This window comes from Artibeus jamaicensis, unplaced genomic scaffold (assembly GCF_021234435.1).
Source record: "Artibeus jamaicensis isolate MK-2021 breed Jamaican fruit bat unplaced genomic scaffold, CSHL_Jam_final contig_497, whole genome shotgun sequence".
Taxonomy (NCBI): Eukaryota; Metazoa; Chordata; class Mammalia; order Chiroptera; family Phyllostomidae; genus Artibeus; species Artibeus jamaicensis.
In genome coordinates, this window is record NW_026521863.1 from 1,148,485 (window position 1) to 1,283,816 (window position 135,332).

The following is a 135,332-nucleotide window of genomic DNA, read 5'->3' on the forward strand; positions in this document are numbered from 1 at the left end:
TGTGGTCTGAACCAGAGGCTGTGGTACGGTCACTTTTCTGGGGGCTGCTCCTGTTCCTACCCACGGGCAGAGCGCAGGAAACAGAGAAACGGAGCCAGAGATGAGACGAATGGTACCCCCATACCTCCCTGGCTCAGGACCCCAAGACGGTCCCAGAGCGCGAGCTCCTTCAAGAAACTGGCTCTTAAGACAAACACAGACACGAACAAAATCAGCTTTTCTCCCTTCCAGATCGGGATTGGAAACACAGAAACCTTAGTCTTTAAACTGAGTCGGTGTGTGTTCTCAACAGAGAATGTGTCACTCGCTGTCCCAGCCCAGGGGCAGAAGACAGGATCCCAGTCACCGCCGACCGCGAACAGTGTTCAATCTACAACAGCCTTTAAAACCGTCTCATTCAAAAGCCAGTCTCAAACCTTCTCCAACTCCAAACACTCACACTTTATCTAAAGATAATCTCACAAAGGTTTGTTTTTTAAGTCTGTTCCTGCACAATGACACCTGCTTCTCAGGTCCCAGCTGGGCTCTCCCGTCCTGCCGATGACGTCAATGCTGCCATTTAGCTGCTCTCCGCAGAGGCCCCGTGTCCTCGGGTTTGGGTCTGTGATGACCTCTCCTCCACCTTCCCCTCGCCCCTGTATCCCACCAAGTTCCCATCTTCTGGGGACTGTCCAGACTTCCACCCCATCAACAGAAACCTTTGAGCCAGCTGCTCCCATTGTCTGCGGACTGTGGAGAGGCGCTACAGCTCTCACACACGTGTGCATTGGAGACCGCACCCCGCGATCAGTCCCAAAGTGGGGCTGGACTGCAAACACACCTTCTCTTTGCCTCCAAGCGAGCCTGCTCACATGCCTTTGGGGTGGGCCCCCTGGGAGCTGGCCCGTGTCTCCCAGCCCCTGGTGGCCCCCTGGGAGCCACATATTTGCAGAGAAGAGTCTGCTAGGAGGGTCAGCTGGGCAAGTGCTGCCCCCAAAATATGTCCATTTCAGAAAAATGGGTGTTCTCTCAGCTCTCTTGTTCACTTACTTGAGTCTTTCTCTTTATCGCTATTTGGAACAGAATGTATCCCATTCTCCCGATTCTCCCGTGGGGGGCATGTAATTATCCCCCCACGTTACTTCCTCTGCTGCAGGAGGCTTCTTCACTGCCACACTTCACTTCTGCACCGGCAGGACTGGGCCCCCCAGGGCGCCTGCGCGTGAAGGCCCCTTGCCTGCATCAGCACCAGCCTGGGGACTGTGCCTGAGTCTCCAACCTGCCTTTATCGCCAGCTTGCGTTTTTTAAGCTTCCGACGTCCGTGTGAGTTAACTTCTCCCATGTCTCTCACTCTCGAGGACGAAGCTCCGGCGTGTCGTCAGCAGTGACTCTGACGGAGCACACGTGTTCTGGAGGGGGCTCAGACCGTGACACGGACCCAGCAAAATCTTTGAAATAACTGAATATTTCACCTCCCATGGAGAGACAGAGCCTTACTTTCAACTAAAGAGATCTTTTTTCTTTTTGCACTGTCAGCATTTTCACAAGCAACTCTGAAGAGTAGTGTGCAAATGAGGATTGTGTCAACAAGAGGACTTGTGAACATTTACCAGCACAGCGGCCAGCAGTCACTGCGCCTGTCCTTTCATTCTTCCGGCCTGTGCAGTGGCTGATGTGGTCATCTGCAAATGGGGATCTGAAACACAACCGGTGACCAGTGACGAGGGTCTTCCTGCAGCCACTAGGCAAACCTGTAATCCTCCTCTTCCTCTTTTCCTCCAGATCACAGCTGGTCCCCATTCTGGCCTCTGTGCCCAGGCAGCGCCGTGGCCCGACACCTGGACTCTGCCCTGGGAACTCCCCTCGTTTCCCTCCATCGTCCCCAGGGCAGCAGGACGGCAGTCACGTGTGCGCACACTGACGGCACTGAGAGCTTTGCACAGCTGTCCTCTGGAGAACAAGAGGACACCAAACGTGCACCCTGGGCACCCAGCGGTTCTGATAACAACTAACGAACTTCACAGCAGACTTCTGTGGAAGGGCCGCGAGCTCAGGGTGGGGGCGCCTTTGGTGGGGGAAGAGGTCACCAGCATTAGCGGGCACCATGTGGGCGGAAGTCTGCACCCTCCAGGAAAGTGGATTGACAGGGTGTGAGGTAGTAAACAGACAACGGCTCCTGCAGACTCCAGGCTGGGAAGGGAATACACAGGAGGGCGGTGGGGCTCCAGGCCGTCACAAAACTACCAAGTCTGTTAATTTTTAAAAATACCTTGAACTTCAAGCTCCTGACTGCTACCCGTGGGATGGCGCCCCCCAAAGATCAGGTTGGTGTTCCGAGCCCTGCTCCTGGGCAGGGGCTGTGTGGGAACACGGCCTCTGCAGGCCTCTGCAGGCCCCATCGAGCTACAACAAGGCACTCGTGGGCCCTAACGCAGTGTAACAAGTGTCCCTAAGAGGTGCCACGAGAAGACAGGGACCTGGGGGGTGCCACGGGGGGACAGTACAGACCTGGAGTGCTGCAGCCCTTGACAAGAAGTGCTGAGGAATGCTACGGATTGCGGTGTCAACTCACGGTCCTTGGGGCCAATTCTCTGCCAGGAGGTAGCCCTCATAGGGTGCGTGGTGGGGAAGGAAACTATTCAACTCCGACACCTCAGGCCTGTGAGCACAACGCGATTGTAGGGCCCCTCCAGGCCCGTCTTTCAGTTCAGTCAAGGAAACTCAACCCAGTGGGCCTGATGCAGACAGGAAGGAGCTCCTGGAGCTGGGGAGGAGCAGGCTTATGTAGACAGAAATCCCCGCCCCTGTTCCCTGATTGGTCCACTCCCATTCCGATTGTTCCAAAAGACACTGTCCCGATTGGTCAGAATGCAGCTATTCTGATTGGTCAGTGATGATGCTCTCCGTGATAAAGCTGGTCAGCTCCGATTGGATGGCGGAAGCCCCAGTCCTACTGGCTGACACAGCATCCCAGGGGCTGCTCTCTAAGGGCTCCGCTGGCAGGAACAGTGCAGGCGGGTGGCTCAGTGCTGGCTGCTCAGCCAGTGTGGGTTGTGTGAGGGACCCTGCGCAGAAATGGCCGCGAAGCTCTACTTTTTCAGATTGGAGCCCCGTGGGCCACCAAGGTCCTTTTTTAGCCTGGTCTTCTTTCTCCGCGTGCACAGCGGCAGCTTCGGGAGGTAAGAGAAAGACTTGACGCAGGTCCTCCCGAGGCGCCTGGGCAGAGGGCGCCCGCCCGACACGGACCTCGGACCTCGGCCTCCAGGACCGTGAGGATTCCGCTGCTGTGAGTGTAAGCCTCCCGGTTTGCGGTGCTACGTTCGGGTCGCACGGACACCGTCAGGACCCCAACGGCAGGTTAAATCCTGTGCTGGAGTGAATCTCGTCGTGAGACCGTGCCTCTTCTTCGGCTTCAAAAATAGTTCAGGAGGACAAAAACGATTGTCACGCGGCCCCCGCGTTTCACGTCAAGGAGAAAGCAAGCCCGTTGCCGATGCCGGCGTTTGAACTCCCAGGTCCACAGACCTGAAGCGTCTGTTCCCGGTGGCCCGTCGTTAGTTGACGACACTCAGCCACATGCTCACTGGTTCGGGCCATCGGAACAGTTGGAGGGGTTTTTGTGCCCCTGGCTCCCCCGCCCCCATGCCACTGGCCCTTCCCGCGCCCGAGGCCCCAGGGTTCCGCCTACCGCAGGACCACTTCTGGGGCTGAGTGCACGCCCCTGAATTTCCGGCAGAGCCACGTGCAGCTGCTTCACTCCTACCCGCTCTGCCACCTTCCCCAGTCAGAATCCGGTCCCCCTCCCACAGCTGACAATCCCGGCTCTGAGTGAAAAAGCGCTGGCCCGTCCCTCCATCAGCGTGGTCAGCAGCCTTTCAAGCCTGCTGACCCTACTGACCCTTCCGGGTGCGCTCAGCCCCCCGCCCTCCTGGAGCCACACCTCTGGCAGGTCCAACCCGTTAACGCAGACTCGCAGGTCTCGGTGCCAATCCTCTTGTTTCCGACCCTGCGGGGCCGGGTGTCGGATAATAGGCCTACGCACACGGTGTCAGGGGCTGGTGCGTCCTCCCCGGTCTCCGGGGGACGCTGATGTCAGCCCAGCTCAGGCCCCAGGACCAGCGACGAAGGCGCCCCTGTGCGCCCGCCCTCGTGCTCGGGGAGCGGAACCCGATCCCTTTGTCAGAGGGCCAGGGACTGTCCGAGCTGGCGGCCGGTGTGCGGGTCCCCTTCACTCCCTCTTCTATGGCTGAGTTTCTCTTGGCCTTTCCCCACCCCTGTTCTGTAACCCAATACCAGCAACACAGAAAGTTAGCCTTTCTGCTTGTTTTTCACCTAAAATGCTCTGGAAGCTCTCTAAACATTGGGATTTGAAAAGGGGGGAAAAAAAAACCCTGTTTTTTTGCAGTGCCCCACTGCCCCACCCGGAGGAGCTGCCTCCAGACCTGACAGCGTTAACCCACTCCCTGCTGGGGCTGTGTGCGCACTGACCGCAGGCGGGCATCGGGCGGGCCCTTTGCCAGCACTGTTCCTGCGTGTTCTCGGAAGGTTTTACTGCCGTCGTCAAGAGACAGAAAGACGGGCCAGAGAAGTGACACGGAAGACAGGGGCTGTGAGGCTGGCCTCTTGCAGGAGGAGGGCCCAACCTGGGGGAGGGGACACACACACACACACAGTCCTGCCCACCGGACGCCACCCCACGGGCAGGACAATGCCGAGTGAAAGAAGACCTAACAGGTGGAGAGATGGACACAGCACTGACCAGCACGGAGGAGGGGGTGCCGGCCCCCTCCCCGCTGTCTGCAGGGAACTCTACAGGGTGCTCCTCGCCAGTCCACAGCTAGTGAGCAGGAGGGTTTTCTCTCTTCGTGCATGTTACATTTGTCAGCTTGGAATGGTTGTAATTTGTGATTTTCTTTTCTAGACTAAATTTTTCTCATTTGTACTTCATGGGGTCGAGTGGTGGCCACGACCGACCCCTTCCCTCCGCCTATTTCCTATTCTTTTTGTTAAAGAGCACCTCCCCACAAATCGCCTCAGTTTTCAGGCCCTCAGATCCTGGACCGGCTGGTGGGGGCAGGTGGGATGCAGTGGAGGGCCCCAGGCCTCAGCAGCCACTGGGGACAAATAAAATGGGCGGAGGGAAGGGGTCGTGGCCACCACTCGACCCCATGGAAAGTTTTAAGATGAGAAAAAAAATCTTGAGCAGCTGCTCAGAGTCTGGAATTTTGGGGAGTGGCAGAGATGTCAAAGAGGAATTTCAGGGAGCGCTGCTTGCGTTTCCGCCTGGAGTGTGTGTGTTGGCAGCAGGAGGAGGGGTGGGGGTAGAAAAAGACAGACACCCAGAATGCGAGTAGTTTTCAAACTGTTTTCCCAGCAGCTGGAGTTTGTTACTTGAATGCCACTTCAAACCACGACTGAGCTGCGTAGGGGTCTGCGTGGTTTTTCAGGTCTCTCTGTTCTTTCCTTTGCTGGACTCCCTCAAACTGTTAGCTGCCTGTCTTTGCCACTGGGCTGTCCCCAAGGAGTAGCATTGTCTGGTTCCTCTCTCACAAGGGCCACTCAGGGCACCCCCATCATGTCCTGAGATGAGATCTGTAAGCTGCCTGCCACCCTCCAGCCTTTTGAAGGGGGGGAGGGCGGTAAGTGGGGAAGGAAGGAGGGAGGGGGGAGGAAGTCAGTCTGGAGTGCAGGGCTACCTGGGCAGAGGCAGGGTGGTGTTGAAGAGGAACGAGCCAAGTGCCCAGCCCCAGCAACCTGGCATCACGCCCACGGACATGATCTGTGGGCCCCCACGCTGCCGGTGCTCAGAAAACCCTCAAGATGGATCACCTCCTTCCCGTCCACTGAGGACGCTGCGGTTCCCTGTGCCTGCCCCCTGCTCACTGTCCCCCGTGCATCTTCTACCCGCCATTAGCAGGTGGTTTTCTAGGTCGAACTGCATTTTTGCTCTTACTCTGTTCTCTGTTCAACTTGTCTAGAACCCGAACTCATTACCCATGGTGCAAGTGGGTGGCCTTCGATGTCAGCGGACTGACTTCACCCTTCCCCTCGGTCAGAGACCCTGCTGAGACATGGGCACAAGCCAGTGGGTGGCTCCAGTGGTCCCGGTGTCTGGGGCTTCGGAGTCCAGAGACTGTTGGCCGGCCAGCTGACGCTCTGCGCCTGGTCCCTGGTACTCATCCCGCTCAGGCTGCCTGGCCTCCTGCCTCGAGGGGGTGCAGCCCAGTAACTCCAGCTCATCGCTTGCAGACAGAGGTTTTGACGACCACAGTAAATTCTATATTGTGATCTTATATTCAGGCCAAGGCAGTGTCACGCCAGTGAACTCAATGACCTCCAGAAAGACGGTACCGTACCGCAGTTTCACTTTGTGTGGTTTTAGTCACCCACGGTCACCCGTGGCCTGAGAATATTACAGGGGAAATTCTGGAAGGAAACAGTTCATAAGTGTGAAGCCGCACACTGTTCGCGCGCTGTGCTAAAGCTCTGGAAGTGCCTCTGTGTCCCGCCCAGGACATGCACTGCCACTTCCTCCAGGGTGCTCACGCCGTAGATGTGCCTGTCACTCAGCAGCCAACTCGGCGATCACATCCACGGTCAAGGTGTCGCGGTGCTTGGGTTCAAGTCACCTTGACCTTACTTAGTAATGGTCCCCAAGCCGCTCACATACCGTTTTCACAGTGTATTGTTATAACTGCTCTATTTTATTATTAGTTCCTTTTGTTCGTCTTTCACTGGGCCTAACACGTGGCTTCAACTTTGTCGTGGCTGTGTGTGTGTAAGAAGAACCGTGCATGTAATATATGTGCATGGTTCAGTGCTACCTGCAGTCTCAGGTGCCCATGGGGGGTACTGGGACGTGCCCCCGGGGACAAGGGGCAACGACTGCCCTCACAGCTCACATGCCATGGAACGCCAGCCTCGGGCCAGGCCCTGCGGGAAGAAGGCCACGGTGCACGTCCCTGCGGCAACTCACAGCCCTCTGAGGACAGGCGCTGGCCCACCTGGTGGGTGAGTGTCCTCGGGGCGGTTTGCACCCCTGGGATGCGGCGGAGCTGGGACCTAGATGGCGTCAGAACCCTCACTCTCCCAGGGCCCTGATCTTGCCGACACGGTGAGTTACTCACTTGTCCCAGTGCGTGAACTCTGTGGCGCGCTCCCCATCAGAATGGGGGGCATGCGGCCACCACAGCAGCGGGTCCGCTTGTCCCCGCAGCCAAGGGGAGTGCAGCTGGACAGTGGGTGTGTGGCTGTACAGCTCAGTGACCAAACCACCAGTGGGATGCCAGTTCTGCAGGCTCATTGAACTATGGGGGGACATCATCGGTAACACACGGCTCTGGAGCTCTGGGGGACAGTGTTGCGTGGAAATCTGATGTTTTCATTTCAGTTCAGGTTCTGGGCTTTGGGCCTGCCCGGCAGTTCCACTGCACAGCACGGCCAGTCCTCCCCAACACCCCCTCCTCGGGTGCAGCCCCCCCACCCCTGGGTCCCGCAACACTGCCTCATAAAACATGGTCTCCAGTCCCTCCAGTCCCGCTTCCACCCCTCGGGTAAGGTTACTACTCACAGTGGGTCACACCGGGCTCCAGAGTGAAGAGCAGGATGCTCCAGGCCGCGTGACCAGTAGGCAGGTGGCTCCAGCATCCCTGGCTCTGGCCCTGATTTCGGGCCAACCGAGAAGCGGCCTTTCCTTGCTGTGGAGCCACGGGCTCCGGGGGTGCGGGACCTTGCACCCCATTGGCTTTTGGGGTCTTTCACACTCGTCGCTGTTAACTTATCTTCCCCGTCCTGCTATTATTACCCACAGGCACTTGGAACAAACTTCACATGCTCACATGTTCCTCTTAAAATGTGTCCTAACCTACGGCCAGCAGTTCCTTAGGAGGTGGATTCTCCCTAATTCATCTTTGCTTTCCTGGGGGATGCCTTGCAAATGTTTAACATTAGTCGTGGGATGTACTAGAAACACAGTATCAGATAACCACCCCTGAGTCTTCTCTGGCTTTCACTGACTTAGCTAAGATTTTGAAGGACACTTGGAACTTGGCGTGACTTGCTTTGCGTGTAACCTAAGACAGACCCCCCCTTCCTGCCCCTGGCCCATGAGTGACCCCAGTTGTCTTGTCTGTGAAATGGAAGGGTTGTTTCAGTGGCTGCCAAGGCCCCTGCCTCTTCTGCGCCTCAGGGTCACTGTTTTCCTTCTCAGGGATGAGGTCGTGGAGAGAGCCTGGGGGCCGGGTGACCAGCATGCCTGCTGTGTGGGGAGCCTGCCGGGGGCCCCAGTCCCGCTGCTTCTGGATGAAGCCGCATCTGTGCGTTTCTCTAGTGGCCACAAAGCCACGCCTCCCTTACCAAAGTTTCTGTGGGAACTTCAGGCCCAGGCATACGTGTTAAAATCCACGCAAAAGCTGGGAAAACAGGCAGGGGTGTAGTTGACCATTTAAATATTTGGAATTGCTATGTTAAATTTTCAGCAAAGTGGTGTTTGGGTGATTTTGTTTTTAAAAGAAACAATGCACACAGTCCTGTGCCTGGGAGCTGAGCCTCGGAGCGCGGCTGGGCCCGGAGCGCGGCTTTCTGGGCCCAGGCGGGGTTGGGTCCAAAGCACCGTAGGCTCTCTGTCCCCTCCGGGTGAACCTGAGTTTTTGTCAGGAGCAGGGGACAAAAGCCCCTGCTGAGAGCGGTCTGAAAGGACAGTAGGAGACTGAGGCTTTGTCCGGTCGTCGCAGAAACGGCTCGTTGAATGTACTGTTTACATGTGTCCCCTCCCTGCAGAGAAACACCCTGACCTCCGACCCGCCTGCAGAGAACTTAGGGCCATCTTCACATGACAGATAGGGAAGCCGGGGCCCCACAGGGTTGTTGCCCCAAAAGGAAGTCGGCCTGCTGTTTGCGAGGGTCTGTACTCGACCTCAGTGGGCGTGGGAAACCCCCTGAGAACCTGGACCAGGTACGTGAATGGGCAGCGGGCTCCGCTCTGCCGGGGGCTCGGGCCCATGGGCCTCCTCCAGTCATCACTTGAGGCCTTGCCCACTGGAGGGCAAGGCGACCTGAGGAATCTGTTAGCGGCTTGCTTCCGCACCCATTAAAGCAACAGAGAAAGAAAAAGTAGGCCTTTTACCCTTTCCCGTCTCCACCAGGGGGCCCTCCCTGGGAGCTGGGCCCCTCGGTGACCCTCCCAGCCCCAGCCAGGGGTCAGGGGCTTCTGCTCCCAGCACGGGGTCCGCTTAGCCCCCACCCTGCTGCTTAGCAAGGGTAACAATGACCAGGAGTCAAGGGCAGGAAAGACGGGGGCACTGTGCCCTGAGTGGGGAGCCCAGGCCCATCCGGAACCTACATTTTCTGCCAGGCAAAGGGAAGAGTGTGAATTTAGTCATTTTTGATGTTGGGAACTGAGGACACCACGCCACGTCCTGGTTTTCCCGGAGACTTATTTAGGTCCCCGCTTGCCCCGAGGTGGCAGTCATTCACATGCGCTGCAGACATGCTGAGTGGTGAGACCTATTAACAGAGTGTTTCGCTTGTATTTCAGTGCAGCTTTGCCATGAAGAGTGATGAAGAAAAACAGCTTTCACTGGAGGAAGAGGAGTGTTAGGTAAGATGGGGGCTGCTGAGCACGTCAAGGGCGGCCTCTGTCCCCCAGGGCACGCCCCCATTCCTGCCCCCCCTCACGGAGGGACTCTGTCTACACGTCCACGAGGTGAGTTTAGTATGTGAGCCTACGGCTTCAGCAGAGACTTTCGAGTGCTGAGTTTGGCTGAGTTGCTCCCCGATTCCTTCTCTTTTCTGAGGGTCCCAGCCCATGGGCGTGACCTGAGAAGTAGGCTCAGAGCCCGCCCCCGCACGGAGGCCGCGAGGGCAGGGTTTTGTGGTTCTCTTCACGTCGGTCTTGTTCCTATGTTGTTAGATGTCTGCCTCAGCATTTCATTTGTGGGGAGCCGATGGATGGTACTGCTTTTTAAATGTCAAATTCCAAAAACTGAAACTTGTGTTTCAAATGTTTATTGTTGTGTGTAGGAAAGTGGTTGACTTTTTGTGTATCAACCTTAATCCTGCAACCTTGCTATAATTACTTGTTAGTTCCAGGAGTTTGCTGGTTATTTTGGATTTTCTGCATAGATGATCACGTCATCTGCAAACAAAGACCGTTCTGCCTCACCCTTCCCAGCCAGCGCACCTCGGGTCCCGCTGACTTGCCGAGTCACATTAGCGCAGACCCCGGTACAGCGATGAAGAGGGTGCTACCGTTTGTTTCTCTGCTCAGCCGCTGAGATGGGCATGTCGGCTGCTTCCCATTTTTCTGTGTTATGAATAAAGCTGCTTTTGACGTCCACATGCAGAACCCATGTGGACACGTGCCCTCGTTTCCCACAGGGGAACGGTGAGGCTCGGGGACCCGTGTTGTCCGAGGGGGAGCCCCACTCCCTGCGACACGGCCAGGCACCGTCCCCGTCAGGGTTCCGACCAGCGGCCTGTCGCCGGCGTCACCCTCTTGAATCTGGTCCGGCATCCCTGCTGTTGGACTGGAGCGGCGGGCGGGCCTTTACATTTTGCAGGATCGTGGATGAGACCGCCCTCCGCCTGGTCCACCTACTTGTCCTGTTGGTCCTTTGTCCCTTTTTCTTCTTGTTCTGCCTTCTTAGGATTGAGGAGGTGTTCGTGTTTCCCTTTCATGTGACCTGGCAGCCGACCTGTCACCCATTTGGAACAGCTTCCTTCGGGCCCAGGAGCGGTCACTCTCGCTGTCCCGCCCCCCCCAGACCCCTTTCTGATGTAAGAGATCTTTGCTGGGACCTGGGGTCCCAAGGGACTTCCACCCCACGTGGCAGCTTATGGTTTCTGCTTCACACTGGAGAAGGGCGTGGGGGCTGGATGGGGTTGCCTGCCTGGGGACCCCAGGGGTACAGCTGGCCCCCCGCGCCCATGCCAGCACCCCGGCCTCCCCTGCCGTTCGGAACCCGCGAAACAGCAGCATTCCTTTATCTGATTCGAGGGCCGGATGCCTTCATCCAGAATCTTCTGAGACTTTCCGTTTTGCCTGGTTTTGCTCAGTGCAAGGGGCAGATGGTATGACGTTAGTTACCAGATGGAGAAGAAACCAGAATGAGTCAGTTTACACTTTGTTTTTCAACTTCTTATGTAAAAACGGGGCTCAAGCAGAGAGGACAGACTAAACTCGTGGGAATCGAAATGCTCACGTGGTCAGCAGACAGTGTGTGAACACCGGCTTTTTGTAACACGGCCGTCCAGCTCCGAGCTGGCCGGCGCCCTCGGTTGGAGAGGCCTCGGAAACGAGATGGTGAAGCACTTGGGGGCCGTCCTTGCGGAATCATGAAGAATGAGGGGGGGTGGACCGAGGTCCTCGCCTTAGCGACAGGCGTGGGGTCATTCAGAAGACTGGCGGGGTGAATGTTTTACTCCGGATAATTAAAGACGGTCCAGGATGCCTGGGGAAGGAAAAGTCCAGCCCCAGTCGCCTTGTTTCTCCTCAGTGATGTCTCCCGAGGTGGGGAAGCTGCCAGTGTCTTGTCTTGGGTCACCCGCTGACCTCCCCTAAGGGCGAGGGGCAGAAAAGCGGATCAGAAATGATACACTCCGGCGACTGCACAGCGGGCCGAAGAATCGCACCCAGTGGCATTAGAAGGCTGGTGGAGAGGAAGTGTGGTTGGTTTTGCTCAAAATCGCGACGAGTGCGAAGAGTCGTGGGTCTAAAGCAACAAAAAAGCCCATGAAGGCGCCCGGGGAAGTCGGGGCAGCGTGGTGGGGACACAGCGTGTTCTCTCTGTCCCCATGTGCTCCGGACGGGCTCGTGGCGGGAGCAGCCTGGCAGAGGTCTGCTGGTCCCTGTTGGCCCGCAGACCGTCACTGGGTCCCCAAATCCCGCTGCATCCAGGAAGGTGTCACAGCCGTGGGGTGAGCATGGTGCCGATGCAGAGAGAGAAATGGAAACTAAAGCTGACTGTGACCTCAATGAACTACTTGGGAGGCCAAGACTAGGGGCACACAGCATCCCCCCTGCACGGAGTCTCTGATCCGACTCTGCCAAGGGCCAACAAGCTCCCCAGAGCCTGGAATCCCCTGTGGGCGACTCGCCTCCACCCGGACTCCCTCTGAGGAGACCCATGACCTCTCCGGAGAGCCCATGAACGCCAGAGGAGGGTGCCGACCCACGTGGGCCGCAGCGAGGGCTCCTTTGGCTCACGTCGCCACGCAGTGGGGTGTGGCAGAGCCCCCGAGAGCCTGGGAAGCGGGGTGGACCTCCCCCTCTGCCCCTGAGACCTGTGGTTAGAGCTTTCAGCAGACACACAGAAAAGGTAGGCAGGAAGTTAAAAACAGGTCTCTGTACCGCAGTTCTGTCAAGCCGCCAGCCATGTGTGCGGTGAACTTTTTCATTTTTTAAGGTTTTCTGAAATGTTGTCCAAATCTTTGCTGAAAATGCTCGCCCAAGTCTTGTTTAAGCCCTTGTTGCTTACATAAAACCTACATAACTAAGCGGAAGCCTTATTTCACATCTCGAACAACATGTTTTGATGGGGCGTCCTGGGGACCGGTCTGACCTGTCTGTAGCCAGCAGGTAAACAGCCCTCGGGAGAAACCGGCGGGGCTTTCGGCCCGCAGCCAGGCTTCTGGATGGGTTTCACGCCGGCCCGCGGTGGAGTCGGGGTGGCCACGCCACTCACTCAGAAAACCAGGGGGCAGGGGGGACCCTGCTCTTGGGAAGAGTGCGGGGGTCTGAACTCTAGGCTGTGTTGAAACGGCTGGGAAGTGCTCCGCAGCCTTGGAAACGGGGCCAGCAGAGGCGGCGGGGGAGGGTTGGTGCAGATGCACAGATCTGTTATCAGAGCCCAAAGCAGCCGCTCCAGTCCATTCCCATTCCCTGCCCCCATCGACCCTCTTGGCAACCGCGCCTCCCAGCTGTGCGAGACCCGACTCAGAGGCAAAAGCCTGTTCTCGGGACCCCCCACACTCCCTTAGTCATCTCTCCCCCCTCACTCCAACAGCCAGCCAGCGCCAGCCCACGAATGGGGCCAGCGTTCCTGGGGGCTCCTGCGTGGGCTTCAGCTGCCTCCAGGGCAGGTTCCTTCCCCGTGGACCGTTCTGACCGCCACGGTTTGGCCCGTGGAAGCTCCAAGCCGAGTGTGTGGCCGGGGCTCCGGGGCAGAGCGAGGTGTCAGAGGCTCCCACACGGAGTGTCTCCCTCCAGAGCCCGGAGCCGGCTTTCCCGGGACACGGCAGCATCACGATGCCCGGTGGGTTCCTTGCCCAGTGTAGGCTCCCTTCAAGGAGCGTTGAAAAGATTACATTTTAAGATAACCAGCATGGGAAAAAGACCGATTTGGGGACGTTGCATGGCTTTAAATATTTCTGCAACGTAAATCAGTCAGTGAGCATTTGCCAAGTGCCTGCGATGGAACACAATGGGAATCTGGAAAGAAGTCCAAGTTACCGCGCCCCCTCTCGACCGGCTCCAGTCTGAAACCTCCTCCTCCGGGGAGAAGCCCTGCGCTGGCGCCACAGGTGCCCCAGGCCGCAGGGAGGGCGGGGCTGTGGGCCCCCCCACAACAGCTCTCCTGTGTGGCCCGCGCCCTGGTGAGTCTTGGTGGACGTCTGGGTCTGCAGGGAGGGCACTGTTCGTGTTTAACGACGGCCTGAAAATCCCATGGCGAGCGGAGCCACAGCACGTACTCTGGCCCCGTCACATGGGGCCGGCACACCACAGGGGTCTGGAGCGCATTCGTGCTTTGCAGAGACGTGCTTGACCACAAGCCCCGGCGAAGTACGGGGATGGGGGAGCAGGGGGGATGGGGGAGCAGAGCACTGGTGTCTCTGGGTTGAATGCAGGTTCCAGCCAATGACGATCTGTGGGTCCCCGTGACATGCTGGGTGAAGCCGGAAGGGATGTCCTGAGAACAAGACTGCCCCCCCCATTTTGGGGTCTGGGGGAGGTAAGACCCAAGAAGAATGTTTCATGGCCTTCAGACAGTGTGGCACCCACGGTCAAAGGGAATGTTACCGACCATGAGGTCATAACGAGGCGGGGGTTTTATTTACCAGAAACCACGTGTGAGGAGATGCCCCTCAGTCATAAGAGCACCATTTCCACAGACACCCAGCACAGACAGCGGGCCCAGAACCCTCCTGGGGCCCCTGCAGGACCAGCCATCTTGGGAACCCGGAATGAGCGATAGGTCACCCTGACCTCCCTCACAGCCACTTTCCACCAGGGATCCGGGACAGAGTCAGGATGGCAAGGCTGCCGCGCCCCTCCCAGCCATGTGGCCCCGTGCCCAGGTGGGCCATGCTGTGGACACCAGATGCTCATGAACCTGACCGAGGCCATCACAGCCCTGTCCGGGCTGGGGGCGCACTTGGCTGTTTGCCTTTTCCTCCTGGCTCTTCCAATATACCCCCAGCCTAGACGCGATTGTTCTTGACCTGAAAGATGATTCCACAGCTGGTCAGAGGCCTGTGTTCAACCCTGGTTCACACTCAGCTTTTGCGATGAGCTGTGGCCGGGCACCAGAGCTGGTCTTTTCAGAAACGACAGGCCTGACCTTGTGTTCCCCTCTGGTTATTACAACCGATCACGTGACCTGGATTCTGTCACATGCTGGACTGGGTCAGTAGGGAACCGGTGATGGGTTTTCCTTGGAGCTTGGAGACTCTCCTCCTGACCTGCAGATTAGAGGGTTAATGGAGATTCTGCGTTTCCGGTCTAACCCTCGAGGAGAAGGTGTTCCAAGTCTTCATCCCTCTGAACTGGGCGGTGCTTGGTTGCATTTCCAGAGGTAGATCCCAATGCGTTCAGGATGAATCACAGACCGAGAACCCCTCTGATAAGCCCCTGGTGGCAGAAGCCAAGGCTGATTCACGTGATGTGGGACTACGGAGGCGATGACGAGGCTCATGCGGCCGGAGTTCCGCCGGTCACAGTCGACCGCCTTCGGGTGCGGTGCCTCATCAGTAATCATGCCACGGTGACACCAGTGTCGACTGTGTGCATGCCACTCACGAAATCAGGAGGGTGGCTTTCTAGAAATACATTGTTTAGATGCAAATTGCTTTTTCAAAAGTGAAACGACTGGCAGAATAAAAAGCAGGCGGATGTGCAGGTTTGCAGACAGGCGCCGTCTCGGTGCCCGCAGCGAGCCTTCCTGCCGCCCTGTCTCCTTCCCGCCGGCGCGGCACGGAGCCCCCGGAGGAGCGGCTGCTGCACTCAGGGGAGCAGAGGGTTAGGGACGCCCCGGCTCGTCCCACAGCCAGCGCCCGAGTCTCCATCACCTTGTCGGTAAAGGCAGAGCCGTGGGGTCTTCGTGCAGCTCGGGTGACACAGTGCGTGTGATCAGTCACCTCTGATGAGAGTCGTTTCGTGCTCCCTGCTGTGTACCGCACGTGAGTCGTGGTCACCACCGGAGACCCCGGCACTTGAACATCACCCTGCTGTCCTTAGGCCTCTCGTTTCTTTCTCATTTTCTCTCTTGTTCTCTCGGGGAATCTCTAAAGACAACCCCGAGTTTGGATCACTTTGGGGTACTCGTGTGTATTGGGAGACCCCGAAAGGGGAGGAAAGGGTCAGTCCTTGTGGACGGGGTCTGCACGGCCCGAGCCGGAGCCTCCACTCCCTGAAGCCGACCCTGCCCTGCACACACTGCCCGTCACCTGCTTGGGGAGTGTCCAGCCCTTCAGTCTGTGAGTCCCTGTTCGGTCGTGTCTGCCTCGCTGCCAGCTGGTCACTCTGTAAAAGTGACCTGAGTCCATGCAGCCCCTCCCCTGCTCCCGTCTGCCCCCAGCTGTCCTCAGCCAGAAGCCTGGGCGAGGCTCTGCGTGGCCAGCTGCCGGGACTCAGAGCTTCGATTTAGTACGTCTCGGGGGGAACACTTTTCTGTGGAAAAGGATTTATCGGTAACATTGAACGTATGTGAAGAGGAGAGGGTCCCTATTAAATCTCCTACGTTCCTTCTCTGTTTCCACCTGGTTCTAGCTCGTAGGCCCTCTGCTGTCCCCATGGCAGATGAGAAGCCTGACCATGGTCCCCCACCCGGAGGCCTCTCCGAGTGGCCTGCAGTGGGAGGAGCTGCCTTGTCACATGTCTGCCTGACAGCAGAACGTGGAGCTGAGGCCGCTGTGTTGTGAGAAGCCTGCGAGGAGGGTGGAGGAAGGGACAGGCCCAAGTGGGACGCAGCGGGGACACCTGGAGACTCCTAGTGGGACAGAGCCAGAGGGTCACAGGTTCGGGGGAAGCAGCTGCCAGGCATGGGGACTCTCCCTTGGGCTGGGGACTGTCCCTGTGGAGACCAGCAGGGGCCTCCTGCCCATGACCACGCGGCTGGACCACTGCCACGGCGAGCCGCTTCCCACCCCCGTCCCAGTCGGCCAGTCGGTGACCCCAGGCCAGGGCCACCACGATCGGAGCTGCTCCTGAATTCCTGACCCCAGAAACTGGGAGAACAAATACGTCCTTGTTGTTGTTTTAAGCAGTTCAGTTTTGGGGCAGTTTGTTAAACAAAAACAGGCAGCAATGCAGCCGAGACTCCACTGTCCTCAGTCTTTGCTTCTGGAGAACCGATCAAGGAGCCGGGGGTCATCGGAGTCACCGAGCGGCCGGCCGGCCTGTGGCACCGTCGCCCTGGAAGAGCGAGGGGCTGAGGCAGATCCGCTCTGCCCCGCACACATCCCTGTGTTTTCCTTTGCACACGCACGTGAGAGGGAAAAGCGCTTCTCTGTAAGGCCCGGGGGGGGGGGGGCGGGGAGAGCCGGGCAGCGAGGGCCTGGGGAGCAGGAGCACACACGGGTCCGTGCTCAGGACAATTAAGGAGAGATGCAGCGATTTTCAAAGATGGCAACTTGTTAGATGGTGTATTTGTCGTCATCTGTCTTCACCAAAATGTGGCTGCAGCGACTAAAGCAACATCTGAAAGAAAACTAAGCAGAGGATGTGGGGTCCCCGGCTCGGGACGGGAGAGCCCAGTCTTGTGGGAGCGACCGCGGCTTTGTTATTGCCGAACACGGGTGCTCGCAGCAGCGGGGAAGGAGGGCCTCTGCCTGCCGCAGGGCGCAGGAGGCCTGGGGGTCCTGGGGGTCCTGGGAGGGCCGTCGGGCCGGTGTCTGCCGTGCGCCCTCCTCCCTTCGCTGTGTGGCGGGGGCTCGCCCCAGCTCTGGGGGCGCTAGGAGGACCAAGGGGACACCGTTGAAGGAACGCAAAGGTCACCAGTTCACAGGCCCGAGTTTGTGTTCCCGACTCGCCACAGCTGACCCTGCATCCCAGGCCCCACCAGGGAGGCTCCTGCCGTCCCCGCCCTCGGTCACACCATCGCGTCCCAGCTCCTGCCACAGGCCGCTCCCCGGCTGCCTGTGGAACCAGGGTCAGCGCCCGCCCCTCAGCGTGGACCCTGGGGGTGAGAAGGTCCGCTCCTCCCTCCACACGCCGTGCCCTGGGGTGCTCACCGGCCCCCGCCCGTCCCTCTCTCACCCAGGGGCCATGCTGGACACGTCCATCTCTGGGTGACTCACAGTCTCTGGGACCCCACACCCTCCTTGGGAAGCCAGCCCAGGGTCCTGCCCCAGGCTTCAGCCCTGAGGGGGTGGGCAGCACGTGGCCCCCCCCGCCTTGTTCCCCATCTCTCCTGAGGAAGGACCACCAGTCCTGCTGTCTCCCAAGGCCGTGGGTGGGGTCACGACCTCCCTGCTCCAACTTTGCTGTTTATATTCACAGCACAGTCCTCAGGGTGCCAGGAAAAACCTTCGTTCTCAACAGAGCGGGCGGGATCTTGTAAATCAAAGCTCTTTAGCTCTGAGTCTTGCCTCCGCCACACAGGAACAAATGTCTCCCCGTCTGCGGAAGACCTCAGAAGTCAACAGAATGACTTTTCTTCCGAGGCAGACCTCAGACTCACAAGCGGTGACGCAAGGCAATCACTGAAAAGAAGGAGGACCCTAAGCTCTGAACGCTCTGCCCTGGGGACGGTGCAGCCAGCCGCCCCCTGGCTGAGTGACTGGAGCAGCGGTCCCCAGCTGGCGGCCCGAGGACCTGGTGGGTGGACCGTGGAAGGTCATGGGTATGGGGGGGGCAGGCAGTGGGTGTGGGGCAGTCTCCCCCTGAAGGCTCAGGGGTCCTTTGCTAGCTGAGTGCTTCTTCAGTGCTGGGCCTGTCTGCCAACTGCAGTCCCCTGGGTCCCCGGGCGGCCAGGGCAGGGGCTCCTCGGCCACGGCCATGGCCAAGGCCAAGGATGCGGCACAGGAATGCGTGTTGGTGCCAAGTGGTCGAGCTGGAGAGGTTGTGTAAACAGAGCCGAGACCCAAGGAGCAGAGGGAGCCGGGGCAAGAGCGGGCTCGGCGGGGGTGGGGAGGCCGCAGCCAAGGCGGGACGGAGCCCTTCTGACCAGGTCCCCTCCAGCAGCGGTGTCACCGTGCGAGCCAGTGGGGGTGGGGGGCACCCAGGCCTCGGGCTTCAGTCTCTGCCCCGGTCTGTCCTCTGTGCTGAGTGGCCGTTCCTGTGGGGGCTGACCAGCTGACCAGGGGGGCACAGGCTGGGCCATGACTGGAGGCGCATCTGTTGGGGGTCCCGGCCTGGACCGCGTGCATCCCCAGGTGTCGGGGTTCAGCCCCCGCACACTCCGTCCAGCTCCCTTCCTCCCACGGGGCGGGGCCCTGCGGGCAGAGCTCTCCTCGCTTCTGCCCCTTCCCTGCAGACCCCGGGCCTCAGGCGACCCCCTCCCCATAGCCTAGCTTCGCCCCTTACTCCCGCTGGGACCCCCGAGGCAGGACGCCGTCCAGAGGAGGCGGGAGGGGCACCCACACGCCGACCCCGGATCCATTTGTGCCGCCGACCGGAGCTGACAGGTGGTGCCTATCTGGTGATTTGACTCAGAAGACGGGTCCTTACGTTCACACAGCACACGTGCCCTTGAGGCGTCTTTCTGTCCTCTGGGACCGAACCTGACTCACTGGTCCACTCGGACCAGACAGTGCACACCCTCAGGAGACCTGACACCAGCGGGGACTCTGCCCACAGCCAGCAGGGGGCGCCCCGGCCGGCACCCCTGGCTCCCGAAGGGGAGCGGGAATCGTCAGCCACCCTCCCCGGGGCCACTCCCCCAGCGAGCCCGCCCATCCTCCCCCCCAGGCCCGGGCTGCACGGCTCCAAGGAAAGGGGCGGTTCTCCTCCGCAAGGGCGGTTCTCCTCCGCACGCCGCAGACTAGACGCTCACCCAGAGCAGACGCTCCTTCGTCAAACACCGATCAACAGACACAGGGCGATCGCCATGAAAATTCCAGCAGGAGTTTTTCTTCATGGAAATTTATAACATGATCCCAAAGTTGATATGAGATTGCAAAAGACCTAGAAAAACCAAAACGACTTTGAAAACACGAGGAATAAAGCGGAAGGACCCTCACTTCCGGAGCCCAAGCTGACCCCGAAGCTGTGCTTGGCGGCGCAGCGAGGCCCTGCCCAGAGGGTAGCGGTGGTGACAGTCACCGTAACCGAGAACGGAGAGGTCGGTAAATCCGTACATCCACGGTTACCTTTAACGGGTGTGCCAAGCAATTCAATAAGGACAAGAGAGCACTTTTTAAACAAGAGCTGCTGGCAGCTGGACATACCTGTGGAAAAAGATGGATGGAGACCCCACACCTCACACCGAAGTTAACTCACGCAGCGTCGTAAGTGCGAGAGCTGAAACAAAGAAGGTTCTGGAAGATGACCTGGGAGAAAGCCTTCAGGCGGCAAGGAGTGCCACTCTGCAGAGGATGCAAAGGCTCCGAGGCGGCGGACGGGAAAGACCACCGCCTCAGCCCCCCTCACCCCCAGCTCCCCCCTGCATCCAGCCGGGGCCTCGGCTGCCTTGTCAGTGAGCCCTGCCAGGACGCCCGGCCGCCCGGCCCAGGGCCGCCTCAGAGACCTGTCCAAATCTGTCAGGCGGAGCAGAGCCTGGTGACAGGACACTCTCAGGGGATTTTCTACGATTATTGTTGTCTCAGGGGTGATGTGACGTGATGGACCCTTGGACGGGAGATGTGCCCCTGAGCATCCCTGCAGGCTGGGAACCGGAGGCACAGCGCACCCCAGAGCAGAGCTGTGCCGATGCTGCGCTCACTGGATGCCGGGGTGGAAACCCCTTCCTCTGGCCACAGGCTCCGGGCCAGGCTCACGTTCCACCAGCAGGTGCAGCCCCTGGTTAGCTGTGGTGCCATCTGATGTCACCGTTGAGTTTACGAAGCTCGGAGGGAGAAGCCATGAAGATATAGGCCTGGAGAATGGCGGCAAGTCCAGTCATGGCCAGTGGCCTGGCTCTGAACGGTCAGCGCCACAGTGCGGGTCGCAGTGAACCAGTGAGGTCAAGCGTCGGTCCTCACGGCAGGGGGTTCTGGGAAGCCGCTGGACCTCACCTCCTGCCCCTCGCCGCGCCCCCGATGCAGCCTCCGTCCCAGCGGCTCGTGTGCTCGGTCCCACCAGCTGCTGGGACTTTGGGCCCACGGGACAAGTGGTCCAAGGCACCCCCACCGGCCAGGCAGTGTCCTGCCCTGGGAGAATCTCCGCCTCTTTCTGGCCATTCGGCTGGGGTCACATCTACGCCCCAGGAGCCTGGCTGCTGCTTTGGGGGAGCCCCTCCCAGAGGAGCCGTGTTAGAGCCAATGGGGCCACTTCTGGTTTCCCCGCCGCCCCTGACCAGAGCCAGCGGGACAGAGCAGTGGCCTTCTGGCCCATTCGAGCCCCACAGATCCTGAAGCAGCTGGCAGGTCCCAGCGAGCTGCTCCGTCCACACCTGGCCAGTGCGCACTGCCTACGGGGTCAGACCCAGGCCTGGAAGCTGCCGGGAGGAGACACCACGTGACCCGCTCGCCCTCCCCAGCTCTCCAAGCAGGTTCCATCCGCCCTAGGAACCTGGACAGGTCAGGGTGGGCAGGTGACACCCATGATGACACTCCATGGTGGGGCTGCGCAGGGTCAGTCCATGGTCAGCCTGTGCCTCTACACTGATGGGCAGAGTCGGGGTTCGAGGGCACTTGCATGGACGGTCTGTCCTCCTGCCTGAAGGCAGAGTGTGTGGCAGAAGGCACCATCTGGGGACAGGCGAGTGTGTGAGGGTCACTGCTGGGCTGTGGCTCCTGGGACGGTGCCCCCAGGGGTCACTGTCATCACAGCTGCCCCACTGCCCCTGCGAAGGGAAAGGACCCAAGGATCTGGGTGCGCTGTGAAAGGTGTGTGCATGTGTATATGTGTACGTGCATGCACACACGTGCTGTGTGGGGTGCATGTATCGTGTGCATATGTGTGTGCATGCATGTGTGTACTGTTGTGTATGAAGAACACATGAAATGAGTCTTTTTTTTTCCAGAAAAGTACACGCTGGTGTCTTTGGAGCAGCTTGCAGTCACCTGCGGCTACTCACTGCCGACCGGAGGGTCCCAGCCCTGAGCTGAGCCCCTGTCACCTCAGCCTCAAAGGCGCCCACGCTGGGACTACCCAGAGCTGTGTGACACGGCTGCCCCTGCAGAGGGGGACAGAAGGACCACAGTAACCAGCCTCCCCATCGGTGGCCGCCCTCCCTGGCCCTCGCTGGAGGAAGCGATTCCACAGGGCGGCCCACTCACTGACGATGGGGCGAGGCCTCGCCAGCGCTCCCTGGTGGGGCTGCGAGTGCGGGCTGCCGCTCCCTCTGGGGGCTGGTTTGTACAGACACTCGAGGCGAGGCCCCGGGCCTCGGGCCACCCACCACGCAGGACGTTCCACAGCAGAAAGGGTGCCTGCCCTGAGCCGCCCACAGAGCCCTCGGGGAACACGGGTTTCCACTCAGACGGGGGCGAGACACAACAAACAGAAACACGGCTGTGTCTTCCTCGCTCCAGGCGGTTCTCGCACTGGGTGAGGCCGCCCCACCCCCACCCAGGTGGGCCAGTCTCCTTTCCCTGCTCTCCACCGAGGGTTGGCTCCGCCTTCTCTTTGACAGCTGAGGGTGGCGGCTGCTCAGGTCACTGCCCAGGGAGGTCCCCCTGTGACGCAAAGCCTCAGCTTGTCCTCACCCAGGCCCACCCAGGATGGCCTCAGTCAGTCACTGTGAGGTCAACTAACCCTAGAAAAGCCAGCAAAACCCCATCTCTCCCAGGACAGGGTGGGGCGGCCTCGCTGCCGTTGTGCTCGGAGGGCGGGGGAAGGGAGGCCAGTGACAGACAGGAGCACCTGCCCAGCAGGTGCTCAGAGCGGCAGAGGCGGCAGGAGCAGAAGCAGGCAGAAGCAACCCTCGCTGGGGAAGAAGAGGAATTGCTGACTTTGGACAACAGGGGACCTAGATTTACAAATGCAGGGACACCTGGCGTCTCCAAGGAGAGGGTCCTCGGTCCTCCTCCGTGCCCTCCCGTCTGCTGGGCTGAGCGTCAGGGGGTGTCCTGGAGAGCAGCAAGCGTGCGTTCAGCAGGAGCACTGGTGGGAAGCCTGCAGTTTGGATGTTTCTCGGCCTCGTTCCGTGCGTTCTGGGCTAGGAGCCCCGCAAGCCTACTGGCGTACCGCAGAGCAGACACCGTGATTTTATTTGTTCAGAAAAGCTGGCTGCTGTCCCCGAGCTGAAGGGGGTGCATTTCTGTGCTTTTCCGAGGGCCCCGAAGGAGCCCTGGTCGCTCAGCCATCCATCCGGTGGGCCAGCAGTGACTCCCTGAGCTGGTGCCGTGTGCCGGGCTCTCTGTCAGACGCAGGGGACGCAGCCAGACGACCCAGGCTCCGGGCCGCGCAGTACCCGCCCTGCCCCGCCATGCCTGACTCGGAGGATGGGACAGGCGGCCACAGGACAGAGTGTGACCCTCAGCAGCCCCGCGGTCCCAACAGCGGGACCAGACTCTGAACAGACATGGCTGGGCTCGAGGCCGGCTCGGCAGAAAAGGGCAGAAATGCCATCTCTATAAACTCTGAGACCGGGGTGGAGACCCGGAGCTCCTAAAAGGCTGTTCGACTTCAGTGTCCAAGTTGGACGGGTCGGCAGCAGACGTGTGGCCCAGCTGCAGACGGGGGTCGGCCCCGCTCACCTCGGGTGCTCCAGTGCTGTCCGCCGCCTCTCGGAGTCCACCCCCAGGTCTGCCACGGGGTGACCCACGGCCCCCGCTTCTGGCCAGGCCCTGGGACGGTCCCTCCCATGTTGCCTCACGTAACCCTGAAAAGAACCGGTGCGGCTGTCAACCGGTGTGGGCGTCCTGGAAACAAGGCCTGTTGTGCAAGTCCCACACGCAGGGAGCCCTCTGCGTCTGAAGTCTGTACAAGGGGCACCCGGAGCCCGGGGAGGAAGAGCAAACTCTGGGCTGCTGCTCTCGCTTCTGCGGACACTCTCGGTCTACGGACGCCAGAGACCGCCTGGGGGTCTGGGAGGGCACTCTTCAGACACCGTGATTGCCTGGAGCTCTCGTGGGGACGTGACTGGACTGCACGGGTCTCGAGTGGCAGTGCTGCGGGGGCTGCTGCCTGACTCTGCAGAGCAGGGACAGCTGGACGCAGCCGGCCACCTACCTCGGGGCCTGCTCTGGTGACGGGAAGCTTCAGCAGGAGCAGGTGGGCAGCGAGCCGGTCCCTCGGACCGAGTGCAGGGCTGGGTGGGAGCTGGGCTCTGACGCCCAGCTAGAAGTCACAGAGCGGGGCGGGGGGTCCTTCTCAGGGCAGGCCCTGGGCCTCGAGTGGGCTGGGCTATAAGAGCCATCAGCCACGCGCCCTCTGCCCGTTGGCCGCAGTCCAGTGAAGCTCACGTACACTTCCTTTTTCTGATTACAAAACTTCCTAGAACTCACAGGCAAGGCTCCTGAAGGCACCCTCTGAGGGTGAATACCTCCTCACAGCAGTCACAGGGCCAGGAGACCCCAGAAAAACAGGGGTGCCAGCTCTCCCTCCTCGCCCCGCCCGGCTCTGACACCTCTCCTCCGTCCTGGTGGGTGGGCGGTGGCCCTGGGTGGCCAGCCCCCTCCCCTGTGCCCGGAGCGCTAGCTGGGGTGCTGAGCTGAGGCCAGCCCGAGGGGCCTCAGCTGGTGACGTCTTGCTCGGAGCCAGGTGACCACGAGCACAGCGCTGAGCGTGTCCGAGCCTCAGTGTCCCCGAAAGGGAAAGAACAGTGTTTCACGCCTCATGGGGCCCCCGAGTCTGAACCCCTGGAACTGGGAGGAAGTCATGTCCTCGATGTGAGAGGCAGTTTTAGGGCCTCGAGGACGCTGGGGATGACAAGGACAGCCCGGCTGTGCTCCGGGCACGCACAGAGGGGGTCGCGAAGTGCCACGTGGAGTCCTCGTGTTTTCAGGGCGTCCTCAGTGGAACCAGATCAGGGGAACCGGCCCGGCCTCACTGGAGGGCTCCACACGCCACGCTGCCGGGGGTGTCTCAGAAGGCTCCTCTCACTTGGGAAAGAGAAGAAACTTAGAGGATTTCACGTGCGTCTGCCCCGTAAGAGAACTTAGTTGGAGAAAAAGTCAGGTTTAACATCCTGGGCCCGCAGGGGACTGGGCTGCACTTTCGACATCGTCCACCCCACAGTGACTGACGAGGAACAAAAAGCGGTGTTGACTCAGACACACAACTGAAGTGTTGCCGTAGTTCCCTGCTTTAGGCTGAACGTCTGGCCAGTGCGGCAGATTTACCCCTGGGGCGCCTGACTTGTGCAGGGCACGCGCGTGCCCGCCCGGTTTGTGCAGGACTTGGAGGCTGCCTTGCCGTCTCAAAGGGCTGCACGATGGCAGCATTTGTGTCTTTGTCTGGGGGACCCAGCGTCAACGGTGCTTTCGGGTGGTAAAAGCAGAGACAGGCGAGCCAAGCCCGTTCCCATCCGATTCATCTGGGAAACCCTGCCGCTCCCTCTGTGGGGTTGGCTTTACAAGGAGGATTTCATTAACACGCTGGGGAAGGCGCAGCTGCCAGCTGGAAATGGGGCCAGGGGGCCCCGCCCTTCCCAGCACGGGGGGCGGGGGACAGGCAGTAAAATATGCAGGAAATACTCTGAGAGCCTCGCCCCATCCTCTCCCTTGAGGCCAGGCCCCGAGCGCTAGGAAGCAAGAAGGAATCTGAGGCCCAGAGCAGTGCCTCCGGGACCGAGCAGCCTCTGTGGGTAATTGGTCCCACAGCCGGGGGTCGTGGGTGCAGGTTTTCCAGGCCTGGCCCTCTGCTGCCCACCCAGGGCCTCCTCCTCACACCCACGGACCAGAACCAGGTGGGATTACCCAGTTGATGGAGCTGGGGGAGCAGCCCCTCCAGCCTCCCACTGGGTGGGACGCATCTGGCAGAAACAGGCTTTGTTCTATTTACAAAAAGCATCAGAAAAAAATCAGCCTCTGAGACTGAAACGCAGCCTTCCCCAGAGCCACCCCCTCCTGGGACGTGCTCAAACCCAACAGGCTCCCCGCAGCAGAGAGGGGACGGCGTCTTGGGTGGCCTGTGGGCCCTGTGCCCGTGGGGTAAGGCTCAGGAGGGTGTCCTGAGCCCTCGGAACAGGAGGAAAGTGGAACACGCCAAACGCTGGGTCTCGCTGACCGGCAGGACGACGTCTGAGACCCCTCAAGCAGACCACGCCCATGAGGAGGCCCAATGGGTCGCAGCACCTGGGTTTCCAAATCCTACTTCTACGTTCAGCTGCCTCCTTTCCGGGGTTAAGCCTTCCACAGTCCAGTGGGCAAAGGGGTCGGAGCTACTAGTTGTATTTCCATTTACCGTGCGGCCTATGTTCCTCCATTAAAAAGAAATCGTGGAATGTTCTTTGCCCTGCAGAGGCCTCGGCCCACGGCGATCACACAGTGACACACAGGGACTTACAAAGTCGGGCTTTGCTCTCAACAGAAAGTCTCTCTTGCCAAAGTGCACAGAGGATTCCAGAAAACAAGCTTCTGGAGCTTCATTTGGGCCTTGGAGGGGAACCTTCCTTGTCTAGGACCCTCACACACTGAGCCACACTCCGCTGTGACTCTCCCACGCGGCAGTGACAAGCCAGGCCTTTCGTCCAGACTCGTTAGGCATGTTCGCTCACTCACCAAGCACTGCACCACTCACTGGAATGTTAGACAATGCGCTTATTGCAGGGGCTAACCACACATCCTCGGTCCATCCACCCATCCATCCATCTATCCATCCATCTGTCCATCCATCTGTCCACCCACCCACCATCCATCCTTCATCCACCTATCCTTCCATTCATACACCTACCAATCCTTTCCCTTGTTCCAATAAAATAAACTTAAAGCAGCCTGCTATATTGCTAAAATTATTTAGACACTTGGAAGCAGAGAAAGGGAATAGAATAGGAAATGAAATGGGCAAGGAAAAAGAAAATGGAGGAAGGAATAGGGAGAAGCAGAGAGAACATGAAAGACGAACGAAGTCACCGGTTGGTTTTATTGAAACTGTTCCACGCTGTTGCAGTGAAAACAACGAGGAAAGGTCAGATTGTCCGAAAGACAACTCCTCGTAGTGGGAGAGGAAACCTTGGCTAATGCTTCCCTCAAGTAGCCCAGCAGGTAACCAGCCCGAGTCAGGAAGGGTGAGCACGGACACGGGTCTCGGGAAACGGCCGGCGCACCAGGGGCCCCTGACATCACCCACCAGGCCCCCACCCGCGTGCGGGGGTGCCGTGCGCCTACCTGGGAGGGACGCCCCTCACCCCTGTGCTGTTATGGCACCCCAAGTTCCTCAGGGGACTCCCCCCATCCATGTGGTTTACGAGGGTCCAGCAGAGTCCTCCCAGATGTGGGCGTGGGCACGGAGCCCGGCCTGTGCCCGACAGACACACCGTGCCCCTGGGCACAGCCTGCGCTGGGAAACGGCCATGGGGCCCAACCAGATCCCACACATTTAGTAAACCCAAGGTGACATTAAAGGAAGTTTGTGATTTGTGGGATGACCTCAAGAGAGGCATAAGAAAAGGGCTATAGCACCACCTCTTTCCTTCCTTCCTTCCCTCCCTCCCTTCCTGTCTTTCTACCTTTCTCCAGCCAGGAGAGGGACCGGCTAAGGCAAGTGGGAATTGACATGGCTTCTGAGTCTGCCTTTGGGTCACGTCTGGGTCATTGTCACTCTACCCTCTAGTACCTACGTAGTCGCCTTTCCACAGACTCAGGAATACATGAATAAATGAACGAATGCCCCTGGAGAGGAACAGACCAGAAACCTCAGCAAAGGTCACGCAGGGCCCTGGGCATGACGGTGTGGTTTCAACAAGCCCACGGTCACCTGGCTTCAGACCCCGAGACCAAGGGCACAGGCTCTACCCCAGAAGGCCGGGCCGTGCCCACCACGGGGGGGTGACAGCCAGGTGGAGGGACAAGGTCACAGTGAACGGTGGCTGGTGTCAAACGCTTGTTTCCACCTCAGCTGTGTGAACCGCGGAACAAAGCAGTGTTAAAATTTTGGTGGGTACAGCATTTTCCCCAAGTAAATTGAATCTTTAATTCAGATTGTGACTGTTGAGTAACACTGAGGAAGAAATTCTGGAGTCGCCTAAAATCTCGGGAACCTGAGGCCAGGTGCGCCGGGGCGATGACTGTGCATCGAGAGAGCAGCAGTCACCCGTGGGCTGGCCGCGAAGGGCCCGGCTGGCGGAGCTTGTGTGGAGGCGCTGGGGGCAAAACAAGGATGGGAATAAACCCGAGGGGAAGAAGGATCTCGCCCCAACTCCAGGGCGAGTTCAGCGGCGCTGACTCCTGCCCTCTCCTGGTACCAGCCCCGAGCAGGGGCACCTCCCGGTCCTTGGAAGGGTCTCTGCAGTGGGGATTAATCCAACCGACGAGGAAAAGAAGAGGTGCCCATTCACCGTGATTTAATTACCAAACATCATCTGCAAGAAATGTTGAACTCCTGAAAACAGACGCTTAAGAAGTTTCGGAGGCTGTGTATTGCTTTGTGCTGCCCCGCCTGGCCTGGGACTGTGTCTGCTCAGGACAGGCGGCTGTGAGCGGCAGGGTTACACAGGGGGACCCCGAGGGGGACAGCCCGGAGACCAAGCATGACGAAACCTGGGTCACTGCACACAGAGTGCTGTCTTTAACAGCGATTTCTTCATTCACTTTTCAGTGAAAGTTGACATCCAATGCTGCTCTGTGTCAGTTTTCAGGGTGCAGCGTAGAGGTTGGACCATCACGCACTTCACAAAGTATCCCCGATGACGCCAGGGCCACCTTGCTCCGCACACTGTCACTGCAGTGCCACCGCCTCTGTCCCCTGTGCTGCTTTTACGTCCCCAGGACTGTTCTGTGACCGCCGACCTCGTACCTCCCAGTCCCCTCACCTTTTCCACTCGATCCCCCTACCCCCTCTCTGCCGGTGACCATCAGTCTGTCCTCTGTGTCTGCGAGACTGGTTTTGTTTCTGTTTGGTGTGTTTGTTTTGCTATTTACTTTCCACACATGAGTGAAATCGTAGGGTGTTTGTCTTCCTCTGTCTGGCTTATTCCACTGGGCACAACACCCTCTAGGTCCGTCCCTATTGTCACAAATGTAGGTTTCACTGCTTTGCACAACAGAGGGACAGCCCCTCGGGCCACCTCCACGCCTCTGCCACGGTAAACGCCACTGCGGGGAACGTGGGGGTGCCGACCTTCAGATCAGTGTCTTGGGTTTCTGTGAATGAACACCCAGCAGTGGAATCGAAAACTGCAGCCTGTTTTCCAGGGTGGCCACCTGCACTGAGCAGCTACAACCTGCCAGGCATTTTCCCAGACATTGATTCTCTGCATCCTCAGAACAACCTGCCAAAGCGGGCTGTGCGTCTGTGCTTCCATCAGTTAGTCATTCGCCAGACGATGCGATTAGAAGGGAGCCTGCCGAAGCCCCTAAGTCCCGGACCCCAGTTCCCAGTCCTCCCGGGAAGGCAGCCGTGGGCAGAAAACACTGGATCGCCTTTCCTTCCAGACCCAGTTTACGTACAAGCACGTCAGTGACAGAAGAAGACTGCAGATTCCCCCGCTGTGTTGTTTATTGTTCACTTTGCTCTTAACAACATACCCTCCGCTCGCACATCACCGCCCCAGGGGACTTCGGCATTAGCCCGTACCAGGTGGCTGCCCAGAGTTCCACTGCCACCTCCTTAACCAGCCCTCCTCGGGAGACTGGATCGCCGCCCCCTTTGCTGGTCCCAGCTGCACTCAGTGGATCAGGCCCTTCCGGGGCCATCAAGGGGCTCCGCCCCACACGGACGGAGCCCGGTCCCTGTACTGAGTCCTCCGCTGCAGCGCCGCTGGGCTGGACGTGGACACCGGCGTGGGGCCAGAGGGTTCTTCTCGGGCCAGACATTAGAGGGGTTCCCCAAAATGTAAAAGCTGCCCTTTGTTTTGTTTTGCTTCTAACAAGTTTTGAAACAAGAATACGTTATTTATATTATCAATACACTTATTATGTTATAGTAGATACCTTTAAATTTCTCACTTTAATTTTAAATATGGTAAATACCAGTAGCTTTTGGGATCTTTGGGAACTTTTAATAAGTCAGGTGGCCCTAAAACCAGAACGTTTAAGAACTGCTGTCCTCGCTGGTGTAGCTCAGTGACTGAGCGCAGGCCTGCAAACTAAGGGATCAAGGTTCAATTCCCAGTCAGGGCACATGCCTGGGTTGCAGGCCAGGTCCCAGTGGGGGGCGCAAGGGAGGCAACCACACATTGATGTTTCCCTGTCTCCTTCCTTCCCCTCTAAAGGTAAACTGCTGCCATGGGTAAAGACCTGAGTTCTCAGATTCCATCGATGCTGCTGACTTCCCTCCATGTCAGCCGCACCCTGTCCGTCCCTGCTGGCCAAGGTCAGGCAGCCTGCGAGCCCCCAGCCAGCGGCTGGGACAGAGATTTTTGTCTTTGCAGACAGTGGGAAATACCACCTCACTGTAGTTCGATTTCACATCCACTTTGTGGAGTTGAGAACCCAAGATACATACACTCTTTTCGATGGACTCTCTGTTCCTCGCCCTTTATCAGGGGATTGCCTGCTGTTTGCTGAGTTTTAAGAGCTCTTCGTCTGCGGAGGCCTCAGTCGCATGTCTGCGTACCGGGCGCTGCCCCTCCCTGCTGCTCCAGGACACGGGGTGCTGTCCCTGCCTGTGCCACAGCGGGACAGGGAGGAGCCCCGCCCCCTGACTTACGGGTGGGACTGACCACCTTGCTCAGGCCTGGGCGAGTCCCCACAGAAGGGGGATGTGAAGGCTGAGATACGAGCAAAACGCTCTCATTTCAGAAGGGAGATGGAGCTAGAGCAACTGTGAGGCTCTCCGGGGTGCACCTGAGAACCCCCAGAGGTCACCGCAGCGCAGGCAGAGGGGGCTGGGGTGGCACTGTTGGTTCATCAGCAACCGTCCCGCCACAAAGGTGAGGCGCACACCATTCTCAAAGCATCCAGGGGCAGCCTGAGAGCCCGGAGTGACACAGGCACAAGCCGGAGCCAAAAGGTGACACACCGCCAAGGCCACTGTGGAAACCCAGGCTCGGTCTAGCCTTCCCACCGCTCTGCGCCCAGAAGAGATGGATCCGCGGAGTGGAAGGTGCTGCTAAATGCCCGCGCGGCCCGATGTGTGTGCACCTCCATCCTGTCTCATTTCACTCACGGGCCGCGTGGGCACTGCTGACCGACAGCAAAGGGACAAGCGGCTGCCTGGGAGAGGGCTGGATGACGCGGGCGTCCCCTAACAGGGCCTGGGCCCCTGCTGGTGGGTGTCCCCCGGAACGTCCTGCACTTGCCTTCTTCACATCTAACGTCCCACGGTTCCAGCTGCAGCTGGCCTGACGTGGGGACGCGGCTCTGCTGCGCTGTGAAGCTCGCGTGACCAGCACTCAGCTCCATGAGTGTGCCCAGTCCCTGCACCTTCCGCCCCCGACACCCTGGGTCCCCTGAGGGCTGGAAGGAGTGCAGTTGTCCCCCGGGAGCTTTTCTTGCTCCTCTGAAGGTCCTGCAGGAGGAGCATCACGCAGCACACGGGGCCATCAGCAGCCCGAGAACCCCCAGGACCCTCCCGCAGGAGCCCACGCAGGAGGCCCACTGCCCGCCTGGCCCCGCCCCAGCCGGCGTGCGGCTCCCGAAACCCAGACGCTGCCTGGGAGACTCCTGAAAAGAGCCGACCATTCAGAGCTCTTATGTGCTCCTCCCGGTTTCCACACATAGAGAAATCGGGGACACGTGTGTCCGACTGGGAGGGACTTGCGGTGCGTGCACAACCCTGGGTGGAGAGGACTCGTCCTGTGGCTGTGCCGTTGCCCGCATTTCATCCTTCTCTGTGGCTCAGAGTTGCAGTGACTGATGTCACCGATCTCGTCCCGGCTCCAGTGGGAGACGGCCCCCGGTGTGGGAACCCGTGCTGACCAATAATTACTCAGTGTTTGCGGGCTCCTGACTGGTTCTCTTGGTCGTTCATCTAGTCACACACTTTTATTCCAGACGCGTTTCGTGAGCACCCATGTCCACCTTGCAGACGGCCCGGGACAATGAGTGGGGGGCCCTGGACTCTGCGTGTTTTCTGATGGGAAACCAGTTTCTCACCTACTGGACCCTCCGGTGACTGGCTTGGATGACGGTAGGCAGCTGTCCATCATCTGGTTTCATAGGGTGACTGGTGTGTGACGGGTCATATTTAATATTACGGGCTGAACTGTGTCCCCGGAAAAGACACGTTGAAGCCCTGACCCTGGTGCCTGTAACAAGGTGCCGGGAAATGAGGTCTCGGCCGATGTCACGGAGCTACAACGAGGTCATTAGAGGGAGCCCTAGTCCACACGACTCGCGTCCTTGTACGAAAAGGACACCGGGGACCGACTGCAGGAAGACGGCCGTGTGACAACAGGAAGAGATGGAGTGGCACAGCTGGGAGCTGGGGGACAGGCGCGCGAAGGACGGTGGCCACCACTATGAGCTGGGAGAAGCCGGCGCCCTGGCCTCCAAGGAACGTGGACCCGCCCACACCTGCTCCTGACACCCAGTCTCCAGGGGCCGAGCTCAAGTCTCCGGTTTGAACCTGGTTGTGTTAGTTCATCTCTTGGATGATTTTCACATTTTTGGAGGATTCTGCCCCCTTGCCGGCTTTGATGATTTCACTGGGCTTCACGATGGAGCCCATCGGCCTGGAGCATTCGGCACAGGAAGGGAGGCCCGGTGGCTCTGGAAGGACCCATGGGGCGGCCACCGCCTTCCTGGGCTTGGCGGGCCGCGGCCCCTTCTCCATCTTCTGCGGACAACCGTCAGCCACGACGCCTTGTCCAGCAGCCTCCCTACTCAGCATTTCCAACCCCTCTGTCTTCTGCCAAATCCCCCGCAGGACCTTGTTCTCCTCCAATGTCCCGTTGCCTAGGAGATGAAGCCCTGATGTAGGCTGTGTCCTTCCCGCCAGGTGGAGGGCGGGGCGGCTCTCCAGGATGAGGATTTCTAGGGAGCGAGCGAGCGAGCAGGCAGCTCACTGGGATTTTTCCCATGCCACATCACAAAGGATGGCCGGCAGGGACAAAAGTGCGCTGCGCGAGCGAGTCACGGGGCTTTGTCCTGGAGGCCCGCCACACGGAGGCCCAGGCGGGAGCGTCATTTCGGCCGGTTGAGCCCATTGTGCTTCCACACGCAGAGGGCGGCAGCCCTGGAGGGACTCGGGCCCTCAGCAGTGCCCAGTCGTGCCCTGTGTTTACACACTGCAGGCTGCCGCTTCTCAGCTGGCCAAGAAGGGCGGGTGGGATTTCCTCCCTGAGAACAGCACTGTCAACGCAAGGGGACAGCTTTCAATTCAAGGACATCCGCCTCCTGAAGCGGTCCTGAGTGAGCATATCAGAAAGCAGCCAGAATGCCTGGCACCCCGGGGGTCCCTTGTGCAGCTCACATCACGTCCCCTCAGTGGGTCCTTACTGAGCTTTGTCCCCTTTCTTTGGCCACCCAGAAGTTTTTGCCCTGGTCCACTCTCTACCCTGGCTCCCTTCCCCCAGCCAGTCTCTGCACGCGGTCCTGTGTGGCGGGTGCTCATCCAGCTGCCAGCAGGGGACCCTCAGCACTCGGGGGGCCTCCCCGCCTGAGGGCGGTGCTCGAGTTCACTGCTTTACATCTCAAAGTCCTTGGCTTCACAATTTTATAAGGTCCAGATTTCTAGGAGTCCAGGCGTGAAGCCGCTCCGTGGTCAGTCCTGACCTTGGATCAGCAAAGTGAGACCACAGGGAAGATTGCTCCCAGCGTCTCTGAGCCCCTGGGGTCCCAGGAAGTGAAAAGCCAAGGGAATGCTGGGCCTCCCTGGGGCCGGGGCCGTGTGAGCAGCATGGCTGCCGGTCGTCCCTCCTGCCTCAGCGCGTCCTGAGCTTCACGCAGCCTCCCAGCGACAGAGAGGCTGGAGCATGTGCCTGCGGGACCGAGCACATGGGAAAGTGAGCGGGGGATTCGCAAACTTCCCGCTCCTGCACGAAGAACCAGATGCTGGTCCTGGACGGAACTCCACACGCTGCGGTGTCCCCGTGGCCTGGCCCTGCCATCGGTGGGGGGGGGCGTCTGAAGGAGGAGAGAGGGCAGTTGGGCCAAGGCCGGCCACCGCTCCCGGCGCCCAGCTCACTCCCTGGACGCTGCCTTGTTCGTTCACCGGGCACCTGCCCCTCCCCCTCCCCGGGGAGCCGTTCGAGCTTGGGGGTGGGGGGGCAGGCCCTTGGGCCCAGGGCCTCGGGAGGAGGAGGAGGGCAGACCCTGATGGCGGGGGGGGGGGGGGCAGTTTAGCTTTTGTTGCATTTAACTTCTACTCATGCATACACTGCTTCTCTCTCAGGCCATTTTTAAATATTTTAATTAATTTTTGGTTTTTAGTTTGACGTTCTCTAGAGAGAACGTGAACATAGAAATACGATTCTATCAAAGAGCCTTTGGCTGGGGAAGCCCAGGGTCTCGGGCCCTAACACTGTGATGTGGGCATGTGCTGAGCGGGAGGTCCGTTTGGGAACCTGCCGAGGGTGCAGACGCGGACTCTGGGTGGGGACGGGCGGCCTGGACTCACTGCTCTCAGACGTCCCTGGCTCTTCGCTTGGGGCCTGGGGTGGGAAGCTGACCAGTGACGAGGAAAACATCGATTGCTGAGATGGGAAGGCTGGCCACATGTGAGGTCAGTCACGTTCTCCACATAATCCGAATGGCAACAGGCCACGCACAGAGACTCGGTTTCTACGAGTCCTAAACACTCTTTTCCCGTCTGGAACACCTCAACGCTTTTGTACGCCGCAGTGACGTTTGCTGATTCACCGCGAGGCCAACTATGGTGGCCATGGGACCGGTGACGGGTGCCCAGGCCCTACAGTGTCCAGGCGAGGCGGGCATCTGGGCCTGTGGGCACAGGAAGGCAGACCACCGTCCAGGCCTGGTGGGGGGCGGGCCTCACTGCTTGAGCCGAGGAGAGGACATCTCACCTCTCCTCCTGCCACTGGGCTGGGCTCACACTGTCGGCCCCCCAGGCCTCAGGCCCGGGCTCCTGGGCTGAACCTTGCTGGTCGTCCTGGTCTCCAGCCTGTGGTCAGCAGCCAGTGCGACTTCGAGGCCCCCCGGGGTCACCATGTACATGATGCCCTGATGGGAGCTTCTCCAGAGACCCTGACGTCACCCTCGCCCCGGGGACCAGCTCACCCTGCAGGGCCTGTGTGGGGCCAGCACCCTTCTGCGAAGACACCCCGAGGGCACGTGGGCCGCTGCTGCTCCGAGGAAAACGGATGGTGATGGGGGTCGTCACCAATGGGTCCCTCGTGTGAGGGGAGGGGAAGCACTTGGTAAAGTACCTGGTGCAACTGTGCTTCCCAAACACAACTTGACCCAAAGCTCCTGAGGAGCCAGGCCCGCAGAGCCCCAAGGCCCCAGGTCAGCCGACTCGGGGTGCTGGGCCGGGCCAGAGACCCGGGGGGCGGGGGAAGCTCAGCAGCCCAGCCTCTGTCTGCTTCGAGGCCCTTCCTGCGTGCCAGTGTGGGGGTGGAGGCCTTGGGATCACACCTGCGCTTCCAGGCTCCGCGCGCGCGTGTGTGTGTGTGTGTGTGCACGGTGGTGTGTGTGCACGTGACGTATAGAAGTTTATGTAAGTCTTTAAAGGGTTTCATTCGTTCTTAGAGAGAGGGGAGGGGAGGGGGAAAGACAAGGAGAGCAATATGGACGTGAGAGAGAATCACGATCGGTTGCCCCATCTTACACACCCCGGCCGAGGGCCTGACCCTCACCAACCCAGGCACGTGCCTGACCGGGAATTGAACCGGCGACTCTTTGCCTCGCAGGATGGTGCCCGGCCCACTGCGCCACAGCAGCAGGGGCAGTGTATGTAAGTCTCTCAGACACAGAGGGGACGAGGCACACAACGTACAGTAACAGTAAAGGACTCGGCACTCTCTGTCCTAACTTCCTCCCAGCGTCGACGCTCCCAGGGTGTGCTCACCGACTCCGTGGCATCGGGAGCCGCCAGGCCAGGCGCAGGCTGCCCCTCCCCACTGTGGACGTGCAGTCGCTGACCCGGTTCACGATCCCCTCACGCACCTCCCGTCTACCACACACGGTGGCCCGCAGCCGTGTCCACCTCTAGGTGCAACACCAGGCGCCGGCACCACACACCTTTCTCCACTGCTCTCCGGCCGAGGGCGTCTGCAGAGTCGCAAACCCAGCCTGGCCTGCAGCGTCCACCTGTGCCTGTAAATGCTGCCGCCGTGGCCAGGCCAGGCCAGCTGCCCATGGCAGAGCCGGTGTCAGCGACTTCAGAAGCAGGGGAAGCATCAAGCGTGGTGACTTTGTCAGGGGGTGGGGTGTCCTGAGTGCTTCTTACGTTTTAGAATAGAATGTGTTTAATTGGGTGTTTACGTAATTTAAATTTAACAATGGTTATGTTGAGCGATGGGCTTGTGGAAAATCCTGAAACTTTAACGAATCACCGCTTTCGTTGCTGGTTCTGAGATGACGTGGGGTGGACAGACGGAGGGACGAAGGCCCAGGGGTGCAGCAAAACGGGAGACGTCACACCGAGTCCCTTGCCACACCTTTGAGAGAAAAGATCCTGGCAAGTCAAAAGGGGGACGGTTCTGCATTTTTCCCATAACAAGTGCCTCTGCCTCTGCTGAGAGGAGCCCGCAGCTGCCACCGGTGCCCAGAGGTGCGTGCCCACCTGCGACGGACTTGCCGGGCACCTGTACAGCTGCCAGGAGCCGGACCACGAGCCACTCTGGGCTGCGATGGTCGTCTTTGCCACCAGAGCACCCTGACGCCACACATGATGGAAAACGCGCTCTGAGCCTCATCTTCCTGGTCATTCCAGTCCCCGGCAGAGGGTAGTCACAGCCTGCCGAGTGAATTTGGCTGCCGATGGGGCTGGTGGGACAGGAGCAGAGACAGGGACACACTGTGTCCTCTGCCCACCGCTGTCCTCTGCTCTGACATGAGCAACCGGTGCCAGCACCCCCGCAGGACTGAGACCCCTGTGCAGCTCGAGGTCAGGGGTGTCTCCCCACTGCCCGATGTGCAGCATGTGGTGGCCCTCGGGAGGGGTGGGCGCACGATGACGCTGCCCGCCTCCCATCCTGGCCCTGCGTGTGCCCTCCACCTGCGTCCCCAAGACCCTGCACCCTACATATCTAGACTTCTTACCTCGGCTGAGGAGGAGGATTTAAAGGAGTTCCAGTGCCCCTGAGGTCCCTGGGGAAGGGAGGCAGCACCGGGCACCAGCAGCGGGCCCAAGGGAGACCGAATTCTCCGTTCGGGTGCTGGGAGTCCGACCCCAGCCCTTCAGCCAGCACAGGCCTCTAGGGGCCGGGGCTCCGGGGACCCCGGGCCATCCCCACTGTTTCACCTGCCGCCGGTCACATCCCTTCCTCACACGGTCGGCTAATCAACACCCCCACGGACTGCGTCCTTCCTTCTTCCCCCCCTCACGCCGGGGAGTGTTCATGCGCCCGTGTGCGCGGGATCTCCTGTGAACTGTCTCTTTCAGTCCTACCGCACAGGGACACAGGGCTGGTGTCCTATGTGGGGCGGCGCTAGGGTCAGGGTGTGAGTGACCAGCCCGAGGCCCCTCCCTGTGTGGGGGGAGACAGAGCCAAACGGGGCCCCGAGCCCTGCCACACCCCTGGGGTCCCGAGCGGTTCCTCCCATTTCCTGCGTGTTCCGGCGTGTAACCTACGCTCAGGTCTCCGCTTTCTCCCGCTTAGACCCCGCGGTGCATGCTGTTTAGGGCTTCCCAAGCCCCGAGTCAGCCATCAGGACGACTGGGCAGCATCACAGGGACCGGGGAGCTGCCTCTCATCCCAAGTCCCCTCCTCGCCCTGCGTGTGACCCACGTGGCTTTGGCAATGGGGCCACACAGGGCAGGTTTCCCTCCCTGGCCCCGGGCGCCGGCAGGTGGGCACCGGGAGGGGGGCCGGGCCCCCACAGCGGCTCTGGCTCACGCCGCCGGTGTCACATCAAGGAGGGTCGTGTCCAGGGGCTGTGTCGCATACTGGTGGCAGGAGAGCCCCTGGGGGGGAGCAGGGGGTGCACAGGCAGAGGGAAGACTGTTTAGTTGACAGAGAGAACAGGGCAGAGTGCAGGGCTCGCTGTCTGTGGGAAGGGCGTGGGGGCGGATGTCGCCAGCTTCCCTCTGGGTCCGGAACGGCCTCCTCTGACTGCTTCTGGGCCCGGTGAGGCTGCGTCCTCGTTAGTTCTGCCTGTGGGTCGGACCACGGAGGAGAGCAACTCTGGCCCCAGATTTACCCCACCGGGAGAGGACAAGGATGGCAATGAGCGCAGCGGGGCGCAGGGTGGCGCCTGCCTGCCGCCCCATCAGAGTGGAGGGGTCCGCGCCCGTGCCCCTCCCCCACCACTGCAGCCTCCCCAGGTCCTGAGCCGGGGCCATAAGGTCCCCGACCGCACCCGCCTCCCCTTTGCAGTCCATGTGGTGAACACTCGTCAAGGGCTAGCTGGTGCAGAGCCCTGGGCAGGCACCTCATCACTTTACTGCAGCTTCCCCGGGGGCCGTGCACACAGATGTCCCCGGGAGGCCACCCGGTGGCCTGTTCCTTCTAACTGTCACACAGGCACAGATCCAAGTGCCCCATGCTCCACAGCACGCTGCCAGGAAGGGGGCCCCGGCTGGGTAGTGACTGGCTTGACATTTTACACGAGAAAAACGAGACAGGAGAAGGCTCCCGTTTGTCTGCGTGTGGACGCTTGGCTCTGTCCCTGTTCCCCGGACACCCGGTCCTCCCCTGCGGCCCCACCTCCCACAGTGGAGGAGGCTGGAGGGGCCCCGGCGCCCCAGGCACAGGAGGACTCGGGAGTCACAACCCACCACCGGCCGCCCCAGCCCGACGCCCAGGAACGTGGGTTTACCCAGCTGCTCCCACACGTCTAAAGTAGGAGGGGAAGCCACTCCCGTCCTGAGGGCCTTGTCCTGTCCCGGGCCACGTGTCCTTGCCCGCTGTGACGGTCTTCTCACAGCTCACCCCTGTGCCTCTGGGCCTGGCCTCCCGCCCGGCGTGGCTGCAGGGGGCTGAGCACATGGGCACCGAGTGGCCCCGGGACACTGGGCGTGGGGGCGGGGCCACAGCTCACACTCACCAGGCCGAATGACAGCAGCCAGGGACATCCCAGGGCCACAGCCACTGCCACCGCCACCACGAGACAGCATCAGGTGGGAGAGACGGGGGACCAGCCTGGGTGCGCCGCTTCCTGGCGACGTGCAGAGCAACGGAAGTTCATTCATCTCCCCCCAGAGCCCGTCGCCCCCACCCCCAGGACACCTGGGCTATTAGGGGCCGAGGGAGCACTGGGCAGGGTCTTCCGAGCGGTGCTCTGAGAGGGGGACGTTGACAGAGGAGCGAGGAGGTGACGAGGTGCCGCCAGAGTGGCCGCTCTGTGGTCGGGCTTCGCCCACCTCAGCCCAGCCACGCGCTCCCCACGGTCACCTCCCTCGGCCCCCGCTTCCCGTCTGCAGAGAGGCAATTCGGTGTGTGAACGCCACCGAGCGGAGAGCCCGTCCCGACAGCCACTGTCTGTCCTGGCCACACAACCCTGCCTGGAGGCTTGGAACCTCGTTCCCGACCAGTCACTTGGACCTCAGAGTCTCCCAGGGTCCCGACATGCGGAGGGGAGGCAGCAGCCCACCCCGGGCGCGGTTCAGGGTCGACTGCCGAGGGTGCTTCCCAGGTCCATGCCGTGGGGGACAGTGATGACAACCTGTAGCCCAGTGAGGGCCTGGGCTGGATCATACTGTCCTGTCCGCCACCAGCTGTGACCCAGGGAAATGGCAGGTGAGAGGAGTCACACAAATAGCCTGGTCTCCACGCTAACATCGCAGACAAACCTCGCTGGCACGGTGGGGTGAGACGCAGGGTGGGGCCTCCCCCGCCACCATGGGGGGCTCCCCCTGCTGCCTGAGCTCGGGAACAAACCCGCCGAGCCTGAGGCGGTCGGGGAGCCCCCGCCACCCGTCCGCCTCTGAGGTGCGGAGGCAGCCAGGGGGTCCCGTCTGGCCAGTACGGAATGTTAACCAGGGGTTATAAAAGCATCCGGGTGGCTGCGTTTGGCCCAAGTTAGAGGAACTTTTGAGCACAACCAGCAGGAAAACAGAAGAATCACCAGCAGCAGCTTCCTGTGGCCGTGGGGCCCGGCCCTCTGAGAGTGACGGCTCTCGGCAGCACGCGGCGTGAGCCGGTCTGACCCCTCTCCTGGGCGGGGGCACGGTCTGGGAATGCATGGGCATGACAGCTGTCACCACGCAGAGGTGTCTCTGAAGGGGCCGTGCAGCCCAGCGCGGCCACCAAGGGCCCAGCTGAACACTTTCTGCCCTCTTTCTTTCTTCTTGCCTTTTGTTTGTTTGCCTTCATAAGATACAGGAAATAGTTAAATTTCAGAGAACTGAGAGTTTGCTCGACCAGGTCCCCTTGCTTTAGGTTCTGCCCGAGGGCCCACCACCAACGTTACAAGTGCAGGCCCAGCCCACGTCACTGAGCTCTGCCTCACCAAGGCACACACGTGTGGGACCCTGAATTCAGAACCCAAGTGACTCCCTCACGGCTCCCTGTCTGACGCCTGGAGCAGAGCACACCAGGTCTCTCTGTGCAGAGACAGGAGAGGAGAGGTGGGTGGATGGGGAGACAGCAGGTGACGGATACACGATGGATGCATAGGTGATGCAGAGACAGATGGCAGATGACAGAGGGAGATAGATGGTAGATTGGTGAGAGCACCAGTCCCCTGGTCATTCCGCTAAATCTCTCCGCACAGCCATAGCAAGCAGGCAGGCAGGCAGACAGACAGGTGCGAATACAGCCCACGCAGCTGTGCACGGGACCAGACAGCGCTCACGGCAGAGTGTTTATCTCTGCACACGCACTTCGTGAAGGAACGTGTTTGGGGCTGGATGCCGGTTTTAGGAAAACTCCCAAAGCCTCTGCCAAAGGTCCTGTACAGACGAGCCACGGGCCAAAGCGGGAAACCTGTGCTCAGATCTCCTTCCCTCTGATTGTCTGCAAGTTCTATGACCACACCGAGTATCGGGCATTGACCATCTTCAAAATAAAGTGTGACGACAAAAACATGTCATTCTCCGGGGCACTTAACAGAAACCAATGCCTTCGAGCCGAGAAAGTTTTCCTGCCGTGGAAGTTGTTCCCGGCTCGTTACACACATATTCTATTCCATCCGTCCGTCCATCCCTCACTTAATCAGCATCGAACTCAGTGAGCCACTATTTCGTGCCAGGAACTCTTTCAGGGACAGTAACGAAAGCTTCTGCCTTTACCGAGGGGTCATGTTGGATAAGTGTTTGTTTTTTAAAAAGCAATTTGCAAAGCATTTTTACAGTCACTGTTTTAAAAGAACCTCGGCACCAAGCTGGGAGGGGCCTGGTTCATCGGTCAGCACTGGTCACCATAATGCTAGGAGACAAGCCAGCCCTAACCTGGGGGGTTACCTGGGTTTCACTCTGTGGGTCTCGGGGTCGACCGTGGCTCAGCGGACCTGCCCCAGCCGGCTGGTCTGGCTCGGCGCCTCAGCTCCCGGCTGAATTCCGATTCACCCCCCAGTCTCCTGGGAGCCTCTGATGGTCAGGGGCTGATGGCACGGTCCTCCCACGGTGGAGCATCACGTCGGCCAAGAAGGTCCGAGGAACACACAGGGGCCACCACAGCCTCCTCCCAGAGCTTCCCATGGGCACTGCCACGCCATGAGGCAGAGGCAGGGACACGGTCCTGTCACAGGCAACAAAAGGACGGGATTAACCACCCAGCGACCTTGTCTGGACACCTAGTGACACCCCGGGGTCACGGAGGGGAGACCGAGTCTCCGAGAGCTGATTGGTTTGTTTGAGGTCCTGTGCCCCCCATGTTGGCACCAGGCCCGAGGCCTCCGTGCGTCAGTGACCACACTGCCCCACTGTGTCCCCTCGGTGCCTGCCATCCACAACTAACAGGTCACCTAAACCACAGAGTTGCCCCGGCCACGCTTTGGTTCTGGAAGGACTATCCCGGGCTTTGGCCGACAGGGCTAGTCTCCTCTGTTCTGTGGGCACTTGGGACTCTGCGGACTCAGGTAATTGCAGGAGGTGACTGAGACACAGGCTAAGGGTAGACGTATGGATCTGTGGTAAACCACAGCCCTAGCGTCCCCGGGGGCACGGGGCAATGGAAATGAGAGCCCAGACGGTTCGATACCCTCCTTGTTCAAGGGCCCTCAGGGCCGAGAGGCTGACTTCAAGGCCAGCTGTGCAGGCAAACCTCTGCCTGCGGGGGTCCTTCCGCGGAGGACCAGGGTGGAGGTCAGGAGGGGTGAACTTGGAGACACAGCGGCCTCCAGGGAGTTACAGGTGTGTACCTCCCACGGGCACTTGGCCAGGCTGGGCGGCCAGGCCCACGGGGAGAGGGTGTTTCCACGGAGCAGGGTCCTACCTCCACCCACAGAGCCTGCACCGGCCTCTCCCGGCTCTGGGTTCACCAAGCGCAGGGACCAGCGGTCCAGCCAGCTCCCCGCAGTCTCTCTCACAGGTAGCTGGGCTTCCCCTCCCCCCATGTCCCCCGCCCAGCCCCGTGCCTCTGGGCTGGAGGGTTCACACCGGTCCAGGCCATTGTCTGTTATCCTCCTAAGGAGCAGACTTCGCAAACGCGTCCAGTGGAAATGCGTTCGGCTGATGAGTAAGATCCGACCCATTCGTGCTCCGGGCAAATTCTCATCCTCAGACTGGAAGCCAAACTTTGGGCTTTAAAAACTGAAACCAGCCCCCAAAGCCACTCTCAGGATCAGATTCCTGGGAGGCGGCGAGTGGGGCACCGGCAGCGCGCGGCGGAGGCGTGGCTTCCTGGGGCCGCGCCCCCACGCACAGCGGACTGTTTTCTGAGCTCCAGTTTCTGCTCTTTTCCTGAACTGCCTCCACCTGATTTCAGAAGACACGCTGATTGCTTGCAATAATTAGCATCTTATGCTTTTAAGTTGTTTTTTTAAAACTAGAAAAGCTTTACTTATTCACATTTCAACTCACTCAGCTCTCTCACGTGTGCATTTCGCCTGCGGCCCAGCACTGGCCTGCTGAAGGGGTCGCGTTGCAGGCTCCCCTGTTGTCCTGGGGCTCAGCCAACGCACCGGGCTACGACTCTGCTCGGTGCTGGGAGACTGGCAGTGGTCTGCGTGGACAGGGTTACGGGGCGTAGGTGGAGTGGAGAAGGTACTTCATGAGCACCCCTTTTTTGGCCGAAGCCACTCTGCCCTCTGTGAGGATCACAGACGTTACCGAGGCTCAGGCTACTGGATGGGTGGGACGGTAGTCAGAGCTACTCGGTCTCCTGGAACCCGCCCTCGCGTGCTGAGGATGGGGGGCGGGGCTGGAGACTTACCCGTGGTTTCTCTAACCAATCACTTCATTCTGACGGTTGTGGCAGGTGTTTCAAGACTGGAGTCGGGATGAAAGCAGTAGGATGGCTCGGGCCCATTTCCTACAGTAAAGTACAGGTGTGGGCTGGGTTAGCTTGGATGTTGAAACTCAGTTAGGAAGTGTAAACACTTAGAAAATGACTTGGCCTCCACTCCCAAGAATCCAAACGAATTCTTCCCTAAGAACTGAGAGTCCTACACAGCCCCACCCAGGCGCTCTCCTGCTGCTTCCTCTATCCTAAGCCCTTCCTTGTTTCACCGAAACCAGCTTTAATAAATGTACTTTCAAAAATAAAAAAATAAAATAGAAAGTCCCGGCTGGTGTGGCTTAGTGGATTGAGTGCTGGCCTACAAACTGAAAGGTCCCTAGTTCGATTCCCAGTCAGGGCACAAGAGTCAACCACACACTGACGTTTCTCTCCCTCTCTTTCTCTCTCCCTCCCCCTTTCTCCAAAAATAAATAAATGAAATCTTTTTTTAAAAAATTGAGTCCTGTGAAACAAAGCTCTCCAAATACCTAAAACTTACCAATTACTTGAAGATTTGCCACAATATAAGATGCTCCTTTTCCTTGGGTATGCATATATGACTTACACGTCCATAAGTCTCAACTTTGCATTGAAGTCAGCAACTGCAGGATGGACAGTGAAGACCAGATCTGAAAGGTGCGGGCGGAGCAGGCAGGTCCCGGTGTTTTCCTTCAGTCCTGTCCGAGATTTCAGGGGTAGACCCTTTAACTAGAAGAAGATGAAACTCATTAAGTTAAGATATTTTTGCTGTGAATAATTCCCTTAGTATTGCTCAAAATTAAGGTTGGGATTCACCTCAAATAACCCATGCAAAGGGGACACAATGATTGACAAGTTTGAAGTGACTATTGAATACTTACGTTTATCCTAAAAACCTTTCCCAAGACGGTGGCTGAACGGGCCTTTTCTTTTACAGTCTGGTTTTGATATTCCCGTCTGGCATTAAAGGGCTGAAACATCAGCACTTTCCGTGGTATGCTCCAATTACACCACCGTTTAAAATATTAAAATCTGAATTACTTACATGTCAGAGTGAAGATCACTGACTCAGTTCTGCACGTTTATGGAAAAACGAGGGACCGATACGCAGCCTGGCTGGTTTACGCGGGACAGTTTTACACACACACACAAATTCTCCTCTCACTGTAAGAGAGCTGCTGATAACTTTTGCTACAAATGCCAAATAATGTACCATTTACATTTTTATAGATGATCAATTTTCTTGATTTCCTTATTATGTTTAGTTGTATATTTTCAATATAACTATTTTTGTTTATTTGCCAATAGTATTAGAGTGAGAATATGTTAAATGTTTAAAAATAGTAGAATGATAATATGTAAGATGTCTATCATTTGTATCTTGCTCAGCATTTTTAATAACTTAAGGAAGCAAGTCCGGCCCTCAGGGGCAATTTATGATCAGGCCACTTTGCCTGCAACTGAGGGGCGCCCTCGCTAGGGGCGCTGTGGTGCAAGCAGCCCCTTCCCCAGAGGAGTCAGATGTTCCCATCCAGCTTTGCGGTTTCAGTAAGAATGTATCTTCAGGATCTGAACTCAGTTCTTCCGACGCTGCCAAATTTAAAACAATGACAGCATTTATCATGAAAACTCTTTTCTGCTTGTTCTTTGAGCAGTGGCCCCAATAGACTCCCAACTTAGCCATGAGATTGCTTCTGAATGGCTTATTTTGGGGCCTGGTCTGGCTTTCCAGAACACAGCTGAAACATCCCTTGAAAAGATTGGTGCACTTTTTTGTGGCGATACAAGGGGTTTCTGCACAGGCAGCTGGCACGTGGAGGGCGGACTGCCCACTGACCTCTTTGAGCGAGCAGCTCCGGGGGTGGGCAGAGGCTCGGGGACTGAGGACACTGCCCGGTGTCCCTACCAGGTGGGAGGAACCTTCAGCCAAACCCCACTTCCAGTGAGGTCGCCCTACACTTGTTGCAAATGGAAGGATGGGACCCAGACAGCTCACTCATTTGGTGACCGAAGGGGCACACCTGTCACCGCAAACCATCAACAGCTGACGTGGAGGGGACCCGCTGCCTGGAAACGCTCTGTCCTTCCTGTGAGCCTCTCCTTCAGCCCCAGAAGTAGGAGGCACGTGAACGGCTCTGAGAGGCCACGGTGCCAGGTGATCTTTTCTACCAGGGGGCGGTGGCCCCGTGTGCCCTGCAGGGCAGTTCCCTGGCTGCGCCCCTCGGGTGGGGTCACTTCGCTCCCAGTCCTACAGCAGGGACGTTCTGCGGACAACAAGGGGCAGAGCACAGAAGAAGGCACCTGGCACTTAGTAGATTTGTATTAAAACTGCTGGTTTTCTACATTTGTTTTTTACAGCCTCGGCTTTCTTTTCTCTACCTAAGAATCTGCCAGCCGATGTTTTCTGAAGCCTGCAGGACAGTTCTGTTCAGGCCTTTAAGGGGACGAAGCTGCGGATACTTTTGCCGTTGCTGGTGTTTCAGGGAGACCCTCAGCCTGAGGCTGAAGGAAAGGCGCGGGCTCCCCAGTCGCACAAAGCCAGCGGCCCGCGCGTCACCCCAGCCCCACGGCACCCCAGCCCCACGGCACCCCAGCCCCACGGCACCTACCGGGAAGGGCCTGACAGCCTCCACCTGCCGTGTCTCCTACCCCCACACAGACGCTCTACTGAAACACAGACTCACCCCTTCACTCCTCGTCTGGCATTTTCCAGGTGACACATGCCCACAGAGCTCCGCCACGCCTGCAGTGTGACGCAGGTGACAGCAAGCAAGAAGTCCTTCCTAATGTCTGAGCTTAAACGTGGCCTCGCTGCACTCTGGGCCTCAGGGGACCCCTAGGCCCACATCCTCCCCTCCTGCCTCCGCAGCATCTTCATCCCTCCCGGCTGTCCGCCACCCCCCCCTTTCCTTCTCCCCACATGATGCGAATCACAGCGCCTGTTAGCCGGTGTGACATCGCCCCCTAGGGGACTGTCTTCTCTTTGTCACAATGACAGCCAGGAGCAGGCTGCTGACCTCCCGGAAACCGAGGGGACGCTGCTGCAGGTGCCGAGCAGAGGCTGACCCTGGTCACCGTGAGCGCTGGCCCCACGGCACCCTCAGCGCGCACTGAGTTTACTGGGGAGGCAGGACCCCCTGCCTGGAAGGCCGAGTGCACTTGGCTTTGAAATTTGTACTAATTTGCATCACTGAAAACTAATACTGAAAAACTGAAAAGCAGAAGATGAAACACCTGACTCACAATCGAAAGCGATGTGGCGTTAAAATAGCGTAAACGGAGCCGCTTTAACGGGGAGCCGGAGCTGCCACAGAGACACCCCTGCCCGTCCGGTCCCCGAAACTCTGGAAGTTAAAGCAGCAAAATAGTCTCTGTGCGGAGCTGAGGAACCTGGTGTCCCAAACGGCTGTCTGCAAAGATGACGCGAGCAGAGGCAATGGCCAGCGGACACACGACTGCTGCCCTGAAAACTGAAGACACTGTTCGGAGTCGGCGTCGCTGTGTCCTGGCATCCACACCAGTAGAAACGTCTTCCTGCTGCAGACAGAACTGCCCCCCCACCTCATAAACGCCCTGTCTCCCCACCGGAACCCTGTTCGGGCTTCCTCACAAGCTGGGGTGCGGCCTGGGTTTGCTCAGGTATTTGGGGAGCTGCACTTGGGGACACTGGGCACGTCTCCCCTCGCCTCATGTCCTGTGAAGACCCTGGAGACCTGTGGAAGCCGGTTCCTGGGGCCTCCTGTTGGGCCCGCCAGCCTGTCACCTGCCACCTCCTCCCCGTGCCTGGCTGGGGGGGAAGGCCAGGACCGCCAGGGGGAGGGTCCGTTGCTGCGGAGGCAGCTGGTGCCTTCAGGGGCTCTGAGGGGCCCCTGTCAGTCTGTCCACTTGATTAACAAAGTTTGGTTCTCTTCCCATCCCTTCACCTTCCAGAGGATTCTCAAGGTCATCCTAAGAATGCAGACCAGTCTCCAGAGCTAGCACCCCAGAGGAGGGCTTTCCCGAGAGCTGGGGCCGCTGGCCCACCCCCAGGGCACCTGAGCTGCTCTGCCCACCGTCAGCCCCCGCTGGGCTCTGCAGACCGGCGGGCTCCAGGCAGACACACGGGAGGGAGGCGGACAGGCCACTGTCATGAGCGCCGCAGGTGGGCATAGCTCAGCGAGTGGTCAGAGCAGCACAGCCGAGGAACGGGGGTGGCCGGAGAGAGGGGACGTCGTGTGGCCGGGGAGGGGGGCAGCACAGACGGGAAGGTGAGTCCACAGGAAGGTGCTGGGAGACGAGGCTGCTTCGGCAAGGTCAGGGTCGCCGTCCCCGGGCCCAGGGGAGTCTGGACTGCCCCGTGGGTGGGAGCCACCCGGCGCCTCCTGGTGCGGAGAAGAGGCCCAGCGCTGTCCTGCACCCGCTTGTCACCGCTCCAGCTCAAAGCCCTCCGTGCCCCCCAGATGCACGGGGTTGGCGCCCGGGCCCCTCCAGCGGGCAGCGGGCTACGGGGGCTGAGGAGCCGGGGGGCCGGAGCGCCAGGCCGCTGGGAGGCGGGGGTTTCTGGACACATGTGCCCAGGCTGTGCCCCTTCGGCCCTCGTGCCCCAAACCCCGGAGTCAGCAGGGCCGGCTCCAGAGAGTCACGTGAGCGCGAACCGGCTGGACCAGCTGGTCTCCCTCCTCGACGCCTCCTCCCAGAGGGCCAGACACTCTGCTCTCCCCACTGTGCACCCCGCCCTCGTCCGCCCCAGCTGAGCAAACACAGCGCTGGCTCCTCCGGACCCTGGGCTCTGGCTGAGACAGGCGTCAGCCGGGACAAATGCAACCGGGAAATGGGATAGTTCAACGGCCACGCAGTTTACGGCCACCTGGTAAATCAAAATCCTGTGTCCCCTAACCAAGGACGCTTCAGGGCAAATAAACGGTTCACGTTCTCCTCTCCAACCAGCAGGTACGTCGTTTAAAATTACCCTGCTCCAAGAGAGAGATAGCAAAATCACCGCCCCTCTGTGCCAGCCACACCCAAGGGCGGAGGAAGTCAGGGGAAGATAAAGCAGATGACTGTTCCATGGAGACCCTCCCTGAGACGCCCCCTCTCTGGAGCCTGCTAGGCCTCTCTCGGCCCCCCTGCGCCCCCCAGGCACGGTCCTCTGCCTTGCCCTCTCCTCACCTCCAAGGACGCTTCTTCCGCCCCCACAGCCCCGCTGGCTCACGCCCACTACCTCCGGGACTTCCTGAATAAACTTGCTTATCGTCTGAACACCTGGCTCTGAGTTCTTTCTCCGCCGAACTCAAGGTCCGGGGTCCGCCCTCTCCAGTGACGACGGGGGCTGTTTCATGGCCAGGACGGCCCAGAACCCAGATCCGAGCTAGACCCTCGGGCGCGGGGGAGCGAGCCACGCACCTGGGCTCCAGGCACACAGAGAGTGGGAGTGTTTAAGAATGGGGACCTCACAGGCGTGCAGACCTGGAGAGATTTTTTATGAGCTTATTTGTATCACAAGATCTCCAAATGCTCTCCAGAGAAACAGTTTTGCCTTTGAAATTAAGGAGGGAAGTATGGGAGTTGGGAGAAGGCAGGGCGGGGGTGGGACAGCCACAGGGTTGACCCGGGCGCTGCTCTTGGAGGACGCACAGAATCAGTGGCCGGGGTGGCCTCCAGCCCACAGAGACCTTCGTTGAAGGAGTCACGGGCCCCAGGGCAAGGCTGCCCTCATAACCTCCCCCGTAAAAATTTACAATTCATTACAACACCCCTGTCCGTCCACACCTCTGACTTGCCCCGATTATGGGCGTGGAAGGGAGGAAAGAATTCTTTCCCTTCTACCACTCCCACGCCCAGGAACACCCTGTGGGTGCGCCCTTGTGTCTGTGTGTGTATGTACCACACTGATCGTGCGATCCACGGCCGTGACACATTTGGAGGTGTGTCAGAGTCATGCCCCGTGGTGCTAATGACACAGCAGACAGATCTCTGGAGCGACGGGCCCTGGAGGAGGGCGTGAAGGAGGCGTCTCGTGAGTGTGCTCACCTGTGGAAACGACAGGCAGGACTCGCTCGAGGGGAAGCTCCGCCTTCACTAAAGCAGCTCCATGCCTGGGGCGTGGCCACGCACCGCGACCTGCCTGGGTGGAAACCGTGCTGGGATCGCCCTGTGGGGTGACTCCCACAGAAGCACTTTCCCGTCCACGAGCTTCCCAACAGGAAGGTGCTTGGTCGCGAGTCACGCCGACCCCAACACAGGCTGCCTGCCTCACCAAGAGGTGGCTGTCCCCTGTGTGATAAGAAACCTGCAGGCAGGTGGAAACCTGAACTGGTGCAGGGCTCCCACGTGTCACCAGGGACCTGGCTCCTTCCCCTACCTGCCTGTGTCTGAGCAGCATCACCTCTGAGTCCCCAGGAGAGGAAGGGGCAGGAGTGCCAAGCCACGGAAGCCAGTGGGACGTGCCAACGTCACAGGGGCCCTCGGACCGACTGTGACCGAGAGGGAGCTGGCAAGCAGCTCGTGCATCCCTGGCTCGTGTGGGCACACTGCCACCCAGACCCAGGTAGTGGACTCAGGCGGCGGCGAGCGCAAAGACAGGAAGCCAGCCTCCGCCGGGTCCACGGGCGCCCTGCATTCGCAGGAACGTGGCTCTGCCGGCAGCCAGGCAGAGTCCCCAGCCCTCGCCCCTCCCAGGAGACCGGGCTCGTCTGGAGGCAGGCTCCTGGGAGGCTGTGCCGTTCGAACACTCCCCTGTCCCTCCGGACCCCGTCTCAGCTGCAAACAGCACGCTCTGGATGAAGGTTACCTCCGTTCCTGGGGGCTGCCCGGTGTGAGGCCCTTTCTCTCCTACTCTGCCCCCGCCCCACCCTGCACCGGTGGTATCATCCCTGTTTTCTGGGTCAGAGAACTGGGCCCAGACAGCTTCGACCTCTTACCACCAGCCCTGCAGTTGGGGAGACTAAAGCCGCCACCGCATCCCAGAGACCTGGCAGTGCCTGCCCCTCGTCTCTGGCGTGGGTCCTGGGTCTGGTTTGCTCCGTCTGCCCGAGCAGGGGCGGCTTTGCCAGGGCGCTGCTCCGCCCTTTCGTGAGGTGAAGCCCAGCTCTGCCAGCAGCGTTCTCTGGAATTTATATTTGTCAACAATCTGGGAAAATGTCAAAGCAGAAAAGAGGACAGAACCCACATGAATCCTCCCTGGCGCTGCTCCACAAGTGCAGCAGACTCAGTCCGAGGACCGGGTCCCAGGAAGGTGCCCCTGTCACGGGTCCCTCGGGAGCGGCTCGGAGAGCCTCGGCTTGTGGGTCCGAAGGGCGCGGCGGTGGAGACAGATTCCTGCTGGACTGTCCGTGGGCAGCCAGGCCCAGGCCTAGGCTGACCGGGGCCCGAGGCCTCGCTGGCCACTCTTTCTGCGCATCCAGGTTCCCACGCCTCTGAGACGCCCGCAGCAGCAACCCAGGGAGGCATGGCCGCCTCCGAGAGCAGTGACCTGGTCACCCCTCCGGCCAGCCCACCACTGCCCTCTCTCTCCCACTTCCCTGTTCCCTCCTGACAGCCAAGTGCGTCAGGGAGACTGCAGAGCCCTCGCTCCCGGCACCTGCAGGTTCCAGAAGGAGGAGAGGATGCAGGTGCTCCGAGGAGCAGGGGGCGTCTGTACGAGGGGGGTGGGGATGTGGGTACTCGGAGGCTTTCACTGCGGCTGGCAGAACACGTCGCCCCAAACACGCCCCTTCGGCACAAGAGCTCCTGAGCTGACGACTTTGAGACGCACGGGGATGTTCTGTAGGGAAATCTGCATCCGAGAGTGGAAGGGGCCCGGCCCACCCCAGGGGAGCGCTGCCGTGGTGGAGAGGGTGGGGCAGCCCACCGACTGGCCGTGGGGGGTGGCCGGGCTCCCCGGACCCTCTCCCTATGGTCCCCACCAGCGCCCACACTGCAGGCTGTGTGCTGAGCCGTTCGGAGGAATCGCTCCTTCCCAAGTGTCTCCTTTGTACACATGTCGACAAATGTCCTTTTGTTTTTCTCTTGTAAATTCATTCCTGTTCCGGTTTCCAGCCGAGCGCTGGGCAGGAGACAGGAGAGCAGTACCTAGAGCGCCGAGCTCCCACTGGCCAGGCCAAGTGTCCTGCTCTGGGAGAGACGGAGATTTGGGACTTCCCTCCTTCCCCGGGGGTGATGGATAAAGGACCAGGATCAACTTCGCTGAACCCGGGAAGCGTGTGAGGTCGGCCCGTGCACTCCCTCCTTCCCCAGCCGGGTCAGTGGGACAAACTGACAGTGGTCAGCAGCCGTGTGGGTCGGAGCCCCGTCGTGGGTGTCTTGCAGATGGACACCAGGTGACAGAGGAGAGCAATGGTGGCCCGCCGAGGACAGGGGTGGGTGGAGAGGGGCTCTCGTGGTCTGGAAACGTCGGTTCAACCACCCAAAAGCCACCTCGCTAGCTTCCATTTTCTTCCTTTACAATTTGTTTAATTCGTACTGTTATTCAGTGTCAGAGGGACCGTTCCTGCTGGCCTTGCACAGAGAGAACGGCTGTGGGGGCCGAGGTCCACCTGCCGGGAAGCCCCCGGGGTGTCCGAGCACCCCAGCCTGCCCCAGGGGAACGGGACGCCCGGGGGTGCCCGACTCGGCCCTCCTGCTCCTCCCTCTCCTGGGAACTCTGCTCTGGGACAGCCCGTGCCGAGGCGCCCTGGGCTCAGGGCTGGAACAAAAGGAGAACCCAACATGCAAGTTTTCTCACTCGCCCTCGCCTGGAGCCCAGGGGACAGCAACAGGGCACACGACTCATCTCGTTTCGCCACACGGGAAAGCTCCTCCACCTCCAACGCCAGCCCTGGGTGTCCTCAGAAGGACTCACCAGCCAGCAGACCTGTTCTGAGCAGGCCGGGGCGGACGCGGGAGTCACACGGCTGCTCAGGACGTCACCTGCAAAGGAGCCCAGAGGTCACACTAGCAACCCCTCCCCTCCCCCGGAGACTGGGACATCTTGGAGGTCCTGCCCACCCGGACAGGTGGTGTGGCGTGCAGGAGAGGGAGGTGGCTGACAGACCAGCAGCAATCGGCAGCAGATCAGCAGCAGTCCGATTCCAGAGCAGGGCTCCGCCCCTGGCTCCCTGGCCTGGCCCAGACCCCTCAGGAAGGTGATGGAGAGACGGGTGTGGGGGAGGCAGGCACGTCTGCAGGGGACAGCCCAGGGACGAGGCCAGGCCTGGTGGCCACTCCCGGGAGTGGGAAACGGGACTCAGAGGGCGGGGAGTGTCTCTGACTGGACGGGACGAGCAGGGGGCGCTGCCCGGGGGAGGAGGCAGTGGAGACTGGGACGCTCCTCCGGCCGCTCGTTCTCTGCGTGTTGGGTACAGCGGAGCCCACCAGGCCTGTCCAGCTCGTCACAGACAGACAGCACCGTGGGGGGATCCGCTCTGGGAAGGGACAGCGTGGGTGTGCGGGTGTGTGAGGTGGGGGGACAGTGGAGGCCAGGTCCCACGCCCGAGGCCCCGCACTGGTCCGAGCTCTTCCTGTGAACCACGGGCGTGGGCGGGGCCCCAGGGAAGCTAAGGGGGAGCCAGTTACGGAAATCAGATGCCTAGAAATAGGGGGCAGTTTTACTGCCGTCTGAGAATTCTCTACAGTGAGAGTTTTTGTAAAGCGTATTTCCTGTAAAATCTATGTTCTCTTTAAAATCTACACACTGGCCAAAAATGTGGAAGCAGGCCACAGGCGTCTGAGGGCAAGGGGACATGGGTCCCTCCTGTGCCCGCCTCCCTCCCGGAGGCCGGGGCGCTGTGAGTCTCCCAGCAGGCACCGCCTGCGCCAGTGTGCACACACATGTGCGTGCGCACACACGTGTATGCGTTCTCAGTAAAGCGAGCTGGTGCTCTCCGTGTTCAGGAGCGGCCCCACGTTCTCCCTCCAGCCCCTTTTCCGTCTGGCTTCCTACGGCTTCCTGCAAGTCTTGCCCAGAGTTAGGTGGGGCCAGAAGAGCTGCTGCTGAGGACAGTAAGTGACAAGCAGGACAGGCCACCGGTGCCAGCGGCTGGCTGTTTCGCAATGATTCCCCAGGCTCCTACTGCCTTGCAGAGGCAGCAGGCGGGGACGGGGCCCCACGGTCCAACGGCTCCGGAGCTAAGAAGCCGAAGGGCACAGCAGCGGCGGGAGTGGAGCGGCCACGGCTCTAGGTAACAGTGACGGGGGTGGGCCGGGGCGGGGGCGAGTGTTTGCGCGTCGTGGCCCCAGAGGCGCAGAATTATCTTTGGAGTTTGACCAACGTCATTTCACATCCCGGTGGCCTTCCTAGGCACAAAACAATAGGTCGGAACTGCCTAGAAAGTTCTGGCACAAGCGCCACTTCTGCCCCTTGTCCGGGTGGCGTGGAGTGGCTGCCCTGGGCTGATCTCCACCTTCCTCAGCTGCCAGTGCCCCCACTGCGGGCCCCCCTCAAGCCCCACTGCCAATCTCTGCTGAGAGAGCCCGCCAGGCCGGTGCCCCTGCAGCGGGGCGGCCGCTGGACTGGCCAGGTGCTCCTCCCGCCCCCTGCGGAGATTCGAGGCTGTGACCCGCAGGGAACCGCCCTCCCCGCGCTTTCCACCGAGCACCTGCTTTACTGCGGGGACAGCGGGCCTCCCACCCTTTGATCACTGCTGACTCTGCATCTCCTCCACCGGAACCAGCGTCCACAAGGACGGGCCCCGCCCGGACTGACTCCCAGGGCAGGCGGCCCCTGCCTGCAGCTGTGGGCGACTGTGGGAATCGGTTCCACACGGGAGCCGGCAGAAGGCTCACAGGAAAGGGAGAAGGGACGGCGTTTGGAGGACGAAGTCCAGGGCGCGTGTGCACCTGTGTGTGCATGTTTTACACACGCATGCGCAAGTGTGCCCTAAACCGGGGCCTGCGCCATCCCTCTGAGAGCAGTGGTGAGGGAAGGTTTCCCTGCTCCGTCTCACTCCACGCTGCAGGTGAGGGGCACGTGGGCGACGGCAGCTGCCGTGGGTCAGGGTCCCGAGGATGCCACGGGTGATGGGGCCGCAGGGTCAGGCGGCTCCGATGCCCCACAGAGAGAGGGGCACGGCGGGCGGGAGGGCAGGGAAGGCCCTGGCTCGCCGAGGCTCGGGGGCTGCAGGATGTGCGAGGGAGCAGGGCAAGAGCTGGGCCCTGCTGAGGGGAGTGTGGTCCTGGGGAGGGTCTCCGTCCACCAGGCCCTCGGAGCCCCCTTCGTCCCGCCGGCTGCGGTGCAGCGGAGAGAGGACTGGGTGGGCCCCGAGGAAATGCCCCTGGACTCCGAGGGCCTGCTCACAGTCACAGCCTCCGGCTCAGCAAGGGGCCAGTGGACTTGCTGGCCACCCCTTGGCAGCACCCGCTTGGGGGCCTTGCCGAGAGCAAACGCCGTCTCCGGCCAGCGCTGTGCCGAGGCGCGAGCACACTTCCTCCCACAGCCAGGGACGCCTGCCTCGGGCAGGATTCGCTCCGTCCCCTTCCTATACGGTTTCATCCTGGCGAGCCTGGAAGTGTATGCTTTCCTTTAAAAGAGAAAACCATCGATTGCCCTTCCCTTATATTAGAGCAGTTTTTCTCTTCTCACCGAAGAGCTGACGGATTTAAAATGTGATCCTGCATCACTCAAGTCCCCAGGCTTTGGTGACCAATGTGGTAAGAGGACTGTGACAAGACAGTGACACCTAGTGGCCGGGAACGTGCCCGCTTGGTCATGTCTGGGGTCCCCTCAGCAGGGTCCTCCCTGCTACGGGCCACCATGTCTTTCTCTTGAACATCAACGGGTGATCCGGAGAATTCAGGCAGTTCTGCGAAGTCATCTGTCTTCCTCAGAGTGACACAGGACCAATGTCAACTTTAAGGCATGAAAGGACGTCAGTATCTTCTGAGTCCTTTTTACCTTCGTCTGTTCGGCCATTTGAGGTGTGCCCTTGCTGATGAGGCTGAAACAGTAGAAAGGTCATACATGTAACAGGAGGCCTGTCCGGAGAAAGTCCAGCCAGTGTTATACAATGAGAACAGTTTGAGTGACATCGATGTAACCTGGCAGCGGAGGAGCGTGGACTGGAAGGCACATGTGTGAACACTGACGACTTCACTGCGCTAGGCAGTGGGGGCGGTAGATGCTGCTGAGTGAGCGTGTGTGCTGTGTGGCCGTCACATTCAAAATGACTGAGCGAGTGGGGCAGTGAATCTGCGTTCAGTTTTGTGTTCAGCTTGAACGTTCCTCTGTGGGAAATGTTCGGTGATTCAGAAGGCTTTCGGGGATGATACAATGAGTGCATCACAAATACAAGTGTGGCACAAACACTGCAAAGACGGTCGAGAACCTGTTGGCAGTGATCCCCGTTCTGGAAGGCCTGCAGCAAGCAGAACCCTTGGGACTGTGGACCGTGTGCGGGCTGCAGCCAGCAGAGGAGGGTGACTGGCAGTGTGAGGACTGCAGGCTGAGCTGGGATTCCAAATACTACTGGCTTTTCCCAGAACTAACATCACCTCTGAAAGGGAAGAGATTTCAGACCACCGATGAGACTCAGGACAATATAACGGGGCAGGTGATGGTGACTGGGAGAACTGTGTGAGGTCCCAAGGTGCCTACTTTGAAGGGGACTGAGGGGTCATTGTCCTGTGCACAGTGTTTCTGGTATCTTGTATCTTCCTCAGTGAATGGCTCTATTTTTCATAGCCTGTGGCTGGATACGTTCTGGACAGGCGTGTGCGCGCATGTGTGTGTGTGTGTGTGTGTGTGTGTGTGTGTGGCCACACCTCGGTGCTCCTCAGTTTCAGAACTTGTCACGAGTTCCAGAACAAATTCAGGATGAGAACCGAGGTACCGCTCCGTATACATGTATAAAAGAATTCCACTCAGCCGTGAAAAACAGCAAAACCTTGCCATCTGCGAGAGAAAGACAAATGCCGTGGGCCCGCATTTGTATGTGGGACCTAACGAGAGACATAAACGAACACACAAAATCGAACAGACTCTAGAGACTGGGAACGCAGTGACGTTTGCCAACGGGGCGGGGGCAGGGGACAGGAGAGGGAAACTTAAAAAAAACACTTTCGAACAAATGGAACAGAAAACCCTGCTAAGCTGGGGGAAGCAGGAGAGTGAAAGAGCCACGAAGACCCATCCTCACTGGAAGGACAGGGAGGGCGGGGACGGAGGGGACCCCTCGCACAGCATGGGGCCCCGCAGGAGACGCCGGCAGACTGTGGACGGGGGCACCCGGGGCGGTGCGGCTCCTCGGGGCACAGCCCGGCTTGCTGGTCCCAACCAGAGAGAGAGACCTGGCTTCACGGAACTTCAGCGACGATCTGCCACCAAGTTTTCCAACAGTTGGATGGAACAGATCACTTCGCTCATTAGCTGTGAGATATGGATTAGGTTTCTGAAACTCTGGGTTGGGGTCTACCAATGTGGCAGCCACCAGGCACGTGCAGGTACTCAGACTGGAACAGTAATGGATGACAATTGAATGCAATTATGAATTCAGGTCCGCAGTGGCCCTAGCCTCGTTTCAAGGGCTGCTCACCTCCTTGGGCTCAAGGCCGCCCACGGGCAGTGCCCGGCCTGGCCTGCAGCGTCTCCAAGCCCCTCCACGGTCGGTGCCCCGTCTGGGAGTGCGGCTCAGTGTCCTGCTGCGGGACAACAGCGGGCAGCGCGTGTGAGGAGCGTGTCCAGTTGCAGAGCCTGCGGACCTGCGTGGGTGTCCAGTAATCGCAGGGGTGCAGCCATGCTGCCTCTGAGCTCTGACAGTCGGGACGATGCTTTCAGGGGACCTGTACGTCCTCGGGCCATGTGTGCGCTGCACTGTCCAGGGCCGAGGTTTGCTTCCCCTCTGCACCGTCGATGACCTCTCTTGCGGTGGCAGGCACCGTGACATGTGTGCAATGGTGCGTGTGGGTGACATCATGTGATGTGTGACTAACTTCGTTCTGGGGCACGAAGTCGTCGCTGCAGTGGAGGGACCGTATCCGGCAGAAGTTAGCGGGGAGAGTGTGAGGACACGCAGGCTGAGAGGCCCCGGCTCTGGCTCTGCTGGAAGGCAGTGGCCGGGGACCGCAGCGGGGGCAGACAGGTGACCCTGGTGCTCCGCGGTGCCTGTCATTACCGAGTCCTTAACTCCCGAAACCTCGTGACTGACCCTCTGCCCCACGTGCAGAGTGCGGCTGCGGCGGCGGGGTGCAGACCGATTCCCGTGCCCGCCGCGCCTGTTCGGGTCCGCGGAGGGCCGGCGCCAGCGGCCGGCAGGATGGACCGCAGCCTGAGGAATGTGCTCCTGGTCTCCCTGGGGTTCCTGCTCCTCTTCACGGCCTACGGGGGGCTGCAGAGCCTGCAGGTATGTACCTGGTCCGCACCCCGTCTCGGCCTCCAGGGGTCCCGCGGCCACGAGCCCGGGGCAGGTGGGTTTTCGAACTGGGCAACTCAGCCGGAACCTGGCAGAGCGGCGGCGGTATGGACATATGGTCCCCTGGGCAGGCATCTGGCCCAGCCCGGCGTGTTTGCGCAACGAGGGCGTGTGTCTGACCCTTGGACTGGGAGGTTGGGGCTGGTTGGGAGGCCCCCTGCCTCCAGTCGGGTTAAAGGAGACTGGAGCAGAATCGCCGGGTGTCCTGTGGCTTTGCGGTTGGGGGAGGAGTGGGGAGGGCTCAGACGCACCCGACGGTGCAGATTCTGGGGCTGCCTTGCGCAAAGCTGTAAATGCGGGCACACCCATGTCCGCCTGCCCCTTGCGGCTTCGCCCTGCTCAGGCCTCCCTAAGGGCTGGGGGCCTGTGTGCCTGGGGTGACTGCGCTGTCCCCGCCCCAGGCAGCCATGTCTTAGGCTCGTCTTTGAGACCCGGAAGTGCAGGAACCCCAGGAGAGGCCCCTGGGGACATTCACTCCCCCACAGTTGTGCCCTGTGGCCTCAGGGCCCCCTTGTAAGGGAGCGTTTTCAGAGTTTCTGCTTGACACACTCATGGGATCTCGTGTGGCTGTCAGTGGGGGTCACAGAGCAGCCCCCTCATCCACTGCCAGGTGCAAGAAGTGAGCCAGAGAAGCCCCTCGGGCCGGGACCAGCGGTGCAGGGCCGGGAAGGCTCGGGTTGTCTGTCCTCACCGCTGGCAGCAAACCCTCTGGACTTGGGGGCTCAGCCTCGAACCCCCAGGGGCGCGTTTCCCCTGGGAACCCCTGGCTGGTCTTCTTTCTAATATGGCTCAGAGAAGACGGAATTGCAGCCGACAGCGAGGCTGGACACTGGCCCACAGGGCGGCAGCTGCGTTCCTGCCCGGCCGGTTCACGGCTTTTGTAGACACGGCCCCCAGGATCCTGGGCCCTGTTGTGAAACGTTAGGGCGCTCGGCACACCCTCCTGTTGTGTGAAGGGGCCACGCTGAGAGGAGTGGGCATTTTCTGACGGACTCGGCGAGGCTGGGCAGCCCCACGAGAGCCCCCCACTAGGGAAACCCTGGGGGTCAGCTGCCCTGGGTGCAGGCCTTCCCTACAGGGTCGGAGCCCTCAGCCGCTCAGCAGCACGATGCCAAGTGACCCCCACACGCGGACGCCGGAGGAGGGAGGGACAAGTGCGGAGAGCCGTGCAGGCTCGGGTGCGGGGCTCTCAGGCTGTGACTACGGCCCAGCTCAGGGGGCGGCTCCCTCGGGTCAGGGTGACAGTGGCTGGAGGACAGCAGTGCAGCCCGGAGGCAGCAACACGCCAGCACCGAGTCCCGCAGCCGGCCGGACTCCAGGGGCGAGAAGCGCCCGTCTTGGGCCTGGTCCCCTCCGCCTTGGGCGACAGGAGGTGTTAGAGGACTTCTGACTCGGCTTGGAGCCGCCTGCCAACCCACTCGCCCCTCCGCCTGTGCCGGGACCTGTGTCCCCCCCGACCCGGACTGCAGAGGCGCGACCGACCCGGGCGACCTTCTCCGTCCACCAGGACCGGCTTAAGCAAAATAACCTGGTTGACATGGACAGAAGTGGCTGCACCTGCCACCGAGAACACTCCCGTCTGTCACTCCCTCTGTCTGGCTTTATCCTCGGGCCCCAAAGTGGAGGCCAAGACGGCCGTGAGCCTCGCAGGGTCCCAGACCTGGCCATGAGCCCGTCCGCGACCCGTGCGCCTCTCCACACCTTCCTGCCGTGGCGGCCACTGCTACTGACTCCCATCCGTCACTGGGACCCCCATGGGGACACCGCTTCCTTCTCCCCTTCCCTGTGCCCTGGGTGCCAGTCCCGCCGAGGGGTGCCACCTCCTGCTCCGCGCTCTCTCCACGCTCCCCTTGAGCAGAACAGTCGGGTCCATTTCCCCAGGGTCCGGTTGGGCAGCTCGCCGGCCTCACCTGCCCGCGGTCCAGTGTCCTGTGCTCTGTCGCCTCACGTCGGGGCCTGGGCACACACATCCGTGCAGGTCCCCTGGTCGGCACCTCCCCCACTTCCCCAGAGAAGGTGAGCCTGGTCACACAGCGTGACACGGAGCTTCACGTGTGTCCCTCACACAGGGGGCCTGAACACGCTGTCCGCCCCGGCAGCCTCCACTGCCCTGGCATGACGGCAGGGGGCTCGGAGAGCCAGGCCCGCCTGCCTTCCCTCCCGGTCCCGGCCGGCCGCAGCTGGGGGCCCAGGGCTGCGGGCGGGCCACTGAGCGGGCCCTCCCCCCGCAGAGCAGCCTGTACGGCGAGCAGGGCCTGGGCGTGGCGGTGCTCAGCACCCTCTACGGCGCCATGCTGCTGTCCTCCATGTTCCTGCCGCCTCTGCTCATCCGGATGCTGGGCTGCAAGTGGACCATCGTCTCCGCCATGAGCTGCTATGTGACCTTCTCCCTGGGCAACTTCTACGCCAGCTGGTACGCCCCCCGCGGTGCCCCGCGCCAGGCTCCTCCTCGGTGGTGGCACATGCTCAGCCCTCGCCCAGCACTGCCCGCTGCTCGGCCACCCAAAACCCCTGGGCTCCACACGGGACCGCGGTGTGGCTCTGTGCCCTCTGCTGTCCCCTCTCCTCCCGCTGACGCCCGGGCCAACCTCTCCTCAAGACTGGGTGGCCTCCCTCTTGGTGACCAGGGGCATTTATGGCCCCAGGGACAACGGCCCCAGGGTGGGTTCAGGGAGACTTAGCCGAGGACCCTACCTGCCCCCTTAGTGCAGACGGTGGGCGTGCCCGACCTGAGCTTCCCCTGCGCCCTGGAGGAGGAGGACCTCGGGGACCAAGCTCTAAGCCCACGGGCCACTGGCCCTGTGCCCAGGCCCTCCTTTGAGGGACACCACTCGTCATCAGGATGCAGGGTTGTGACGGCCCCCAGTCCCCTTTCCTGGTTGCCATGGGGTTGTCGCGCAGAAGCCTCCCTGAGGAGGTGACACAGACCGGCCCCCCCACCGCCGTTACCAGCAAAGCTGAGACACATACCCAGGTCCACCCCCCTGGCCTGTGACCCCCCACATGGCCTTTGCCTTCAGACGGAGGCTGCCACCAGCTCTGCCTTTCACTCTTGGCAGTGACCCTGAACCAGACGCGGCCCGAGACTGGGCTCATCTTCCCGAGTCTAATGGTGGTCGGGGGAGATGCGCCCCTCCCTCTAACCCGTCCGTGAACGTAACGAGGCTTCCAGCAGGCCCGGCTCCAGGTTTCCTCCTCCCCCAGGAGAGGGCAGAGTGGAGGGGTCAGCGGCCCCTTCCATTTCCCCCCTGCCCGGCAGGTACACCTTGGTGCCCACCTCCATCCTGCTGGGCCTCGGGGCAGCGCCGCTGTGGTCCGCGCAGGGCACCTACCTCACGACCGTGGGGAACGCCTACGCGGAGAAGGCGGGACAAATGGGCAAAGACGTGGTGAACCGGTATTTCGGCATCTTCTTCCTCGTGTTCCAGTCGTCCGGCGTGTGGGGCAACCTCATCTCCTCGCTGGTGTTCAGCCAGACACCCACGCAAGGTAGAAGGAGAAGGTGCGGGGAGGACCCCCACGTCGGTCCCGCGGGGCCCTGAGGACCTGGTGCTCGGTCTGCCTGAGCCTCCGCGTCACCTGGCTCCTGGCTGTCCCCCCGGACGGGGGTGGTGTGGGTGGGCCAGAGGGTCCCCTCCTGGGGGAACTGACTCCGTGGGGTCAGCACCGTCCTCTCGGATTGTGTGAGCACAGCTTCGACCGGCTCACTTTCCCACTGAATTGACCTGCTGACCAGTGTTTTTGTTTTGTTCGCGTTTTCTTTTTTTAATGGGGTCTTAATGTTGTATGTACAGGAGCCGTTGTCAAAGGGAATGTGGACACAGTGCAGACTTTTTTATCCTCACCCAAGAACATGCTTACTGATTTTAGGGAGAGGAGAAGGGGGAGAGAGGAGGGAACATCCATGTGAGAGAGAAACATTGACCCGCTGTCTCTTGTACATGCCCCGACTGGGGACCAAACTCACAACCCAGACATGTGACTTGACTGGGAATTGAACCTGCAACCTTTTGGTTTACTGGACAATGTCCAACCCACTGAGCCACACCGGCCAGAGCCACTGACCAGTGTTTTGAAGGTCACACCCAAGACCATTCATTCCTTGACTGATCTGAGCATTTGACGACAGATATTCAAAGGCACCTGGCCCAGACCTGGCTGCAAAGCGTGTGCCCTTTGGTGTCTGAGAGTGTCAACCAGGGCCGAGGACGTGAGTCTCCTCAATTCTTGCAGGAAACCTTTGGCAGAGAGGGGAGTCCTAACCCCCCGACTGTCCCAGGACAATCTCTAGCTCCTACTCTTGGTCCTCCCGTCCCCCCGTCTCCCGTAGAAAGCCCCACCTTTGGGAAACTCTGCAATCAAGACCCCTCTTCCCTGTCTTCTCCTGCAGTGTGAGAGTGTGAATCCTATTCTTTTCTTGGATAAGGAGGCCAACGCTCGGAAAAGCCGAGTGTGGAGATGAGGGAGAAGCGCCCTGCCCACGGCCCACGGTCCTGGGGCTTCGAGTCCGAGCGGGAACCAAGGCACGCCCACATGGATTCTCACAGGCATTCTTTCTTCCTGATTAATTTAAAGAGTTTAATTTTTTATGTCAGGAAAGCGATTTAACGGGTAACAAACATGTGACGCCTGTGTCTGGACTGTTTTGAAACGGAGTGTCTGGGCCTGTGCCCCAGGGGACGCGTTCTGAGACCCTTGGTCAAACAAGCCGCGTCCCGTGACCTTGGACCACCTGACGCCGGGCTTGGGGGTTCTGCACACTCCTCTTCCCTGGGCCCTTCTGTTCCCCATGTCCGCAGGCCCATCAAGTCACCCGTGTCCTCACACCGCCTGTTCCCCACCCCCGACAGGCCCGGTCTCTGAGGAGCAGCTCGCGTCCTGCGGGGCCCGGGACTGCCTGATGGCCACGGCACCCGGCAACAGCACCCAGCGCCCCTCCCAGTCGCTCATCTACACCCTGCTGGGCATCTACACAGGTGCGTGCTCCGCGGCGCCGGCCAAGTGCTGCGGTGGGCAGGGCCTCGCTGTGTCCCGTGCTGGAGGCGCCCTGTGTGTCCTGCTGGACCAGGGAATTGGGCACCACTGACCCACGGCCACAGCCTCCCAGGAGGATGGAAGCCTCGGTGCGGGCCAACCCCGTAGCCGTTCACCGATGTGTCCGTGTGAGTGTTAGTTAAGTTACAAAGACTGTCTCTAAGTCACATCAGCCACCTCCTAGTGCTCGGTAGCCTCTCCGGGCTACAGCGCCCCGAGTGAACAGTTCATGGTGGACCAGGCGTTGGAGGAGGGGCTGCTTGCGTTTCAGCCACATCCAACGACCTAGAAACGCAAAGTCCCTGTGCAGGGTCACCTTTTTCTGTGGCTGTCCTTGAGGGGCCGGAGTGGGGCACCCTCTCTCCTGCACCCTCACCCTTACCAGTGCGGGCTCAGGGCTGCCCACGGGGCCGCCGAGGGCACAGACACTGACCCCACGGAAAAGATGGGGCCCCAAGGGGGGTTGTCAGAACAAGCCTTGTCCTCGGGGGCTCTCTCAGTGGAACACATCTGTGCTGATGGTTTTCTAAGTGACTTCGCTCCTGCGAGGGGGCACCTTGCAAGTTTTGTTTGTTTCTGGTTAGCATCTTGGAGGCATTTAATCTATTGTTGGGTCATTCTCAAATTTGAAATTCATAAAGGTCGTGGAAGGCTCTTAACGAGCAAGGAACTGGTGTGTGTGGATTGGTGGGACGGGCCCAGGCTTCCCCTGATGGGGGTGGGGTCACAGGGTCTCCACGGAGCCATGGTCGGCAGCCACCACTACAAAGCTCTCTTTCAAAGGTCACTTCTGCACCACAGTCCTCAGCCACTTTACGGGAATGAAGCGGAGTGAGCCCTGGTGGATGCTCTCTCTGCTCCGGAACCCAGGGAGTTGGGGCTCACCCGCTGTCAGCTCCGAGCCCGGCAGTGAGGCAGATACGTGGCCACCCAGCCGGACTTTGATGGAAGTGTTTTGCACGGAGTTCCCCACTGATGTGTAGCTGCGGTTCTGTGTGCGGTTGGGCTCTGGGGCTGCGTTGGCTGGGCGGCCGTCCCCCCTCGCTGGGTAGGAGGGGAGGAGGGGAGCCAGGAGGGCACTGGAGGCAGAGGCTGAACCAGGGGCCTGTGGCAGGAGGACACGTGTCTCGGAGATGAGCCGGGGGCCCTCGGGATGGCCTCAGGTCCCCGCTGCACCGCGGCTGGGCTGTCTTCCCCGCAGCAGGTGCCAGACAAGGTGGACACGGACCACCACGCCGTGTTCCAGTGAGGGTTTGTGTGCAGAAGCAGCGCGGGGCAGGACCCGGTCCCCAGACTGCAGTTTGCTGGCCATGTGTGACCCCGAGGAGCAGCTCAGGCCACGGACACAGGCATAGTCTGCGTCTCCAGTCCCCTTTGCACCCCCTGGCAGCAGCCAGGCCTATCCCTGGTTCCGAGAAGCTGGCACCCAGGGGAGTCAAAGTCCAAAGGTCACGTGAAAGGGAGACGTGTCTCCTGTGCCCGGGCTCCTGGCTTCCCTGCAGGAAGAGCCTCGTCAGTCCCCTGAAGCAAAGCTGCACTGCCATAAAGACAGAAAAAGGAGAAAAGCGGACGAAAGGCAGAGACCACCGTCCCCCTGGAGCGATTTCCAGGGCTGCGAGCTCTGTCCCTCCCCAAGTCCCTTCAGAACGCAGGGCGCTACTTGGGCAACACCAGCAATTTCTCAACCCTGCACATCGAGACGGTTCCGGGTCCAGGGCAGCCTGGATGCGCCCTCCCTAGTGAGCTGGGGCTCCGTGACCTGCCTCTTATGGGCCCTGCATGGCGCTGGCCAGTGCAGGGGTCAGCCTCCCGCTGAACGCTCAGGCCCCACAGGGAGATGGCGGGGAAGGACCGTGGACACACCTTTCCCACACGACCGAGCATCGAGGCTGGTCTGGGAGTGTGCTTCACAGGTGACAGGCCCGGGGTGCCCGGGCCCGGACCGGGGGACCCGCTGCCTGGTGGTTTAAGGGCACCGGCTCTGCGGGCTGCCGCACAGTGTTCCGTGCGCCGTGTTACATGGTGGAGTCTCACCATGAACAGGGGCAAAGGAGCTATGTTTCCAGAAAGGGAGCTTCGAAGTAGGTTAATGCTCCTCCGGGTGGGGCTGTGCTGGCAGCAGTGTGGGGGGGGGGGTGAGAGGGGGTGAGGGCTGGCGCCCCGTTCCTGCAAACAGCTCGGACTGGGCTGCCTGCCGGCCTCGGGTGGTCTCGGTGAGGCCCAGCGGCTCGCTGGCGCGGGCTGACGGAAGCTCCCAGCGGCTCTCAGAGACGGGAGAGATGGATGGAGTTGGCGAGGCAAAGTAGAGAGAGGAAGTGGCCCAGGTCACCTTTAAAGAGGACAGAGGTCCACTGTGTTTGAGGTGGGAGGGAGCCGGGATGAGAATCAGGAGGAGGGACGACTGTCACTGCACTCGAGTTCGCCCGCGGTCCCCAGGCACTCACTGCCAGGCAGAGACACGGAGCCACCGTCCCCTTGGGCTGGGGATGAGAGGTGTGCATGCGGAGAACCAGTCAGACTGAAGGAACCGAGTCCTGAGTCCAAAGAGGGGGCAGCATCTGTGACAGTGACGGCCCCCGCAGGACAGAGAGACTCTGCTGTCACTCTGTGATTATTTATGACCTTCAGGGGACACTTATGTGTCCCCTGACGGAGGACATAAGTGACTGTCTTTACCTCTCTTTCCGTGGAAAGCCAATTCATACGGTTCAACGTACAAATATTGAGAAAGGGACAAGTACCCCCTCGCCACCAGGTGCCAGGGCCCACGGGCAGCCACGCTGTCCTCCGTTCTCGGGCGGTGCATGGGGCAGCCAGCCAGTGCGCCTCAGGCCCCCCCTCGCCACCGCAAGCGAACGCAGCCTGGAGACCAGCCCTGAGCCTGGCCTCTGCTCTTGGCCCTTCCTCCTGGGAACGCTCCCATCGTCGCTCCCACGGAGCTTCCTGTCTGTCCCCAGATGCCTGCCGCCCCGGGGCAGGGGAAGCAGCACGGCGGGCGTGCACGGACCTCCAAATCGGGGTGGAAGGAGCAGGAAGCAGAGGGTGGCTGCAGACAGATGGATGGACGACCCCGAGGGGGAGACTGGTTATTGGTCTGGGACCAGGACGGGACTGGGGGCGGGGGGGGGGTCTCCCCCAGGCTTCTTGCTTCCTGCCACCGGGGACCATGCTGCCTACAGTGGTGGGGGCGTAGTGAGAGCCGAGGGTCACGGGTCAGTCACAGAACTGACGCGTGGACGACCACCGTGTGCAGGCTGAGTCTCGGCCCGGCCGGCCCGTGGGCTCGCCAGCAGCCAGAGTCTGAGGTTGGCCGTTGCCCCTGGAGGAGGAGAAGGGGACAGTGGAGCCTGTGTCTGGTGGCTCCTGTCCCCAGACAGCAGCCGCCCCCCCATGCTGTACTTCCAGGGAGCGGGGTCCTGGCGGTGCTGCTGGTGGCACTCCTCCTGGACCCCCTGAGAGACCCTCCACAGAGGACCGAAGGTGGGACACCCTCCATCTGGTCCACCTTGATGTCGACCTTCAGGCTCCTAAGAGACAGGCGCCTGCGCCTGCTGGTCCTGCTGCCGATGTACAGCGGGTTCGAGCAGGCCTTCCTGGCCGGGGACTACACGCGGGTAGGGCGTGCGGGCGACCCCAGGGGGTGGGGGAGGGGTGGGACCCGGGGGGCGGCTGCACAAGGGAGGACGATTAGATGCTGATTTAACTTACAGAGTGACACCCACCCCCACGAAGGGCACTTCCTTTTTTAGAGCACCTGTGGGTGGACGCACAGTCCGGCCCCCCCTCCTCAGCCCCCACCAGCTCGCCCCTCGCCCGCCCTCGCTCGAGTGGCTGGCCGAGCGGGAGCAGCCGCCCCGAGTCAGTGCAGACGCCTGTGCGCTGGCCCTCGGCTCTCACACACCCAGGTCTCCTTACCCGCATCCGTGCTGCTCCCTGCACGGGAGCTGGGCTAACAGAGGGTCCCGGCCGGTTCGGCAGGCCCGTGCGAGCGTGACCGGGTCCCTGCACACTCACCCACCCAGCTGCGCCCGTGCCCTTCCCTGGCACTCGGCCTCCAGGAGGCTCTGACTTGGCTCTGTGCCCGTCCTCAGTCCTACGCCACCTGCGCCCTGGGCATCCACTTTGTGGGCTACGTGATGATCTGCTTCTCGGCCACCAACTCGCTGTGCTCCGAGCTGTACGGGAAGGTGTCCCAGTACACGGGCAGGATCCCCCTCTACGTGTTCGGTAGGTGGGCACGTGGCCGGCTTCCAGCAGGAACCAGCCCTCGTGCACCTGGTGCTGCCAGGCTGGCCCCGTGGGTGGGCAGGGGAGGGGGCCCCTGGGCAGGGCTGCCCCTCTGTGGCCGGCCTGTAGGGGCGGGGGCTGCAGTGAGCCCGGGGGTTTGTGGGGCACAGAAAGACAGGCCCTGACCCGTCCTCTGGCTGTGGGTAAGGTGGGGAGCTGGGGACAGTTCCTGAGGGACGTGGCCTGCACTCACCTGGTGCAGAAAGGTGGATCTTTCAAAGCTGACTGACTCCACGCCAAGCACACGTCACCTTCTCTCTCTCTTGGGAAGGGAAGGAAGGACCAGAGACGCTGTGAGTAAAGAGAAACTGGGGTGTTAACAGACTGTTCCCCGGCCTCCCTCTCGGCCAAGGTGGGAAGGGTCTCGGACAACAGAGCTGACCAGGGCCAAGTGCTTTGCATATTTTTGTTGTGCCCTCACCTTCCCACTGTGGCACAGGCACTGCCCACCTGGCTGATGGGGAAATTGAGGAGGAGAAGTGAGGCGTCTGTCTCAAGGCCACAGGGCCTCAGGGGACCCAGTGTGCCCCTGCACCTCCCCAGTGGCCATCAGTTCCCAGAGTGGCCAGAGCCGTTGTGTGACTACATTCTGGCCACGGTGTCCACAGAAACCAGACCTGTCAGGACAAAGTCAGGAGCAGGGGGCCTGGGCAGTCCAGCCCACTGCCCCACCCACCCAGCTTCCACGGGGTGGGGGGACACTGCCCCCATCAGCCTGAGGAAGAAGCCCTCCTCCCCCAGCAGGCCTGAACCCTCATAATTTGGGGGCTCCTCCACCCAGGCAAGACGACGTTCTCCTCTGTAGCTCATGGCCCCCACTGTCCCCGCCTTGATGGTGGTCTGCGAGGCTGCAGGTGAGCCGAGTCGAGGTCAAACTCCGTGAAGGGCACATGCACCAGCCAGCACACAGGTGCTCCCGCGGAGCCCGGGCTGGAGTGTGTCAGGGAGACCCTGCTCACACCACGAAGCGGCGACAAGCCGCCTTCAGCACGCACAGCCAAGCCCCACCGGCTGCAGGCGCGGTCCTCACCCCGTGGTTCTCTCTCCCCGGACCACGCAGGCGCGGTCACCCAGCTGTCGTGCATCATCGCCCTGCTGCTGTGGAGACCGAGCCCCGACCAGCTGGCCGTGTTCTTCGTGTTTTCTGGCCTGTGGGGCGTGGCCGATGCCGTGTGGCAGACACAGAATAATGGTGAGTGACCTGCAGAGACAGCCGCTGCCCAGGCCCCCTCCCTTCCTTGGGGAACAGAGGGGGTGTCGGAGGGGACCAGGGGGGGTGAGGACCCAGGTGAAGCTGTGGTGAGGAGGCAGCTGGATTTGGGAAGCTCTGACCATCTGTTTGGGGCACCACACACACTGGAGGTCAACAGACACTTGTCACAGTTCTGGGTCGTCAAGGCTCTGGTAGGTTCCCTGTCTGGTGAGAGCTTGCCTCCCTGTTCACAGGCAGCCGGCCTCTCGCCAAGGCTGGTCAGTGAGGGCACGGGCTCGGCAGTCCTCTCCAGCAGGTACTGCCCTCTCCGCACACCCCGGAGCGCGGAGAAGCCATGTGCGGCCAGCGGTCGTGAGTGAGGAGCTGGAATCTGGCCCTGAGGTCCAGCTCCAGGCACGGCCTCAGCTGGCAGATTGTCTCTGACGTCCACCCGAGTGGACATCCACCCGAGTGTCGGGACTGGAGAGAGGCAGGCAGCTGTGGAGGGCTGGTGGGCCATCCTGGGATATCGGGGCTGCTGGCTGTGGTCAGGATGGTGGCTGGGAGCCTCGACCCTCGGCAGCCCCAGGAGCGGAGGGCTGTGAGACAGCAGGCTCGTTGTGGGCGAGCTCGTGGGACACGAGGCCACGTGGGATGGGCATCAGAGGGCCTGGCCCTGGGAGTCAGCAATGCCAGGTCCATGAGGAGTGTAGGAGGAAGTGGCCCCGGGGACTCAGCCCTTCAGCAAAGTTGGGGGGACAGGACAGAGGTCACTGTCACCCACGCTGGGCAGAGCATCAGGGACAGGTTGTGGGGGGAGCATGAGTGGCCAGAGCCCAGCGGGTCCTGTGCACCTTGAAACCGGGAGGTTCAGGCAGCCCCTGTGGGGGCTGGTTGTGGGGTCAGCACTACCCATGTGACTGGAGGGTCAGGAAGGCCTGCAGATGGCTGGCCAGTCCTATTCCCCATGAGATGGATGGGCTGCAGCTGAGAGGGCCTGGGACGGGGTGTGGGGGACACACATGAAAGACAGTGATTGAGGGGCTAGATTCGGGTGGCAGCTGAACACAAGGGGGATGAAGGTGACACTTTAGCCCAGAGTTCCCACCTCTGGCCCCAACACAGAGCTTGGTGAGGTGCCCCAGGGCTGCCTGCCAGGAGCTGGTCTTGGCCCGGGAGGGAGCCCCCTCCCCGCAGATGTCGTGTGTGGCCCTCAGCGTCTCACAAGCCACGTGTCCGGGGAGGGGGCCTGGCTGCTGCCTCTTGGTGAGAAGAGCTGGTGCACGTGACCCCCCAGGCCAGGGGGCATGGGTCTGCAGGGCGGCTCCTTCCACAGCACCTGGTCCTGCCAGCTCACACCAGCTGCACTCGGCCCCCTGAGCATCCCCGGCCTGCATCATGGGCTTCCAGGGTCTGGTTTCACCCGTGCTTCTGCAGACTCAGGGCCACAGGGGGCTTGCGTGAGGTTCTGAACCAGGGGACGCACGTGCTCAGCTTGGCACCCTCACCTGGTGTGTCTGGGTCAAGGTCAGTGCCTGGGAGGAAGGACAGGAACGCCTCACGGGGCCAGGCCCGCGATGTTGCCCTACAGCAGCAATGCGGCGCAGCGGAAAGAGAGACAGAAACTTGCTGCGGCTTCCACTGGCACCCGGTTGGTGGCCCTGGGGTGGCCGCTCCCCGTGGCAGCCTCCGCACCTTCCCTGACAGCTTCAGGAGAGAGTGGGCCGGCATCCTCCCAGGGGCCTGAGGACACCCGGTGTCTGAAGGAAGGCTGCACGTGCAGACTCACTCTCGCGTCCTTAAATGTCAGGTATCGCGTCTGCATGGAGGACACGGGCGTGGTGTTTCACCTGCTGGCGCCCTCCTCACTTCATGAAGTGACCATCCATCTAGTCGTCCACTTAGCCATTCAAGAATCCTCGCTTAGCCTCACACAGGACGGAGGTGGCCCAGGACTTGGGGAGTGCCCGGGCCACGGGGGGGGGGGGACAGGCGGGGCAGCTCCGCGCGTGGTATGGGAGGTGTTGGGGGGCCCTGCAGCCGCTGATGGGGGGTGTCGGGGAGAACAGAGAAGTCACCCGCGGGCGGTCAGTGCGGAGGCCTAGCTTGGCCTGGCCGGGACGCTGCGCACGGAGTCGCCAGTGCGGACACGTCACGAGCCCCACGTTCCTTGTGCATGGGGCGTCTCACTGCTGGGAAGTGTTGCCATTCTCCGCCCTAGAATCCACTGCATAAAATTCTGTTTTTTGAAGAGAAAGGTCCTGATCCTGCAGGGGAGGCCGGGCGGGGCGCCGGGGGAGCAGCCCCTCCGCCAGCAGCAGGTGGGAGACGCGGGGCCACCCTGCATTCACCGTCTCTCCCTTGCAGCCCTGTATGGAGTCCTCTTCGACAAGAACAAGGAGGCCGCCTTCGCCAACTACCGCCTCTGGGAGGCGCTGGGCTTCGTCGTGGCCTTCGGGTACAGCACCTTCCTGTGCGTCAGCGTCAAGCTCTACATCCTCCTGGGCGTCCTGTGCGCGAGCATGCTGGCCTACGGGGCCGTGGAGGTCCAGGAGGCCCGGAGCCGGGCCCCGCCCCTCGCGGCCGAAGCCCCGCCCGCGGAAGGCGGGGAGACGCAGACGAAGATGTGACGGCCGCCACTCCCTGCAGGGGGCGGGGCGCCGGCGGGGGCGGGGCGCCTCCGAGGCGGTGGCTGATTCTTCACCACCTTCTAAGCGAGAGGAGTCCATTGGAAAGGCATGATGTAGTTTTTTTTAATGTCGTTTTTTCCGATTCTCTCAAATGTGCAGCCCCCTCCTCATTTGCAGAGGTGAAGAATATACATGAAAAAAATCCGTTAATTTCAGGTGCAGAAGAAGAAAGTGTAGGGTTTGCTCAGCCCAGCGGAACTTGCTTGGGGGCACAGCACCAGCGGCCCAGACTCAGTTTTGTGGTCGCTGTTGTCCCCAGCCCGGAGCCTAGGTGAAGTGGCGCAGCCCAACTGCACGGTCCCACCAACCGACGTCCGCTCGTCGGCTGGCCAGCTGCCTCCGGGGCCGAGGGCACTGCAGCCAGGCTCGAGTGTGCGGGTTTGAACTTGCAGAGAGAGTGAGGGCCTCTAAATAAACGCAGTGCTGCCGCGAACCTGCCGCCTGGCCCTGAGCGTTGATTCTGAACACTCACCTGGGTGAAACAGCAAAGGTCTTCATCCCACAGGCGACTTTGGCACGTTGTAGGTCAAGGAGCGTCTTCCAAGCGGCCCCGCACACGGGACTGCAGGTGGACCGCGTGGGCTGGGCGGGGCTGTCCGTGAGTCCCGCCCACCTCGCAGCCACACGTGTGTTCACCCCAGTCTCGCACCTTCCTGCTGTCGAGAGGCTCGGAGAAGCCGGTCACGCCGCTGGCCGCTGGCCGTCTCCTTTCTGAGCACTTCTTCCTCTCCGCGTCGCTCTGCGCCCACACCCCCCAACCCCTACATGTACCCTCCAACCGACTGGTGCTCCCTGTGGGTTTCTCCCTCCCACTCTCAGCCCGTGAGGCCGCCTCCTCCCACTCCCCTTCACCTGCGCCCTCCTCCGCACTGCCCCTCCCTTGTCCGTGGTGTAGCCCAGCCTCCCCCTAGATTTCCACCTCCCTCCTCTGGGCCCCAGGCAAGGCCCACTCCCGTCCACACCCCTCAGTGTCTCCCATTTGCACGAGTCCAGCGCAGAGCACCTCCCGAGGGCCCCCTGTCCTCCAGACCTTCGCTCCCCTTTCCTCCGCCGTAAACGGCGCTGCCTGTGGACACCAGGACCTCAGGCTTCGGGGGTCACAGCAAGTGCTCCGTGATGCTGATTTCTGCACAAATGTCTCCCCCTAGCGGACCTGAAGCTCTCAGCAGCCTGGCATGTAATGCCAGTAGGCGCTTAGGGGATGTTTGTTGAGTAAAGAAAATGCACCAACGATGTACAGAATCGTTAACCCTCAAGTTCATTGGCATCTGTGAACGTCCAGCCACACTCCAGACCCTCCCTGCACTCGCCCCTCAGCCGTGGCTGTGCCCCGCTCTCTGAGGACACTGTGCTGAGCAAACGCAGACAGTTCTTCCGTCCTGCGGCCAGTTCCCGGGCGAGTGAGGGGACAGGTGTAGACCAAACACACGTGAAGTTGCTCCTGCTGCAAGGTGACGTGTCCACGGCCCCTTGGGGGTGTCACTTTCCCTCCCGCCAGGATTTGCCCACAGCCCCCACTGCTGCGGCTCGCAGCCCACTGCTCCTTCTCTCTCCCCTGCCCACTGGGAGCCTGCCCCGCTCTGTGCATGGAGCCGCATCCCCACCTGCCTCTCACCTGACCCCTGACTCCCTGTCCTCCCCCAGGGCACTGTCTTCCCCTCCGCACAGGGCTGACCACACCAACACGGTCCTGCAGCTCACACCCCTCCCAGGGTCCCCTCCAGTCTAAAGACCACAGTCTGAACTCTTGGCCATGACCTTCCAGGCTCCGCAGGGCTCGGTTCCCGCTGCCTCTTGGCCAGGCTTCCCTGCTCACGGTTTCTCTCAAACGCCAGGCGCTCTCCCTGGGGGGGGGGTCCTCCGCGGCTGCCGAAGACCCAGGCGGCCTCGAGGAGGGTGCTGTGCGCCAAAGACCCAGCAGGAAGAGCCCCGCAAGTGACGAGGAGCGAGGAAGTGTGTGCACAGCCTTGCACAGGCCTCCAGAGGGACGTGTCTGAGTCAGAGTGTCCCCGCCTCAGAGCCCAGGGACAGGGCAGCCAAGCAGTCCTGGGATGGCTTCATTTTATCTACCATTCCGGAAGCCTGGCAGTGCCCTCGGTGGCCGTGGACCTCGGGGGTGGCAGCTGGGTGGGGCGGCTGGGTGGGCGGCTGGCCCCGCGCTGCCACCAGGAACACTCAGGAGCCCCGAAGCCGGGTGCTGGTGCTAAGTGCTCTACCGCAGGGCTCTCTCTGGTGACCCACGGGGAACGGGGAAGCCGGGGGAGCGTGGGCACAGGGGCCTGGCTTGGACTCCAGGCCCAGTGAGCAGTCTTCTCCCCACGACGAGGGGCGGAGCCCACTTCGGTGGGGGAGGGGACGTGCACCCAGCTGCTCCTCCCAGTGTCCACGACGCAGAGCCTTCTCCCCCGGAGGCCGTGTGTGAGCAGCATCCCGAGCAGATGGTGGAGCCCGTCCTCTCGCTCTGCTGCGGGCGGCGGGCACGGGAAAATGTGCCAGACGCCGCCACACTTGGGCCTGCCCGAGGGACCGGCGGGGCGAGCCAAGCACAGCACACACAGGCGTGGGCCGTCGGGCTGTCTGGACGGCAGGTGGCCGGAGCCGGGACGCTCCTGGCTGCACAGTGTCGTCCCATCTGCTGGAGGACGGCCTGCGTCATTGGGACCTTTTCCTCCCTCTTGGTCCTTTAAACTTTCGGATGAGAGGAACCTGTGGACGTGGCCAAGGGCCCGGCATGAGGCCAGAGTCAGGCCCCATGTGGGCTCCTCTGTGCCTGGTTGGTGGGTGACAGACGAGTGCCCCGTGTCCTCGGTCAGGCTGCACGCCAGCCTCACGCAGCTTACCCGAAGGGCCATTGTTTATCTGGTTCTCATTATCCCATTTGTGAAACGGGACTGCCCCTGGTTCCCAAGGAATTATTAGACAGTGGGTCATTGCCGATGCTGTCCAAGCGATTCAGTGGAAGCAAGGGGACCGTCCCCACAGGCTGAGGCTGGTCTGCACCGATCTGGGAATTTCTGAACTCCACTGCGGTGCTGCAGACCTGGCCGGACTTGACTCAGGACCGGGAGTCTGGCGGCCCCAGTCCAGGGCTCCGCAGCAAATGACGCCCCGCTGTGACTTGATCAGAGTGTGTAAGGAGGGCGAGACTGAAAAGTGCACAATGTATGAGCGTGTGCCACGCCGTGTCGGGAAACTTCCTGAAGTTAAAGGGTTATCTGAAGGAAATCTGTTAAAGAAAGAAATACAGGGAAAAGCATAAAGAAAAACTAAATGTGCCAATAATCTAGGCCTGTGGCTGGCACACACTGACTATAATTGGCTAAAGTAAGTAAAATGAGCAATGAAAAAGCCCACAGATTCCATAACATTTGGTAAGAAGAGGTTTACTAGGGTTTTAAAAGAGGTGAATCTTCTCAGCACTAAAATGTAAAGGAATTTTCATGGGAATTCCAGTTGCTTCCCGCGTCTTCATTAAATCACTCCCCTGGCTCGCCGGGCCCGAGCTCCCTGGGTTCCTCCTCCACGTTTCCGTGTGAAGTTTATGGAACACTGGCTGAGTTACAAGGCATGCGTGCTCCGCTTCCTCTCAGCCACACTGGGAATCTGCCCGCGTGGGCCCCAGCGGTATGAGCTTCTGCATGTGGACCAGACCGGACACATTCACTGCTCTGGGTCACTCATGTTCATTTTCACGTCCACTGGCCTCCAGACACTGGCCGAGTGTCCTGGGCAGCGTGCCCGGTGGGGAGGAGCGTCGTTCGACTCAGTGCTCGCACACACGGGCTGTGGACAGCCCGCACCTGGCTGCTGCCGGCCCCCCACCGAGGTCATCTCCACTGTGCTCTGCACCCCCGACTGCCTACCAGTGTCGCCTCATTTCGAACCCGTGACTCTGATGCTGTCATTCCTGACCTCTGATGGGGGGCCCCCACTCGGCAGACACCCAGGCCAAGCCTGAGGGTCCCGCTACGACCAGTCTGGGGTGCAGCCCCCACACCGGTATTTTAAAAGCTCCTCAGTGTGAGTGCCTGTGTCAGAATAAGCAGCACCATTTTAAGTCATGTGACCGCTCTGCTCTTGGGGCCGTGGGTTCACTGACTTGGCTTGTGGTCTATAAGGTTTAAGATAAAAGGCTGGAAACTTTAAAAGGGTTTCTGGGGTTAAATATTACTCCTTACTATTTATTGTTCTCGCTGCACTTCAGGACACGTGACATGCAGGGTTCCTTTGCCCCTGAGACAGCATGAAGCAACGTAAAAATAATGTCGGTCCCACTGGCATTCAGAGACCACCCAGCGACCCACCTGCTGAGGCGAGGCCCCGAACCCTGCTCTGCCTACAGCTCAGGGCCACGGCCAAGACCGTGGCGGCAGCAGTGGGCACTTGGGTCCCGCACCCTGGCCTCAGCCGCTCCCACCAATGGAACAGGGAGCCTTCCCGCCACCCCAGACCCCTACCCTCTCCCCCTGCCGACCTCCCTCCTCAGACACGTGCAGACACGCAGTCATCCCAACGTCACCCAATGACGGTGATGTCCCTCGAGCCCTGGGACCCATTTCTCACCCATCCACCCGTTGGCCACACCTTTTCCCCTTCAATGTCACCCTCCATAGAGACCCACCACAAACATCGCACCCGCTGCCTTGGTTGTGGTTAGTTGGTAGGTTGGTTATTGGTTGGTTGGTTGGTTTTTTGGTGGTTAGTTGGTGGTTTGCCGATTGCATGGTGGTTGGTTGGTTGGTGGGTTGGTGGTTGCCGGGCTGGCTGGCTGGCTGGACTTGCCTCTTGTAGCCCAAACTGGGCACTGAAGCAGTCGACAGCCCAGAAAGAAGGGGGCAAAGCTGAAGAGGCCCAGCCTGCTCTCCACCCTGTGAATCAAAATGATATTCGATAAGAAGCTAATGTAAAATACATAAAATAGCTATAACACAAAAGAATATGGTGGGACATATTTTATTGTATTCCTGTTAAAAATAGAAGATGTGGTTTCCTTCCTTCTATGGAGGAGACATCGGTTTGTAAAGCACAGACACGTGTGCATCCATCGTAGAAGCAGGTAAGAAACCCAGAGGCCAGGAGAAGGCCGAGTGGACTGGGACCCACTGAGTACCGACCGCAGGACGGGTGGCCGCCGAGTGTGACAGGAGGACAGCGCTGCACGTGCGAGAAACCCCCGTCGTCCCCGGTGCTGAGCCCGCAGCCTCGCTGGGTGTTCCGGGGCCATTCTTTCGTCCCCTCTGTTCCCCGACTGGTGTCGGCCTCACCCCTCTCCGCACCAGGAGACCCAGAGGGCAGGTCTCTCTTCCTTCACAACCCCCAGCCGAGTGGAGCGGTCCAAAAATCACGTGGGTCTCCGTCATTCGGGGCAGTGGGTATATTACTCATTGTTTGTTTTGACAAAACCGTAACTGGACAGCCCCATGGGCCCCGGTGGGGGTCCTACTGTGAGTGACAGACAGCCTGCTTCTGGTCCAGGACGATGCTGCTGGCCTCCTGTCTGACCCTCACCCTCCCGGAGGTGAACTTGGTTTCCTGGAGGCCGCTGCTGTACACGGTCTTGACGGTGCCGTCGGGGTACTCCCGCCGCTTGAACTGCGCCGTGTGAATGTCCCTCTGCCCGTTGCTGAACACGATGGTCCTGCTGCCATTCCTGGGGGAGGAGAAGGTCATGTGAGTTGGCCACGTGGGAGCCGGGGCTGCGTGTGTGGGTGACGTGACCCGGGGCTGGGTCCCTCATCCAGGTCTCGGTGGATGAGGGGCGGTGCCAGCCCACAGGGGACCCAGGAGATGGAAAGGCAGAGCTCGGCCGGGTGGAGGTAAGGCCTGGGGACGATGTCAGGGGGTGGCCGGGGAGGCCAGGCAGGCTGGCCACATGGAGCCTTGTGCCCTGCGCTGCGGGTGGGCAGCGACGTGGACACAAGCTACAGTCGCCCGAGAGGAGTGACCCCGGAGGTCAGGAGACAAACCTGACTGTCGGGTGGGGAACGGTGGGGCCACTGCCGTCACCCAGGGGCAGCAAGGGGGGCTCGCGGCAGAACTGAGGGGGACGGGGTGCCCCACACACTCGGGCGCAAAGGGGCTGTGAGAGCCTAAACTTCCCGACTTCTCGGCGTCTGCGCTGGGGTCCCATCTCTGTGCACCCGTGAGCACCGTCCTGGGGTATCGGACGTGCTTCACGCCTGTTCTGCTCTAGACTCAGCTTCTAGAGGACTCAGTCTGAGGTGGGCGCAGGTGGGCGCATGCTCAGGGCCGCGACCAGTGTCGCTGAGGAAGATGCTTAAAATCGGCGTTTCCGTCCACACACAGCAGCTCAGATAGGGCCCCAACACACAGCTTCAGGGTCAAGGGCATGGTTCTCTGTTCTCACACTTAGACAAATCTTTAAGCCTTTACAAAAATTAATTTGAAGAAATCCTTGACTGCACAAACCGAAACTTCAGGCACGTCAGAGGGCCGCCGGCCCTCACACTGACCTCTCCACACTCACGGATGTCCCGTCGGGAAACACAGTCTCCTCCCGCCCGTCACGCAGACGCTTCACCGTCCCGTCCGGAAACAAGGTTTCTTTTGAGCCATCAGGGTAGAATTTTTCTGCAAAACACACGTTTTTATTGAGGTGTCATCGACGCAGAACATCTAAGCCAGGTTCCCATCCACACCACACAGTCACAAACATTGTGTCCTCGTGACGAGAATTTATAAAGATCTTAGCAACTTTCAAATATGCAGTAGACATACGAACTCCAGTCGACATACTGCGCATCACATTCCCCAGGACTGACCTGTTTTTAACTGGGAGTGTTTACCGCGGGCCTCCTCTGCCTGTAACAACTCTGTGTTACAGCAGCCCCCCCACGTACTCGGGCTGCGCTCCAGGGCGCAGGCAGGCAGGCAGGTGACCGCAGGTCCGCGCGCTGCCACTGACCTGTGCGCTTGTCGGGGAACCGCAGGACTTCCAGCCCGCTGGGGTGGGTGGTGCGCGTCGTCCGGGCGCCTGCGCAGTAGTAGACCTGGGAGCACAGAGACGCGGGTGTTGGGGTGCAGTCTGTACCATCGCCCCGAACTTGGTTCCCCCCTGGCATGGAGAACTTCCCACAGGTGGGAGGGGCCTGATCTGCCCGCGGGCAGGGGCGGGGCTCCACAGCGGGGCTCACCCTCAAAGCCACAGAAACCCCAACAGTCAGAGGTCATGGGCTGCCGGACCCTGAGGCCCGCCCAGGACAAGGTCCAGAACCCTCCTGTGTCACCGTCACACAAGCCTCGGGCGGGCCCTGCGACCGTGAACCCCGCCGCTCCACCCCAAGGACGGGCCGCACTGCCCACACCCCACAGGCGTGCGTCCTGCAGGGGTAGCTGCCCGTGAGTGGGCGGGGAGCAGACAGCGCTCATCTTTGTCACCACGGGAACCACGCGGGGCAGCCTGTCCCCAGGGTTTGGGTTCCGGGAGACTGGAGACGCGACAGAGAAGGCCAGGAGCCACTCAGAAGGTGCCTGGTCCAGTGCGTTCCACCCCGACCACGAGGCCGGGGTGGACCTGCCACTGCGCCCCGGCACCCATCTTCCTCACCATCCTCCTCCCCTCTCAGGTCAGCCTTGGCCTCTGCACCTGCACACCCTCCTGAGTCGGCTAAAAACCACGGACTCCGGGTGGGGCAGCCCTGGGGTTCGAATCTGAGGGGCCGAGGGGCTCACAGAGCCACCTGTTGCTCAGCTGGGTCGTGATGTACCTCCACCTGCGGGAAGGCCTGGGGCGTGGGCAGGCGGAAAGCACAGAGCCACCTGGGGCCTCTGCTGGAAACCAGAGAGACCGACCCGGACACGGAGGTGCGCTCCGCCGCAGGGCTCCGTAAAAGACAATGAGCCGATTATTCCAATGAAGACATTTTAAAAGAAATGTATGGAGCATGAGCTGGTGACGTCTCAGCACTGAAAGGCGGCAACCCATCTGCCACACACCAGCCCGGATCTCCAGGCCACACTTACAGTGACCAATGGTGAATTACCATGTCCTAAGTTAGAATCGCGGTGAAGCCCGCACCATCAGAAGGATACTTGCTTCTCTGCAGGTCTGCCCGGGAGACCCTCGGCTCTGCCGACTCTTTCCCAGACACGTGTAACCACCTCTGCGTATGTGTCTAATGCCCACCCCCACCACACACACGTCAGGGCGCCCCACACCAGTGACAGCCCCAAACAGCCAGCTGTGCTGCTGACCTCCACGGGAAGCGCCCCCCCTGTGCTAATGACGACCACGGCCATGCTCGTGAGCCCAGAGTGAGTGGTTCCTGAGCACCTACTCTGCGCCGAGCCACACTGGGGTGGAGGGCGTTCGGTTATAATAATCTATCTCGGGTCCCCAACCTCAGCCCCAGTGACGGTGTGGGCCAGGCAGCTCTTCGCTGTGGGGGGGCCACACCATGCACCCGTGGCCTCCACCCACCACAGGCCTCTGCCAGCTCCCCCCACCCCTGGTCTCTACAACCAGACGTGCCTGCTGATGTCACAGATGTTCCCAGGGGGCCACCCCCCGCCTCGAGAGCCACTGACCTGTGAACCAGGTATTTCCCAATTTTTCAGGCACAGAAACCGAGGCTGAGGAGGCCAACTTGCTCACACCCGCACGCGAGGTCACGGGCAGCGATTCAGCCCCAGGCCCTGTGGCCCCCAGGCCCACGCTCCCTGCTTCCCCAGCACCCAGCACGCAGCACCCCGTGGGCAGCGGCAGGGACAGTGCACGGTGGGGAAGCCCCTCCTGTGCAGACAGGAAGAGCCACCTGCCGTGTGTGATCTGCCCTCCAGCTTGTACCTGGAAGGGTCCCGACTCCACCTGCCCCTGTCGCCACCTGAAAGTTGATGCCGTGACTTAGGTGCTTTTTCCCAGCGTCTCCTGTTGTGTTTCTGGAGAGCACTGAGGTGGGGCGCGAGGGGGCCTTGTCCCAGTGCTCCGTGACCCTCCGCTGAGGGGGGTCCTTGTCGTCACCTCCTTGTAGGAGGCTTAGGGAGGCTTGCTGGCCACTAACGGGCTGGGCGAGAATTCACGACCAAGGGGGTGGGGCGGGGCGCAGGTTACTCCCACCTCCACGTGCAAACCTGAGCCCACGTGTGTGCAGTGGCTGGAGGGCTTAGTGCACAAACGGCCTGGATTCTGCCCCGTCACCCGCCCCTTGTCCCTGAGCCCCAGGGGAGATGTCTACCAACTGGGCGGCTGTGGTCGCCGTTTGAGGCACAGAGGTGCGGGTTGCACGCACCACTCTCTGGTCTGGCAGGATCCTCTGCGTGTCCCCGTTGAGGAAATGCAGGACGGTGGTCTTGGCCCCTGCGTCCTTCTTGGGGTCTTTGGGGGTGGTGATGACCTCGTGGCCTGCACTGGAGGCCTCGCCCACCTGTGCAGAGACACAGACACCTGGACTGACAAGGAGACACCAGCCTGGTGCCTACGTGTGCTCTTCCGTTCACAACCAGCCCTGCACACCCTTCCCCTGCACAGTCTCGTGGGCCCAACCACTGTGTGCCCGTGAACAAACAGTCACCAAACGCAGCAGCCCCATGGTGCACCCCTGAGCTCGGGCATGAGTCCTGACCGGGTGCCCCGGCCAGACCTTCCCGACAGACCTCTCACAGGACCTGCACACGGGCCAGGCAGCAGCCACGGTTCTAGGCGGCGCGTGGCCGCTGCAGGTGGTGGATTTGGGATCCCTGGGCCACAGCAGGATGGTCACTACATGGGAGTTATCGTTTGTGTACTTTTCTCTCCTTCTCATCCCAGGCCTTGGATTCACACTCCACCTGGTCCCGAAGGTCATCGACTTCAAACACGAGTGGGCAGGTAGTAAGTAACTTCACAGGAATTGAGGGGGAAATCTTTGTCTTCAAATTGAAAATACTAGTGACATAAAGATGAACACAAGGGAAAAACGGAGAGAAATCATCTCAACCTTTCTAGAGTTCACGTCTGCACGTGTGAAAATCATGAAGAGTCCATGTGCTGTATCTCGTGGCCTGAACTGGGGTCAGAGTCCACCCGGGGCGTGGTCACCCTCCACCGTGACTCAGGAGTCCAGGACGAGATTCCCCGGGGAGACGGTCAGGGGGCTGAACACCAGTGCCGGGCCTCTGAGAGCACCCTCGGCCCTGCGCGCAGTGGGCTCCGCCTACCACCTGCAGACCCTGCGGAGCCGCTGATGGGCTTGAGGTTTGAACCAGAACCGCAAGTGCACCCTCGCCCCAAACCAGCAAGTCAAAGCGAAGTGTGTTCTGTTCAGCTGTAGAAGATTAACTGCTTAACCAATAAAAAAAGTTTCCAGTGAGGCTTACAGAACCAATTACTTCTCAGGAACGAAAAAGCACAATGTTTTAAATGTTCCCTATAAGAAAATCATAAAATTAGTTATTATCCTCAGGGTTTACATCATAAGAAGAAAAAACAAGCAAATGAGTGAACAGAGGGTTTCAGCCCATCCAGGGAAGGGGGGCAGTGACGGGGGCCACGAGGAGAGCGGAGCGGGGGCGAGGTGGGGGTGGGAGCAGGGTACTTCGTTGTTCCCACAGCCTTGGGGGCTTCGAGTTGAGTGATGGACTCGTCCACTTGTCCACGTAACAAATCCTTAGGGAATATCACTTGTTTCCTATATCTTGTTGAGATGGTAAGACAAAGTACTTAAGTTTCATGGCCCTTCCCTGAAAAACCTGTACAACGAGGCCACTGAAGAAAAAAAGAAACAATATTCAACTAATTCAGTGCCACTGTGAGCTGCTATTCAGAGCTGTTGTTGCTCATTTTCTCAGACGTTTCATCTGCCGAGAGCCACGGTCGGCTCGAGAAAGCAGGGACAAAGGACAGCCCCTACGGGCCAGCGAACGGGCTCCCAGGGAACGGGCCGCGTGGCTGACCGGGTCCCGGGTCCGAGTGTCGGTGGCTTCTCCCCAGAGCTTACAAAACACTGCTGTCTGCTGCGTGTCCCTGCTCCACTCCCGCCACCCCCCCCCACCCCCAGGGGGAGACCACCGAGGACTGTCCTGTTTGGAGCGGAGGCTGAGCGAGACTCGGAAGGGATGCTGCTTCCCCAACAGGAGACCTGCTGTCGGCCTGCTCACCAGTGCCGCTGGCACAGACCGGCCACCTGTGGCCGAGGTCACAGGTGACGGGAACTCTGCTCAGGAAGGCGGGTCTGGGGCAGCCTACCCTGCTGTCTGGGCTCCGAATTTCTTCTTTGCCCTCCTTTCCCACTGGCCCGGTGCCCACGGGCTGTGAAGACTCCAGTTCCACAGGAAGATTCTGCAAGAAAGTGCGGCCGCAGCCTCAGGAGGTCGCTGTGAAAACCGAGGTCACGAGGCGGGAGAAGCGGGTCACCCAGCGTCCTGCGTGAGTGTCTCCACGGGCAGGGAGATTTCGCCAGCGCACAGAAGGAAACGCCGTGCCCAGGGAGAAGGCAGCCGGAGGGCTGCCCCGCCGGCCGGAGCCCGCTGCAGAGTAAACCCAGAGGACAGCGGTGCTTTGATCCCGCGTTCAGACGTCAGAAGGGGCAGTGCACTTCCCCGGAGAACGGAGGGCACGTGGGAGCCACGTTTTTACACTTCCTCCCGGTGGCCTCCTTTACATCGTGACTAAGCTCACAGCCCAGATGTCCGCCCACAGAGGGCGCTGTTTCGTCTCACTGACATTGTGGTTAAAAACAGCATGTAATAGCCCCAGCGGGCGTGGCTCAGTGCATTGAGCATGGGCTGTGAACCAAAGGTCGCTGGTTCAATTCCCAGTCAGGGCACATGCCTGGGTTTCAGGCCGGGTTCCCCAGTGGGAGCGTGTGAGAGGCAACCACACATTGATGCTAAAAGAACAAAACAAAAAATAGCATGTAATAAGTGGGCTGCTAGCTAGCTAGGGCTTAGAATTGTTACTTGCTAAATTCATACTAATCTCCCTTTAAAATTATAAGTAAAAATAATGTAAAAATTTGATTTGGGAGAAACATCACATCAATCTTGTTTTGACTGGGTGCTTCATGCAACCAACTTCAAACTAGAACAAAAAGTCTCTGTGTGTTTGAGAGACCGAGCTGCCCAGGAAGTCACCCGGAGCCACCCCCCGCACGCACCTGCGGTTCGGTGTCCGCGGAGGGGCCGGCGGGCCCACCTGTCCCAGCCCGGGGTTGGGGCTTGCCTTCCGGCCCCTCGGAGGACGGTGGGCGTGCGGCTATGGAGACAAGCAGGGCGGTGTGAGGGTCGCTTGCCCCCTGACCGCGCCATTAAGCCAACTGGGCTGCATTCTCTTTTTTGTGAGACGCACGAACCATTTGAGGAGAATCTTCAGTGAGTGGCGACTGAATCAGAGATGGACCCGGGAGAGAGACAGGGCCCACGTGACCAGAGAGAGGCAGGTGAAGCACAAAGCCCCGACTGGTAGACTGAGGCAGCTTGGAGGCCAGTGAGGACTGTGCCCACCCTGCAGAGGAACGAGGTGGTCTCGGGTGGGGGGTGAGGAGGCTCACGCGTGTGAAGGCCCCCCCGGGGGAGGGCGAGAGGCAGTCGGGGCGGGAAGCAGCAGTGGGGGGCTTGGCAGGCCCCAGGGTGAGGAGGGGAGGAGCGGAAACTGAACGGGTGGAGCCGACCTGGCCGGGGAGAGGGGACGGGGGGGTTGAAAGTGTCCTCGGGCCTCTGCCCGGGGTCTGGCGGACCCTGGACGGCGCCCACCGAGAGGACTGGGGTTGGGGACGGAGGGTGTGCGGGAGACACTGTCTGTGTCCTGGCCGTCCGGTTTGCCGTGCCCGTGGGCCTGGTGGGCCCACACCTGCGGGACACCTGGGCCCTGGCGAGTACGAGGACAGGGTCCTGCAGCGCCCCACAGGGGGCCGTGAAAATTTTCGGACGGGGACTTGAAGGAGGCACTTCTTCCTCAACTTGCCCAACAAGGTGCCTCTCGGTTTTCCTGGGGGGACCCCAGGTGCCGGGGGGACCCCAGGTGCCGGGGGGACCCCAGGTACCGGTGGGACCCCAGGTGCGGAAGGCTCAGCACAGCTGTGTGGACAGCCCCACCCAGAGCTCAGAAGGGAAAGGGAAGGACACTGGGGAGTGTTCCTTCGAGGTGACAGGGACAGCAGCCAGTGGCCATCCCCGAGCTCTGGGTGCATGTCGGGCGGGGGAGGGGGAGGTGGCAGGACAGACAGACCCCCGACGAGGGGTCAGAGAGGACGGCCGGCAGTGAGGGTGTCCCGTGGACCCCACGCATGGACCACAGTGAGGGCAGGGGGACGCAGCCAGGGGACTGAGCACGACAGCGACAGGAAGGGGCCAGCCGGGCGGCCTCACCGGTGTCCTGGGCTGCGGGGCGGTCCTCCGTCAGCGGAGAACTGCAGGCGGCCGACCCTGGGGGTGTCCTGCCGCTCAGCGTTGGCGAACTCCGGCCCGGTGGGGTGGCAGCCTAGGAGCAAGGACAGTCACAAAGCCTGCACTGTCACTTCAGTGGCAGTGACTCAGGCCAGAAACTGGGTGCCACCGAAGGCCGTTTCAGCCGTAAGTGTGTTTCAGTGACGCCAGGTTGACCCGAAGGCACCGCACCCGGCACGACGAGAAAGGTCGCCGTCTAAACGCAGACGTGGGGGGCAGGCAGGCAGACGGCCACCGGCTCAGGCGGCTCAGTGTTTCTGCTCTAACGATGACCAGGGGAGTTCCACAGAACTCCCGGGAAACAGGGTTATTCTCAGCAGTTACTCCAAACTGTCTTGAATAGTAAATCAGGGGTGTGCATTAGCCCTGAGTGGAAGGCCACCTCGCCTCATTTTCAGTATGACCCGTGTGCTCCAGTACAATTTCCCAGCCTCACCTTGTCACCACCCAGCGGGGCGGGCTTTCCTTCAGCAGGGGGCCCTCTGCGGGCGGACGCAGCCCCTCGGACTCGGAGACTTATGGACACAGTTTTGTCTCCATCCTCACGTGTCACTATCTCCCCTGAGTGGATTCTTTCTATCTTTATACTTGCTGGCTGAAAACAAATGAGGCATGCATTAAGAATAGTCCGGTCGTCCAAAACTATCAGCCGACACGTCCCACCAGTCATCTCAGGGGCCAGGCCAATGTGATGCTGAGTCTACACCCCAAAACGCAGAGCCCTGGGCTCCCCGCTTCCCATCTGACAGCCGAGATCTGGTGGGACTCAGCGAGCTCGTGGCTGGACGTAGAGAAAAGGTCTGTGATCACAGCACATAAACCTCATTGAAGACTTCTGGCCAAGATGGAGGCGGAGGTAGGAACCCCTTGTTTCCTCACACAACCAGAAGGAGGGTAACAACCAATCCAGACCACATGGGTGGGGCTGGCTGAAGGAGAAACTGAGACTCGGCGCTATCTGTGGACTACAGCAGTTGCCACGATGGTAGAAACTCCCAGTCTCACATGAGAGAGTTCCTCCTAAAGTGGTCTAGCAAGCGAGCTGCAAGGCTCCCTCTCCCGCCCCTCCCCCACAGCGCAGCAAGGTGGGCTGCCCCGCCCTCGTGAATCCCTAAGGCCCCGCCCCCCTTACAACTTAACAGCCCACCTAGACAAGGAAATATGGCCCAAATGAAAGAACAGAGCAAACTTCAAGAAGAGAACTAAGCGAGGAGACAGCCAACCTATCTGATGGGGAATTTCAAGCTCTGGTAATCAAAATGCTCACAGGACTGATGGAGCTTGGTGGAAAAATGAAAAAAACAAATGAAAGATGCCCAAAATGAAGTAAAGCAAAATATTCAGGGAACCAACAGTGACAGGAAGGAAACCAGGACTCGAAGCAACAATTTAGAACAAAAGGGGAAAATAAACATCCAACTGGAACAGAATGAAGAAATATGCATTCAAAAAAATGGAGACTTAGGGACCTCTGGGACAACCTGAAACATTCCAAAATCCGAATTATAGGGGTGCCAGAAGGAGAACAGCAGCAGCAAGAAAACTGATTTGAACAATAATGAAGGAAAATCTTCCCAATATGGCAAAGGAAACAAGACTTCAGGAAGTCCGGGGAGCCCAGAGAGTCCCAAAGAAGCTGGACCCAAGGAGGAACACACCAAGGCATGTCAATTACATTAGCCAAGACTAAAGATAAGGTGAGAATCTTAAAAACAGCAAGGGAAAAGAAGACAGTTACCCACAAAGGAATTTCCACAAGACTATCAGCTGATTTCTCAAAAGAAAACTTGTAGGCAAAAAGGGGCTGGAAAGAAGTATTTGAAGTTATGAGTGGTAAGTACCTCCATCCAAGATGACTCTATCCAGCAAAGCCACCATTTAGAATGGAAGGGCAGATAAAGTGCTTCCTACATAAGATCAAGTTAAAGGAGTTTGTCATCACCAAGCCCTTATTATATGAAATGTTAAAGGGACTTATCAAAGAAAAAGAAGATCAAAACTATGAACAGTAAAATGACAACAAACTCACAACTACTAACGATTGAACCTAAAAAAAGACAAACAACAAAAACAGAAACTCAACAAACAACTAGAACAGGAACTGAATCAGAGAAATGGAGATCACGTGGAGGGTTATCAGTGGGGAGGGGGAAGGGAAGAATGGGGGGGAATGTACAGGGAAGAAGCATAATCGGTAGGCATAAATTAGACGGAGAGAGGTCAAAAATGGTCTAGGAGACAGAGAATCCAAAGAACTTACAAGTACAACCCATGGACATGAACTAAGGCGGGGGGGATGCTGGAGGGTGGGGGGTGAGGGGCAGAGGGGGGATAAAGGGAGAGAAATTGGGGAAACTGTAATAGCATAATCGATAAAATGCGCTTTTTAAAAAAGAACAAAAAATAGAATCAGAAATACCAAAAACCCTAACTAAAAAGTTGTGCAAGGAGTGTTTTCACCCGTTGTGTGACTTTAAAGAACGCTGTTTCGAAGCACGGAAGGGCTGGTCAGTCATCCGCTCAGACAAGCATCTGTGAGCCATTTCTCTGCACGAGTCCAATCAACTCCGTCTGCTGCGGGGACAGAGGAGGGGCCGCTTCCCCGACGGCCGGAGCTCAGTCAGGCCCCGCCCTTAGCCCCAGCCACTCGGAGGGCCCAGAAGACACCTTTGCTTATTCAGTGGTGCTCGGAGTGGGGGCCGTGCCCCACCCTCAAGGTGTAAAACATTCTCTGCTCAGCGGTGGCACTGGGAGAGGATGGTGGGACACCTAGTCATCTTCAGTAGTTCAGGGTCTTCTCAGACCGGTGACCCTTCCCCCAGCCGCATGGGGACACCTATAGCTCCCAGGCACAAGGATGGCCAGAAGTCAGGTCACAGCAGCTGTGCTGGCCGGCAAGACACGTTCAGAAGGAAAAGAGAGAGGAAAAAGCGACGTCCAGTCCAGTGGAGCAGCAAGACGCTGCCTGGAGCAGCCTGTGCTGAACGCAGCAGGCACCCCCGGGAGACACCCAGCCTTAACGCCACAGGACACACGAGCCAAACGCCGTGAGGAGATGTGGCTACTTGAAAAGCACGTGACCCTGATGGCACCCCCAGAGGAGACCGCAGGGGGACCACGGTCCCCAAGGCAGGCGTTGGAGCCGAGATGGGGTTGGGGGTACGAGAGTTCGGGCCCTGGGCCTCTGCTTCCTTCCACAGACGCCAACACAGAGGGTCACCTGGGAAGAAGGCGCACTTTCAGGGCACAGTCCCTGTCCCCTGAGGGGTGCTCTATGACTTTTCCAGCCAGTGCGTTTTGGCGTCATGTCTTCGTCAGCTGACAGAGGTGAGAGGGGTCCAAGAGTCGATTTCAACACCTACAAGGCAATTCACCACAAACAAAATTCAGGGAGGCTGTTCGCATCTTCTGGGTACAGCGGCTGGGAGAGAAACTCAATGTTTCACCCACTGGGCAACGATGGCCACATCCAAGGTAAAAATAAAGGGGCCAGGTGGGGCCCCTGGCCTGGGGAAGCTCCTCTGGCAGCCGCCGAGTCATAAGCACGGCCACCGTGGGCGTCGTTTCCCACTGCTGTTCACTATCTCAAAGTCTCCCAGGTTCCCAGAGGGCCAACGACGCCCACACTTGCGCCCTGGGGCTCCGCCCGAGCTGGGACTGTGCTGAAGGAGGAAGGAAATGCGCCCTGTGTCGGGGGCACCCCCTCGCTCATCAAGGGGCCCAGCTGTCTGGCCTCTGGCTTCCTGCAGCAAGGCCAGCTCTGCAGATGGCAGGGTCCAGGAGGGCCGGGCCGGTTATGTACACCCGGCCCTGTGGCTCCCCAGCCACGTGACCCAGCGCGGCCTCGGTCGGAGGACTGTGTCCTGGGGTCACCTCGTGGGCGAGGAGGAGGGCCGGTGGGTGCCGGCCAGGGAGACCGGTGTCGGCTGCTGCTGGCAGGCCCTTGGGTGCCTTTGGGAGCAGACATGGTGGCTCTCCAGGAGCCCCCATCGGGCCCGTGCTCATTATCGATTATTTATGGGAAGTGGGGTTGACTCAGAGGTCACAGCCCTCCCCCGCCCGCAGTGCCCCGGTGAGGACACACACCCCGTGGTGGCAACGCTTCTTTAAGTCGAACAGAAGAGCCCTTCCGTACCTGAGTGTCCGATCTGGTCCTCAACCGAAGGGAGGCTGCGGGCGTCCGGCCGGCGCCCGGTCCCTGCAGTGCTGCGTCTCGCCGCCCGCCCCGCGGCCCCCGGTCCTGCCTCTTCAGGGCGTCAATCTGCGTCTGCAGGTGGCGGAGGGCAGCAGACCAGCCGGCCTCCTGTCTCCGGAGCTGCCAGCAAAGCCCGGCGACCTGCCGCTGTAACCGCTGTCACACGCAAAAGAAAGCCCTAGCTGGTGACCCTGGCATCTGAAGAGCGTGCAGAACCACAATGCCCGCGTCCACTGTGCCACTCAGTGGAGTCACCGTGCATGACCCCACACAGCACCGCCAGGTGAGGACGGCCTGGCCCACAGCGACGCGGGCTCCGCTACCTGTCGTTTCGCTCAAGGCTGAAGGTCACAGCGAGGGCGTTAAGGGAGGGCTTACTGTGCAGCTGTGACCAGCGGCCTGTGGCAGACACTTCTGAATTCCCAAAAAATGAGCGGAAACCAGAGTTTTACCAAAATGGATAAGTAACCAGCTGTTTAGAAATCAGAAGCCCCAGCCTTTAACCTGACACACTCACTTTTCCACGAGACCCTTCTCGGACCCTGTGCTTCCAGGGCCAACGGCACTGCGGGAGGTGCCCCTGGACAGAGGACAGCTGGGCGGGGGGACATGCGGGGATGTGCGGGGACTTCTATGCTCCAGAAACAACTGAGACACTCGTCAGGCAGGAAGCAGCCGAGTCTGGGGGGTCTGGTGGGACAGCTGAGTCAGGGGAAGGTTCCCGATGGCGTGGGCCCGGCCGTCCAGCCTGTGCCTCTCTCAGGTCAGAAGCACTGAGCTGCCACACCCGAGGGGGCTCCCCCCACGCCCCCAGAACACAGGGCTGCAGGGCAGACAGCTCTGCCTGCCCCCCTGGAAAGACGGGGGTCCATGTCTGTGCTAGTGCGTCACCACCCAGCTCTGCAGGACCAGAAACCGGGGAGACCCGATGCTGGGACAAGTGCTCCTGGCTGGTGTCACGAAGGCCCCGCCCACCCCGAGTGACCCCGTGGCACCTGGCTCACCAGCAACTCCTCGGCCCTGCCACCTTCCTGGGGGTGTTGGGCTGTCTTCCCGGGGTCGGTCCCCGCCTGTGCGTCCCCAGGGCAGCTGGTGTCTGCTGGCCGCTCGGCCTCCGGGTGGGCCCCCAGCATTCTGGAGGGAAGGGGGGCCGTCAGGAGGCAGGAGGCAGGGTGTCAGCCCCGCACCATCTGAGGAACGAGTGTAAAGGACACCACTTGTCACAGCCTGTCTGTGCCACTCAGTGTCACACACCGACCCAGCAGAACGCCGTGTGGTGTGGGGGCCACTATGGAGCGGAGGTGGGGGGCCTGGGTGGGCCACCTGGGGCCTCTCCTTGGCAGTGGCTGTCAGCGCTCTCTCAGACGGGCTCGGGACTGTCTCCGTGGGAAACTTGGGGACCACTCAGCACCTCAGCCACACGGGCTGAGTAGGCACTCATCCAAAAATATCGAATCAGACCCGGCCACTGGGGTGACGGATGGACTGTCCGACGCCTCCCGCAGAGAAGGTGGGTGACTGGGGCGGCCGCCCGCAGGCCCGGTCCTAGAGCGGCAGGGGCAGGCTGCCACCGGCTCGGCCGTGTCCCCAAACAGCGCTGAGGAAGGCGGGCTCCTGCTGGCGGACCAGGGTCTTAGAACGAAAGGGCCCCTGGTGGGCGCAGCCGCCCTGCCTGATTTCTCGGTGGCCATGGAGCCGTCCCGGGAAGCTCACGGCCACCGAGAAATCAGAACAACGAACGCTGCCAGAAAGGCACGCACCTCGGACTGCCCTTGAGTGTGGGAACCCACCGTCCCACACGAACGGTCACAGCGTGTGTCTCCCCAGGGGACCCAAGTCTTCCAACAACACCTAACTTCCCGCCAACCTGGTCGCCCCTCCCTCGCAGGTTTTAGGGAAGCCACACCCAGAAGGCCCTGCGGGTCCATCCTCCGTGTTACCCCATGAAGGCCTCTCTCCCTGGCCACCCCCCGGCCAGACTCTGTCACCTCACGCGTCCCTGTAGGCCACCGGGGCCAGGCACTGGTCCTTCTGGGCCATGGCCCCGCACGGCTGCCCCTGTTGGAGCAAACCAGAAGACAGCGGCCTGATTCTAAACCGACGCCCCGCCTTAAAGGGCCACGCCTCCCCAGTCCACGCCCCAGCTGGGTGGCGTCCACGCCCGTGTGCCCCCCCCTGCTCACAGGGGTCGGGCGCAGCCAGCCCCCCAGCCAGCCAGAGAAAGCGCTTAGGATCCGTTTCCAATACTCGATAAATAGTAAGAGCTCACCCTCTGATCACTTATTCTTTTTTAAATTTTATGTAATTAATTAATTAATTTTTAATTGAATTCATTGGGGTGACATTGCCAACGAAACTAGCTGGGATTCGGCTGCACAAACTCTACAACACATCACCTACTCACTGAATCACGTGTTCGCCTCCCCATCACCGTTCATCCCCCCTCCCCCCTCCCCTGTCCCCTCTCCTTTGTAATCGCCAGACTGTCATCTGTGTCTGTGAGTTTTTTCTCTGCTCAGTCCCTTCACCTTTTTCATCCAGCCCCCAGCACAGCCCGAGCGTGGCGGGCCTATTCTCCGCATCCGTGAGTCTGTTTCTGTTTTGCTCACCAGACTGCACACGTGACCGAGAGCCCGCGGTGGTTGTCTTCCTCTGACTGGCTTGCTGCACGTGGCGTAATGCTCTCCAGGCGCATCCACGCTGTCGCAAAGGGCAAGGTTTCCTCCTTTTTACGGCTGCGTAGTATTCCACTGTGTAAACGTCCCACGCTTGTTGTTGAAGAAAGACGAGCTGTCTTTGGAGGTCACAACAAACCTCGCGCTAGAAGAGGAGAAAGCGAGATGCGCAGCTTTGAACAGCAGAAGTGATTCGGGGTCTCATCGTTTCCCGGGGCCTCGCCATCCGCGTGGCCCCGAGACTCCCGTGACGATGGGGAACACAGGGGTGAGTGGGAGACGCTGTGTCGGGCGCTGCCTCCCATCCAGAGCCCTCCCAGCGATCAGGGGTGCGGGGGCGAGCACACGTGTACCCCTGCAGGGTAAGACCTCACCCCGCGCCCCGGGCCCCGGCGCATCAGGCCCTGTGGCGCAGCGCCTCACGGCCACCCCTGGCCGTGGCGGCGAGGTCAGCCCAGCACCTCGGAGACACAAGCCTTTGGGCCAGGGTGTGCCGAGACCTGGGCCAGGAGACCGTGGCCCTGTCGGCGCTGTGAAACCTGACTCCTCTCAGTGTATGTGTCTGGGTCGGGCACAGGGCGGTTCCCGCTTTCTGGCTGTCGACTGTCCTGCCCGGGAACCGTTCCTCGTGACATGTGGGGAGGGGACCTCACTTCTACGGACGGAACAGCGTGCAGTTCCTCAGAACATTAAGAATATAGCTACCCCCTGACCCAGCAACCCTCCTTTGGATGTCCCCCGGATAAACTCAAAAACATTTACATGTAGAAGCATCGTTCACGGGGGTCGAGACGCGGAGACCACCAAGTGCCCTTCGACACGGGACTCGGTGAAGAAGACACTGCGCGTATACGATGGACGCTCCTCGGCCACAAGGAAGGATGGGAGACGGCCCCCGCGACAACAGGGACGGACTCGAGACTCACGCTGAGCGACACCGGGCCGACAGAGGAAGCTGCGAACTGTGAGCTCACTGCTATGTGGGGTGCAAGACTGGAAGTAAAAGACAAACAAACAAGATGAACAAATACACAGGCAAAGGCTCATCAACACAGAATCGTGTGGGTGTCGCCGGGCGGAGGGGGTGGGGGGAAGGGGGCCAGATACTTGGGGACAGAAGGAGACTGGCTCTGGGTGGGGGCGCACGGTGCAGGGTCTGACTGAGTATCACAGAACTGCGCACTTGACCTTGCTGAACAGTGTCACCCTCGCCCCTTTAATTGTTTAAAAGAATAGTTCAATAAAACAGACAACTGGGAAAATAAAGCAATACTGCTGACTAAGGAAACTACCGGTTTCACACAAAAAGCGGCAGGAACGCCGGGGCCATCTCACGTCTCGGCACAGCTCCCGGTGTGCGCTGGCTCTGGGGGTCTGCTCGGGGGGCTTCCATCATTCTCAGCCTGAGACTGTTGGACTTGAACCTGCTCTGACAAAATTAAGGAGGGAGGGGAAGGGGGAAACCAGCTCTCTGACCAGGGGCACGACCGCGCACAGGTCAGCTCTGACCCGGGCCTGGAGGCCGAGTGAGGGGCACCTCTGCACGGGAGAAGCTTGCTGTCATAGCGCTGAATTTCTTCTCTGACACTGGTGACATTCTGAGGCCTGAAACACAGGGACGTCGGTCGCCCGCTCCCCTGAGGACACGCGCACACAGGGTGCCCTGAGGTCGCTGAGACCCTCTGGCACCCACCGCACACGCAGACCAGCGCCCGGGACCCCCGCCGGCTGCGCCGCACCCCGTGAGCGCCGGGCCCTGCGCTGGGTCTTCCTCTTCCCTTCACTGAAACGAGTCCTCTTCCGGTAAGTGCAGTCCCTTTCCCCGCAGGCCGAGGGGGGCCAGGCCACACTCAGGTGTCCCTGCTGGGAGGGAAGCAGGGTCCCCGGGTGGGCGGTGGCTCGGAAATGGGACCCAGGAAGGAAACCGAAACATGAGGAACTTCTGAGAGGTTACAAGACACCGAGGCCGAGAAGAGTCAGCGGCCCTCCCAGCAGGCCGCAGTCGCTCACGGGGGCTCGGGGTCCCCCCTGCCAGGCGCCCTCCCCAGCTGGGGTCCCGCCCGGGCTCGCTGGCCTGGGATCCCCTCCTTCCTGCCTCCACTGCGCGTTTAGTGGGTCCTGTGGTTTGTTTATACATCTGCTTCCTCACTGGTCTCCCCGAACTGGAGCACGTCTCTCGAAATTAGGAAGTATTATTATAAGAATTGTAAGTACGTGTATTCCCAGCACAAAATGAGTCACACTGTGCTCTAATATTGCTTGAATAAATGAGTGCGCAGGAAAGAATTTAAGTGCCCAAAAAGAGGTCTGACCTTCGTCCTCAGCTGCAGGGAGGTCACCTCCCAGCCCTCCAAATGTCAAGCCTGGTCAGGGCGTCTCTGTTGGCCGGGGACGTGGGCCAGCCAGCAGAAGTTGCAGGGTGTGGCAGGGATGCTGGGTCACACGGTACCCGCCTGACCTGCCCGGGGTCAGAGGCTGGGCCCACACCAACAGAGTGTCTGCCCATGAGAGCTCGGGGGTCTCAGTGGGCTGCGGGCGTCACCACGCATCTGTGCAGAGAAGGCAGCCCTGTCCTGACCCCCCGGGGAGAGGGCCCGGAGGCCCCACCAGTCACTCTCCCGCCCTCTGTCCCACGGGCCTCCTCCCCTGGGTGACCCTGACCTGCATCCTTTCTCTGTGACAGAAAACAGCTTTGAACAGAGCTGGGTGCGGGGAGGTCCTTCTAAGACGCCCAGACTCCCCACTGGTGTCAGACACGAGGTGAATGAGAGCAGGGGGGTCTGCCCCCCAAACTCGCAGGTGGCCAACCTCACAGCCGGTCACGGGAAAGCCGAAGTCAGAGCGACGGCTCGGTTGGCACAGAGTCTCCCCTGGTGACCTTTAGACATGAAAGAAAAACTGGAAAGGAAACATCGATAGCATTGAATTTGTGGTCAAAGCGATGGTTCCATTGCCATTTAAATTTCAGGACAAGTACAGAGATAAAACGTGCGCCTCAGAAATTGAAAGGAGAGCAGAGAAGTTTCCTGCGCAGGGAGAACGCTGAAGGAACAGTGTCGGTGACTGAAAACAGCGTTTCTGGGTTGTTCGGTTTAATTCGGCAGGACCCCGGGGGGAGAGGCTCAAACGTTCTGACTTTAAGAGAGGGGAAGGTGAGGACGGTTCAGTGTTTCAGAGGAAGGGAAGATAAACCGTGTGCTGAGAAAAGGCAGACTTCAAATAAAATGTCTCACTTTGATTTCCCCGTGTACGAAAGGAAAATGTGTAATTCCTGACGTTTGTGTTTGGCCCAATGAGGTAGAGTATCTATCATTTGGAAAGTTTCGGCATGAACTGAAACCCGTCTCTAAGGGGCAGCTTTTAAGTCTGACAAAGGCTTCAGTGTGTTCAGAGATTCGACTCGTGTCTCTCCCGGGTTTAGTGCCTTCCACCCCGAGGGCCGGCCCGGCCACCGGCGGCTCAGGGTGTGGGCTGTCCAACGGGCAGGGGCCCGCGGGGTCCCCCCAGCCCTCCCCCAAACGCTCTCCCGGGTTTCCTGGGAATTGTTCACTCGAAGCTGGCGAGTCCCTGTTCATAGGCGTCACTGCGGGAGGCCCCTGAGACAGGTCTGCCATTCTGGATGCTCGTGGGTCTTCCTCAGAACACAGAGAAGTGGGTTTTAACCTGGGTGAGGCCGAGCGAGGCAACAGGTGGGCAGGCGGTCTGGCTGGAGAGGAGCCCTGATTGGACCAAACTCGGAGACGCACAAGCTACACCCCCTGAAAGGGCGCAGGGCCAAAGCTCGGGTGGACTCCAGGGACCGGACTCCAGGGACCGGACTCCAGGGACCGGACATGTCACGGCTGCTGCAGTGAGGCTCCCGCCCACTGGCAGGCAGCTGGGCATCCTGGTCCTGACCCCCGGCTCTGGCCGGAACCCGGGCTGGGAGCACCCCGCCCCCCGTGCTCACTGGCCTGTCGCCTTGAGCAGACGACGTCCCCTCCCTGAACTCCACTTCTTCATCCATAAAACAGAGCTGACCTTTGCACTCACATCACCCCGCTGCGGCGCAGTCCATGCAGCGACCCAGGGGAACTCGCGCCGCTGGGAACAAGCACAGCACCACGTTGTCCCGGCCGCGGGGCATCGCTCTTCACCTGCATCGAGAACGTGCATCAGCCCGTGCACCGCTCAGGCGAGGGGCCGGGGCCGCACGCAGGTGTATCCGCTTCCCCAGCCACAGTGCTGCTACGTGGGAGAACCAGAATTAGAATGAAAGCCCACTGGACGCCAAAGCCCACATCGGGCTGAACGGAACCAGGGTGAACCGGGGCCAGCGGTGGGGCGGGACGTCAGGACTCACTGCGCATTCATTCGCTGGTTCCGTTACGTGCTGGCGTCGTCCTGTCACTGGACACAGAGCACAGGGCTGGGCTCAGGGAGCTGCTGCTTGGTGGGCCCACCACGGGTTTCACGGCACTCTCGGGCCTTAGCCCCGCGGGGTGGACCCTGGTCTGGGGGGTGCAGGAGGGGAGGGGAGTCTCCTCAGCAGGAGAGAAAACTTGGCAAAAGCGCAAGTACAAACGGTCCCCTGTGAAGTGACCTGGCCACCCGACCCACCTCTGGGGGAGGGCAGGACAAGGTCTGACCGCCAGCGAGTGAAAGCGAGCCGCGCAGGCAGGTCCCAGCTCCCGCGAGACGCGGTCAGCCCCAGGCCTTCGCTCTGTCTCAGTCACTTTAGGAAGACAGGCGGGGGTCCACGCAGCCCCCGGTTCAGGGTCCTGCCCCGCAGCCTCGGGCCCGGCCCACTCCCTCTGGTGCTCTCAGGCCACAGGCGATCGGCTTAACACCAGCTGGTGGGAAGGGAACCACAGTTTCCTCTTTTTAAGGCAAAACAGAACTGGGGGGCAGGGGCTTTTGCCTCCCCCACGGGTCCTCTTCCCAGAGAGACTTCAGTTTGCTTTTGACTCCAGCCGGCGCTGCGTCCGCGCTCTCGTGTGCCAGGAACAGGCAGAGTGGGCTCGGGCCGGAAGAGCCTTGCCATTTCCCTCGGGCGGACGAGCGGCGCCCGGGCTCCGTCCCCTTGCACGTGGCCACTCGGGAGCCGCCTCACAGCGGCGGGCAGAGCCATGCCGCCCCCGAACTGCTCTGAGCACAGCGTGGCGGTGGAGGTGGCCGTGGCCACGCTGCTGGCGCTGGAGTGCGGGCTGGGCCTGCTGGGCAACGCGGTGGCCCTGTGGACCTTCTTCTCCCGTCTGAAAGTGTGGAAGCCCTACGCCGTCTACCTGTTCAACCTGGTCGTCGCGGACCTCCTGCTGACCGTCTGCCTGCCCTTCCTCGCCGCCTTCTTCCTGCAGCACAGGACCTGCAGCTTCCGACGCGTGCCCGGCAGGGTCCTGTTCTTCCTGTGGACTCTCGGCCGCAGCGTGGGCGTCGCCTTCCTCACGGCGGTGGCTCTAGACCGTTACTTCCGCGTGGTCCACCCCCGGCTCAGGGTCAACCTGCTGTCCCTTCGGGCAGCCGGGGGCATCTCGGTCCTCGTCTGGCTCCTGATGGCTGTCCTCAGCCACCAGAACTTGCTGGTGCCGGCCGCTGAGTGCACAGAGCCAGAGCCCAGTGGGGGCGGCCCCTTCAGCCTCACCTGGCAGGAAGTGCTGTCCTTCGTCCAGTTCCTTCTGCCCTTCAGCCTCATCCTGTTCTGCAACGCGGGCGTCATGCGGGCCCTCCGGAGGCGGCTGCGAGACTCGGACAAGCAGCCCAAGCTGCAGCGGGCCCGGGCACTGCTGGCCACGGTGGTGGTGCTGTTCGCACTCTGCTTCCTGCCCAGCTTCCTGGCCCAGGTCCTGCTGGCCGCCTTCCGAGGGACGGACAGCTGCGGGGTCTGGACGGCGCTGGTGCACACGTCCCGCACCGCCAGCAGCCTCACCGGCTTGCAGAGCGTGCTGAACCCCGTGGTGTACTGCTTCTCCAGCCCCGCGTTCAGGCACTCCTACCGCAAGGTCTTCCTCACCCTGCGAGGCCGTGGGCAAGCGGCCCCCGAACCGGGCTGCGGACACAGAGACTCCGACTCCTGAGGACAGCCAGGTCCCGAGCCTCAGTTCTGCTGGGTCCTCCGGGACAGTGACCATGAGTTAGGACACAGTGGGCATCTTGGGACAGTGCTGAAAATATCAAGCCACGGACTTCGGCAAAACCGTGGCAAGTGTTGTCATGGACTCTGTTCGCCAGGACGTGTCGTTCCCGGGCTGCTGCGCAGAATAGAGCAGCAGACGAACACTAGGAAGCCGGCGCCTGCTCGGCGCCCAGTGCAGCTGCGGGCTGACCGGCTGGGGTGACTGCACCCCCACCCACGGGAAGGACGGTACTCCGAGGGCTCAGCGGGGAGGGGCGGTGGCTGGAGGCGGCTCTAGCCTCACTCCATTTGGGATGTGCCAGTGGCATCTGGTTTCTTGGCTCTGATTCATAAATGCAAAGCGCCTGTGTCCCCCACCTGGTGTGCACCGGCCGCACGAACCTGGGAAAGTGGGGCTCTGGGGCTGAGAGCTGCAAGCGTGTTCCCACGCTTGTCTCCTCTGTCCGTCTGTGGCTGCCTAACCGCGTTCGGGGCCCCGGGGGTGGGGGGAGGATTCTGGCGGCAATGCTGCGCCACCTCCCCAGGTTTTAGTTCCTCCCACGTCCACAGAATTTCAAAGGCTCAGAAGGATGGGTGAGCAGGTGAGGCCGGGAAGGGTCTGAATAAAGCCCTCGGCGGGACACCTTCCCCACTGGCCCGCTCACTCCCTTTTCCACTGAAAGGGAACCGTCTGCTCTCCGTCCCCGGACTTACTGCACCCGTGACTCTAAAAGCTGCTTTACAAAAAGCTGAGCCTTCGCAGGAGCCTTTTGCACACTGTGGCGACCACCCACGGGCCCTCTTCCCTGGGTTACCCTGTAACCTCCGGGAGGCACTGCCGGGGGCCAGCGAGGGCGCTGCCCTGTGCACAGGCAGATCCACACCGAAGTCACACGGTCCTCTGACCTGTCCCCGCAGGGAGCCCGCCCTCAGGTGGGACACAGCAGCCCACACGACTCCGGCAGGCCCTCGGGGGCCCCAAACACACGCCCTGCCCTGCAGCTGGCCGCCCTCTGGGCGCGCCCACCCCGGCTCACACGTCAGCCTGGCAAAATGGGGAAGTCACCCACCATGTGCCTGCCTCTCGGGCTCTTGCTGCCAGATTCCTGGGCAGAGCGGGGGCCTCCTTCCTGTTCGCCCCGGGTCCTGCCTCCGTAGGTCTGGGAGGGGCCTGGGCACTGGTATTTTTGAAGTCATCACAGCCACAGCTGAGAGTCACCAGGTTAGCGGCTCAGGTCAGGGCCTTTGGGTCAGCACCCTGCGCTGTCACTTCCTGGCTTTGTGACCTGGGACCGGTCACCGCCCCACCGTTCTCTGCTGCAATATGGCGATGGTACAAACCAACCCGTGGGAGTCTCGTGGGGTCGAGTGCAATGCTGAACCATACGGAGAGCACAGTGCCCGGCCCCCATACACGTCCAGCAGCGGGGACTCTGCTGGTTTAAGTGACAGTTTCTTGGCGGAACTCCCTGGCCAGTCTGTGTGCCCTTCGGGGACAGACTTTCCGCCCGCACACCCTCCACTCGGAGCCTGGGCAGGGCAGGTGCTCGGGGAGCTGGATGTGGGAAGATTCCGCTAAACTGAATGTCTCTCACTGTTCTTGCTTTCTGGACCTTTCACAGAGACTCTGACTCAAGTTCTATTCCGCACGTCGCGAGGGGACAGCGTTTCATAACGGAAGTCCAGGGTCCGTGGACCACCCTGTCCGAGGGCCTGTCCCCCACCCTGTGCTCCCCCCTGGGTGCCCTGCAGCTCTGCATCCCGAAGTTTCCCTGCTTCAAAGAGGCAGAGGAATGAGGGGCTTGCTCTCCCCACATGATTTTTGCTGAGCAAGGAAATGACTCAGAGGGAAGAAAGTGAAGGCAGACAGCAGCTGGCAGAGCTCCGAGCCAGGGCTCCGCTGTCACCGGCCGGTTTCGGTGTCTGTCCTCCTGTGACTCACTTCTGGCAGCGCAGCAGGTGCAGGGCCGTGCCCTCCGATCTCAGCGGTGCCTGCGCCCCGGCACCTCTGCCAAGGCCCGGCCGGCCGCCCAGTCCCCCCCCCGAGCCACGCAGCTCCCTCCCTCTCCAGGCCAGGCTGCCGATTTTAAGCTGTGAATCTCCTCATTTCTCTTCCCAAAGCCTAGTCAGCCACCGGCTCCTCCTAGGCCATATACACACCTGCTGGAAGGTTCCAGGCTCCGTCTGTCTGGAGGTTAACCCTACATGTCCAGGGGGAAGGGTTGGGGGCTCCGGGCCCCGAGTTCCCCAGATGGCCCAGGCCGGGAGGACCAGCCCGGCCCAGCCCAAGAGTACATTCCGGCCCCTGCTCAGCCCTCAGCCACTGGGCAACTCACAGGGCAGGGTCCCAAATCAGGAATCGGAGGTGCAGGGTGCGGGGGTGGCTGTGTAATACGGGCAGCGAGAACGTAAGCCAGTAATCCCCCCTTCCCCCGTGGCCTGTGCTGGGAGGGGCCGCTCCACCTGCAGAACAGGCCAGAGGGTCTGACTGCAGCTGTGGAGGCTTCTAGAGTCACCTGCAGGGCTCCCATACAGCGGCGCTGCCCTGGGTCACCCGTGGGGCAATTGGCAGCAGAGGGGCAGGGGGGGCCCTGCAGAGACAGAGGGCGTCTCTTGTCAGGGAGGACCACCGGGCCCAGAGGGACCCCCGCACCCTGCACCTCCCCTTGGACGACTGCAGGTCAGACGTAACAAAAGTCATGTCCGGGACACATAGGAGTGGCTGGTGCGTGGGAATTCAGACCGAGGAGGGTTCCACTCCCCAAGACACCCAACTCCTGAGGTTTCTAGGGGTCAGCCCGGCACGGCCCGCAGGAGAGCGTGAGCAAGCAAGCACACAGGCCGGGCCAGCCCCACGAGCTGCCCTCGAACTCGGCCTCTGGCTGGAACCCAGTGTCGCCCAGGGGCGGCCAGTCCGTTGTCCATGTGCCAGGCAGAGGGAGAGCGTGGCTGGTTGAACATAAGAGAGGAGAAGGGTCAGGACTGCCGAGGACAGTGTACATGGTAGCGTGCGTGTCCGTGGTTGTGCCCCCACGGCTCTGCTCCCCAGGCTCCTGAGTGAGGCCAGAGCGAGAGGCTGGACCGTGGGGGCCACTGCTGGTGGCTCTCCAGCCGTGCCTCTGGCTGTGGCCACTCGCTGAGGGACAGGAGTCATTCAAACTGAGGCTGACAGAGAGGAAGCCCATCGAGGTTTTTCTCAAAGGCGAGGTCTGGCTTCCGAATCTCAGCACCAAACACCACTGTCCACCCTGGCAGGCAGCCCTGGGACGGCCACCTCCCCTCCCCCAGCCGGCAGGCCACGGAGACAGGGCAGTGACAGTTCTCAGTGGGGCTGACACCCCAGTGCCATACTGTTCCCCATTACTGGGAACACAGGCTCGGCTCTGCGCAGAATTTAGAGAAGCGAAGCTGCTTAGCTTCACGATTTCAGAATTAATTTCTGGTGTGTAAATCGTATCTCATCTTTTAAAGTAAAATCTCCATCAGTTATCACGCCCTTAAAATTGTCCTAAAATGGATACCCTAAAATATATATAAATCTTACTTCCTAAATCACATATATACATATACACTCAAACACATGTTACAACCAAAACAAATACACAAACACATACACAAAAATGTAAGTAGTTACAAAGAAAAAAGAAATAAGAAAGATGAGCCAAACTACTGAGTATTTAAGGCAGTGAAAAAAAGGGTGAATTGCAGCAATATTGCAGGGACTTTATGCCTTAGGGAATTTTTAGAGAACATGGCATGACCTCTTATTAAAGTTTTCACCCTAGGACACACGCAGACTTATCCTGTGGAATTCGGGAGCGTTTCTGCGGGTGCAGCCTGCGTCCAGCAGGGGGCAGCAGCATCCCATCACGAAGGCCCGTGGGCCTGTCTTGGGGCCATTGAGGACTTGCCATCTCCCAAGTGGCACTCTTAGCGCGATGATTTGCTATCTCATCTACTTATATAATCGATTCAGAAAAAGGGCCCCCAAACATCGCCTTCAATTCCAGAATCCAGGTAGTTCTTCCAAAACGAGGCAGAAGATGAAATTCTTAGAAAATCCTGACGGTGATCCCAGATATAGTGCCCTGCAGATGCAGGCTGACGGATTCTGGGCTGCCCAGCAGATGTTTCTCAGACTTTCTTCCACCTGGTTCAGCCTCTTGACTGACTTCAGGCCAGGGGGTGGGGGAGGGGGCAATGATTTCAACGACTTTCAAGTTGTGCCCTTGCAGAAAAGACCACCACTTCCCCTTTTCCTCTGCCTGTTGGCTGGAATGAAAGTGTGAGGGCAGGAGCCACAGCAGCCCACCTGGACCACGAGGACAGCCTGGACTGTGGCACCCTGCTGACCATCTGGCTTGCCTACCAGGACTCAGATGCAACAGAGAAACAGACCAAGGGAGTGGGAGAGACACGGCTCCTGCTTTTAGCTCTCACGCGATCCGCTGGAGTAAAACATCAGGTGCATGATTATACTAGCAAATGCCTCTCAGGGCACCCACACAGAACGCACTGGCGGTTTGCAGTGCGCTGGGCATGCTGCAGCCTCCCCGCGATGTCACACACATCCCTGGGCACCCGACCGTGTCAGCCAGGTCCCCGGGGGGCGAAGAGCAGCGTGCAGACGGCATCAGAGGGCCTGCACGTGCGGGGGTGGGGGTGGCGAGTGACTCGTCTGAGAGTAAACGTGCCTCTCCACTGTCTCCCAAAGATGGGGGGGGCTTGCCTGGAATTAGCTGCTCCAGGAGCCAGGTCACGGCGAGAGGCCACCCTGAGTCACAGGCTGTGAAGACACATGGGCAGGCGGACAGGGGTCCGGCCTCCACGGGCCCGTCACAGCCACCGTCCACTGCCTGCTAAGCAGAGGTCCCCAAGAAGAGAGGGAGGTCTCTGCAGGGAGCACAGCAGCCACCAGGGTTGGGGACCTGCCCTCTGTACTGCCTCAGATGAGCTCCCCAGAGGTGGGGGGCAGCAGACAGGTCACTGGAACCCTGACGTGGAAGGCTTTCTCAGAGGAGGAGTGAGTCGCGGGAGGTGTTGGGGCTCTGACTCGGGGCAGGTTAAACAGGTGGGCGTGGCCCGACCCTAGGTCACGTGGGTCCTTTGTCCTTCGCGCTGTGGGGACAGGCACCTGAAAACCTGAGGTGGGCACGAACACCTGAACACAGCCTGCTAGAAAGAAGGGCACAGCCCAGGAATGGGGCTCACCGTCTGACGTGGACGGGAGAGGTCGGGCGCCCACCGGGTTGTGCGAGCCGCGCCGGGTCTCCCGAGTCCCAGCGCTGCAGTCCCAGGTCCCGGTTCCTCTGTGACGCACTTGGACATGGGCCTTCAAAGGGTCACCGAGGTAAAAAGAGGCAACTAGGGGGCCCACCCAGGCTGACTGGGGCCCTTATAAGAAGAGGGCATCAGGGCACAGAGGGGACACCAGGGATTTGGGGGCACAGAGAGATAAGCAAGTGAGGAGACAGGAGAGGGGCCGTCGGCACGCCCAGGGCAGAGACCTCGGAGAAACCACCTGCTCACGCCTGCATCTCAGACTCCGTCTGTGCAATGGCAGCCCCAACGGTGCACCTGCTGTGGGCACACACACCTGTGCACCGCAAGCAAGTACATGTGTTCAGTGAGGCCAGACGCTCTGTCTGATATCCAAAGAATGCCTGGATTTCTTACACATCTTCAGAATTTTTAAAGAGTTGGAAACATTGTACTTTTCTGGTGTCATTTCAACACTAGCCTGTACGTCCTCAGAAGCAAATCAGCACACAAACTGCAAGACGACACCTGTGTGCCTCTTACCAACGTGCGGGGTTTGCACGGTCATACTTCCTGCCTAAACATCCACCTCAGTCTAGATTTATATATGGTAACACTTCAGTTATGCAAAAGTCATCACTGACCGCATGTCGGCTACTTTGTAGCAGGAACCAAGGAAAACCGCCTCTGGTCAGCAGCGACAGATATGGCCATACATCAACACACACATGTGTCACGACTGTGTGCACACGTGTACAGTCGCAGCATTAACAGCAGACTGCCAGGCGTGACACGTGGCCCGAGGAGCACAGTTCTGACGGGAGCAGGGGCCCTGCCCCCAGACATGGCCCAACAGCACAGGGGTCAGAGTGGGCGCTGGAGGCAGAAACACGGCGGTCCCGCCGGAGCTGGACAGGGGAGAAGGCACGGATGCCGACACGCAGGGGACGATCATGGAAAGGGGACATGAGAACTGTGGAAGGACGATCCCCAGACACCGGCGCGGGAGCCCACCCACCGTGGCTCCGCGCCCGTGTGGGCTGCGGCACCGCCGCATCGCTGTCGACGTGCAGACCTACCTGACAGCGTGGCAGCCAGAGAAGAGAGGCTACCTAACGAAGCAGAGCGTTCAGTGCAAACACCTTTATTCATTGTGGCTGGAATTCTGCAGGGCTGCTGCTTACAGAGGGAAGCATCTGTCATCGGAGACTGAAGTCGCACGGACGCCCGCGTTTCCCGGCCGTGCCAAACACCCCCGTGTCCGCGAGCCGGTTGGGAGCATCGGCTCCCCTTCGAAGGCCACACCTGCGCCACCGTCACACTGAGAGCAGCGTTGGGAACGGTCCCCTTCGCTTTGGTTTCAGAGTCAGCTGCTCACAGGCTCAAAGGATTTGAGGTCCCCGCGCATCGTGGTCCCCCAGACAGACACCAAAGCCGGAAGGCGGTCTCTGCTTCACACTCAAATCCGTGTGACCTGGCGGAGCCACGTTTGGAAATACGGACTTGGAACCCTCAGATACCGCTTTGAATTTCATACAGCGACAAAAGCTCACAGGACAAGAGAGTTTCCGAGGACACGTCCATCAGCACTAAACATGCCGCCATTCACCTCAGCACTTTCCACGGGTTTGTCCCTTCGTAGCACATTTGTTTTCCCTCTCGTGTCCCATTATTTATACGAGACGCGGCCAAACACAGGTTCCGTGAACTTCTGGAGGTGGAGGAGAGCAGCTGAGGTCTGAGTCCTCAGTGACCCCAGGTCCCAGGCTGAACGGCTTCAGTGACAGCCAGCAGACGCCGACCTGCCTCTGGGCCCCGAGAGCGAACAGGGGCTCTTCACAGCCCTCCCACCTGCCCTCCCAGCCCACGCAGAAGGGGATGGAAGTTCCGCTGTCTGTTCTCAGCCAAGTCTCCTTGTCCCCTTTTCTAAGGCATCCCATGGATGAACGGTTTTCCACACCTAACGCTTTCAGTGGCACTACAGGCTCCGGTTTCGTTATGACTCGCTAAGCAAATATCTCATAAGGCCTCCAGGTGCTGGCTGGTTGCTGCGGGCAACCATCTGCCCAGAGCTCTTGGTCTGATGGCCTCCGACGGGACCGCCAGCTACAGGGACACACAGCCAGCTTCTGCTTTCCCACGGGCCTGAGCCACGGGGACAGCTCCCACTCACGCCCATGCACCGCCCTGACCGTGTTCCAACCGCGCCTCTGCTCGCACTCCTGAGCCCGTCCTCCTGCAGCCCGCCCGCCACCGCCGGTCCCCCCACCAAGGGCCTTGCAGGGCACGGGCCGCAGACGGGCTGGCCGGGGGACTCTGTGACCTCTCGCCTAGAATGAGCTGCATGTGGGCTTTCATTTGTTTCGTTTTTTTTGGTTTTCTGTTTTGTTTTTTTCAAGCTACTTGGGTTGGTTTTTTTTTGCTGACCGGAAGAAGCTGTGGTCTATGATGGCTTCATAAATGTTTCTGAAAATCTTCATGTTTGTAAACGAGTCCCTCCAACTCCACGGTTCCCAGGCCCATTTGGAGGGATGCTGGCTGTGGAACACGCCCGAGTCACGGCGTTTCCGGTGGAGAAAATCTGGGAAATGTGGCCGCCAAAGCCCACCCCCACCCCGCCTCACCCCACCCCACCCCCACCCCGTGGAGAGGTGCCCCGCCCTCGGCCCTCTGCAGTCCAGGGCCCGCGGGGAAGACTCTGCTCGCCTTTGCTCCCAGCCCACGTTCCTGTGCGTCTGAGCACCACACGTACACGAGAACGTGCCCACACGGCGCCCGAGCGCGTCACATGGTGAAGGAGGAGGCGTTGTCGTTGTCCGGGGTCTCGCTGTTCTGCCTGGAGGCGAAGGCTTCCGAGGGCAGCCTGGAGCAGGAGAAGCCCGCGGGCTTCTGGCCGCGCCGCACACACAGCAGGCCCTTCATGATCTTCAGGAAGTAGCCCCTGAACTTCTGGCCGATGAAGGCGTACAGCACGGGGTTCAGGCAGCAGCGCAGGAAAGCCAGGGCCTCCGTGCACTGCCGGGCGTAGCCCAGCAGCTTCTCCCCGTAGCAGGAGCGGTTCAGCCTGCCCAGCTTGGCCGCCGTCACCAGCAGCACCAGGTTGTGGGGCACCTGGCAGACCAGGAAGACCAGCACGACCGCGAGCACCACACGGATGGCCCGGTGCCGCTTGGAGTTCTGGGCGCGCAGCAGGGCTCTGACGATGAACAGGTAGCAGAACATCATGAACAGCAGCGGGACGAAGAAGCCGAAGAACAGCTGCAGCCCCAGCATCAGCAGCTTCCAGTGCAGGGGCTCGGAGAGGCCGGCGAACCGGGGCTCACAGACGTGGCTCTCCTGCACGGGGCCGCCCGGCACGTGGTTCTGCACGCGGTACTTCTGGTAGAAGATGAAGGTCGAGACGGAGATGAGGACCGACACGGCCCACACGGTCAGGCAGATCCCACGGTGGTGCGCCAGCGTCCGGGACCGCAGGCGGAAGGACTTGGTGGCCTGGACGATGGCGATGTAGCGGTCCAGGCTGATGCAGGCCAGCAGCAGCATCCCGCAGTAGAAGTTGATGGTGTGGATGCCTCTCACCAGCTTGCACATGGCGTTGCTGAACAGCCACTGTTCGGCGGCCTGAGTGGCTGCCAAGAACGGCAGAGTGAGGACAGAGAGGATGTCTGCGACGGCCATGTTCAAGAGGTACACGTCGGTCATGGACTTGGCCTTCTTGTAGAACGCAAAGGTGACCACCACCAGGACGTTGCCCAGGAGGCCGAACACACAGATCAAGGAGTAAGCGACAGGCACGAACAGCCTGGAGAACTGCCTGACCTCCTCCAGGGAGCAGAGCAGGTTGTCACTCTGACTCGGAGACAGGTAGTCGGAGCTGTTGCCCTCGTCCCCATACTGGTAGTAGTACGGCCCCGGTTCCTGAGGAACGAGCAAAGGCAGAGTGAGCTGTGCCAGGAGTTTCAAGCAGCCACAACCTGCGGAACTCGCCCGCCCCACCCAAACCAGGCGGAGACTCACTGTGGTCATTGTGCTGCTGGGCGGTGATCCAGGCAGGGCTGGGCCTGACAAGAAGGGCAAGGACTTCGACCCGCGGCCCGTCGGCGGAGCTAGCAGGAGGCAGGTGAGCCTGAGCAGGAAAGGAAGCCAGGTATGCTGTGGTTAACCCTGCGTCGCGTTCCGGGAGAGCCAGAGACTCGGGGTGCTGGCAGGGGAGGACACCCACTCACAGCAGGGGCGGCACCCCCGTGGGCAGGGCCCGCCGTCCCAGCCCCGACAGTGACGGGAAAGCTTGTGTCCCGACTGGACACAAGCGGACAGGCTGGTCCAGGGGCGGTGGCCAAGTGCCGAGACGTGCCGACGCCTCAGCTGTGGCGTGAGCAGGGCGACGTCGGCCCAGCTGCAGACTCGGATCTGCCCAGAAATCTCCGTGCTGAGTTCGGCGGAAGCGCGCTCTACAGGACTCCCCTGAATGGGGTGGGGGGGCAGGCCCAAACGTCTGTCACTCACAGACCGCTCGCAGTGCAGGTCCGGGCCTCACCCGGGGGGCCTGCGAGAACGCTGCCAGGGCTTTTATAAAGTTTGTGCATGCGGTTGCTCTCAAGGTAAACTACAGCAGACGCTCTGGTAGGAGCGGTAGGAACGCACGTGTTCTTAAAAGCTACAGACACGTCCCATGTACACTGTTTACAGCCACTCGTCTGCCAGGCAGACGCAGCAAGACCCTCAAAAGCCAGAGTGCGGGGAGGTCGAGGCCGGCACGATCAGGAGAGGCTGTGCAGACAGACCCGCTCAGGGTCCTCGGAGACAGCGCGGGGGTGGGTGGGGACCCTCTAGCGTTCCTTAGCAAGGTGGGCAGTGGGTGGCACAGGTGACAGTCAGTCACACAGCCACTGATGGGCGTGGGGTGGCCGTCGGAGGCGGAGCGGATGGCCATGTGGCGCCCAGCTGACACCCCTCTGAAGGGAACCCCCTTCGGCCCCACTGCATACGATGGGTCGTGTGTTCTGACCTCAGACTTAACCCTGTTCCACACCCACTGGGGAGATGCCCCCTGAGCGCGGCCCCACGGGTGCCAAGAGCAACCCACCGCCAGCTCCGACAGCAGGACGCTATCGGGGACCCATCATGCACCTGCGTGCTGCCATGGTGGCCATGGGGCGCGCAGAAAAACAAGGGCCTGGCCCCTGGGGAAGAGAACCTGTGTCGGGAAGGGCTTTGTCCTGGTCAGCAGGCGGAGCTGGCGGGGGCTCAGGGACGCTGCGCCTTTGCTGAACGGTGTCCACCTGGGAGGCACTGTTTAATTTCCTCTCGTTTATGCTGTTTTGATCAGGATGGCCGAATGATCGTGAGAGACCCGCACCACCCCCCCAGGGTGTCAGTTCCCCATTGCTTAGGGGGATGGTGGGGCCCGTGGGGCGCAAACAACACACAAACAGGAACAATGACGGAGTCAGGAGGCTGCAGCTCAGGGCCGGCACTCCCAGCAGCAGGCCACGGTCACGTTACGTGGCTGCCAGTCACTTGGTGTTCCTGGAAGTGATTCAGCCGCCAAGACCACCGCTTCACCACAAAGCTCATGTGAGCTGTTTCGGGGAAATCGGGCCGGCGCCGCGGTGCCACCGCGAGGCGAGAGGAAGCCCGTGCACCTGCTGCTCGCCCACATGGCCTCGGACCCGGGGCAGCGGCTGCCAGCTCTTGGGGAGACAGGCTGCTTCTGCCAAGAGAGCTGTGCAGTGAAGACATGGGGACGTTCCAACGTCAAGGGTTCTGGGCCCGGCCGGGTGGTTCAGAGGGTTGGAGCATCATCTCTGTGCACCAGAAGGTTTTGGTTCCATCCCGGGCAGGGCACCTGCCTCAGGTGCAGTTCAGTCTCCGATTGGCCGTGTGCAGGAGGCACATGGTCGATGTTTGTCTCTCCCTGTCTCTCTCCTTTCCTCTTGCTCTAAAATCCATAAACGTATCCTCAGGTGAGGATCACAAACATAGATATTTCTGTGCCTTCTCTGATGAACTGAGAGTAAGAGGCACGTTATCTTCCGGGGCTGATGAAAGGCAGGTGAAGCATCCCGTCATCTGTCCGCATCCAGTGGCTGATGAGTCGCTGGCTGTGAAGTCCTTTGAACCGCGTCTGGCCCCTCTTGCTTTCAGGGCCCTCCTGGCCCTCCCCGCATGCGCCCCGTTCTCGCCGGGCCCTCTCTGTAGCCACTGCCGCACAGACGGCACGGCCAGCTCAGCTGGTCCCGAACGGGCGCGGCTCTCCCGAGTCCCATTTCTCCAGCAGAGGAGGGAGCGCGAGGGACCGACCCTTCCTGCTGCGATGGGGAAACGAGGCTGGGTTCGGGCTGCTCTGTCCACCTGGCTTTTCCCAGCGTCTCCCCTGGTGCTCCACCGCTTGAGTCGGGTGTCGGGTGCTGCTGTACCAACGACTCACTGTCCCCAGCTGCCTGAGCGCTGGTCCCTCGCAGGACTCCTTACCCCTCTGCCCCTGGGGCGTCCCCCACGCGGTACCAGAGCAGACCTTGGAACTCTGGTGCCCACAGAGTCCCGGAGGATGGACCTGCACAAGAACCTACAAAACCACCGGCAGAGAGTCATTTGGGATCCTTGTGCCGGAGCGGCCACCTGGGGTCGATTCGAGGCCGGAATGACAGGAGAGCGGGGTGGGCGGGGCACTCTCAGCTGGCCAGCGTTTCCTGACTGTCTCTCTCGTCAGTTCCTAGCTGTGGTTGTCATGGTGACATTGACATGTGACCATGTGCCCCTGCAGACTGCAGATGGGGGGCGTGCAGTGCAGACATTGCAAGTCCGTGATCCACCTGAAATGCAGATGGGGCCGCACGGACCAGGTAAAAGCACAGATGGGTGTTTGCTTGTCGGCCCCCACATGGTACCACCCCTCATGGCCGCCCAGTGCGAGACCCTAACTGGGGTCTCTTCTGCCCTGTGCTGCCATTAGTTCCACCGACGTCAGAGACAAAAATAGAGGAGGCAGGCTCACCGGGTCTGAGCGCGACGGGCAGCCTGAAAGTATCATCCTGAGGCCGATGAGAGGACCAGACGGTGGTAGGTCCAGCCGGTGAGATTCGGCCGGCCAACAGAAGGGCCTGCCCTCGGACTGGGAGGGCCCACTTCCAGACGGAAACGAGGCAGCGGAAATTAGAAGAGCTCATTGGCACTCAGTGAGGACAGGAGACTTTGCTAGGGGACAGCGGACACCGTGCCCTGCGGCGCTGGGGGCGGGCAAGCCCTGGCTGACTGCTGGGATCTGTAACAGGAGCCTCTATGGGGCAGCAGGAGCTCTGCCCGGGGGACCGAGGGGACCCGCCCCCAGAAGGGGGTGAGCTCTCGAAATGGAGACCCCTTCCCGGCTGAGCCGGGGCCAGAGCTGCGGGGGAAGCCGGGGAGACAGAAGATCTGAAGCGAGAGAGGGCATCTGTCCGCTGCCACCGCTGCTTCTCACTGCAGGTCACACAATGACACGGAGGCTCCAGGAGCTGGGACGGGCCCTCTGCCGACAGCCTGCGCGCAGGTGGGAGTCGCGGTCCTCCGACCACGGAAAGCTGCACTGTGGCCACGGCGGCCCGAGCGGACGCGCAGCCTCCGTCAGAAGCTCCAGGAGGAGCCCAGCCCCGCTGCTCCTGGGTGTCAGGCTGCGGCGAGACCGCGGCCAAGCTTCTGACCCCCAGAGCCACCGGGCGCAGAGTTTGGGTGGTTTCAGCTGCTAAATCTGCGGCGGTTTCTCGTGGCCTCGTTCGGGAGAAAACAGAACGAACCGCAGCAACTCGTGGGCATGGACAACAGTGGGGGGCTGCTGGGGGGGTGCAAGGCAACTAAATGGCAATGGAAAAAAATACAGTAAAAATTAAATAAAAAATAAAATAAGAGACTACAAAAAAAAAACCCTTAGCGTTTAGAATGAGGCAAGAGACAGCACCGTCCACCCCGCACGGGTCAGATGGCACAGTGACTCCCAGTGACCGAGGTGGCGGCAGCTGGAACTGGGTGAAGCGAAGGGACTGATAGGAACTGTGTCTCGAACCGGGGGTGTTCGGTCTTAGAAACTGACGGGCCGGTGACGAATGAGGTTGTCAACCACTCGCTGTCATTTGAAAGAGGGTCTGGGCTCCCACCCCCACCCCCCGAGGGTAACACGACGCCGGCACAGAGACTGGGGGGGGCAGAATCGTCCTCGCGGGGGCAGCCCATCTGGACGCCTCGCAACTGTGAAGGTGCCGGCTGCCCTGCGGGACGGCCCGCTCCCGGCCAAGCCTGGGGGCCGAGTCCCAGGGGACGGGTGGTGGAAACGGGGCGGCCCCCCCCCGGCTGAATCCGGCTCTGTGGGCACTGCTGTGCATGGAGAGGAGGGTGAGCGGCAGGCTGGGGCCCCTGGGAAACTCTAACTGCATTTATGGGCGGCAGGGGGCAGACCTGGCTGTGCCCCCGGGAAGCGCCTTGAGCCCCCTGCACTGGGGCATCTGGGTTTCTCACTGCCCAGAAGCCTAGACATGGTGGGCTGCTGGCCGCGGTCCATGGAGGCTGCCGGAGCCAAGCTCCCGGGCCCCGGTCAGCTGCCTCACCAGGTGACAGAAGCAGCGAGCCGCAGAGAATATTTTTGCAGGACGGCCGCGGCGCCCGGTGCCCCTCTGCAGCCTGGAACCGCTGTCGGTGAGTGAGCTGGTCAGACAGCTCAGGGCTCCTCCGGCCAAGGGAGTTTCTGTGTGTGCACCCAGGGCTGGCCTGTGTCGGCACGGCCTGAGGGCCGGCAAGAGGGGTGGTCCTGCAGGTGTCCCTGTGGCCAGGACACGCGTCCCTCTGCAGGACTGTGCATCACAGGGGACCTGGCTCCAAATGACAAGTCAGGGGGACAGCCCAGCAATCACACGTGAGTCCTCGAGGAGGCCCGGGTGGGAGCGAGGGCGGGAGAGGGTGCTCTGGGTAAGGAAGGCTGGGAACCGCTGCCCACACCCTCCTCTAGGGTGCTCACATCACAGCAGAGTCAACGGCCCCTAGAACTCGGCTCCAGGAGCGCCCCAAACCTCCTCACCCAGGGTGTCTCCTGGGACACTGGGGACAAAGCCCCTGGAGGGGGTGCTCATCAACCCGCCCGTGAAGGGCAGGCACGGGCTCCAGGCGCACACACCGCTCACCCACCAACTCCGCCTCCGCAGTGCTGACCCTGCCAACGTGGCTGGGTGCGCCCGGGGCGCAGGGGTCACAGGCCCTCAGGTGGCACGCAGGCCCCCAGGCCAGTGTCTCTCGGGACCAGAGGCAGTCACTCAGAAACACAGGAAACAGAGTCCGTGGGCCCCCAGCTGCCTCCTGGCCGACCACCTTCTCATCTCAGACACACCTAGAAGCCAACTTTTACGGAGAGATACGTCTCGAAGCGGCTTTGCTTCCATCTCAGAGGCACAGAATGCAAAGCTGACCCTTCGCTTTGCTGTCGAATTTAAGGTGTAAACACATCGCCTTCTAGGTGACAAGCACAGGTCCGGAGCCCTGAGAACCAGGCGTGTGCAGATGAGAGATGGACACAGCTTCCGCCCGTCAGTGGCGACATGTCAAAGATTTCGGTGCCACGCCTGAGAAGGATGCTGCTTTGAGGAAAACTCAGCAGTGACTTTAGTAGACCACCATTTTGAACGTAGTATTTTAAGTGAAATACTGTGGGTTTCTAGCATCGTTTTTGTTAGTCAGGCAGACAATGTCTCCGAAACAGCAAACTGATGAATTCAATCTAAGGCAAGCACAGTGAGACCTAAAGTCAGAAGGGAGACAGCCCACCCTGCGCAGCTGAGGACCAGCCGGCGTCCCGCCCTCCCAGCTCCGTCCCACCGGCCCCGCCCCAGGCCTCTCGGCCTTCGCTTCGGCGAAACCCTTTGGACTTTTAGGCCCTGGGGGTCCCTGGTCACATGCAGGGACAGGAGGGAGACACTCTAAGTCTGTAGCAGCAAGCACCTTAGCTGGTGTCTGTTAATGGACAACAGGCCGTTGGGGCGGGGGGGGCGGGGCGGGGAGCTGGTGGTCAGCGCCCTGGTGGGGCCAGGTGAAAGGGGACAGATGCCAAGAGCAGAGGAGGTAGCCATAAAGGCAGAGCTGCGGCTGACAGGCCAACCCCAGCTCTTGGTCCGTGTGGCTGAGGGCAGCCTTACCCAAGAAAATTAAATATAGGAAAGACATCTTTAATAACATCAGTGAAATACCATCAGCAAAGAAAAATGTGTTAAATTTTTAATTTAAGCAGATGCAATCACAAGTGTGTTTGTTAAAAGTAAATCAAATCGGAAGACTTAAAACCTGTGCTTTCTCTCTGAACAGAGATACTGCAAGGAAAGAGAGAAGAACAACACAGCATGTGTGTCACGTGCACCAGCACACCTCTGCGTGCATGCGAACACACATGAGTCGTGTGTGGGTGCATGCACGTGTCAGCGTGCGTGGGTGCGAATGTGTGTCCTGGGTGTTCGTGCACCTGTGCATGCGTACACACACGAGTTGTGTGAGGCACACATGTGTCAGCATGCATGGGGGCACACGTGTGTGCTGGGCGGTGACTGCCAGGTACTTTCTGGGCACTGGGACCACTGATTTTTATCTCCCGAACCTCACGAAGCCTCCCCGGCCGGCGGCACGCCCACTTCACAGAGGGAAAGGCTGCGGCCCACGCAGGCGGCCCCACTGCCCCCCATCATCTCCAGGGGCCTTCCTGAGGGACCGCAAAACTGCCGCAGGGCCTTAAGTAGTGTTCTTCTGAACCCCCTTGCGGAGCCCAGAACCGCACACCCCGCGCCCGTCTGCGTTCCGCGAGCACACACTCGCTCCCTTCTGCACCGCCCGGCGCCGCGTCCCAGTGCCGTCAGAGGAGCGCCGGTGTGGCTGAAACTCCAGGCCGGCTTCCTTCTGCTTTTGAGCAAGAGCGGTTAACACAGAAGTCAGAAGGTTTTTTCCAGTGATTTGTATATAGGTTGGTGGTTTCTTTTCTCTTATTTTTGGTTCCGTTTGCTTCTTGGGAAGCCAGCTCTTACATTTTCTTTTTTATTTACAGAAAACATCTCTTGAGCCTTTTTCAGAATTACTTTAATTCAGACTTTGCATCTATCTCTTTGCAGTGCCGATGTCTAGGATACCTGATTTCTGCTCCCCTGCTGGCTCTGTGGGGTGTATGGCGGACCCTTCTACAATCATTATGAATGTTTTATGGCCGCAAGAGCCTGACTTCATCGTCATTATGCATTTGCACCTGCGATCAGAGTTTTTCCAGTACTTCCCTGAGTTTCACAAAAACGTGCACCTGATCGATTCCTCTCGGTTTTCCTCACCAACTCCTTCCCACGGACGACCCCCACCCGCCATTCCATACCTCGGCTCCTAGCCTTGCTTTGCATAAGTCACTTTCTGCATTGCCTCCAAAACATTCTCAGCTCAGCTCTCGGATTCTCAAAATCTTCTTGAGTCCTCAGTTAAACAAAAAATCACCTCTCTCTCTCGAGGCGATGCCCGAACCTCCCCCAGGCTCTAGGGAGAGGCGGTTAGAATGAACGCTCTCCCTGTCCGGGGCCATTTCGGGGTCAGCGGACTCCTCGGCAGCACAGCCCTGTTACCAAAACGAGCAGCACCATGTCGGAGGGTGCGTGCGTCTCAGCGCAGGCCCGGTCTGCCCCCGCCCCCCACCCCGCACTCTGGAATCTCTGCATGAAGCAGTTCTATGTCTAAAGGTCCTCAGGTGAGAGGACCAAAGATGCCTCGACGGTTTGGAAGGAGGGAAGGCGGTGAGCTGTGCTTACCTGAGGCCATGCCGGGACCCACTGAGGACGGTTCAGTCACACCCCCCGGTGATGCTCCACGCTCCCAGGCCACCGGCGAGACTCTGAGGACAGGAGTTCCAGAGGTCATTAAGAAAAGTCAGTGAGAGACTAGAATGGGACAAAGGCAAATTGCTGAATTACCACTTCCTACTTAAAAGTAACGCCTTTCTGCCCAAATGCAGATGGTTAACCATCTATATCCTGTAGGTTATAAAACAACCATGTGACCCTCTGGAGCACCAGTGGGGCCAGCCGCGTGGTTGAGCCCCGCCAGGCCCTCCGGACAGATGGCCCACGCAGGCCCCGCCCTGCGCCTGGCCGACCCTGACCGGCTGGCCGGGGAGCCGTGGAGGTGCTGAGAGACGCCCCCGAGGCCTGTGGTTAGGCTGTGCACAGCTGGTCCCGGGGGTGGGGGACGGCGCTGCTCCAGCCTCCGAGCGTCGAGGGGTAACCGGGCTGGGCCACGTCCTGTACGTCTGGAGTGGCTCTTGAGGAGTGAGAGCTAGTATTACTGTGACTGCGTGGTGACCGGTGCTAACTGGACACACAGTGGCCAACCGCGCCACAGTGCACTCAAATGCAAATTGCTGTGCTGTGCACCTGAAACCAACAGTGCTGTGTGTCTGTCACATCTCAGTGAAAAACACACTCAGGGGACAAGCTGGCGTGTGCCCTGTCGCTCAGCACGACCAGAGTCGGAAAGAGTGGATGACTCACTCAGGGCCTCATTCTTAGGAGCAAGTAATTAGAAAAATCTTTAAAGCGTCATCGAGGTGCTCACAACCCAGTAGCGTGTGGCTGGGAACCGAGTCTCAGGGACAGGGAGGCGCTGCAGCCACAGGGCCCTGGGGGCCTAAACAGGGACAAATGCCACCAGCTCGGGGCCACCTTTCAGGAGTGAAGTGCAGAGCGGTGGGGGCGCCAGTCTCCCGGGAGGGACCCCACCCCTGCTTCTGCCCCCAGACAGGGAGTCCACGGGGACTTCGGCTCTGGACTCTGATTGGCTCCCGGCCCCACCCTGGGCCTGCCTCCCGCCCCGGCGCCCCCAGGCCTGCATGGGGCTGGGATGTTCTGGGTCCCGATACTCCTTCTGGGTTTCAAAGTGAGATCCAGACTCCTTTGCCTGTCGGAAATGAGTATTTCAGATGGTGACCGCGTGCACAGCGCCACACGGACACCTCCACGGGCCAATCCCCTCCTGCCTTTGAGGAACCCGCACAGCTGGAAAGTAGAGGCATGTGCACCACCATGCGACCAAGTGCCAGCCATGCCCAGCACGTGACGATCTGCCACTGAGGACACGGCAGTGGGGGTATGAGGCGCATGGAGGAGGCAGGGAGTGTCCCCCAGCCCCAGTCTGAGCGGCATCTGGGAAGGAGGGAGGGTGGGGCTCCGCCGGGGAAATCTGGCAGGTGTGGGGAGCAAACAGCAGGAGCAGGGGAACACAGTCACCGTGGAGGGCAGGGCTGCGTGCGTGACCGTGGCCCTGCTGTGACGGGGAGCAGGTACACAGGACTGACGAGGAAAGAGACACAGGGGACAGGTGCAGCCACGGTCGGGGGCAGAGGCAGGACCACCGGCTGACGGCGGTGCCAGGGACAGGCTTCCGGGTGCCTGGGGCTGACGCCTTGACGTCCCCTCGGTCTGTCTCGCTGACCCTCACGACCAGCCTAGGCAGTGTGGCGCCCTCAACCTGGAACTCGGGGACAAAGTGACTTCCTCAAATTCATCTGCTCCCACCCTGAGCAGCCGGGGCTCAGAGCCACACCGTCTGGCCCCAAAGGTCATGCCTCTCTGGGATAAACATGAAGAGGAAATAGTGTTTGGGAGACTTTCCGAAAAATCAGTGAGGACCAAGACGAAGGAGGGAAAAAAATGTTGCCAAATTTTCCATGTTGACCGGAACAGAGAAATCGCGGCTGGAAACTTATTTCTAGGTTTCTAACATGTTTATACGCAGAGAAGTTGTAGAAACTGACCAAAGGGGAAGGAAATGAGTCTCATTTCAGGCGCACAGACTGCGACAAGCCTGAGGTGCTGTGTGACCGGAGACAACTGACGTGACTTCAGGTCCGCGGCAGCCACAGACGAGTCTTTTCTCAAGTTCATCTCTGGGGCTCTGTCTCCTCAGATGGACAAAAGCGAAGGTTAGAGATTTGTAAAGGGTTAGTGTGGCGGGTAGAGACACACACAGCACGTCACTCCTGCAGGGGCTGGCACAGGGGCACAGCTGGTGGGGCGGCGACGGTGGCCATGGTGGTGGTGGCGGCGATGATGGTGGAGGTGGCGGTGGTAGAGGAGGGGAGCTCCTCTTGCAGGGGAGCTCTGGCCAGAGGTGCAAGGAGCTATGCACAGAGGGAATGTCACTAAGCTCAGATGTGTGCCCCGCAGCCCTGCCGGCCTGTGCTTACCCTTAGGCAACAGGGAACAAACTGAAAGCAGAGAAGCCACAGAAGGAAGTGGCCGTCAGAACGACAGGCCAGTCAACAATGGACGCGGCATTCCTGAGGCAGGCACGGAGGCAGGTGCGGGGAGCTGGGGACGGGGCACTGGCCTCCGCCTGTCGTCGCGGCGGCCTGCGGTGCCCGCGGGAGACGGCCGTTCGGGGAGGGCGTCCGGTGGAGGCCCCAGTGCGGGGTTGGTGAGAACACGGAGGACGCGGGAGAACACGGTCGCAGAAAACCGGATTTCAAATCGTCGGCCGTGAGACTCAGGGAAAGAGAGCGCCACGAACACAAGTCGCACTTTGTTGGTTCAGCCCTGGGCGTCGGCGGGCGCCCCGTGGCGCACGCCAAGAGGGCAGTGTCAGCCCCGGGGCGGGCGCCCCCGTGGCGCACGCCCCGGGCGCCCCGTGGCTGACACTGCCCTCTTGGAGGGTCCCACCTTGGACCCCGAAGCTCTGGTTTCCTGACTGGAGGCTTTTTCTGCTTGCCCTTCAGGTGGGACCCGGAAGGACAGAGGTGTTATCGGACTCCTCAGCCAACGTGCGGACACGACTCGCCACCGCCCCCACGGGAACGGGGGTCAGCACGTCACACTGGCATCGCCCTCCCGGCCCCGTCGGGGGGGCTGCCTTCGCCAGGCAGACCACCACCCTGGCTCGCCTGGAGCAGAAGCACTTTCTGAGATGTGGCGGCTTCGGCACCGAAACCAGGACAGTCCCGGGAAGACCGGGAAGGTCGGTCACCTGGGTCTGGCAGGAATGCCAGCGCCGAGAACTGGGCGCCGGAGTCCCGCTCAGTGGGCTGGAGCACACCACGGCGCCTCGTCACGGAGCGCGACTCCGGGGCTGCAGGGCCCGGGGTGAGGAGGAGGGCAGAACGGCCGTGCACAGGGCCCCCTCCCGTGGGCGCAGGAGGAGAAAGGCCTCGCTCTCGGGGACACCCAAAGGGAAGCTCAGGCCGAGGGCGTGAAGGCGCAGGGAGACGGTTTTGCCAGGACAGGACGACTCTGGACGTGCCGGCCGCCTCGTTGCGGGCTCAGTGCCCCCCTCCTGTGGCCGTCCCTCCCTCCCAGATGTGCAGCGGGGCTGCGGCGGCCACCGGAGAGCAGGCCACTGCTCGGTGAGCGGGGGGCAGAGGGTTAGCCGAGCAGGGCCGCCCGACCCGGGACGAGGAGAGCTGGGGCTGGCCAGGGCGTCCCAGAGGGTTTGGTGCCGAGGAAGGCAGCGTGAGAGAGTGTCCTGAAGGGCCTTCAAGCGACACGAGGAGAGTGGGGAGCTGCCTCTCCCTCACACCTCAACCGGAACGGGCCACTGGGGCCAGCGGCGGACTGGGCCGGGCCAACATACCTTCCTGTTCCCAGGCTTGGTCTCCGACAGGGTGGAGGAGGAGGCTCGTCCAAACGCTGTGTGGGCCTCATGAAAATCACCGTCCCTTTACAAAATGCCATCTGAGGCCCCAAATGGACACGCCTCACCCTGACCGCGCAGCCGGACACAGCCTTGTCCTCACCAAAGTTTGTAACTGCAGGTGGGGAGTGGATGAAGCCATGCTCACCGTGTGGCCAGGGAGGGGACGCAGCAAAATGAAGGGGCGGGGGCCTGGGGCGCAGGGGCGAGAGGAAGGCCATCCTGTCTCCGTGGGCTGGATGTTGAGGGGCTCGCTCATGTGGTGGCAGAGCTTCCAAGGACAGTGGAAGGACCCGTGACAGTCTCGCTCAGGTTCACCGCCCGGGCCATGACGCCGCTCGGCAGCTCCTGCGACCCTTGTCCCAGGGTTCCCAGAACCTGTACGGGGGTGGGCGGGGTGGGGGGTCACAGCCCCACAGAGCTTGGGAGGCTGGAGCCCCGGTATCGCCACCCGACGAGATTGTGCCCGTCAGTAAAAGAGCCCTGGGCGGCCCTGAAATGAACGCCCAGCGGAAGAGGCTTTGCTGGGACTGAAAGATACCCCAGGCCCTCACCGAGGGCCCAACTGATCTCACTAGGACAGATGGAGCGCAGTGACAGAAAGGCCCGTTCACCGGTTCTGCCAGATCCAGAGCTCAAGGGGCACTGGGCCCACTCAGCTGGGCGCTGGGCCTCAGGCCACCTCAGAGCCAGGGGGCGAGGCCTCCATCTCGGATCGAACAGAGGACGTCGGGACGCCCGCTGGGCAGCTGCTGTCTCAGAAGTGCATGTGGGAGGGTACGTGCAAACCGTTCCTGCCATCGTCACGGAATCTGAAAGGGCTCAGATCCACTCTCGAGACCAAAGGAGGCCGACCGAAGGAGGCCGACCGACTTCACTGCGCTTTCGTTTAAGGACACACACAAGACCGGTTTTTATTTGGCGAGAATATCTGTTCATCTGCCAGAGAGAAATCTGAAAGCCACACAGCCCTTAGAGTTGGAACCTCCAGCCGAACGATGTCGCTGATAGGGAAACCCACAGAGAAGCGGCGCAGCCTCCGCCCGCAAGCCCGTGAAGACACTGCTGCCTGCAGGTGCGGGCCGGGCAGGGGGCCCGGCCTCTCTGATTGACCCCGCCCTCCGTGACCCAGATTCAGCGGCGCCTTCGCTTTCGTTCTGCCTGATCCGGGCGGCCAGGCTGTTCACGAAGGTGCCACAGAGGGGAGTGGGCGAGGCTGTGATGCTGTGAGGGCCGCCATGGGCGCCCTGGGGACCTCTTGCTCGTGCTCACGAAGGCGGCTGCCAGGGCAGTGTGGGGAGGGAAGGGGCCTGCCCCCCTGGGCCCCTTCAGGTGGAAAAAGCACAGCAGCAGGCGTACCCCTCGGGAGACTGACCTGCATTGGGTCGAGGTCGTCTGCACCTCCAGGAGGCTCCGTTGCACCCTGTGCGTCGAATCGCCTCTCCCGGGGTGAGGTGTGGGTTCGGCTGAGTGGGCCTGGGATGCAGACCGAGACCCTGCGTGGGACTGCCCTGCACTTGGGCAGAACGGTCTAGAGGCCTCAGCTAAGTGCACGCCATTTCTAGCCCCTTAAGCTCACCTCCTCCTGCCCCAGGAACGGCAGAGGCTCGGGTGCAGCGAGTCGGAGAGGAGAGCACAGGGCCCGGTGGGGCCGAGCTCCAGTCCCTCGGAAAGGTGCCAAACGGACCCTCAGCAGAGGCTGCGAGGGGCCGCCCCCCACAGTGCTCAGGGACCCGGTTCCCCCAGCTACGGGCGGCCTGGCTCTGCGTCTGTGCACATGCTGGACGAGGTGCCACGGAGCCCAGGGTCCCAGTTGTGGCGGCGGCCCCGCCCCCAGCCCCTGCTGGTGATTTTCGCGCCGCTCCCGGCCTGTGACCGGTACCCTCTTCCTGCTTCCTCGTTCGGTTTCCTCTTGCTCCCTGCACCCCACTCCCCACTCTCTCCCCAGGACAGAAAAGTAGGAGGACGGAAGAGGGGCGTGTTCTGAACCCCGACCCTCTCTGATGAAGGACCGTGCACCGGGCCCCGCCCTGGAAGCCCAGCCCATGTCGGAGCACACGGCGACCTCGAAGCCGCTGTTCTTGGGGAGACGGGCTCCAGACGCACTTGCATCGAGGTGGGTCATCTGCGCTTTAAGACGCGAGCCCTGACCGAGGAAACCCCCTCCGGCCTGTCTCTGGCCGATGTCCGGCGCCCGGCCCTGCCTCCGGCCTGCGGGGCCTCTGCACCCAGAGGTTCAGACACCAGGCCCGGCTCGCCGCTGCCTTCAGTGGCCCCAGGCGAAGCGCCCTGGGCTGCCCTGCCTGTACTTTGGGGTTTGCGCCCCAACCTCGGAGGGCAGTGGCCCTGCCTGGCCCGCAGCGCTGGATTCCAGCGCTCGCCCTTCCTGCCCCGCCCCTTCCAGGACGGCCCGGCCCTGCGCTGGGAAACCCAGCGGGTCAGACCAGCACCTAAAATAGGACCCGGCACACCTGTCCGCGCACCTGAGGCCTCCCCTGGGAGCGACTCCCGAGGGCCTGGGCAGGGGCTTCGGGTGGCTATTTCGGCCGCAGGCTCTCTGCTTCTGCTCGCTTCCTCTTTCTCCGTTTGTCTCGCAGGCTTTGTATGACAGAGAAGAGGCCACCGGGCCAGGGAGGCTGGAGCTCATGTTTGCACTCGGACTCAGAGAAGACTCAAGCGGGACTAAAATAGACGCCTGCGCTACGACCTCGTGTAAACACAAATGGCGTCTTAAACGGTGTGAACACACTAACCCACAGCACAGTGAAACTAATCACCAATTAACACTTTCACTCGGGAGAAGGTGTTATCACCGCAGCTCCTTCCCGTGAATCACAGTGCTGTGCACTGAGCCGGGCTTCGAAGCCATCCCACCTGGGTGTGTGCCCTGCCCTGCTCACCTCGGCCACGCCTGTCCCCTCACACGGCCGGTCACCTGTCCGAGTCTCGTGCACACCGAGACCCACCCGAAGCCCCAGCCCCGCAGGGGTGCCCACCGACAGCCAGTCCCCCTAATGTGTCCCTCGCACCCACCTGGGCCTTCTGACAGAGCTCGAGGGACGGCACAGCTGAGGTCTCAAGTCCCGAGTGCACCCGACCCCACAGGCGCCACGGTGGTGGGCGTCCCTTCTCCCTTCCCACCTGTGGCCAACGTGGTCAGAGCCAGTGTGCGTCAGCCGGCATCTGACTCGGCCACACAGTCTGTGATCTTCTCGCCTCTGAAGCATAAAGTGGCGACAAAGCCAACTGAGGCGCAGCGTCCTCTAAATTCCGGGACCAAACGCAAACTCACCGTTTTCTCGGTCCACCAAGGAGAGCAGCCACCCAGTGGCCTCAGGCTCCCGAACTTCAGGTTCTGACCTCTCCAGATCTCTCTTCCCGGTGACGGCACCGTGGCCTCCTGCGTGCAGACCTGCGCTGCCCGGCCAGCCCCACGCGCGGGTCTCAGTGCTGTGCGCCCACACGCCGGGCCGCGTGGCAAACTGACTCACCACAAATTCGATTCTCCCAGCACCGACGTCGGCTCACAGAAAGGTGACACATAGGTGGAAGGAAGGAAGGCAAGCTTATGTAACTAGGTCACTTGATAATTTCAATTTTAGATGCAAATTTCTCGTGTGTGTTTCAGAATTATTCGTCGGTGGAGCGTTTTTGATTCTGTCTTCTTGGAAACCCCAAGTAAATTAGAAAGACGATGAAGCTCCGAAAAGTCCCAGACCATCTCTAGTACACGCAGCAGCTGACTCCCCACAGCTCTGTCCTTTAAAAGGGTAAAAAGCCCGAAACACTACCTGGCGTGGGCTTTCGCAGGGAAACATTTGAGGAGCAGAGAACACTGTAGGTCTGTGATCACCCAACAGGCGACAGAACCGGCTGCGGGGGAGACATGCCACCCCAGCGGTGTTGCGCTGCCCCTTTGGCAGCCCCCACAGCACCGGCCGCCCCCACGCAGGGCAGGAGAGGCCTGGCTGCCCACAGCGCCCAGGGAACTGTCTGTGTGCGTTTTGGGAACAGCTCTGTAATGTGAGGGGACCTAAGTCTGAAATAAGCCTGAGTCTGACTAGAAATGCCCCCGAGAAAAGCCCCAAGTCAGCCCGAAACCCCAGGGCGTGCAGGGTGAGGAGTGGGGGTGACTGGCCTCTGGTTGGCCTCCCGACCCCAAGGTCACTGAGCGCCGTGTAAGGCTGACTAAAAAGCACTTCTCGTCTTACTTTCTCACTTAACCCTGACAAGCAAGTCTGGAGAAGTGTCTGGCAGGTGGGCAGACGCTAGCACACAAAGCAGGGAAGTGGTCTGGCCAGGAGCGTCCGAGCCAGCGTGCCGGGGGCAGAGCGAGACCAGGGTCTCCCTCGGGCCCTGGGAGCCAACGCGGCCGTCCATTGGTTCCTGCAGCAAACCCTGGCAAAGACCCTACTGTGCGCTGGACACTCTGCTAGGCAAGAGGGCCCCGGGAGTGAAGGAGTCAGACGGGAGCCCTGGCCCAGGGACTCGCACTCCAGGAAGCTGGACCACAAACAAAAGGAATAAAAAGGTGCCGCGAGTGGCAGATGACGACGCCAGGGAGAAGCGGGGAGCGATGGGGACAGCTGAGGCGGTTTTAAGCCGCGTGAGCAGGGAAGGTGTCAGGACTCGGTGCCGTGCCCTGCGGTGCGAGTGAGCCACGCGCACTTCCAGAGGGGGGACATCTCAGGGTGGGTCCCCAGGCCAGAGTGGCTGCAGTGAGCCGGAGCAGGCGATGGGGCAGGGGTGAGGTCACGGGTGCCCGGGGCCAGGCGTGAGGCCTCGCCGTCCGCTGCGACTTTCCCTTCTCCTTGGGGTCAGCGGAAGCCAGAGGGAGGCTGAGTGACATCACTGCAGTTCCATTTCGAGGAGGCAACTCTGGTGGCCGAGTTCCAGCAGATCAGGAGGAACTCAGGTGGCCCTGGGAGGGCCGTCCTGCTGAGTCGTGCTGGGCTCTCCTGGAGATAAACCGAACTTGCTAACAGGCCAGACGGCGGGGGGGGGGGGTCTGGGAAAAGAGGCACAAACAGCGATTCGGAGGAGTCTGACTGAACCAGGGACAGAAGGGGCTCAGCAGAGACGTGGCCGTGAGGGCAGACAGGCCGATGTGGGGGGTGTCGGGAAGCGGGTTAGGAGCCTGAGAAAGGCAGGTGCAGCTTCCACACCACAGGTGTGAACACAAGGCCCGTGGGCTGGACCGGGCCGTCCACCTCGTTTTACCCGGCCTGGCACCTGGTTTCTACCCAGCAGCAGCGCCGAGCCCTCCCTCACCTGTTCAGGAGCAGCTACAGTCACACAGTCCTAAAGCTACATTCGGCCCTTTGAAGGGAAACTCGAGGCTGATGTGGCCCCCGGTGAAGAGCAGTCTGAGGCCCCTGTAACCTGCACAATGCCAAGGGTGGGGCCGTGGGGCCCAGGGCGGTGGGGGTGGGGCGAGCACTGGGCTGCAGACCTAGGCTTAGGGGTTGCCTGCTTGTGAGTGGACGACCTGGCCAAGGGGGTGGGCGTGGGCGGACAAGAGGTCTGGGGCTGAGGCCTGGGGTCTGAGTGCAGAGGTGTTTACGGAAGAGAAGCAGCAGCCACGTCCACGCGGCTGGCAGGCCGAGCAGCACGAAGCTGGAAAGCCTTGGCCGTTCGAGTCGGCGGCACGCAGGTCCCTGCAACCCTGACCCAGTTTCTGCTGAGTGGGCACGAGGGGGAAAACCCAAGCCGGCTGGAGGCAGACTGCAGACGGGGGAGGGGGGGTGTGAGGGGAGAGAAACAGGGGCAGCTACAGACAACGCTGGAGAGATGGGAGGGACCCCCTTGCCGAGGGAGGGGCCCAGTGCGGAGGCCGTGGTGGTGGGACCCCCAAGGGCCCAGCCGGGTCGAAGCAGGTGGCTGTCCTGCGGGTGCAGGCCAGCAGGCCGCAGCCAGGGCCATGACGGCCAGGACACAGGGGGGTAGTGCTCCTGCGGGGGTCCTGCGGGGGGCTCCGGCCCACTGCATGGTCAGAAGCCTGGTCCTCAGCCAGGAGTGGAGCGGGGACAGAGGCCTCAGAGCTTCGGCAGGACAGGAGGAGGCACGAGCCGCCGTCTGGTGCAGAGGCTAGGGACCCTGTCGCTGCCGGGGAGGCCAGGTGAGCCACCGGGGCTTTCGGGAGGGAGCAGCGGCCACCACTGTCTGCTGCCTTCTCTAGACACAGTGGGTTGTGTGGGTGCCACAGCGCAAGAGGAGGAAGGTGGAATCCGGCCAGAGCGCCCCTGCCATCGGCTGAGTAAGACCGAGAGGGCCAGTGGGCGGGGGTACACGAGGCCTGGCAGCACTGTCTTCTCTCCACTGCGGCCTGGAGACAGAGCCGGTGGAGGGCACTGCAGCCTGGCCCCTCGGGGCTGTGGCCGGTGCCCTGCCTGACCCACAGCAGCGTCCGGGACATTGGCATCCGGGACGTGCTGCGGTGGGGTCACCAGGGGCCGAGTACAATTCAACTACTGCTCAAACCCTTGCTTCCTTTCAAAGTCGATGATGGTTTCCAACACCCAAGACATTTCCCTATTATTTTGCTCATTTGTAGAGCAGTGAACTATTGGCCTGTGTCAGCTATAAAAGCAACACTTTTTCTTCCCACCATGACTTTTCTCGTGTCGATGCACCGGCACAGGCTGATCTTCGGCAGACAGAGGGGACCGGGGCCGCTGGGCTCTCAGGAGAGACAACGCGGTGAAGGCCTCGGCGGTCCGCGTCCCTGGGTAGTGGTGGGCTTGCCTGTCCCTCGGGTGAGGACAGCTTGCCAACAGGTGCTCTCGGGCAGCAAGTGGAGACCCAGGGGCCGGTCTGGGCTGCACCTGGGGAGACACCGCTCTGTGTAATGAGGTGACGCGTCCCGACCCTTCTCTGAGACACGGCCAGGACTCCGGTGTCCTAGGCCCTTGAGGAGAACACTGTCACACACATCAGATGTGTTAGAGGTGCTTCGAAGGAATTAAGAGCAGAGCTTGGCCTCAGAATCAGGCACCTGACGGGAGAGCAGAGGCGTGGCCGGGCCCCAAGAGTGACATCAGACACCGGCGGCATCAGCAAAGCCAGCGGCTGCCCGGGCTGCCGCTCTGCGGCACCGCCCTGGGTGTGCGTCTTACCCGACACTCAATGCCCTGCCGATTCTGTGAGGTGGGGAGGGGATCCTGAGTCCCCGTCAGTCCGCTGTCCGTGACTCCCCACCATCAGGAAGGGCCCGGTCGCCTGAGCTCAGGAGAAGAAAGCCCCTGGTGCAGGCACAGCCCCAGACGTCCCACTGCCCGCCGCCACCGGGGTGGCTCTGTTGGCCAGAAGGCTGAAGTTCTTCCCCACTCGGAGAGCCCGGTCTGTGCTGGCTCCTGCGGAATCTGGAGCGGCGGAGAGCGGGCCTATCTTACTCGGAATGACTTCCCGCGGGACCTGAAAGGGCGTCGGCTCAGTGGGAACAAGAAGACGAGCCGGCCCAAGGCGGCCATCGTTCTGGCCTTGGTCTGGCTTCGACCACCGGCTCCACGCCCCTGCTCGCTTCCCCTCGGGCCTGGGCTGAGCCCTCGCCCATGTCTCCACAGCGGGGTCAGGATCAGTTCTGGAACAAGCTCTCACCGAAGGTCAGGGAGCAACAAAAGGAAGCCACCCTCTATGCTGAGACCTAATTCACTGTTAGAAGTGACCGTTTGTGTCCCCAGAGCCGTCCTCAAGGACGCTCAGAGGACCTCTTTGCTCGGCTCCTGGGTGGTCAGCTGGCTGCCGTCCCACTGGAAGTGCAGCGGTCAGTCCCAGAGCCCAGGCCAGCGGGGCGTCAGGGCACAAGGACGCTGCCACGGCCCTGGCCCGGCACCCCCACGGTGGCCCTGATTCTTGGTGCCGAGGTCTGGTCCGGCCCGGGCCCATCAACTGGAGAGACCCGCCCCTTGGAAGACAGGTGGCCTCACCACCCCACCCAGACCAAGGGGGAGACACTCCCGTCGGCCTCACTGCCACACCCAGTCTGCACAGCTCTCCTGAGACTGGACTCGTGGGAGTCTCTGCCTCACACCCCCCCCATGTGGAGGGTCGTCTGGCTCACGGGCAAACCTGCCAGGGGGCGGCCAGGGGCGGCGTGGGGGGGCGGGGCATTCCGATGGGAGATCAAGTCTCCTCTTTAAAATTAGAACACACTCCAACTTTGACCCTTTGCATGAGGGTAAAAGTATCGATGCCACAATTGGAACGCCTGGTAAGGTGGCAACGCGTCATCCATTGAGTGCCTGCTGTATGCACACACCCTGCTCTTCATGTCTGTGCTCATCACGCTGCCCTGTGTGGCGTGTTCCTGTCTTTGATCAGTGGGGAGGGCGCAGGAGGCTCGGGACCGTCTGGCGCTTTGCCCCATTCCCTCCCCGCAAAAGTGTTAAGGATCGTGCCGAGTGTGCATATTCCTTCCCATCAGCCACACGGTCGCCTTGCATACCTTGAACTTGTTGCTGAAAAAATGAGCAACAGCTAAACAGATCTCCAGCTCAGAAGGAAGCAGCAATAACTGTCTTACTGTAGCTCTTACTGTCAAGTTCAAGAGCTACATCCTCATCAGCAAGACGTCATTGGGAGCTGTTGCCATGAATGAGGATCCAACTGTCTCAAATTCCCTTTCTGCCTCTGTTGTGTAATAACATGAATTTGAGTCTTCATTTTGTCAACGAGGCACATCCCATCGACTCGTTGGCAGGTGCCACGCTGCCCCTGCACACCTGGAATGATGACTCCCACTTGTGTGTAGCGTGTGATCCACTCCACATGCTGGCAAATCGGCGACCATCTGACTGTCCTCTGGGAATGTCTGTAACTGTGTTCGTCCTGGGTGGTGGACTCTCATTTTCTTTCTCTCTCTTTGGTAATGTCTCTGTCTGGCTTTGGTACCGGGGGATTCTGGCATCCTAAAATGAGTTTGAAAGTGCTTCTTCCTCTTTCGTTTTTGGAAGGGTTTAAGAGGGTTGGCCCCAAGGTTCTTGATCAATGACTAAATCTCCTTACTGGTAACTGATCTGTTCAGACGCTCTGTTTTCACAGTGCAGTTCTGGTCGGGTGTCATGTTTTAGGGTCTATCTACTTTTTCTAGATTGCCCAATGGTTTTGGTGTAGGGCTGTTGGTATCTTGTGATCCTTTGTGTTTTTGTAATATCAGTCGTGACAGCTCTTTTATTTCTGATACTGTTTCTATAGTCCTCTCTCCCTTTTTTTTTTTTTTTTTTTGGATAGAAGTTTGTCCCTTCCGTTTATCGTTTCAAACAGCTCCGGGACTCGTCTGGATCTTCTGTCACCTCTGCAGTTTCTCTTTCATTCGTGTCTGCTCTGGCCTTTGCGTTTCCTTCCTTCTGCTAACTTTGGTTTACTGTGTTCTGCTTTTTCACGTTCCTTGAGGTGTAAAACCAGGTTGTTTATTTGAGATCTTCCTTTTGTCTTAATGTATGTGTCTGTCACTTCCCTCTGCTTCTTGTGGTTGGAAAAGATGGCCTGATGTGATTTCGGGCGGCTTACGTTTATTCAGAATTGTTTGATGGCTCAACGGATGACCCACCGGGGAGAACATTCCACGCACACGGAGAAGAATGCACACTCTGCTGCCTGCCGTGGGCAGACGGGCTCCAAGTCAGTCAGTTAGCTGCGTCTGAGGGGACATGCGGTTTAAGTCCCGCTTTCCGAGCTGATTTCTGTCTGGGCGATGCACCCATGGTGAAAAACAGAGCACTGAAATCTCCTGTGATTATGGATTGCTGTTTACTTCCCTTTCGGTTATGTTAATTTTTGCTTTATAGATTTAAGTGCTCCTTAAACCTATAAGGTACATACGTGTTTGTAATGATTCCGTTCGCTCGATAAACTGACCCCTTTATTATTATATAATGACCTTCTTTGTCTCTTGTTACAGTCTTTGGCTCAAAATCTATTTTGTCCAACGATGATAGATACCTCTGCTTTTTTAAAAAAAAAGTTCTATGTGGCCCTGGCTGGTGTAGCTCAGTGGATTGAGTGCGGGCCTGTGAACCAGAGTAACTCGGTTCGATTCCCAGTCAGGGCACATGCCTGGGTTGCAGGCCAGTTCCCGGCAGGGAACACACGAGAGGCAACCATACATTGATGTTTTTCTCCCTCTCTCCTTCCCTTCCCCTCTAAAGATAGATAAATAAAATCTTTTTTAAAAAGTTCTATTTGCATGAAACACCTTTTTCCATCACTTTGTCCACCTCCGTCCTCACAGCGGAGATGAGCCTCCCGCAGGCAGCGTACACCTGGCCCTTACTTTGTAGCGGTCACACCGTGGTCCGCGGTAGAAGGAGTTAGTCTGCGCCCATTTACAGCGCTCGCTGGTGGGAACAGGCCTGCTGTCGCCAGCGCGTTTGGTGCCTCCTGGTCCTCGTATTCCTTTGTTTTTCCCTCCCCTCTTGCCCCTGTCTTTTTGATTAGATGATTTTATGACTGCTGTGCTTAGATGTTTTTCTCTTTATCTTTTGTGTATCTACTATAGGCTTTTGCTTGTGAGCCCCAGGAAACAAAACGCCTTTTATCTGTAACAGTCCATGTTAGGCTGACAACGCAGCTGAAAACGCACCAAATCCCCTCAGTCCCGCCTCTTCAGATCGCAATTTGCATCTTTCCACGATGTGTGTCCGTGAACACGTTATTACAGCACAGCAACGCCTGATACTTTGTCTTCCAGCCTTAATAGTAGAGTTACAAGTGACTTATCCACCACCGCTGCAACACTAAGGTATTCTGAATGTAATTATATGTTTACGTTTACCCGTGAGTTTTATACTTTCTTATGTTTTCAGGTCACCAGTTGTGTTCTTTTATTTCAACCTGAGGAGCTCCCTGCAGCATTTTCTTGCTGCAGGGAGTTTTAGTGGGTGATCCACTCCCTTAGCTTGCTTTCCTTTGCCTGGAAAACATCTCTCCCCAGTTCGGAAGGCCAGTTTTGCCAGGTGGAGGTCTTCTGGTTGGTGGTATTTCTCTTCCCGCACTTTTAACTGAGGTCTCTGTTCAAAAATTTGCTGATAGTCCTATTGGGGTTCTTTTTGCTTAGCAAGTTGTTTTTCTCTTGCCGCTTTTAAGATTCTCTCCCAGTCTTTTGCTTTTGACAGTTTAATTATGTGTCTTTAGATTCATCTTCTTTGAATTCTCTTGGCTTCCTGAACGCAGGAATCTGTTTCTTTCCCCACATTAGGGAAATCTTCTGCCACTAACTTCTGAATAAACTTCCCACCCCGCTCTCTGTTCTCCTCCCGGAACCTCCGTGTTGCTCGTGTGAGCCCTACGTCCCGTAAGCCCTTCCCTCTCTACCCTTTCTGTTCCTCCAGCAGAAATGACCCCACAGCCGTGGCTTTGAATCTGCTGACCTTTCTTCTATGTGACCCAGTCTGGAGATGAACCCTGCTACTGAATTTCCCAGTTCAGTCACGGCATTCGTCAGCTCTGCGATGTTCTTTGGTGTCGTTAACGCCTTCTGTCTCACTGTCCGAGTTCTCACTTTGTTCACACACTGCTCTCCTGGCCTTGGGAGCACCTCTACATGAACTATGGTGTCAAACTCCCTCTCAAGGAATCCGCTCATCCCTGCACCTGTGAGGTCTGTTTCTGGGCACTGGGCTCGTTCTGCTCAGAACGTATCGCTCTGTTTCCTCACTCTCCCCAGACTCTCTGGTGGGTCCCGCACACTAGAGAATCAGCCCCTCCAAGGCCGGGTGAGAATGGCCTCGCACAGGTCAGGAACCTAGTCGGCCGGCCCGGCCCGTGCTGCTAGGTGCCCGGCTCTCTCTCACTTCTGTGACCGTCCGAGCCCCCTTATTTGCTCTCGTGGCATCTGGAGGGAGGCCGAGGGTGTGCGGAGCCCTGCCAGGCCCCAAAGGGGAGGAGTGTCCTCAGCAGCAGCTCCACGCAGGCCGAGTACAAGTGCTGCCCAGGACAGCGGCTGGGAAGTAGGACGCGCGGCTCCTTGCTGGCACCATCTGGCTTATGAGTGTCACCCTGGCTCCTTCTGGGCGGGGCCTGTGATGTGGCCACAACGGGGGCTGGGGCTTTGTTCCTATGACCACTAAGAACTGATTCTCCCTTTGCTGCAGCCCCGGGGCTTTGTGGGTGCGAGGTCCGATGACTCCTGGGGCCGGGAGACCCGGGGGCCTGTCCCATGAGTGGCGGCCACAGAAGCTGGGAGCCACACCTGTGCCGGCCCCTCGGGAAGCCCCTGGCGGCTCGGTCTCATCAGCGGAGCTGGCTGGAGGGAGAAGGTGCGGAAGGCGTCTGCCAGCTGCCGTGTTCTCTGGGGAAAGTTGCAGCCATCCCTTCGAGGCCTGCTGCTCAGTACGCAGACACCCCCCTGCCCCAACGGCCTGGGAGATGGGCGATTTCACCCTCTCCATTCAGGCTACACGGGGCCTGGCCAGGCGAGCGCTTGCTCACACATCAGGGAAGCTCCTATGTGCAGTGAGTGGTCTTGCGGGTCTCGTGGCCCCGGGCGCCATCGGCTCAGGGGAAGCCGGGAGTCGGGGCCTCTCTCCCATCAGGCAGGGCTGTGTTGGGGGGGGGCCTGGGACGAGCCTCTGCCTCAGCCCCTCCTGTCCAAGCAGATGGGGGTGTCTTCTCTTTCATCCAGTGTGGGGGCCACTCCGTTTCCGGAGCCCCTCCACGTGGCACTGTGCACTCAGTGGGGCCCTGTGGGGAGGGAGCTCGGGGCCCCCTCTGTCACCCTGCTCCTGCCTGGGTCGGTGAGCTCGCTGGTGTGGCGGCAACACCTCCTGACCCGGTCCCACCTCCCTTGATGCAGGCCTGAATGCCTCCAGACATCTGGGTGTTGGTGAAGCCTTTCACAAAGGCTCTCTTTAAACCATCCTGGACCAGACAGTAAAGCATGATCTGAAGGGCACTGCCCTTAGACAGCACGTTCGCAGCCAATGGAATCGCTGAGTACGCCCGGTGGTCCCACATCTGCTCTCAGGCCAAGGCTGACTCGGCATCCAGGACGCCATTCTGCCTCTGGAAGGAAGACCCACGAGACCTCACAGGCAAGGACACAGGTGCCAGAGCTCGTTCCCCCGGCCGCCGGAGCCACCAACCCACGTCAGGTGGGGCCTGCCCACGTCCACCCTGACCACACAAGTGGGTCACCGCTCCCAGGCCCCAGCAGCCCATCTTAGAGGGGATGGGGCTGCGTTCAGGAAGGCCACCTGGGTGGCAGAGCACTTGGGACTGTGCCTTTTAAAAAGCATCGTAGGAACTAACTGTGTCTGGTCTCAAAATGGGAAAGTTAAGGTGCAGCATGAAAGCCATCTCCCAACAGTGAAGAGCTGCCCTGTGCAAGAAGCCACCTTGCTCCTGGTCTTCCACGGGGGGCCCAGGGTTTGCTGTGTGCCGGGAACAGTGCTGGGCGCAGAGGAGAGGGGCGAACAGCAACCTGCCACAGGTAGGGGCTCCTGTCACCACCGTCAAGTAGCTCACCTGCCCCACGTGAGCTCTGACTCGGCCAGCTCTCGGGCACACGTGTCTCAGACACCAGACGGGGAACTCCTTCCGCGCCGGCCCAGCGTGGCCTTCTGAGGGCCCTCCAGCTGTCTGCTCTGCGGGGCCCGACACGGCACGCCACGAGTGCGCAGACTCGGGGAGACCGGCAGCACGCGGCACCAGATAGGACGACCAACTGCACCCCGGCCAGGTTGCTACGAGCTCGGGAGGCTGGTTCTGCAGTGCTGGCTGGTGAGAAAGCACAGAATGGTTACGGGACTGCAGGCCGCGTGGGGCGGCTGGATGAACTGGAAGTGAAACACGGTGTGGGCGCCGATCCCTGCCAACCACGCAGGCCCGGTTGTGACCACAGGCCTGGGGAGGATGCCGCAGGCCTGAATTCTCAGTAGTCATTGTTCCCGTGTGGCTGACGAAATCTAACCCTTTACGAAAAGAAATACTCTAACTTTAGAACGATGCAAAGCACACCATGAGCGGACCAGGATCAGGATTCAGAACTGCGAGATGGAGGGTTTCTGTGTGAAGACAGAGCACCCAACCAGCGGTTCCTCACACACTCGAGGGGGTCGTGGAGCTCCCTGGAGCTTGTGGCGGGGGCTGCGTGGGAGACCCGGGCGTGCCGGCAGACGCGGCAGGGAGGAAAGCTGCGGCCACGCTGGAGGAGCTGCGGGCTCCGCACGACAGCCTCCCTCTGCGGGGGCGGTGGCAGCCCCAAGGGCCTGGGGCAGACCTGCACGAGAGGGGCTGGGCTGCGCTCTCAGGAGACCTTCGGGCGCTGGCTGGAGGCGGCCTGTCCTTTGACTCTGAGTTTGAAAACTGAGAGGCCCTGGGAGAAATCCCCTTGGTCTACCTGGGAGGACTGGCTTCAGGGGGGCCCTAGGAGAAGAGAGGCCCCTCTTATCTGTAGGTTCAACACTGCTGAGCTGTGATGGGCATGGTGGTCTCAGGTGGAGTCCCCAGCTAACAGCACATCAAAAGCCCCTGGGGCTTGAGGGGTGGACGGGCTGGTGTGGCCCTGTTGTTTGGAACATGGGTTCACAGATCAAAAGGCCACAGGTTTGACTCACAGTCAGGGCACACACAAGGTTGCGGGCTTGATCCCTGGTTGGGTACCTACAAAAAGACAACAAATTGATGTTTCTCTCCCCCTTCCTCTCTCTCCAAAAGCAATGAAAAATAATGTCCTCTGGAAGGAAAAAAAAGGAAAAGAAAAAGCCCCCAGGGCAGAAGGTTTCAAGAAGAAAGGAGGGCTGATGGTGGGCAGGGCCACCCAGCGTCCCCACAGGAGATGGACCAGAGGCTCCTCTCCACCGGCCGGGGAGCTGAGTGCCGGGGGCACAACACCGAGTGCATGTGAGCAGGGACGCCCACCACTGGGGCGGCCTCGGCTTCTTTTGAAAACCCCCTGCCCGGGCAGGCCTGGGCCAGTTCCCCAGGGACAGAAGCAGTGACGACAGGAAGTGTGCCCTGCGCACTGGCGCTTGGGGATGAGTCACCGTCTTCCTTTGTTTCTCTGGTGCCTCTGGAAGGACAAGCTCCAGGACTCGAGGGGGACGCGGGGCGGTGAGGTGTGAGCAGGCTGGGGAGACAGGAGCACCAGCCAACCTGGGTTCTGGCTGCGGGGCGACAGTGATGAGGAAAGCAGCCTGAGTGCCCCGCCCCCGACCTGCGGGGCTGCCGAGTCAGCAGAGGCTCCCCAGGAGGAGAAAGTCCCTGGCCAATGGCTCTGGTCTGCGGCTCCGGGGTAAGGGCTCCCGCCTCGGCCAGCTTCGCCAGGTGGGAGAGGGAGGAGGCACAGCCCAGACCAGCGGGCGCCCACCGCGCCAGGCACATTCCTCACCACGGAGGGCTCTGGGCAGAGCATGTGAGCACAATCTGGGGTTCCACGCACACGCGACACTAGTGGGGAGTCACAGGCACGGGACCAGCCACTATGTGGGGCAAGGTGGGGGTGACGGGAAGGGAGCATGGAGCACGTTCCCCATTCTTGCTGAGGTTGTGGCTGCCCTGGGGGACGTCATCCAGACTTGCCCACGTGGCCCTAAACGGGAAGGCACCTGCTGTCTGTGAATCACGTCTCCATGAAGTCGGTTGGAAGCACAGAACGCCCCTACCGAGCCAGACAAGACACTGTTGGGCTGGTTTTGAGTGGGGGGCCGGGGCCAGGGCCTCTGTTCAACGGGCGATCCAGGCACAGCTGTTCACTGAGAAGCTGACGGGGACGTGAGAGTCCCATTGCATGTCCACCCTCTGGTTCTCCCGCGGCGTCCCATGGGAATGGAGCAAGGGAAGAGGTTTGTCAGCCTCTCTGCTGGTCCCCTCACCACCGCCCCCCGGCGCCACTGGGCCCCAGGCTCAAGCCAGGGTGACGCCCCCCAGACCACCACATGCCCTGACGCCCGCTCCAGGCTCCCGGGCCTGAGGTGTGCCAAACAACGGACCACAAGCTCGCTGGCTCCAAACAGCAGCGGCGAACTGGCCCACGTCTGGGAGGCCGGGGTCCCACGTCAGGGCCCGTCCTCCCCAGGGCTGCGGCCCAGGCTCCGCCCACCCCGTCTGCAGGCTCCGCCCACCCCGTCTGCAGGCTCCCAGTGGCTCCCTGACGTCCCCCAAGCCCGAGACCTCAGGCGCACCCCTCCGGCCTCCGCCTGCACTTCACCTTCTTCTCTGCTCTCCAGGTGTTGCCTCTCTCATAAGGATGCTGGACAACATATGGGGGGGACATACCTTGCCCTCGAGTCAAAATGACTGAATCTCAAAACCCTTAACCAATTAGATCTGAAAAAACTGTTATTTCCAAATAGGGTCCCATCCCGGGTTCCCGGTGCACATGGATTTTGGGGAGGCTCTGCACCCTGCAGGTGGCTCTAACCCAGAGCCCCGTCTGGAACTCCAGGCCGCAGGTGCCACTCCGAGTCCATGGAAATCCCAGCCGCCTGCCGCCGGAAACCAAACTGGACTCCGTCTGCCCACCTCGTGCTCCTCCGCCGGCCGGCTCCTTCCGGCACCAGATAGCACTTCCGGGCGTCTGGGCACGAGCCTCAGAGGCGCCCCGGTTTCTCTCTCCCCCATCGAACACACCAGCACACCCCCTTAGCTCTCTCCCAGGGTCTGACACAGGCCCGATCCCAGGCTCGGGCTTCCCGTTCCATCCCTGCTGACAGTCCGGGCCAGTGTCCTCCACTGCTCTGTGGTCGGCCCCACCCCCACTCGGCAAGGCAGGACTTCGAAATGATTCACTTCACGCCTGCATTCTGTTTGAATTCCCCAAGGGCGCCCCAAATATTTCAGGGCACAGCCTTGCCTCCCAACGGTGACCTCCAGGCACACACAGGACCTGCCCCTGCTCCTGCCCGCACGGCCTCCCTCCCTTCTACTGTCCACACCGCGGCCCTGGCAACCAGGCCTTCCCTTGAGTTGGCTCAGGACGTCCTGGACTTGAGGGGCCTTGTCCTTGCTGTTGCTGCGTGGGGAATGCCTCCCCTTCACCTGCTCAGGTGTCTCCTGCACACCCGGCCCCCGGGGCCTTGCCCTTGTGCCCAGGCCAGGCCTCTGTCCCACCAGGCATGCCGGCCCGTCGGCCACCACTGGTGTGCAAGCCCAGCATGGGAGGCGCCCTGCCAGCTTCACTCCCTGCAGACTTCGGTCACTGGCCTGGACCGAGGCCTCCCCCACCCTCCGAGGGGGGCCCCAAAGTGCTTGCCCAGGGGGCGAGTGAAGAAACAATGAAGCCGCAGTGATTGGCAAGAGCACTTGGGAGTGTGGGCTTTTTAAAAGCTTATCTCAGCTGCAGCCATCTGCAGCCCTGATCTCTACCCCGACCGACCGACGTTGATACAAAGATAGGGCATCACCACAAGCCAGGGCAGCAGGCTTTGTGATTTGTCATCTCAGAAAGGGAAGAGGTTTCGACTTGAAAGAGAAGAAAAGTAGGCGGCTTGTAAGTGGGACAGGATCAAGCTGGGTGAGGTGGGGGCGGGGAGGGAGGGAGGCCGCTTCCTTTCTGACTTCTCCTCCAGACCCCCAGCCCCTGGCCACCGCCCTGCTGGAGGCCTCCGAGACCCAGGGCGTCTCCTGTAAAGCTCCTGGCTCTGATGGGGCGCACTGAGCGCTGCGGCCCCCACACAAGTGCACCCCCGGGAATGAATGGAACCCCACACTGGGCTGGAGGGCCCTTCCCAAGTGGCAGTCCCCTCGTGGTTAAATACAAGCCTAGGGTGTGGCGGTCAGTGGCCATGGAGGCCATGACTGTCAGGGAT

General features: G+C 60.5%; 4 protein-coding genes and 1 long non-coding RNA gene across 8 annotated transcripts; 2 read left to right on the forward strand and 3 right to left on the reverse strand.

Annotated features, from left to right (window-relative positions):
• Positions 1 to 56,890: 56,890 nt before the first annotated feature.
• Positions 56,891 to 70,772, forward strand: UNC93A (unc-93 homolog A). Its single transcript, XM_037126120.2, has 8 exons — positions 56,891 to 57,062; positions 59,363 to 59,544; positions 60,391 to 60,620; positions 61,982 to 62,107; positions 65,571 to 65,779; positions 66,257 to 66,392; positions 67,513 to 67,644; positions 70,012 to 70,772. The coding sequence occupies exons 1-8, from the start codon at positions 56,976 to 56,978 to the stop codon at positions 70,272 to 70,274; spliced, it is 1,365 nt and encodes a 454-aa protein (XP_036982015.2). The 5' UTR covers positions 56,891 to 56,975; the 3' UTR covers positions 70,275 to 70,772.
• Positions 70,773 to 75,284: 4,512 nt separating this feature from the next.
• Positions 75,285 to 88,594, reverse strand: LOC119035005 (centromere protein J-like). 2 transcript variants are annotated; one of them, XM_037126235.2, is made up of 11 exons: positions 88,427 to 88,594; positions 87,850 to 88,065; positions 86,935 to 87,072; positions 84,151 to 84,309; positions 83,637 to 83,748; positions 82,427 to 82,524; positions 81,517 to 81,609; positions 79,583 to 79,717; positions 77,260 to 77,344; positions 76,808 to 76,925; positions 75,285 to 75,984 (listed from the first exon to the last, which is right to left on the reverse strand). In XM_037126235.2, exons 3-11 carry the CDS (start codon positions 87,019 to 87,021, stop codon positions 75,774 to 75,776), a joined length of 1,098 nt encoding a protein of 365 aa, XP_036982130.2. In that variant the 5' UTR covers positions 87,022 to 87,072; positions 87,850 to 88,065; positions 88,427 to 88,594; the 3' UTR covers positions 75,285 to 75,773. The 2 variants fall into 2 exon arrangements, with proteins under 2 accessions (XP_036982130.2, XP_036982129.2); XM_037126234.2 differs by having other exon boundaries at positions 79,529 to 79,717.
• A 325-nt stretch (positions 88,595 to 88,919) lies between these two features.
• Positions 88,920 to 94,746, reverse strand: LOC128627961 (uncharacterized). The gene is made up of 5 exons (XR_008392267.1): positions 94,605 to 94,746; positions 91,877 to 94,219; positions 91,347 to 91,577; positions 90,519 to 90,729; positions 88,920 to 89,099 (listed from the first exon to the last, which is right to left on the reverse strand). It is a non-coding gene; the product is annotated as an uncharacterized LOC128627961 (long non-coding RNA).
• Positions 94,747 to 95,487: 741 nt separating this feature from the next.
• GPR31 (G protein-coupled receptor 31) lies at positions 95,488 to 97,323 on the forward strand. The gene has a single exon (XM_037126238.2). It carries the CDS (start codon positions 95,693 to 95,695, stop codon positions 96,635 to 96,637), a length of 945 nt encoding a protein of 314 aa, XP_036982133.2. The 5' UTR covers positions 95,488 to 95,692; the 3' UTR covers positions 96,638 to 97,323.
• A 7,289-nt stretch (positions 97,324 to 104,612) lies between these two features.
• CCR6 (C-C motif chemokine receptor 6) lies at positions 104,613 to 121,089 on the reverse strand. Of its 3 annotated transcripts, XM_053668690.1 has the most exons (4): positions 120,881 to 121,089; positions 113,718 to 113,800; positions 105,952 to 106,060; positions 104,613 to 105,879 (listed from the first exon to the last, which is right to left on the reverse strand). In XM_053668690.1, exons 3-4 carry the CDS (start codon positions 105,958 to 105,960, stop codon positions 104,719 to 104,721), a joined length of 1,170 nt encoding a protein of 389 aa, XP_053524665.1. In that variant the 5' UTR covers positions 105,961 to 106,060; positions 113,718 to 113,800; positions 120,881 to 121,089; the 3' UTR covers positions 104,613 to 104,718. The 3 variants fall into 3 exon arrangements, with proteins under 3 accessions (XP_053524665.1, XP_036982131.2, XP_053524664.1); XM_037126236.2 differs by lacking the exon at positions 120,881 to 121,089 and having other exon boundaries at positions 104,613 to 105,852; positions 113,718 to 113,979; XM_053668689.1 differs by lacking the exon at positions 120,881 to 121,089 and having other exon boundaries at positions 113,718 to 113,979.
• Between the last annotated feature and the right edge of the window lie 14,243 nt (positions 121,090 to 135,332).

Coding starts and splice junctions, on each gene's coding strand:
- UNC93A (XM_037126120.2), top strand. CDS start 56,976: ATGGACCGCAGCCTGAGGAATGTGCTCCTGGTCTCCCTGGGGTTCCTG. Junction 57,063..59,362: donor GGGGGCTGCAGAGCCTGCAG/GTATGTACCTGG, acceptor CTCCCCCCGCAG/AGCAGCCTGTACGGCGAGCA. Junction 65,780..66,256: donor TGGCCGGGGACTACACGCGG/GTAGGGCGTGCG, acceptor GCCCGTCCTCAG/TCCTACGCCACCTGCGCCCT.
- LOC119035005 (XM_037126234.2), bottom strand. CDS start 87,021: ATGACGCCAAAACGCACTGGCTGGAAAAGTCATAGAGCACCCCTCAGG. Junction 82,525..83,636: donor CCCCGCAGCCCAGGACACCG/GTGAGGCCGCCC, acceptor TTGTCTCCATAG/CCGCACGCCCACCGTCCTCC. Junction 76,926..77,259: donor GTTCCCCGACAAGCGCACAG/GTCAGTGGCAGC, acceptor TGTGTTTTGCAG/AAAAATTCTACCCTGATGGC.
- GPR31 (XM_037126238.2), top strand. CDS start 95,693: ATGCCGCCCCCGAACTGCTCTGAGCACAGCGTGGCGGTGGAGGTGGCC.